This window comes from Pyrgilauda ruficollis, unplaced genomic scaffold (assembly GCF_017590135.1).
Source record: "Pyrgilauda ruficollis isolate IOZ18807 unplaced genomic scaffold, ASM1759013v1 scaffold14, whole genome shotgun sequence".
Taxonomy (NCBI): domain Eukaryota; kingdom Metazoa; phylum Chordata; class Aves; order Passeriformes; family Passeridae; genus Pyrgilauda; species Pyrgilauda ruficollis.
Window position 1 is genome coordinate 11,664,493 of NW_024512543.1, and position 144,179 is coordinate 11,808,671.

The 144,179-nt window shown below is 40.1% G+C and overlaps 2 protein-coding genes across 4 annotated transcripts; both read right to left on the minus strand.

Moving 5' to 3' along the window:
- Positions 1 to 6,718: 6,718 nt before the first annotated feature.
- TTC17 (tetratricopeptide repeat domain 17) lies at positions 6,719 to 62,383 on the minus strand. 2 transcript variants are annotated; one of them, XM_041459936.1, is made up of 25 exons: positions 62,138 to 62,383; positions 48,904 to 48,993; positions 47,409 to 47,578; positions 46,323 to 46,434; positions 45,080 to 45,211; positions 44,265 to 44,374; positions 43,827 to 43,971; positions 43,308 to 43,447; positions 42,916 to 43,076; positions 42,486 to 42,598; positions 41,417 to 41,557; positions 40,864 to 40,979; positions 39,574 to 39,748; positions 39,001 to 39,078; positions 36,634 to 36,858; positions 34,332 to 34,518; positions 17,865 to 18,035; positions 17,254 to 17,504; positions 16,538 to 16,703; positions 14,090 to 14,210; positions 13,614 to 13,773; positions 13,053 to 13,136; positions 11,451 to 11,570; positions 9,111 to 9,254; positions 6,719 to 7,780 (listed from the first exon to the last, which is right to left on the minus strand). In XM_041459936.1, the coding sequence occupies exons 1-25, from the start codon at positions 62,351 to 62,353 to the stop codon at positions 7,649 to 7,651; spliced, it is 3,660 nt and encodes a 1,219-aa protein (XP_041315870.1). In that variant the 5' UTR covers positions 62,354 to 62,383; the 3' UTR covers positions 6,719 to 7,648. The 2 variants fall into 2 exon arrangements, with proteins under 2 accessions (XP_041315870.1, XP_041315871.1); XM_041459937.1 differs by lacking the exons at positions 6,719 to 7,780; positions 9,111 to 9,254 and adding an exon at positions 11,951 to 12,054.
- Positions 62,384 to 64,061: 1,678 nt separating this feature from the next.
- On the minus strand, positions 64,062 to 81,304 carry API5 (apoptosis inhibitor 5). Of its 2 annotated transcripts, none has more exons than XM_041459852.1 (14): positions 81,065 to 81,302; positions 77,352 to 77,513; positions 76,466 to 76,559; positions 75,431 to 75,496; positions 74,916 to 75,067; positions 73,387 to 73,593; positions 72,744 to 72,848; positions 71,975 to 72,064; positions 71,235 to 71,416; positions 69,973 to 70,066; positions 69,409 to 69,465; positions 68,289 to 68,365; positions 67,815 to 67,951; positions 64,062 to 66,216 (listed from the first exon to the last, which is right to left on the minus strand). In XM_041459852.1, exons 1-14 carry the CDS (start codon positions 81,131 to 81,133, stop codon positions 66,137 to 66,139), a joined length of 1,572 nt encoding a protein of 523 aa, XP_041315786.1. In that variant the 5' UTR covers positions 81,134 to 81,302; the 3' UTR covers positions 64,062 to 66,136. The 2 variants fall into 2 exon arrangements, with proteins under 2 accessions (XP_041315786.1, XP_041315785.1); XM_041459851.1 differs by lacking the exon at positions 64,062 to 66,216 and adding an exon at positions 67,257 to 67,556 and having other exon boundaries at positions 81,065 to 81,304.
- Positions 81,305 to 144,179: the final 62,875 nt, after the last annotated feature.

The following is a 144,179-nucleotide window of genomic DNA, read 5'->3' on the forward strand; positions in this document are numbered from 1 at the left end:
TGCCCAGAACTGAGGAAGGTTGAAACTACAGGCAAAGAGAAGGGGTTTGTCTTGCCTTCTCTTCTGAAGAGTTTCTAAAGAAACTTCCTCCCATTTGGGTTTTTTTCCTTATTTTTGTCTCTTGCAGGTCCTCCAACTAAAAAAGAAAGCAGGCCTTACCTACACTAAAATACACCAAATTGTTCTTCTGGTCAAAATGTCTTTGAAACATTTTAGGAGAAAGTGTTTCATAAGAAACACTCTAGGCACCTAAAGGCAAAAATTATCCTGTTTATGAAAAGGGACAGAGGGTTCTTTGTCAGGGTAGCAGAAGCAGTGCTGCATGGATCTGATCTGCTGAAAGCAAGCCTTACCTACACTAAAATACACCAAATTGTTCTTCTGGTCAAAATGTCTTTGAAACATTTTAGGAGAAAGTGTTTCATAAGAAACACTCTAGGCACCTAAAGGCAAAAATTATCCTGTTTATGAAAAGGGACAGAGGGTTCTTTGTCAGGGTAGCAGAAGCAGTGCTGCATGGATCTGATCTGCTCCTGAGGAAATGCTGTCACTTGGGTTGCAGCCACCCAGTTTTCTAAGAGCTTTTAGAGACACCCCTGCTAAAGTTGGTTATTGTGTGCAGGTATAGGGGGTGTTGCTATAGATATTCAAAGGAAGGCCCATGTAAACCCACAGTGACAAGGATAAGAACTCTTGAAGACCTCTTGCAACTTGATGTGCTGACTAAGCTGCTCCAAATAATTAAAATTGCCCTATGATGACAGTCAGGAATTAATTAAGTAGGGTTTGGAAGTTCATTCAATTCACCTCTCTCAGATCACTGAAAAAGACTGTAAGGCACTACTGTATTCAAGAGATAACACAGATTAAATAGATTTTAGACCCAATTCTCATTATGGCAGTCTAATAGTTAATAGAACTGGTTCAGTGGCTGAGGTAGGGTACATCATGTACTTTTTGTTGTGCAAATGTGTGCATCCAGCCATGCTTAGGGACATACACACCCTGCCATCGTCACCCACTTGCACAGAAAACTGCCCACAGGCAGACAGGTCCGCGTGTCACACAAGACACAGAACTCACTATCTGCAGGTTCCCAAGGGTCAAGAGTGAGTGGGCCAGAAGATAACTCCCTGTGTGTGAGGTGTAGATGGGCTACCCTGGTGTTAACACCTCAGTTACCAGAATCACATCCTGACCTTTCTTTTCCAGAGGTAACTTCAATCTAGGCTGAGAAGGCAGAAAAAAAGCAGATTATGGATGCTGTACAGTCTTATTACAAAAAATGTTGAAATTGCTTTTAAGCAAGTATTCTACCCTCCCAAAGAAGTCAGTAGGCTAAAAGCCAAGCTGAGTGTTCAGGCTTCAGTTTAGTCAGGAAGGCATGCCTTAGATAAGCATGTCACAGAAAAGGTGAGGGACAAAACCTCTTAATGATCTTTTATAACACAGAAGTAGCAGGTTTAAAAAGAACAGATACTTCTTCACTGGAAACTGACCTCTGGAAGTCCCAGCAATAGGTGACCATGGGAGCTTTCGTTCCTGTGCTCACAGGACATTTCTGCACTTATGCTTGTCCCTCAGCCAGGGAGGCAGAGCAGCTGTGGCCCTCCAAACTCCACAGACACACTGATCATGCAGGAATGCATGTCAATGCCAGGTGCCCCACTGTCTGCAATGGCTTTGCAACATTGACTCACGGCTTCTTAAATGTCCTTCTCCGTTTTCTGATGCCTCCAGACAACCAGAAGGAACCATCCACTTAGGCCACTGCTTTGTCCTTTTTATCTTGTCTAGTTCTGCCACCAGGAAGTCTCTGATGCTACAAAAAGCAGGACCCTTGTCTTCCTGGCTTCTTCTACCTGGAGCTTCCTCTCTCTCCTTCAAGAGTCTCACCACTAAAGCCTGGTTTCTTTTCTGCTTTCAGAGAAAACATTTTCCTATGTTTCCTAGCTTCTAGCACAGTAGTGGGATAAGACTGGCTCCTCCAGTCCATTTAGTTTGTTTGGATTGCATCTGCCCACAAGTGAGTGTCCCTTAACAACTTTTATATACCAATTTTTTGCTCCTCAGCATATGGATCACAAGACAGGGCACAGCAAAACTCACTCCTAAGACATAGTGGTAACTCATGCTATCATACTGTAATCTGTAGCAACTGCAGCACTGGGAAATAATTTCTTTAAAAAAAGAAAAAACCAAACCAACAGTAGAATTAGACTATTAGAGAGAGAGGACATGGTTGGATTTAGATCAAGAAGCAGAACAGACAAAAATTTTCCATTGAATTGTAGTGGAATGATGATCATTGATTTGTCAGAGTATTATTCTCAGAGACATAGGGATGGGTTGGATTTTAAAACCAACAGTTGTGTCACCATGGAGGGACTGTGGCCAGAAGACTTGACTCAACAACTGTCTGATCCCTGGCTAAGGCACCAGTAACCACTGAAATTCTTCTGTGGGCCAGTGTCTGCAGGGGCTGTACACCCTTCAGAGCAGAGACTGGCTTTTCTGTGAAGTACCTGGCATGCCACAGGCACATATAGACATGCACAGCAATACACTGTTAGACTAGTAATACCTCAGTTCTGAAGGACTGAAAATGGAAGGAGAAGCCTGAAACCAGATTAAAGAAAAAAACTCAACAAATCAAAACACCTGCATTAAGAAAATGCCCCTAGATTATTATAAATATCACAACGCTAACTCCTGCTCACCTGTATTTGAAACCATTCCATCTGTGGCACTGTCATTGCATCTCCTCTGGGACTACTGAACTTGAATACTATGATTTTTGCTCTGGAATCCAGAAGTACATAATTTGGTTTAAAAGTTTAACAAAACAGCTACTTACAAAAGTTTGAGGGAATGCTTTTTTAAGCAGTCAGCCTTATCAAAACACTGCTCCTAATCAATCCTGAGCTTTTCAATACTCAAAAAAGAAAAAAGCTTAAAGTACAAGAACCCTCTCCCTTAATTCAGGTTGTCACTCTTTAAACTTTCTTTGTATGGAATATAGGTTGTAACACTCTTGTGCAGATTCCCTAAAAATGGTAGTGAAAACAAATTACCTTTAAACTCACTGCCTGTTCCTTTGCAGTAGTCATTTGCACAACTTTCTGTTGGCTCTCACAGATGACCAGGCACTGGACTTCAGCAAAAGGACCACAACTTGATAGGAAAGCTTCGTAAGCCTCAGTGTTCACAGACTCAGATTGTTTTGTTTGAATAAATACTGGTACACTTGAATACATTCAGCAAATCAAGAGTAAAAATAAACTCAACAAAACCAATCCTACACGTGACAAAGCCTTCTCTTGGGGGACGTTTCTTTTAAGAGAGTCTCACTGAGTCAAACATGGCCAGCTGGTTCTCTAAGAATCAAGACAACCTGCAGCACTCCAGAAGGACACATCTAAGTAATGCTTGAGATGGGAGGATCAGCTGAACCTGCCACACAACATCCAGTAGCTCTGGAGAAGAGGAGCTTGTGTTTTTCTGAATACCCAGGCAAGTCCTTCTAAAGCATTTTCATTCTTTCAGTGCTGACACAGACTTAAACTTGGCCTATTCCCTGTTTCATAGGTCATTTTTAATTTGGGTTGCTACTATTCATAGCCTCTGATTACAACTGTTTCTCACCCAAATTCATAAACAGTAATAATTTCAGTTCCAACCACCTTCCCCTCTCCCCCCCCATTAAAATCAGACAATGTGTGGGAGGGAGAGGTAGAGCAAGGAGGGGAAACATATTGCCTAAAGTCATACAGGAGGACAGCAACAAGGGTAGGAACATTACTGACCTGGGTCCAAATCTGGGAGTTCCTAAATTGGTACCCAGAAAAGTTTAATGGCAGCTACTGCAAATTGTAGGAAGCAAAAGCATCACAAATACAGCAACAGAGCTAATTAGCATCTTCAGCTATACCGTACTATTCTTAGGGAGAGGTTGTGGGGTTTTTGTTTTTGACCTTTTTCCTGTGAGAGGGAAAAAGTGAGGTTATAGAGTGGGGAAAGAAGGTTGTGAGCTGCATCAGAAAACTTTTCTGATGGCTATTTTCTATCATAGGTGATGCAAGACATCCACAGGTGATCTCAGTCTCAACTGCATTTTAAAACCTCTTGTTTGAACATGATCCTATGGTCACACTGGATGCCAATACAGTATTTCACTGTTTCCTTTTTTTTTGTATGGCATCAGTGCAGTGCTGACCAGTACAACTAAGGCGTCAACAGTGAATCAAATCCAACCACTTTGTAGATAGAAGTGTCTGATTCTTTTCCTGTACCATTTTCCCCTCAAAACCCCCGGAATGTCAGGAGCTTTAGAGGTTATATGTGAAGATGCTGAGGATTTTAAGAATGCTATCTGTGAACAAATGTAGACTTTTTCCCATTTGCACTTAATTCCTGGAGATGCTCTGAAAACAACTGAGAAAACCCCATCTTTTTGGAGAAGAGAGGATTTACCTGCTATTTACCTATGGTTATATCATCCCTACATCAGACTTCTTTGGTGATATGTTAAGCAGAGCAGTCAATGTGAAATGAGTTACCAAGCCTCATTATTAGAAACCATACTGAAGTTCAGTTTGTCAAAGGTATCCCAACAGTCAATGGAAAGGAACAGAAAATTTGTCACGCTCTACAACAGGGAGGGTAGATCACCCTCTCAAGATAATCATCTTTCCCATTTGTGAAAGACAGAGCCTAGGCAACCACCTTAGCTTATTTTGAAATAATTTAAATGGAAGAAGATGCATGTACTCTCTGAATAGGTAACTTACCCTGCAGAGAATCACACCTTTGCTCTTAAAAATTCAGTGTCCTCCATTTCAGCATGCTGCCCAACTTTTCTGTTCATAGGATCAGCATAAATAATTTTAATTGACTAGCATTTGAACACAGTCAAACCACTGAAACCCACCACTTCTTGGCATTTATACAGAAGGGTTAAAGGCATGGACATGAGTGTTCCATTAGCCTTCTCCAAGGGCAGAAGCCAGCATTCCCCAGCAGATCACCTGTGGGTCAAATCTTTTAAGACACACTGTTGCTAGCATTACACCAAGTTTATGCTCCCAAGTAGATCTTTTTGCTTCCCTGCTTCAGATGGATGTACTGCTTTTGCAGTACACATCCAGGAATTACCTAAAATTTCAGGAAATATAGTTAAGAGGGAAGCATAGGCTATTTTAAAATTGGCTGTATGTCAGAGAGAGCACACAGTTGCCAAGCAGCAAATGAACATCTGTACATATAAATTTTATGGGACTAAGACAGTACACATTTAAGTACTCACCCAAGATTCAGAAGATAAACCCCATCATCAGACTACTGCAGTTTTCAAGAACCATTTGTAACGGGCAAATTCTCTGAAAATGCAAAGATAGCAAGAACAACAATGTCCTACGACGTCCTTGCCAGTTTACAGTATGGCCACAGAAATAACTAGTCTTCCTACATTTTGCTTGATGTCTGTGTACAGTGCACCTTGCTGGATTTCTTAAATAAATTAATAAACACTGCAGTAAGTAAGATGTAAGCTGGCTTGAGTATTAATTACCAATTTCAAGTGCCCAGTAATATCCTCTATGAGCATAATCCTTGCTTATCCAGAAAAGATCTATTTTCATTCCATCTTTTGTCAAAGCCATGGATGACCACCAGTGCTCCACATATTGGTGCTTTAGGTTCTTAAGGACCAGCCTTACTCTTCACTTGAATCTCAGCATCTCCCAGCAGCAGTGGGACAGATGCAGTAGAAAAGAGCTCAGCACATGGCAACCACTTGATTTACCCATGTGATACATTAGGAAGCCAAGTTGTAAGGTACATGCTCTGTACCAAGCTAAGTTTTTGCATACTACCTTTTAAAACTAGCATATGAAATGGAAGATTTACCAAATGTATTTAAGTGACTCCCACCTACTTATCAACCACTATAAAAGTGAAGCAGACCAGTTAACAAAACTGAATAAAAGCAGCTGCTCTGCACATTAATTGAAGGAAAAGCCTTTGCTCTTTTTTCCTACATCAAATGGAAATTCTTTCAATTTACTTGCACCTGCCTTGCTATTTTCCCCTCCCACAGCTCTAGGTCAGAAATCTCTGTAATTCATTATCCCAGTCCATGATCCTAGTGGTGGTTTCAGACCTTTCATGAAGTGATCTTTCTCTTGGAGTTTATACAGAAATACAGCTATGCCTGTCTCCAGCCAACAACATTCAGCCTTCCAGTAGCCTTGGGAAGAGCATAAAATCTGACATGCTGTTGACTCTGTTGACAAAAATTTGACAGGTTCACACAATTTTAATAATGTCACAGTTTCTACCACTGCCATACTTACTCTTAATTTGCATCAACGAGACAGGAAAAATACTGGGGGAGAAAAAACACCCAGTAAGTTCATAAGCATTGTTAGTTCTTTAAAAAGAATCACGAAGAAGCATGTTTAACACTAGAAGCTGCAGAGTGGCTGACATGACAGCTGAGTTAGTTAACTTTGCCTTATTTCCTTCTGCCACAGAGTCAGACACAGTGGCACAAGGAATTTTCCAAGGGTACATATGAAATCATTGGTTGATCAGGATTGTCAAAGGCTTTCCTGGCTCCCAGCTCAGTCTGCTCCCAAGGAAAGGCTGTAGCTCCTCCAGACTAACCCGGACTCTTGCAAGTGGCGCACGACATACACAGTACAGGAGAAGCTGCGAGTTGTTCATAAACAATTTATTTTATTTCAAGTATGTGCCCTTTTTGATTCTGGAGAATCATGTCCTCCACCAACCAAAGACAGAACTGATTTGGAAATCTTCCACCTGACTTTTTTGCTGTTGATACCTTGACACCATGTCCCTCCTCCTCCTTGGCAGCTGAAAGTATGGCTCAGGGTGAGCATAAACTTGCACCTTATTCCAAAACGGCTAGAAATACAGTGAACAAGAATTAGTAAATCAACCACTCGGGGAGGCAGAGGGCTATGAATATACAGACAAATATAAAACATCTTATTGGGATTTTTACCAATTTTTTTTTCCTGCAAGTATGATTAAAAACTACTTTGACTTTAGGGTCCTGCTGTTACCTCCTCCTCGTTCCCCAACAGAAACGAAGAATTCCAAAAATGCTTCATGTTTCTCATGTTTTTTAATAAATATTTAAAAGTCTGTTCCTCTCCTTCCAAAAAAGCAGGTAATGTGGTATGGAGTGAACAAGACTGGACAAAGCATGAGTTTCACATGGATGAATTGCTGATTATCTCTTCTTACTATTTGGTACAGTTGTGTGCTTTGCATTTCCATTGGCTTAGATTATAAGACATGAAGCAAGTTATTTTGGATGCTGATGCCAATCTGAGCATTATGGAAAAACTAACAGTGCCTAGGTCCTGTTACAGGTGGTCATGGACTCATGGAAGTTTCTTGGTTTAATATTTACACGGATGTTTTAAAATTATGGTCTGTGAAATATATTTTCCAAAGATGCTCCTCTATTTGACATAAAAATAATAAAAGAACCCTTGATCCAAATCCCATCTCTTTTTAACAGTCTTGTTAAAAATTTCAATTCATCAATTTATCTTAGCACACTTAAGAGCAGAATAGAGAATAATGACATTTTTAAAAAAGAGAAAGATGCTGATCTCTAAGGAGACCGTCGCTCTTTTTTCAGAAGTAAATGACACTGAATGGTGCGGATTCGGTTCTTTGCTGGGGCAAACTCCGGCTGAAGCTTTAGTGTTGACTCATACCATTTCATGGCCTTTTCAAACTCCTCCTGTGGAGAAAGAAACCAGAGTGCCAAGAGTCAGATTCTAAAAACAGTGAACACATCTTCTATGCCTTTCCCATCCCAACCAGTTGTGCAGCATGATATGCACTGAAGTAACAAAACCAATCCTTGTGATTTAGGATTTTTTTTCCTTCTCCCACAAATAACTGATATTTTCTTGGGCTAATGACTCAATTCTGCATAATCCATGGAAAGGAGTTGAGTTATTGCTGAGAATTATTGACCAATGTTCTCGCATTTTCTTTTTGATAGTACACCTCTGTATTCTTGCTGTGAAAGTAACTTCTAAAAACAGATTTCAGTCAGAATTTGAGTAGATCAAAGCTTTAAAATAATGGACAATGCAAAACCATCACATTTTCTGAAAAGCTAACATTTTTAGAAACAACCTGAAATTATTTTTAAAAGATTACTCAATAAAAAGAGTAAACCTGAACAAAACCTCCCCAAAACTTAAATAGCATACAATAGCTAGACAATTTCAATTGATAAGCTGGACTCCAGGCTGGTAGTTAGAAGCATTCATGTGGAAATAGCATCTGTTTTTGTATAGGTGAAATCTCATTACCTATGCCACCCTGCTTTTTTATTAACCAGGAAAGCATGCCAATATCTGATAGAGTATTAGAGGAAAAATGAGAGGAGAAAACACCCAAAACATTCTGGGGCTTTTCGTCAGTTTCATCACTTATCTTTTTCTCTTAAGTTCCTTTTCTCAGTAACTTTAGTTATGAAGTAGAAATAATATGAATTTCTGGCCATATCATAAAGACTAACTAAATGAAGGTGAGTTGTAAATCTTGCTTTTTAAAAAGGTGTATTTTAATAGTATATATAGACAGTATAAAGAAATTTGAGTTCAATCTGCAAATTATATTGGGCATTGACAATCCAGATATTGAAAATGAACTTCCCTTGTGTATGTTCACAACTGTGAGTTGGGTTTTACTTATTATTCCAAGCTTTGCTCTTCAAAACAGACACCAAATTCATCATAATTTTCCAGTATTATAAAAATATCTTGTATTTAGATAGGTGGACAACACAAATTACCAATTGTTTGCTCCTGTCTTTACAAAGCTTTGCACATGGCATTCTTAAGCCAGCTTATAAAAATGCTGGCCTTAAAAGTACTAAACAAAAAACAGGAGTAAAATAAATAATAGAAGTTTTGTCTTTCTAAAGATACTAATTCTTGATGATCATACCCAATTTCATGAACGTTGCTCCTTCAAAATTATTTGTGAGAATAAGATTTTGCATACATGTAAATAGTGTCCCAAAGACAGCCACAGCTGGGCAACAGCACACTCACCATTGCTACGTAGACATTTGCCAGCGTGAAATGATTAACCACGAAGTGCGGCGCTATTTCCACTGCCATGGTAGCCACAATGATGGCATCATTCCAGAGTCTGGCATTGTGGAAGATGTTTGCTAGGCTTATTAGTGGTACATCCTGGAGGAGAAGAGCAAGCAACAAACAGTTTCTTTCCATTGCAATTGTCTCAGGATCAGCCAGACAAACAGAAGAATCCACCACCAAATGGCACTCATCTGGTTCCTACCCACTTCCCTCTCTTTTGATGTTGAGAATAATGATCCAGACCTATTTTAATACAAAACTGCATTTGAGCCTGAGTTACAAACAAAAAAACCTCACATCTACATCCACTCACAACAGTGACAAACTTTACTCTTGGATAGAAAAAAACCCTCAAAAATTAACTCACTTAAGTGAATGTACATTTCGTTTTTAGAAGCTCTTAGACTATTTTTCTCCCCAATGATGAGGTACACTCTTTAGAAGCAAGACAAGCTGGTTTTTTTGAATACCCTCCTTCAGCTCTTGCATAAAAGGAAAGGGAATATGAACAAAGGGGACAGCAGGGAAGAAAACATGGGCTAACCATTAGTGCAACAGATACATCATTTTTTTGTCCTGCCTCTGCCACAGAATTGTTATTCTGATGCTGAGTAATAGCTATAAATAAAATTTTCTCAGCTAGACACTGATGGTATGTTCTTTATTCCCTGGATTTCCAGACTGTGACCTTGTCTGACTGAAAAAATTGTAGAGCCCTGGCAGCCAGGACAGACTCTCTGGGAGCTGGGCCTGAAACCTTCGAAGCACAAAATACTGCTTAGTACCAAGGCTTAGGTGCCTTCAACAGCACAATAAACGTTCTGGATGTATGTGATTCCCAAGTCCTTGACCTTCACATCTCAAGGAATACCTGTGCTGGCCAAGTTATTCACGTTTGCAAAGCAGATATTATGGAAGTCAGAATCACAAGAGAAGTTCACTGGAAAATTAGTTACCTTTTGTTTGCGTAAGAAAAGTCAAGAGAAAGTAGCCAAAGTGCATAAAAGCAAAGAGGAGGATAAACCAAAATACACAAAATAGCTTTTAATTCAGTGCTAACTCTGAGTAAAAGTTGCAGCTCTGTCTTTACAAACAAGATCCAGGATTTTCTCTGGAGGCAGCTTCAATATGGAGGACAAAAGGCACAAATTTGGAGAGTCACACCATCTCCAAACAACATTATATCATACTTCTAGAAAAAAAGCACTACTTCACCAAAATCTTGACCAACTGTAGTTTCCAATCCATAGTCTGACCCTTACAAATCACACAGCTAAGGACTCCTTTCCTGAGGAACCAATTACATGGAAAGACAAGAAAATAAGCAAAAGCTGGCTGTGTTAGGTCTTGGTTCCAACCTTGTTTTAAATGGATAATGCAAATAAATAGAATTATAAGAAACATACAAAGAATGTGCAGTGGGCATGTACATTTCTTAGTTGAGGCATTTCTGCTGTTAATGGCTAAATCCTCCTAATAATATCCTGAAAGCATTAATTACTTCGTCTCGCAATTTTCAGAGAAAGGTTGAAGACCAAGATTCCAGTGGAATTTACATTTTTCCAGGCTGTACAATTTGTTGCCCAGGTCAAAAAGAAAAATCTGCTATGTTGAGTAAGGAGCCTATATTGCATTTATCAGTTTGCAAGGGGGAGCCTGGTGTTCAAGAGCAGACATTACAATGTTCAGCATAGCACCTGGCAAGGTGAAGCGTATAGAGCACTTCAGCCAACTGAAACACTAAAGAGAAGACTGTGTCCAACGTACTGCATTATTTTTTTTTTGAGCAAAGAACTGCTGCACAAAGTCAAGGACTAGTGTACAACTGAGATTCAGAGCTCAAATGCTTAAGATTCAAGCACTTAAGTAATTCCTTTAGATAATCACCTCCCAACCTCTCTAAAAGCACAACATACTGCCTTCTCTGAAAGCGTAACCAGAAAACATACACTCACATCTTAAATTAGAAGACTCGTCCAGACAAAGGCTAATGAATACTCAAAGTCCTAACTAAAAGGAGGAAGTTCAAGTTTGGGATGCCCAGAGGAGATGTCACACGCACTGAACTGCAGGAAATTCCACTGAATCTTTTCTGCAGTTATCTTTTTTTTAAGAGACAGTTCATACTAAACAAGCGGCGAAAATCTCGGTTTCACCTCAGCTAGCTAATATCTAATACATTACAGACACCTGATATACAGTGTTGGCCTTCACAACAGTCTGTGAAAGCTCTGCTGTGATAAGCAAAACCTTCTGTCACCTGAGTAGTGGGCACACACGTGTACACACCTTCATGTGATGGGGTGCATAGTGCAATGCTTGCCGTAAACAGTCAATTGCCTTCTTTCCTTGGCCTTTCACCCTCCAGTAAAGAGCTGCCATGCTAGAGAGGACCCATGAAGTCTGATTCTGGCAAAAGAAGAACACAAAAAATTATCACGTAAACACCGGCAGTGAATACTCTTCCTACATTTCACTCTTCCAATTTATTTGATATACTGAGGTAGGGGATGTTACACTTTAAAAGAGCATTAAACTATTTCAAAGCAGCAAAAAGTTTCTGACAAGGTATATGCAATAGCAAGGTAAATGAGACTGCCAAATGAAACAAATTCCAAGTGCAACATCATTTCCTTAGGAACAGAACAGCAGTTAAGTAGCTTTCAACAGCAACAACAGTTTCAACAGCCACAACAGCTTCTAACCAGCTCTCGGATGCTGAGCATCTATATGTGCACACACATTACCCAACATGAAGGAAAAAACTTAGCTAAATTAGCTGATTGGACCTGTAGGCTCCCTGCAGTCACTGGAAAGAGAAAGGATGCCCTGGGATGCAGCTCAGTCCGGAAGCCTGCCAAAGTCCAGCCTCTATCTGGCTGACTCCCATGCCCTGTGTTACAAAGGAAAATACTGAGAATTCTGTTTCTAATCTCTGCACTAAATATTCCACTAATTTGGATAAATCTTGGTGTCTGCAGGGGAAACTAGCACGGAAGCGAAAAAGCTAGTATACATCTAAAGTGAAAAGAAACTAAGTCTTGTAACATGAGGATAAGAGTAATGTCTTTACTTCCAGGGGATGGACAAAGCTATATTGGTAATAATTTCAAAGCACAGCAAGTACCTCAGACAGCTTTTGGTCCAACAGGCTAGGGGCACCAAACTGTTTTCATTGAGCCCTCTTTTCCACAGTAGTTTGGGATACTGTCCCTACTACTTGTAAATACAGAGTAGCAATCCCTGACATTCCTGTCTGCTTCGTGGATCCCGTGAAAATTATGTCCCTAATCCTCTCATCCTAGGGCTCACAGCTGAGGTCCTTTAGCTAGGAAGCTTGGATTTCTCTGGAGAGAACAGGAAGTGCAGGCTTGCACATGGTACCACACCTCTGCCTGAGCCCATCTGACACTTCAGGCCAACACTGCACCAGGTAGAAGCAGCAGGCTGAAACAGGAAGTCCCTCTGAGGTGTCTGACAGCAGCATGCCAGGAGTGTTACTGGAGAGGGGAGACATAGCTTAACTCCACTTTCCATAAGCTGCAAGTCAGTGTAGCATAAAGAGAAAGAAGAGGGCTGAGAACTGTTGAAATAATTTCATAAATCAATAATCAGCAACGCTGCTCACTACAGGGCAGGAAACACCGGGACATTTGACAAGCTTAGCTTTCAGCAGAGAGATACAGAAGACACTTGATGGTATAAGCATAGGATATACCTCCACAAAACACCTGTGAGGGCATTACAGATGCTAAATAGACACAAATCCCTAGTCCAAGTACTAATACGTTCCTTGAAGAGGATTTCAGACAAATGATTGGAGACCGGATTGACCACTATGCCAGTCATGAGCAGTAAGCCCAGACTTCTCATCTTCTCCTTTACACATACCTTTTCCAAAGCTTTGGCTATTCGAGTACCAACTTGTTCTAGTGACTGTGGTGAGTAGTGGTCTTTGCCAAGATTCTGCAGGACCTGTGGAAGAAGAAGTAAAAGTGCTTAGGTGCTGGAACCCGGTAAGAGCTGTCCCCTTGCTTGTTGGTTGTTTTTTTGCCTGGCGTTTTACAAATGCTGTAACCTGCTTCAACCTAAACATAACTGTCTATCTTGAGTTGATACTATCTGTATAACACAGTGCTATAACTCCATGGCACTGAATACTTAGAACACTAAAAATTCTGAGTATGCTGAGTTGGACTTTACCTTCACTAATTCATCCACAAAGAGCTATAAATACAGAGACACTAATGGTGTTTCAGGATTTCCCTCAGGGCAGACTGTTGATGGCTGGGAAAGCATTCTGGTAAAATTTCATGCTGCACTGTTCTTACAGTTTTATCCAGGCATTCACTCACTGAAAGTCACGTCTGGAGACAAGGCACTGAGCCAAATGCACCTTGAATCTGCCACAGTATGGCCACTTTTGTGTGACAGCCTTCAGCTCTGGCATACCTCTTTCAGCTGACTTTCTCCAGTGTAATGCAAGCTGGCCCGACTAGAGACACCTTGCAGGTGGTCCAAAGTATGCATACTGGCTGGGAGGTTTGGGTTACAAAGGGGCTCCATGGCTGGTTCCTGCAGCTGTGTGGCAAAATCAATGTGTTCTGTAATGCTACAAATGTCATAAAACAAGTCAAATTAGTTAAGAGAACAGAACAGTCATTAGAAAGCTCTCTAGTGAAAGTAAACTGCCCAAAACCTGGCAGAATCTCATCTGAGTAGCTCAAGAAGCAAGAGAAACTGGATCTTCCATCTGCACTTCCACTTTTCAAGCCTAACTGATGAAATTCCACATGATGCTTTCAAACTTAGAAATCCTGGAAGTTCTTTCTTACTAACATAAAATCTTCAGTTTACACACACTGAAGACCATATAACTGTCCTGCTTTGTGTAAGCCTTACTTAGGGCTCATATCCAAGATACTCACTCAATGTTTTTAGCAGAAACAGCAAGCCACGTGCTGGCTACAGTTGTGAGCTCTACCCTGCGGAGTTTCAGGCATTCATCAGGGCTTGGCCAGCCAAGGCTACGGTAGTCACGCCTTTTTCCTTGAGAAAATAAAACAAAAATAGAAGAAACTTTCTAGAAGGAGAAAGACATTCTACTTCAGTACAATGACTCTTAAAATACGCTATACCAGTGGATACATCCCCTACACTATAAAAGTCCCTGTCTTGCAGAGACATTTCTTTAAGAACATTCCTAAATCTAGATGGATTGAATGGGGCTGGTAGCAGGCACAGACAGAACCAGATTGTGCAGAAGACAGATTAGGAGATGAAGTTTCAAATCTGTTTCATTACACTTTTTCCAGAACTATAGATTAAGAACAATTGCCAATCTCGTTTACAGGTAATGTCTCTACTTAAACGTCCTTAAGCCAAATTTGTGAGTCATCATTAATGTTTTACAGCTACAGTTAAAAACTAATAAAAGTTGACTGGTCTATCTGTTGACAATTCCAAGCGAAAAATACTGCCAATACCATTCAATGAGTATTGTCCAAGACAGTCAGTGGCTTTTACTGTGTTCTTACGCTCAAGATAGAAACCTTCCTGAAACTATTTAACAATTACACTTTAGCTCTCCCACTTTGCAGAGGAGCAAAGCAAGGCAGGGAAAGGTTAAATAACTTGCTTTATGTTAACTAACAGATCACTGAGAGAAACATGAACCTGATCCTTACATTTGAACTAAAGCCTACTGAAATCTTTCCCTCAGATTTGGTGTATACTCTATCAAGTCCTAGGAAACTGGCCTGTGTTAAATGTTAGAAAACATTGTTCTCTCGTATCAGAAATGTCCAAACTATTTGGAACATAAGAAAAATTCACTATAGCAGTAGATTTGCACAGTGGGAAGCCAAGTTTAAAAACATGCCAGTCTATCAAACCAGCTATGTGGACAGTATTTCAGTATTTATTTCTAGTTACATGAAATTTTGCCCGTTTGGATGCAATGCCTATTTCTCATCCAAGTTACAGTAAACCACTTCATCATATTTTGCAAACAAGAAGAAGCCTGCAATACCATGTATTTTGTAACATATTGTGATAAAAGGGAAATTAATTTTGAGATACAAAGGGCAATTTCAAAGGGAAATGATCAGTTCTCATCACCACCACTGTGAACTATCTGGTTGCAAGTTCTTACTGGCATTAACAGCAAAAGACATAAAGAGGTATGGAAATGCTAGAGACAGTTCAGTAGTCTGGGAAGGAGTGAAACACAAGATAGATACCATCATTCCTCCGTTCTACTAAGAACTCCCTAGGTGATGTTCAATATGTTACTTAAATTTTAATGATTTAGCTCTTGCAAAGAGGATGCCAGCAGACTCTGCCTCACAGGACTGTTGGGAAGATTACTTTACAATTGAGGGATGCTATGTAATAAAGCCACAAAAGTAACTTGGAGGGAAGGAGGATAAACACTGAGGAAAGGACAGGTGTGTGCTCACAAATGACAGTCTGTTTTCATGTATTCCTGGCCCCCCCATTTTAAAATTTAATTCAATAACCTACATTTGTCAGTTGCTAAAAAAGGAGGTTGTTAAAGATTTAATGTAAAAGCCTTCAAAATGTGAAATCACTTTCCAGGTCATCAAATCATCAAGGACTAAGATGCACTCTAGAATTTGCTTACACATCAGCCCTATAACCTTAAGATTTTAGCTCCCCTGAAAGGTAAGATAAGAAGCATAGGGGTCAATTACTTTGGTTTTATTCTTTGGCACCATATTAACAGATTACTCTCCAATTCCTCTTATTCAACTAGCAAAAACTCCATCTGCCTCTCAAAATCTCATCTGTGTTGGTGCAGAACTCTTCTGTAACTACAGTGTTTTGGAAGACAGTCTCTAAGTTTTCTCTTATAATGTTACTGAATAATTATAGCAGAACACTTGATTTTCATTTATTTACTTCATTTTTATTAGACTTTCAGCTCTGAGTTGTATGCCTTCTGCTAACCAGAAGGCAGTACAAACTCTTGTTCTGCATCCTGATAAACTAACTCCTCCGCCCATTCAGTTTATCAAAAGAGATCACCAAAGTCCCCTCTCTGTTTTACAACTTTTACTCACAATATCTACCTCTTTCATTCTCCACTCTCACCACCTCATCCCCAGAACTTCTGGAAATTAACTACGAAGTTTTCTTTCAACACAAAGTTAGGCTGCACTTCATCAAGAAGGTGTTGATGGAAGAGATTTCTTCTTTTTCCATGCACTCATCTAGAAGGGACATTCACTACATAGTTTTTGTGATGCTTATTTTCAGTAATAAACCAGTGTAATATAAAGGTTGCAAAGGAAATAAACCACAGTAATACAACAGCTGCAAATGATTTGCTTTCTCTAGAAATTTCAGGTTACCTATTGGTCCAGGAGAAGGTATCTTTGGTCCACTGATCTCTAGAGCAGTTTGGTAGAAGTTTTCATTTTCTGCATTAGTCCCTTCTTCCACATTTCTCCCAACTGGTTCCTGAAGATCCAAGCTTTCAACTTTTGGTTTCTTTAAACGTTTGACCTGAAAAGTGATCTACCAAAAGAACAGTATGAGCAAGGTTAACAGTGAGAAACACCATGACTGCTTTGCACTACTTGTTTTAGCCCAATGCACTACTTGTTTTAACCCAAAGATGTTACAGATGAGATCTTTGAGTTTAGATGGGGAGGAAAAGACGGAGTCATTCTCGAAGCCTGCTTTCACTGCATCACATCATGCAAACTAAGTATGCAGCTTCTGACCTCCAACACAGGAGAAAATCAATTTAACTGCTGGAGAACTGAAAGGCATTTTTCATAATATATTCTACTGGTAACATGATGACAAGAGGGATTCCCGTGTTCTCATGCTAACTAGAACTTTTGGTTAAAATATTTTTTTATTTTTATCCGTGAGGAAGAAGTTGGTGATGGATTGAAACTACTTGTTCATTTCACACCAGCCATCAATGACTACATCTTCTAGGCTCATAGGGGAAGTTCACAGATCTGTATCTCTCAGCGCTAAACCTGTCGAACTGTTCTCATCTTTCCCTCGTCCACAACATTTAGTACAAGACTTAAGTAAACTAACTCAAACTTACCCATTCAGCTTCATCATCATCACCACAGTCTCCAAAACAGGAGCTAGCAAGTCCATCCTGAGATCCCTTCTTCAGGACCCGGATTCCCTGCAAGTCCATCCGACGACCTTTTACCTCCAGTGCCCCCTCAAAAGCTTCCTGAGGCCAAGAATTTTCAAACTCATCCACCAAAGCCAGCATCTCTTCAGACATCTGATCATCTTCTAAACCCTCCACTCCTTCTGAACCATTGCTTTCTGCAGTGACTGTGTCTAAGAGGGAATACCATAAAAAAACTTCAAAAATTATTTTCCTTGTGCTTTCACAAATTGTACAAAAACAATCTTTTTTCTGTGACCCGACTTTTCCACTTGCACAACCCAAGTATCACTGACTACTCACTGCGAACTGCACAAAGAGAGAACTAGTCAATGCAGACCTCCTCACTACAAATAAGCATCCCTGTTGTGCTTGGAGAAGACTGGTGAAGAGAGTGAAACTAGTTCATGGATTACTTGGTTTTTTATGGACAGAGAGGGGAAACACAGCTTCTTAGTGGAAAATAGACAGCTCTTCTGAAAAATCTAGAAACAATTTTATTTGCCAGAACTGATTTTGTAAGGCTGACTTACTTTCCAGTCTCAAGAAGGAGGGGTCCCTTGCTGAACTCTGAGGAAGAACTTCTGGATCTTCTGTACCTCCCTCAGAGTGTCCTTCTGTCACTGCTGTAGCTGACTCATAGTGGTCATCAAAGTATTTCTCCTTGCCATGACTGCCATCTGGATTTTTCTCATGACAATGGCCTGAAAGAGAGAAATTTATTGATATACCATGAGAGAAAGTTCCTCCTGGATACAAGTGCAGAAGCCGTATTGTGGAAGCTACCATCTTCTAGTTTTCTGTGGGTTTTCTATGTTTTTAATCTATGGATTAGAAGAATAATTCTATGAAGTATGAAAGACTTCATTCAGTGATTAAAAAACTGATCTGCTCACTGACAAGGGAGATAATGTAAAAGAGTTATGGGAAACTATGCTATTAGGTATATGCTGTGGACTACCAATGCAAAAGAAATCAGCTACTTTTCAAGGGAAGGTTGCACAGGAGATGAGAAATTACTGTGTGCTGGTACCCACTCCAATGAACACTCCCAAGACATGTTTTAGTGACAATGCACCATATGAGGTGTTTGCCTGCCACATGAATTTTCACTTGAGACACCACAGTGGTTGCCATGCTTATGTGCAAGAGAAAAAGGGCCAAGGCAGACTGATGTGGGAATGCCAGACTGACCTTCTCTGCCAGCAACAGACAGCATGTTGTTGACTAGCTCATGAAACAGAAAGACAAAAGCTAAGAGCATTAATCTGTGCAAAAAAAAATCAGAAGTTGATATAGCTGAAAATTTAACATCTATAGTTTTGTGCTCAGGTTACAAGCTCACGTTCCACCAAATGCAAAGATCCAGGGAGAACATTGGAAAGAATCCAAATGCAGAGTCAGTAATAAGCAGAAATAAAAAAGCACACACTTGCAACAGTAGCCTTTGAGCATCCTTTAGTGCCACATAAGCATTTAGACACTTCAAAGAGTGGCCACCTGCATATTAGAGGTGCTTAGGGAATGCAGCTAATGACACCATTCTCCACATGTGTGAGAAGCTGAGAACTGCCCTGAACCCCAAGGTGCAGCTATGGAGCTAAGACACAGACATGTATACAGCTACTGCTCTCAAACCCTTCCTTCCTTTATTTCTATCACTCCTGAGTGAAAATAGTATACATGAACAAATGAATTAAGAAGCCCACAGCTGAATAAAATAAAAATTAAATGCATTAGATTCTCAAGTACATTCTCCATTCTAGCTTCTCTTGAGTGCAAACTGTATTTCTCCATGCATATGGGAAGCATTATACTTTTCAGTCAAGAAGCATAAAATAACAAGAACATGAATAAAGCAGATCAGTGACCCCTTTCTACTTCACACAATGATCCTATGTTACAAAGGATAATTCTAGGTTTTACTCCTTTATCAGGCCAGTGGGATGAGAGGATGGTTCTAACTCTCAAGGGTAACCTGTTCCACTGTTTCTCTGCAAAGTGAAACTACAGCTTTTAGCTCTCTGTTCTCCATCTGGGAACACTCAGGTGTCATATCTGGAGGAGAAACAGACCAGTATTTTCTCTCTGTGTGTGAGTGACCAAAATCAAACAAACTAAACTTGATTTATAAATCTTTTGGGAAAACTATTTCTTGTCCTACCTTTTCTGCTGTATGTAAGAAGACAATGTTATGAGTAAATACATAAAACAGAAATAGTTAACTTCATAAACTCTTCTAACATCTACCATCCAGTTATACTCAGCCTTTCCTACTTTTATCAGTCATTGATTCTTTCTTCAATCCCCTGCCGACCTCTCCCATTCTGCCAATAAAAAACTAATTGGTTTAATAAAAAAACAAAGAAGAAAAAAAGAGAAAAAGATAAAACAATCACTTGAATATATATGGAGAGCCTCACATTTAGTTATGAGAAATGGTGCACACAGAACACTTAAGCTGCCCCCACCTGACATCAACCCAGCCTGATTTCAATGCAAGTCAGGTGATTCTCAGAAACGTGACGGCCACAATTCCCTTGCCTGAAGATCCACTCATTATTAGTATAAAGAAGCAGAGGGGCAAAAAACCAGATAACTATTTTTAATTTAAATAAATTAAAAGCCAAAAAGAATTTAAAAAGCTGGAAAGCACAAGCAGAAGGAAAAAAAAAAGTTGGTACTTAAAATTCTACTTAACACCAACTCTGTTAATATTAATTTACAAACACTGACAGCTAAAAACAGGCTAGATGACTGTGCTGGCTTCCTTGGGATCTGAGAGCTGCTATATATAGAAACCTGAGTGACCTAATTTTTTCAAATTGCTGCTTTCAGTTGTCTGATATTGCTGGAGACAAAAATGTCTGAAATTTGGCCGAATGTAGCTGAAAAACCAATGGAAGTTGAGGATCTCTAGTGAGTGAACCATGAAGCTGGTGGTACTGACACACTGCAAGTCAGAACTTCACAGCTGCTGTCAGCCAGATGCCTGAAGTGGGGAAGGGTGTGAGACCAGCAAGGGAACAACACAGCCCCAAACTCCAGGCATGTTCTCTGTCTGTAGAACTTTGGCTGTATCACTGCAATACTTACAGCACCTCTGCTACGTGAAGGACAGAAGCGACCACTGACCTCAAATGCCCAGCTATTTATTATTAATATTTCACATATATTCTGGCTGTCTAAATCTGCACATGTGAGTTTTAGGTGTAAAGTCCTGACACATTGATATTACAAAACTCCGAAGTCTAAAATTTCTACATTGTACTTGGTAAGTTCAGCTTAGTTCCCCTTGAAAATTTACTAGAGAAGGATCACTTTCTTCCTCATTTATTTTCTGAGAGCAGCTGTTGTCACTCTTCCCATTGATTCTAGAGCTTGGAAAGCTCAGAGGGAAGTGCATCAGAGTCTGCCTTACCTTATGTACTATGAGACCTGGTTACTAAATTCCAGACAGTGAAACAAAAATCATACTGATGATGCAAGCACGTGTCTGGGCCTTTATTTAAGTGGTGCAAATAACACAAACGGTCTGTACCAGGCTAATGTAGAAATTGGCAGAAAAACCCCACAAAGCAGTTCCTAATTTACAAAGGAAATCCTCTGGAGAAAAAGCAAATACAAACTCTGTATTTGACACTGAAGCCTTGAGACCTTGGAGATGAAAAGCAGAACACAGTACTGTTTATTAAAGGTACACAGTACTGTTTATTATTTATTCTCGTATTGTTATAACTTGTAATTTTTCGGCCAATGTGAACACACTTGTGCAGCATTAGCACAAATCAAACTAGAAGAGATTTGCTAGATTATCCTTCCCATTTAATATCAACCACCTTCATGATTTTCAGGAGCTCTCTCAAATGTCCACTGAAGCTGTGGTAACTACTGCAGTTGGTAGGGTGGAAAAAACCCCAGAGAAAAAGTCAGACTCAAGTTCTTTAGGAATGAACTCTTAAGCTGAAATCCACTTAGCATAAGGAGGGAAGCACCCAGAGTGCTAACATCTGTCACAGGGAAGGAGAAATATTAGGAGGCAGAAGCGATGCAGTAACTGAAGTTTAAGAGTTGCTCCATCTATGAATGGGTAACAAATACTTATTCTGAACCATATTTAATGTTGCCACATTTCTCAGAAAAGTCACACCTGGAAACCATTATGAACTTTCCTCATTACATATCAACTTTTCCAGTGCTACGTGTTGGGGTTTTTTTTGTCTAACAGCAAATTTCTGTCAATTTACGTGACCCCAGATGCTCAGATTGAAAGCCACTCACCTAACGCAAGGAAAGAAACGTGGGAAGTATGGAAAAGAGGAAAGATGAACAAACAACACCCCCAGAGTAGAACACAGAAGTGGTGCACCTTGAGTAAGGTCTTCAAAGTAATCAAACCTCACCATTAAATAAGGTACTGATTGTTCTAAAAACGTAAATTAACTGCCACTGTAGCTGTTCGTTTCTTGTGGTACATTTGGCAGAGAGAATAAGGCCTCATTAAGTATTTTCACTGTTTGATTCCTAGATACCAACTAAAGATACATGATTTGGTGTCATCAACAGCATTAGAAAAAAAAAGCAAAATTATCTCCAAGTGTCTTTGGCCAGCACAAAATTTTTACTGACATTTAGCTCTTTGACAGGGCAGAACATGCAAAAAAAATTATAGCATTCCTAAATCCACCACCTGTGTTCCAACATCCCAGGTTTATGAAAATTATTGGGTCCTAACTTCTAATGTTATACAGACTAGTTCTCTTAATTTTTTTTTTTTTGGTACATATCTAGAAATTACAGTGGCAGAATAATGCCTCAATTAAAAGTCAAGTAATTTTAAATTTAGGTACAGATTTTTTTCTCCCTACTGTTTGGAATAAACAGAGCTGCATTATCTGATAAATTATTACAAGAGTCAAGGACTGTTGCTGTAGTCAGTGACTTGCATTAGGTTACGCAAAATGTACGTTATCTGGAGATATGTGTCATTTAAATAATTTGCCTCTTTATGGGTAAACACAGCCAAAAGAGAACTGTACTTAATACAGATGTAAGTCAGCCTAATACCTGAGTTGTCAGAGCAGAGAACAAACTGAAACCAAGTTGCTACCATGAGTTATTAACTCCATACTTATTTTTTATGAATGCTTAAAACTAGTATTCCCCACAGTGAAATTCAGTAAAGACAGGTCTTTTTTTTTCCTTTCTACAGCAGCAATGACATATTGCTGAGCTCAATGGAAGTAAGTTTCAATCCCTACATGCAGATGAACAGACTTATCTACAGACATCTCAGCAGCAGTGCATCAATAAGGAGTCTTCTCTTTACTTTTGTGCTGCTTACACAGATGCAGACACACAAAAGCAAAAGGGGGTGGTGTATTACCACTTTACATATGGGAATGGGTAATGATGCTGCTTAGAGGTCACATGAAAAATCTGGGTGTGCTCACTACCTGACTGACATGTATTTACCATTAGGCTAAAATATATTCATTACAGAAATTAAACTGAGACCCAGCACATTGTCACCCATCACTTTTATAGAAACCAGTCTTGTTCAATGATTTGTGTCACAGGAAATACAATTTCCCAGGGTTTACAAAAATAATCTAGAATAAGAGAATTCACTTAGCATAAGCTTTTGTGTATCTGGAACTACCAGGATCTCATTCATCAGCATTTGGGCTAAATGAGCACCTTAAGAACTGTCTTACTTTCTGCACCTTTTGCAATCTGACGTTAACAAGCCAGGCAGTGTCACAGGGAAACGCTGTTTGCGAAACCATCCTCTAGACAACATAAAAACATGAACTTTGACTTTCATGGCAACATTAACACTGGTGATTAACACACTGCATACTCTAATTACCCTGATCCTTCAAGGTGAACATGGTAATTTCCTAAAGATCTTCTGAGACATTAACAGCAACCATGTTACTCCAATCACATATAAACATGTATTTGATTGCAAAGCATTTGCTAAGGGAAAAAATCCAAGCCACTTATTTTGACATGAGTTTTAAAAGCAGTAGGATGAGCAGTAACTACAGAAGAGATCTATCTTTAGCAGCCCTTGCTGCTCTGCTCACCTTAATAATAAATTAACATGGATTTACTTACATTTTTCTCTAAAATTAATGCAGCCCTTTTTCTACTGTTTTAATGAAAAAATACATGTTTGTACTTCAAAATGAATCCAATGATTGAGCTCTGAAAGCAGAAACTGCAGAACACTTAGGACTGAACAGGATTGCCATAAAAAATGTTACAAAAAGGTCATAGGCCATAACTGCTGAACTGTACAACAGTGCTGCAATAAAACTCCAGAAGCAATATCAAAGGAATCTATTGGTTTCCACACATATAAGCATAAAAAATGCAACTTAAAAAATATTCACTTAATTTTTAGTGAAAAATGATCACCAAATGATAAGAGCAGGTAAGCAAAAGAAGAAAATGAGAAGTTTCAATTAGAATTAGCTGGCTGTGCAATACTGATCTGTGGATGTTTGCTAGGTCTGAATTTACACCAGGTCTACCACACAAATCACTGTGATTTCAGCCATGCACGACTCACCTCCAGAACAGTAACACCAGAGGACCTCCAGTGCCTTTTACAGTTGTAACACACTGGATAAACCACTAAAAAGATGCATCTACTACCCACATATCATCATAGATTCTATTCTGGATAACAAAACACAGATGGCAGTAGGTTCCCACTCTGATGAAGTTAAGTATCCATATGGGTACTGGAAAAGAATGAGGAGTGTAGCGCCCAAATTCTGAACCAAGCTTTTAATGTGTTTTCTCCCTACACACAGACACTAATTTTTAGTTTTGTTAATTTTTAGCTCTGTTAATTTTTAGCTTTTTCCTTTAATATAAATCCTCCTTTGAAAAGCCAGAATTTACAGGACAAAAATAAACATTTTCAAAGGACAGGACAAACTGCTGATTGAAAAAGTGAAGTATCAAAAACAAATAATGAAAAGCAAAATGAAGTATTTTAAAAGCTGACTTTCATAAATTCCTCCCTTTGATAGCCAGTGGCCCTTCTTCAAAGATGATGAGAGGTGTGCTCATAAAGGAATAGTCAAAGAAAACACTACATAAAAAGCTTTCATTTGATGCATAGCAAAAAACAGGATGATAATTTATGCCATCAAAATTTAGACCAAAGCACACAAAATGAAGCATAGAGAAGTTCTTTCTTTTTTATTATTTATTCCAACAACAGTTTTCCAGTTAAGAGGTTTATATGGTAAAACTGTTCTCACTTGTAGGAAGTTTTAAAATCTGATTTGTAGCGAAATAGCTGCTTCTAAACTGGCTTAGCTATAAAGGTTATCTATTTGCCTCATCACAGCAGTTCTGATTAAACCTTTCAAAACATACAAATGCCAACAATACATAACCAGATTTCTTGATCACATTGAGAGAAATATCTCACCACTGCGTAACAGACCAGTCCCTGATGAACAGCTGCAAAATTTTCCTCATGAAATATAAATAATAATAAATAAAACATGGGAAAAAATTAAAGAGAAAGACAAACCTATTTAAAATAGAACATAATGCAGTTTAATAAGGGACATGCATGCAAAACATCCTGAAGAATTCAGTAGGTTACTCTATAACAGAGCAGAAAATATTAATCTTCTTCCCAGTGTCACAGAGGGGAAAATCAAAGAGACTGATTACCTAAAGCCTTCACTCTCCACCCAGTAAAATAGGAACTTCTTTTTTCCATGATGCACATCTAGAAGAAGAAACTTACTCTATGATGTCAGGAATAGGGCATAAACATGGAAACATCTAAGCATCTATATGTAAACCCCCAGCCATCCTGTCAGTGAACAAAAAAAGACTGGAAAATGTCTCTTTCAGAGGACCCTGTTTCTATGTATACAGCAGAAAGGTAAGTAAGCCCTCCAGTCTGAATGTCAGTCTGTGCCTCAAGGGTAATGATTTTTTCTGTTTGTTTTGCAGAAAGAGAGAAAAAAACCCAAGAGAAATAAGCACATAAATGTTCTGAAGACAAAGGGCTTGTCCTCAGTTACTTCTCCCTGGGCCAGATTTTTTTTACTGTAGGTAAGAAAATAGTTTCTTAACAATAAATACTCACCTGCAGTAGGTCCCAATATAAGGCTTGCTGTGAATATTAAATGACTAATATTTATATCCCTGTACACAGCACAATTCTGAAATCAGTTTATGATAAAGCAAAAGACAATTCTTAGTTTAAGTATCATTAGCATAAGCAAAGCCTACAGTGGCCTGCTTTTTTTTGAGATTTCAAACCTTTCCTCTTTTCCACATATCTGTTACACTAGGCATCACATATTTTGTAGATCCTGTTAGATCCTAAGTATCTGTGAACTCAAATCTAAAAAGGACTTTAAGTACAACAGTAACCTTCTATTGAGAAATGGCATCACACAGTTGAACTCTATGAGAGTTAGTAACTCCACCATGGGTTACTGCTAGCTTCCCACTTCTCTGAATGCCTACGTCTTGATAACCACTTTGTAAGATTTGCACTATACACTGGGATTTAAACAATATACCACAGGGACCTGATTACATGTTTTTTATTCTGAGAAACTATTTTGATAAGCTGTATTTAAGTTGATCTATATAGCTCTTCACTAGGTTATACTGCTCACCAAGAGCAGATTCATAGTCAGACTTGATCCATGACAATTTATAGATTTGTTTGGAATAGATATCCATGCAACTGCTCCTCCTAACTGGACACCAAAGCAGAGGTACTGACACACCCAAACAGCATACCAGTGTTAACTGGTCAGGTAGCCTGTCCCTTACTAATCTAAGAGAGCTTTTAAGTGCTTGGCAGTTTGCCTGACAGGGCACATTCTACACAAATCCATTAAAAATCAGAACTGTTGCTGTGAATAGGATAAAAAAAAATCCTGGTGTTGATGGCTGTGATGATCAAGATTAGCCTTAAGTAAGGAATACCTGCAGAAGGTTATGTTTGACAAGAATACTGCAAACCACGCTAGAATTCAACAAGAAAACACTCCTAACACTGCCAGAACAGTACAAAGCCATAGAATAGTTACTGCAGAAAGACTAAAAATTTTTGCAAGAATGTCCCTTCTCCCCAAAATGGTTACATTCAAGAAGCTTCAATTTCTTCCTCTAGGGAAATGCTGAACTGTCCTAGTTTCAGTCTCTAGTAGCCAGAACAGACGATAGATTTAAAGCTTTGAGGACAGTCAGAGCACAACACAAACTCACATGAACCAGGCAACCAACCTTAAAAGGAAAAAACAAATCAATAAAGCAGACAGATCAGGGGTAGTTAAGTGCCTGGCACTCCGGGGCTCAGCGTGCAGTGCTCATTTTAATCTGAGCACATGGCATTGCATGCTGCTTCCAGACAACCTCCACATGACTCATTACAGGCTGAGGCCACACATCACCACTTTACAAGTTCTCAGATTTAGGCCAAGTGAATACAGCCTTCAAGGTCTCGGCCATCTGCTAATGACACTAAACTACATATTGTCACTTTTCCATATGTGGTTCTTTTCCCTTCCAAACATGCTTTAATAAACTCACTAATTCAGTGCATACAGCTCAACTATAAACAGGTTTGTGAAACCAAATCTCCCTGCAAATGTAGCTGGGGAATTACTGCTCCTCCTAAAAAGGCTGTTGAACATATGCAGTTGTTGGAATTCTTTGTTGGTCCAGCTTTAGGTGGTGCATCCAGCTAAGGATCAGTAAGAAATTTTAGCAGCTACACGTAAGTAACTGCCACTGGCAAAGAAAGCCTCTCAAACAGAGAGGAAGACACAGTCACAAATTTCTCTTGTTCTCTACATTCTTGTCACAGAAAAGCACATGCACACTGCAGAAAAATGGTAATACATCTGACAACTGAAGGTATCAACTTTTGAAAACTTAGTTGGAGAGGGAATCTTTTCCCTTTGAGCAACGCCTGATGTTTCTCCTCCTCCTACATGAACATGTAGCTATTGCTCAAGTAAAGGAAAGATCCAGGTAACATATGAAGAATAGTCTTTTGCACTGTAAAGGCAGATAAAAATGGGAAATGTCATATTATATTTAGTTTAATACTGTACTGCTTTTTCTTCATATTGAATGGTTTTGCATCACTAAACTCTCACTGAATTCTCCTACAGTTTTAAACTCCCTTCCACAGGGAAGTTACTACAGCAGCTGAGGCCATGATTTTCTCCTCTCTCCTCTGCTAGCCAATGGCCTTCTGATCTTGGGAAAAGACAGAATGGATACAGAACACTAAATATTGCAGGTATACCATTCTTAACAGAGCATGATGCAAAGTGAGACCAATGACTGTTGGGAGAAGCTGTCAGGTACACTGCCATGCAGGAAATAAGCAGTGTGTAGGATAGCAAGATATACTTTCATCTGAATGATGAAAGAAGCTGCAGAACAAACTCACTCATTAGCATATTTAATGCATGCAAAAGAGAATGACATTTGAGCAACACAGATATACTTAAAGAATCATGCACTGTTTACAGAAACCTTTAAGATTCTCAGTGGCTTTCCAGCAAGCAGCAGCTTGGAAGCAATGTGCACAAGCAGTGGGCGCACAGCCTTTGGATACTGGCATAGCTAAAAATGCCACGTTTAATGTAGTACCACATTCTTTCATTTTTCTATTTAAGAATCTTTATCTATACATCCTTTATACAGATTTGACAAGAAAAATATAAGGAAAGGGAAGACAGGTTTCAATGAGCTTGGCACAGCAGTATTAGGGCATTCACCTTCAACTTCCTTCAGCCACTCAAGAGACACTAAATGAAGACTTCTCAGGGAAAAGTATGATTTATAAATCAGGCTCCAAGGAATGAAAAGTACCAAGAAGCCTGCATCTGGCCAACTATTTTCAAGATCTTATCAATATTCTTAATATTCTAAGATTGCAGAAGCAAAAGTGGACTGTGGGAACTGCTTCTTCCTTTTCTGGGCTAGTGGTGCAGAAACAGTAGCACAAACCCAAAATAACTGGGTCACATTATTCTCACAGAGCACATTCCCATGTTGATTTCTCTAAGATTTTCCACTCAGAAGCACATCTGAGTGGAAGACCTGATGGGACATTTCCCAACACCCTCACGCCCCAGGGATGTTGGCTTCCACCAGGACAGAAACCACACGTCATTCTTCATATTACACATCTGCCTGTATTCTGCAAAATGTTTTAACTCTACACAAGTACAAGTTATACTCCTCTTACTCCTTTAGCACTAAAGAACCCAAATATGGTGACCTAGAGTCCACCTGTGTGGCACCCACCAGATCTTTCAGATGGTCACTGTATGATCCTCAATGACAGAGATGCTTGGCTGCCAGAGGGAGAACGAATCCAGCTGGATTTTCAGATTCCAGGTAGAACTTGCAGGGTGAACAACAGGCATGCGGGTGCACTCCTGTGCATGTGTAGGACACCAATAAACAACTGAGTCTTTAACTTCAAAGGATAACAATGATTTTAGAACTGCCACTGTTTCACACAGAACCCACTTTCTTTCCATGCTACTGCTGCATGACCAAGGCAAATGATTGTCATGGTGTGTTTCTGAGAGCTCTGACAAGCAGGTCTTGTGCTTCACAGAATTCTGTTTGCTGTTTAAAAGACCTACTGGTGTTGACTCTTCTATTCATACAGATGAACTTTACCATAAGGCAAAAGAGAGAGAGTAAAAGCAACAGAGAAACAAATGGTCACAGATCCCACTCCTTCCACAAGCCTTAAGATAAATAAAAGTACCAATACATGCAGTATTCTCAATAAGGTTCAGGAGCACTCAGGAATTTTGCCTTCTAATCTGCAAATCAAGGTGAGAAAAAGCTGAATTTTAAACATACAGAAATGCTCAGTTCAGAATCCCATATAATTGGTATAGATTCTGGCCTTTTGCTTCAACTAAAACACTATTAGATTCTGAGCTAAGCTCAATACCCTTTGTTCCATGACTAAACATCTTAGGGAATGTTTATTCCGTTAACATTAATATAACACCATTAACACTGTGATAAGCATTCCTTGGACAAACAAGATACAGCAGCTTGAGAAGGAGAAAACTACTTTTACAATAAAAATGTCTAAGAGGACCTCAATCTATAGGAAATGGAATAAAAATGTAGCCGTCCGTTGCTGGGACTATCAAGTCAGTAATTAACTACTAGGGAATAACTGAGTTAAGTGAGAGGTGCATTTAAAAAAGAAAAGTATTTCACATCCCTGTGTCTTAACATACTACTGAAAAGAAAATTAAGTTATGCTTTTGCTTGATGTTTGTGTATCTCAAATCACCAAAGGGACCTGAGGTGATTGCAGCTGTCAAACTAGTGTCAGAGGCTTGCTTAAACTGGGATGTTGATTTAAGTAAGTTATTTAATCTGTCATAAGCTTACTATTAGAGTTTCAAGTAGAGATTCTTCTTTCAGGTCAACCTCTCCCCTTCAGGTCAATTTGCTTAAAGGTTTAAGCTTATTAACTTTAACTTACTTTAACTTGTAAGAACCTAAGTGCTGAGGGATGAAGGGAAATTCGCATACACATAAGCTGAAGCATCTTTTCCATGTTTTATTTTAAGGGGAAATAGACGGAATAAAGCAGGAGTTTTGATTTCATGTTGCACAGAGTATTGGTACCACAAGAGGGCACTGAAGCCACGCCTAAAGCGGATCCCCATTACAGAACTCGTTCTGAGGAAGGACGAACTGCTCTCACAAACACTCCCTCCACATACAAGGATTCAGGTTTCTCGGTGGTGTACACATACATTCATAATGAACTCACACTCCCTCGACTTTGCACAGAGCATGCACAAAGCCTTTTGTAAAAGCACTATCTTGCCAAGGATGAAAGACAGTGAGACTTGAAGCTTGAAACAAGTCGTGTTTCAATTTTTTAATATCATCAGTCTATTAATAAGACTGAATTTTGGTCTTGTCTGAAAGAATGTGAAGTGCATGAGCTCATAACCAAATGGAACTGTGAGTCAGAGACAGATGCTTAGTCTGATAAAAATTATTTTGAGTACAAATGACTTCTGTTTGCCCAGGCAACAATTCTGTTTACACATAGAAAGAAAAGTCTTATCCAACAGCAACTAACAAATCAGAATGTTTCAATGGCCAGCTGGCCATCACACTAAAAATATGGTTCTTGTATTCTGTAACCTTTGTAGTAAGGCTTGGCAACATCTGAATGTTTACATCAGCCAGTGAAGTACCACAGGAACAATCCCACAGCTGGACAGTCCTCTACAAACCTTAATACCTGATCAAAGCTACTTGCAATATTTTAAGCCATAAAGTGTGCAAGACAAATCTCAGCAATGCACCATTTAGTATCAGACAAAGATGATCCTGGCTTTCTCTACTAGCTTAATAAGCAGCCCAAATATTTAATTTCTGTACCTTTAAGAGTGTCCCTATTTTTCACATTAAGCTTTTTACACTTGTTAACACACATGTCTTGGTCCTGTTACCTGTGTGTCAGACACGGGCGCTGAAGTTATCTGTCAAGCAACATGAAGTTTCTTAACCTGCTTCAGGAACTGACTCACCAGTAACCTAACAGCTGATGTAGCAACACCCTTAACACTGCCAAGTCATCTCTAGAAGGATCACTACCAGATAATGCTGGAAGAATGAAGTCTTCCAACTGTTTTCTCAGGTATTTGGGTATAAGGTACTGTGTGGGTTCTTGCTGTATATATAATCTATATTAGATGCAACTGCCTGAACTCCTGCAGCTGTCTAAAATACCTGTCACAGTTGACAGGGTTGAAATAACTTTGATACTTCACACTCATCCTCCATAAGAAAAAAAACCCACCAAAAACCTCTGCAGATTTAGAAATTCTTTTACAATGAAAACAAACATTTATATAAACTTGACTACAGGAGGCAAAAGTTAAACAGAAAAGTGTTGGTCTGAGATTTTTAATTCTCATTCTCATGTGCATGAAGAGACTTGGGTTTGAAATATAAATTATCTATACCAGAAATAAGTTACTAAAAAAAAAAAGGCAGCAGTACAGACAGGAAAATATAAGCAAGCATCCAAAAAGTCAGCGTTAGTCTGTCACACTTCCAACATCCTGTGCTAACAGCAAACGCCCCAACATGCTTGAGAAAATGCCTATTTTATTTATTTGAAATAAACACCAAGCACATACTGTAATCAAAAATCAGGCCATGAATTCAGATTTTTGATCCCATATTCCATCTCATGCTAGCATATAATTCCCACTGACCATTTGCTGGATTCTGCCGATGGCTCACGGCAGCAGAGCAAGGAATTCCATGTCTCGCTACTCAGTTCAGTTTTCATGAACAGAGGCTTTTGACAGGCGAAGCAAAAACACAGCTATCACATGGGCCTACAACCCAAAGCACAGGAAGCCTACTGCTGTTACTTTCAGAAACACTGAAGGAATGCTCATCAAAACAAGATATTAAATCAGAGAAACATCTGACATTCCAAATTCTTGGTACAGTTTTCAGCATAAGATATCGATCTCAAAGGATACAAATACTTTATGACATGCCATCAAGTGAATAATAACAATCTCTTTTCAACTGTTTTCCTTGGACTGAAGGAGCAACAGAAGGCTCCCGAAGTTTCAGGATACTTTTAAGTGCAAAATATGATTTCTGAGTCCACATTCTTGAAATCATTCTGGTTTTGGAGACTTGACCTCACTTTGATATAGCCTGCCAAGGTTCCTCTTGAGACAGTTGAAGTTTACAGGGGGGGGAAAAATATTTACCCAAACCTTATAGATTTGCAAATAAGATAGGTAAATCTACTTTTCAATTTTTAAATTTTGAGTTTGGACTTAAACCACAAATCATCATCAAGGCTCAATTAACCAGTATGTTTATTTTTCACTCTGCTCAAGAATGCACAAAGAATATTTACACTATTTGTCAGCTTTATATTTTCAGGTTTCTTGCACTAGAACAAAAAATGACCTAAAGGATATTAAAAATTAAGAAAAGTCCTAGAAAAAGGCAAACAATATAAATACAGAGTAAAATACTTAAATAATGGAATACTGAAATTTAATGAGCACATTAACATGCTAAGGCATAATCTGCTCCTTCTTGATTTAGCAGCTTCACAAACTCCTTATTGACCAAAACCCAACTCCAATATATTCCTACTGACTTTGCTAACCAGTGGCCAAGCTGGTAAAAAAAGGCAAGATAACACTTTTTCTCTTAAGCACTTTTGAGATGGGTTTTCCCTCACATTCAAGAAACACAAACTTCCTAGAGAGCATATGCTGTAACAGCTGACCTCAGAATGAACACCCTGGATCAGGAACCAATGCAAGCAGAAACCAAAAATCAACAAAACTACATTATGACAAGTTGAAGGAAGAAAAGCATATAAAACAAAAGATGTCAAACATAACTTTGGAGTTCAGAAACAACCACAGTGGTTTGTTACTGTTTAAATTCTGTGAATATACTTCTATATTGCTTTCTGCTCAGCTTCAAAATAGAGTACCTAAGGTTTGACTGGAATAACTTTAACCTTGTGAGTTACAGACTTTTAAAAGACCTTAATTAAAAGTAAAAAACCACTGTTTTGTTTTTCTTTTTACATGAATGTGTCTCTTGTGATGAAATGTGCAAGTTCCATTACAGTATCTCCTAGGATTTTTTAAGGGCAATCTGAAGTTAAGAGATTCATTGTGAGGTACCAGCATAGGAGTTGACATATCAGCAAGAGACCCATCAGCTGGGCTGCTACACCATCCACTCCAGCCCACTCAGCCAAAGAGCATTCATTTCTCTGCACAGCTGATGGGCTCTCAATCACAGCAAAATGCACAGGGCCATATAAAGTACTATTATTTTAATGGCACAGTCCTGGAATTTCACCTACGATGGCATCATCCATATTGTACCAGGAGATAGGATGGCCTCTCGTCTGTGTTTGGACAGCACAATTCTAGATGCTAAATCAGAGGAGGTTTCTCCATGTCTCTCCACTGAAGAGAGAATTTTAAAAAACCTCAGGGGAAGTCCTACCAATGCTGAAAAACACAAGCATTTCTCTGGTAAGGTTTACATTGAAAATAAAGAAAATATTAGATGGAAAGATACCTTAGTAACAATTTGAGACAAAAGGGATTAGAAAATACATTAATACATTGTCTTCAAGATTGCTCACGAGTATCATATTGGCCATATTCAAGTACAAAGTACTGAAAATATTCAGTAGGATTGAATAAAATGAAAGAACCCACCTCTGAAAATGATTATTTTTTAAAAATATAAGTAGCCATTAATGACAATAAACCATTCAGTTGAAAATATTTTCAATTTTTTTTTTTGGCGGGGGGGGGGGAGAGATTGGATTCTAAGTTATTCTTATTCTTTTTGGAGTGTTAAGAGCAATGATTGCAAGCCCCATACAAATAATATAATGCTGACACAAGACAGGCTGTTCCTTAAAGACTGAACTCTAGAAAATTACAACCAAAGCACTGAACACACTGAAAGGATATGAATTAAAACTACACTGCTCTTCATCAAATTGTTCAGCTTTAAAGAAACAAATCCAGCTGACTGTAAAACCTGAAGGGATGTACAAAGGCCCTGTTGAGCAGCCTAGCAGTAGATGTGTCCTTTCATAAATACTGAATCCAGCATTTCTTGTTAACCAGTAGGAGATATTGGTGGTGCTGTTGAGGTATTACTGACAGTCAGGAAGTAATTTACACTCAGTGGAAGCCCTCTAGATATTCAAGAAGTTATCCTCAAGCAATTATTTAATGGACTGTAACTTTTCCCTTAAAAGCAACGTCTCAACCTTGATCCTTAAAGGCAGAAAGCACTGTGAAGCAGAAGGGTGGAAACTCAGAAAAAAAAATCTCCAATACCCAAGGCAAACAGACATTATTTCACTTGTGGTCCATCTTTCAGCAGTTGCTTACCACTGCACACAGAAGAGGTGATGTTGTACAGGAAAGGATAAAACTGCAGACAGCGGATCATCTTCAGGCTGCTTTCACACTCCAAGCACTTGGCTGTCAAATCCAGAGCATGTCTGAAGGCCTGCAGGGCTCCACTAATGTTGTTCTGAGCCAGGTATGCATTTCCTAGGCTCAGAAAAGTCAGGGGCTGTGAACACAAAGCAACACATTGCAGCATAAGTACGTTCACTGTTTTAAGACTGAAGCCAACTAGGAAATACCCTTGTCAAGTCACACCCTCATAAATTTGGTGGGAAAGAATTTAGAAAACTTCCTAAACAGGCACTGCCTATTCCTACAATGGAAAACTAACATTGGTGGTAACCAAAAGCTGTTTTGCCATAGGGTTGTGTTAGGAGTTCCATCTTTCTACAATTAAAAAAACAGTTAAATGCACACAAACTGAAATGAAATATTAAGTGCTTATAACCATCAGAAACATAATGCTTACTGCAGAGAATGCCACAGGACTAAACTGAAATGCAATTTAGAATCATTAAAAGTCCACAAAAACCAAAAATATCACTAGTGTTTTAGCAGGACAGATGCATTACATGTGCCAAGAGTGTTCAGATTTTCCTTAGAAAAGCTAGGTTACCAAAAACACCAATGTCACTCTAGTCTGGGAGTACACATTTATGCCTTTCAATTCTTTGTAAAACAGTATTTTTGTCTACTGCTTTTGGCTACCATCCCTAAAGTAAGTATTTTTTTGAAAAGTAAAGATTATAAACACTTTTTCCACTGGGTAGAACTCAACACTTGAATACAGTAAAGCATTACATTTATTAGTTGACTGAAACGTCTTTCACTTGGACAAAATAATTTGTTGCAATTAACAATATGCTGACAGAATAAAGACAACAGTATTGTAATTTAAGCAGCCGTTTTCCCCACTGAAACAGTTTTTTACATTCATTCTCTAAAAATGCGAAGACTGAGCAGTAGCTGAAGATTTTTCCAACTCAGCTTGCATTACTAAACAGCATTCAGAAAACTGTGCAAGCTGAGCTAGAGGATTTTTTTTTCTTTTTAACAGCTTTTGTTGATGGACCACATCTTTTATTCCCAGTAGGTGTAATTAATTTTAACTTGTATTTACTTTCCATTATATTCCAGGAAATACCATTCAAGTACAATGCCTCCTGCTAGTTTTTTCTGGTACACTAGGTATTACAGGACTGAGTACATCTGAAAAAAACACGAGCAGGCATTACTGTAATGAGGCAGCATTTGCGAGTATTTTTCAAGAGAAGCCCTACTCACATAGCATGGTCCTAAGGATTCCTAGGCTCCTCCCCTCCAAGGCTGTGTTTTCATATGTTCTTCTTAAGGCACATCATTCAAGCATAGTTCTTCTGTAGTTCCTTTTTGCACTCTTACCTGCCACCCAAATGGACTACGTTCCTTTCCAACACTTGAAAATTTGTTTCTGCATGCTACACTGAATAAACTTATCCTGTTTTTAGCTTTTGTACATGCTAGGTGACTGATGGCCTGGCAGATTTAAATGCTGTTAATCTAATTAGAGAGCTAGAAGCACAGGAGACAAGTCAAACTTCTTACTGAAGTGTCTGTGATGTGAGACCAAAATTATCTGCTAGAAAAAAGGTGTTCCCTGCTATGCCATTCCCTCCCCCTTTCTTTCCATAACTGTTCTGGCCAGTCCAGTAGTTCAAACAGCTTATACAGAAACTGCCTATATGACATAAGTGACAGCCTACAGGATGTTTATCATGTTACTGTTCAGAAATACAAAAACCTGGTTTGAATCTATGATTGGAAGTAAAGCCACCAAACAACTAGAACATGTTTTCCTTCATGCATATAGACAAAACCTAGGGACAAATAAAACTGTACAGATAAAAATCAAGTGTCACAGAAAGATGTCTATAAAGGTCTTGGTGGCATACACAATACTTTAAGGGTTTTAGAAATCAAGATACAATGCTGACAGCTTGACAGATCTCTGTTTTAGGTTAAAATCTTGCCAAATACCAGGATTAAATTCCTTGGAGGCTCTGTTGATAACACAGGTTTTGGAGGCTAGAAGTCTGTCATTGATTTACAAGAACTTCTCTAGGTGTTTATACTCTCAACAATCAGCATCAACCCTGGTGCAGTCAAGAATTTCTATGGAAATTAACATCCATTGCAAATCACAAGCTGGAAGATGGCAGGCAAACACGAGTAATATGTACTTAGAAAATAATGAGGGAAAACACATTCACTGCTGGGCAAACACAAACCCCCATCATCTTACCTCAGAGGCATTGATGGCCAAAGCCTTCAGCAGGAGCCTGCTGGCATCCGCATGAAGACCATAATGAAACAAGAGGTTAGCAAGGTTGACCAGAGGGATGTCCTGATATTCATGTGGAGCCAAATTATATGCTTTTTGCAAACAGGTGATAGCAAAGGTGCTATTTCCAACTGCACGCCAGTACAATCCAGCTTCATTAAGCACAAGCCATAGAGGATCTTCTGGCTATAGGAGAGTCAGGGAAAAGGATAAAAACACCCACAAAAGAGGTGTCTCAAGAAGACAGAAATGTCTGCCCTTTAATAAGAAGCAAACAGAACTCACTCTTGCATACTACATTGTTAAATGGATACAAATTAGACTTTGCTGTAACTATTAGCAGATTATTCAATCTGCTCCATTCTACTCAAATGGGCATGATTTACAGGCTGAACTGCAATTTAGTAGCAGCTGTTGCTCACACTCTACTCATATGAATGCTTTGTATCATGACCAAAAAATCCCTTAAAATGTACAAGTAATAATGGTTACTTCACTACAGGAAGCAATGCTTGAGGGCCACTTCAGAGTCTTAAAATTATACAAACACAGATCAGTGTAAAATGCTAGAATTTGAAAGTCAGGCAGCTATTAATTTACAGTTAGCTGTGCTTCCAGGTCCTCTAACATTACCTTTCCCTATCAATTTAAGGTTTCAGGGTTGTTTTTTCTTAGATTTAGTTTTCTATTTGTCTTATGAAAGTTGACAACTGGCATGCATTAGATACTGTTTAAAGATTATAAAATAGTAAGCACTAAGGGAGAGCAGGTGAAAGAATGGAGGAAGTGTGAAATACACCTTAAATGTTCCTTCCTCCTCTTTAACCTGTAATAGCAAAAAGAAGCACTCAACCTAGAGGAGAAATAGCAGAATTTAAAAATACTGACAGGTTGACAGAGGTAGGTAAAACATCCACTTTCAGATGCACTTTGAAATTATTTTAGAAGCATGTTCTAGTTTTTAATATTTTCATCATTCTGTATTACCCAATTCTACAAAACATTTACAGCATAAAACCAGCGCCAGAAATGGATGTTCAGTCCTACCTACATGTCTGAAGCCCAAATGCATGCCTGAGTAGGAAACATACAGCTAGGATTAAGGAAGCAAAACAGTGATACTATGTTGAGTTAGTAAGAACATTTTTCTTCCAGGCGTTTAAAAACCCCTCCCACAGAAGAGTTCTAACTATGGCTCTAGATGAACTGAAAGATATCAATATGATACAATATTCTTTGTTTGGAGTACCTTACATAATCTGTGATTTCAAGACTATTAAATGACCCCTGTTTTGCAATGCACATACATAACATTACTTGCATGTTCTTCATTCCAAACTCCTCACCGAATTACTCTCCATTCACAGGTCTCAATGACCTCCCTAACTAAATCCTCAGCAAGTAGTAGCATTCTGTCTTTCCCAATACAAAGATACTAACTGTGGCATTCCTGCTCTAAGTAGCTCATCATTAGCAAAACAGGTAAAACACTAGACTGTTCTTACATCAGCAGGCAGAAAAGTTAAGGCTTTTAGCATTTAGAATACTACAGTTAAACTAAAATACTAATGCACTGCACAGTAAGACATTAGACATGTATAGGGCTGTTCTGAACAACACAATAATAGGAATCAACTCCTACTGCTCATTTTTTCTCCTGATTAAGACAAATGCACATAGTAAATGGTACTGATTGTAGACTAAAAAAGTATCTACACATAATACCTTGACACAACTTCTACAAGAAAGTTAAACTGAGAAATATCAACTTGACATGTCAAAAAGAGTCAACGTCTCTCTCAATGCTTCCTGTCATTTGACTCTCAAAGGCCCCACGCAAGATGGAGGTGGCATTCCACTGGGTTCTATACAGAGGTACATTCTTTGCCCCAGAGTGCTAATTATCCTGACAGAAGATTGACAGAGGGTTGGTTTCCTTGGAGGGAGAGTAGGGGGAAAAGCAGGGTAGTGGGAAGGAGGAGGAAAAGCACAAGGCAGGCATGCAGGAAGGAGTGGCAGACGGAGGAGTAGTTTCAAGCTACTTCCCCCAATTAAGCAAATGGCTCCCAGAATTAGCTAATATATTGCTGCTCCATATCCTTACAACATGAACAAGCAACTACAGGTTGTTTGGTCCACATTAAGCTAAATTAGATACTTCTCTATGTATTTCTGCTTTACTTGTAGACATGGCTTTTAAAGTTAGTTTCATCTCAGTTACAGGCAGCAAATACACTCCTTTCTAGTGTGTCACTGACTACTTTAGAAGTATAAAAACAAATCTCGAGTAAGAATTCTGAATTCATCTCATGTGACAGAAGGACATACCTTTTTCATGGCATGATCTAGAAACGCTCCTATCTTCTCCAGTGTAACAGTTTCATTGTTGATACGAGAATGCAAAACCTGGAAGACAAAGATTTGTTTTTCCACAAACTACTAAATAAATTTTACAATCAAGATTTACAAGGGCCATTCAACACTTGCTTCCTTAAATTGCCTCTTCAGCAAAGGGAAGATAAATATATTGTACTAAGAAGATGATGTGAACACATAACATTAAAGCAACCAATCTCCAGAATGCACTATGAAGTTAGCAGCTTAGTAGACTGTAGTAGCTCTTGGAAATGAATCATATCAAGTGACTGTTAGATTTAAAAGAAAGATGTGATTTCAAAGAGTAAATTAAGTTTCCCATTTTGTGTGCTTTTGGTCACCATCTGAAAGAAGTCAGACAAGTTAACCCCTTCTCCAATACTATTAGAAAGAATTTGCCCACACTTTTCAGAAGTACTGATTAGCTTGAAATATCAAAATCTTTCATGATCTGAATAACATTTTTAATGCAATAAAAAGGAGGATTTTGAACCAGAAGAGAACCAACAAGAAAACAACTCTTACTTGTCTTGCTTGATTGTCTGGCATCCTGAATTTCAAATCTAGATTAGTGTCTAGTTCCTTGACCAGTATGTTTAGAGATTCATTATTACGAGCATCAGTAATGGAAGAACAATCTGGTGCCTGTGCTTCTCCATGCTCAACAATATCTCCTGGGATAGTCAGTATTGGCTGAATTCTAGCAATAAGGAGAACCAAGACAAATTAACAGCATGTGCTGCATGTCATCATGTAGAAATACAACAATTTGCTAAGCCTCCTACTGCAGACTCCTATGAGAGACAAACTGCAAACACGAAGAACTCAAGGACCACCCTTCCCTTGAAAAGTAATTTATAAGGTCTTTACTTTCCATTTTTAAGCACAGAATAACAAGAACAATGAACAGTGCAGTAGAGGTAAGAGAAGGTTCTCATATTATGCTAATAAGGATCCTATGACCTTTAGGACTAAACAGTTGTGTGATAAAAATACCTGAACTTCTACACAAGAACTTGATTTCAAAAACATCAAGGGGTAGCCCAATTATGTATAAAGAACATTCTAAGATGAAAACTGTTTTTCTCCAAAGGAAGTTGCTGGATGTTTTTAGATGGGAACCTTTAATACAAGCTCAATACTAGTATTATAATGACTAGGTAGAACAAAACAGCTTTTTTACTACCACTATCATAATTTAAGTGACTAGGGTATTACAACACTGCACTGATCTATGTAAGTTAGCTATTGCAGTACAGACACATTTATTTTATCCTATATAATAACAAATATTACTGACTCTTCCATGATTAAGCTGATTTTCTACCTCTGTCCCAAAGGAATGAGCTGGAGTCTTCCACTCCTAATCCTTTCTTACTGTTTTCTGGTCTTCATCATTTTCTGTCATCATAACTAAAGCTAATAGGATGTATGTAATGCACAAGAGTTAACTGTAGTTATTAAATAGATGCTCACCTCATTCTCTCTCAAGGTTTTGTTTTTGTTTTTTTTTTGTTAATATAGTTCACAAGACATTCAGACTTGTGCTTAAATCCTCATTCTGTCTGTGTTTAATGTGCTCACCCTGGACCAACAGTCAGGGAAGAATCACTCTCAAATTGGGTCTGGCTGTTATACTTACAGCAAAGACAACAATCAAGGAAAATGCCTTCCTTCTGTGGAAAGGCCAGAGAATGAGGTTTGAACACCTCTGTGCTGTTGATTACTAACTGCATCCCTCCTCTCCAGAAAGAAAATACTCTTCTCTCATAAAATAAAGATTTACAAATACAACTTTTAAAAATCAACACTTGCCTGAATCCCCTGTTTTCTGGAGGCAGGAAATAAGTTGGTAGTTCTTCTGGGTCAGGAATTCTGGGGAAAGATTTCATGCATTCTGACCGCTGAGGCCAAAGAATATGCTGTTTGTCCTAAGGGGGAAAGGAATTATTTTTTAATATTTTCTCAATATTTTTAATATTCTAATGAATGAGATAATAAAAGGGATATTAAAGGATAGCCTGAAGAAAAAAAATAAACCAACAAAACTGAGATCTTTATAGCTATTATTTTTCCATTTTTTTTAACATCATCAGTTGAAATTTCTATCTTTAGCTGTACCACTTTACTTGCAGCAGATGTTTACAGAACAACTCCTTCTGTGCTCCAGTAGTTTCAAATGATGGGAAACCAGTACAGAGAAACTAGACAGATGCTTGTATACTGAAGAAGTTCAGAATGCTATATTCACCAGTGCTGTCACACATCAAAACTGTGGTCCAAACACTAAGAAGTTTCACACAAACAAGGAGAGGATTCATTTTCAGCCCTCCTCTGTGAAAGGGCAAAGCTCATCCTCTTCACTCACTCTGCTGGGTTCCACACTCCACACTGAAACAACAGAACGAGCCACAGGGGAAGACTGCAAGGACTGGCTGTGAACACTTTGGTTTGCATGAAGATCCAAACTCATGGATGTCATACTAGAAGTTGAAGAGTCTTCACCAAACTAGAAACAACAGAAAGACACATTTTAATAAAGGAAATGGTAAATTCCTTGTTGAATTTCTCCATGGTATTTCCCCTCCCCACTTATGTAGTTAAGCCTCACTGATAAGCTGAAATGTTGGTAGCAAAAAAAACCAAACAAACAAACCAGGAATTTAAGCCTCTTGATCCACTCAGACCATGAAAGAGTAATATTCATACTGTAACTAAGTTAATAATGAAAACACATGGGCAAATCAAGGAAAAAATGCTAAAAGCAGATACTTGTAATAGGCCACAAAAAAAAAAAAATCTACTTATCTGGATTGCACAGCTCGAAATCAAGTCAGAATTGCTAAGACTCATGGCTTTTGGAATTATCTCAATAATCTGAACTTATAATAGGAAAAACAATCAAAGACAACAAGAAGACAACAGCAAAATTAAAAATAATTATTCATATTTCTTAAACTAGTTAAGGGGAAACTTCAAAACACAATCCACACTGCAAAATAACTGAAATCATAATCCTTATCTACAGTTCTAACACAGCAGAGGTGTTGCTAAGGTGCCTGTCATTCTGGATTTTCAGTATCAGTACACACCCTACTCCCAAAAATTCTAGTACTGTTGTACCAATTTTTCTTGGTGCAATCATAGGAAACTAGGGCTTTGGACTAGAATCAAGATTTTGATTTCAAGTAATTCTCTTTTCTAGGTAAAACAAAGCCTTTCACAATAAACCCTCCCTATTTCTGTAGTTCACAGTTTCTCAGCTTGTACTAGTATGAAAAGAAATATGCATTAAAATACTTTGCACTCTGGGAAAGAAAGACTAAGATTTCTCACCATAATTACCACACCCAAAATGTAACCCTTTTGTCAACTCTGAAAAAACTGAAATTATTTTGCTAATAAAGCAAACAGGATGTAACCTGAATCAGACAAACCTGAACATATTCCACATTTTCAAAAATGTCTCCGCGGTGGTAACGAACAGGCTGATCCCACTGACAGTGCAAGCTATGCTGCTGGTTGCCCAGTCTGCAAATCTGGTGGTTCCCTGCAGAGCAGAAAATATTTTTTTATACTAGAGAAATGTTGTTTCCGAGAAGACAAAAGACAGCACACAGTCAACCTCTCTGCTCCCAGTCTGGTCAATTCCTTTTTATTTACTCCATCAGCCCAGAGGAAATTCCAACCTCAAAAGACTCAAAAAGAAATCCCTGTTCAAGAATACTGCCATCGCTTGTTTTAATAAGCAAAACACAAGAGCCACTCAGGGCCATCTTGATATATAAAGAAGTTATATTCTGACACTTATCTGAATATGTGCCATATTTCATTGTTTTAATGAGCATGAACACTAAAAAGTTGTACCTAATTGAGCTTCTTTTGCCATCTGTGTCTCATGAATGATGTTCCTCAAGATTTGTTCCTCCTGGATGAGCTTGTACTTGTCTAAAACATCTTGTTGCCTAAGGTAATGGTCATGCTGCTTTTGATATTCCTTTAATTCATTTAATGTTCGCTGAAGTGATCTTGGAAATTAAACAGAGAAGATTTACTTTGAATGCTTTCTAGAATATCACCTTTTCTTAAACTCTTGCACATTAACTCTAGGTTTCTTAAAGTCTTCTTATGCTTCATTCTATTGTATAATCAAAGAAATACAGAAATTTAAAAACAATTCTTCTTGAAATGTAAATAACTGCTGCAACAGAACTACAGAAGTTAGATTGTATGCATTGCCACTGGGATATTTTAGTTACCTATGCTGGGCTTCCAATTTTTGCTCAAGTTTTTGCTGACATAGGACAGCATGCTTCCTTTTTACAGCTTGCTCAAACCCTGGTTTGGCCTGTAGAGCGTGATCATAACACAGGACTGAGTGGTTGTACTCTCCAAGCATCTGAAGAATGACAGAGAGAGAGAATTAGCCATTGTGCAGTAATATTTAACAAACAATACTCAGTTTTAAAGGAAGCCATTAACTGAAATTTTAATTTATGGTAACAAGCAGCCTGTCATTTCTGACACTCAAGCCACTACATCTATTAAAGAAAGGCTGCGGAAGAATTTTACTGGAATTTATTTCCAGGTGCAGATAAAAGCCTTTGCTAATAGACAGACTTTTGAATAAAAGTATCTTGATAGAATCTTAAGCTTTAAGCATGGGATGCACGTGGAGCACAAGACACACTAAAAGAGTAAACTATTACAAGTCAACCTCAAAAGATTAAGTAATATTTAATTTTCTTCAAGTCTTGGAAAATAAAGACTGTATTTACCGCATATATATTTCCTAAAGTGTAATAGCTGGTAAAGAAGTCACTGTAATCCAGAGCTGCATGAACCACAATAGCTGCATCTGCAGAGAAGTGAGCCCGGTGCAAAATATTTGCCAAATTTACCAGTGCAATGTCTTTATTTTGCCTAAAAGAAAAAAAGGAAATAAATAGGAAAAAAATTAAAAACTAACATTAAAGAAAGGTACAACTGTGTAAGAATCATGCACAAGGATACATTAATTTGCCACTCACACATTAAAACATATCACTTGCTAGAAAAATGTCTCAACTATTTATATGCCTAGTATAGCACACAGAGACCAAGAACAAGTAACACACATTATTCCTTAGCATACCGTCTTAGAAACCAAAACCTGTTTACTAACCAGGGTAACCAGAAAAGCAATCTGAGAAGAAATCCTTATCAGCAATTCTTACCTTGAAGAAAAATGAAGGGCACGCATGGCACATTCTACTACTTGGTATGGCTCATTCTTTATTCGCCAGTAAAAAGAAGCCATGTTATAGAGCACCCAGGAAGAAGAGTTCTGCAGTAAAGAGAAACACATGAATTGCACTAACTATTAACACATGAACTAAAAGGTCAATCAGGGCTTTAATTACTATAGGATGAAAAGCTGAGCACCAAAGTTGGAGCTCAGCTGCTCTGAGCTATCCTCCTCCACTGGAAAGCTGCCATTTGGCAACAGTTGTCAATGTTTAGGAACACCGAACTAGCATACTAATGTATTAAAGAAACAGAATTTCTGCATTTCAGGCAAGCAAAAATACAAAATGAGGTGAAATGAGAGGTGACAGTAGTACAGTAGTTTAAGCGTCAGCATCTAAGCTGGAGTTCATTTGAGGGTTCCTAGATTTTACAGGAAGACATTTAATGAAAATATACCTACTTCAGTATGGTTATTTTTTCTTTGCTCTTCAAGTACCTGTATTTTTTATTTTAAAACTCTGATTACCTTGACAAAGCAATGAATGTGGCTTGCTAGACAACATAACTACATAAATCCTTAAAGATGACAGAAACTATCTATTTACTTACTGGCTTTGCTGATGCCTTCTCCTGCTTCTATTTGCCTATCAGAAAATGGTCTCGGTTTGCGTTTTGAAACTGAACTGTAAACCAAAAATACATGTGCAAAACTGGATCTGACTGCTTGTATGAGGTGCATCTAAACTTGTGAGACCCTTCCAGTGCTCTTTTTTGTGCACCCAGCAAGATTACAGTTTCATACCTTCATAAGCCCCTCATAAATACGGTGACCTATTTCCTCTATACTTCTTCCCAGTCTCCGTGATAAGTATGTGAAGATTGGATCTTCTTTAGGTAACAGAGGTGCAGAAAGATTAACCCTTTCTTGGACACCCTGAAATAAAAATTGAATATAGGTATTTGCTGACACTTAAGAGTACAGAAATATAAACAAAAGCATGACTCCATGAAAATGTGTGGCTTGGTTATTATATTACAATCTTATCTTCCTTTCAAGATCTCTGGGAATAGATAGAACAATTTCACCTCTGACAGATACTAATATATATTATTGCAGAAGGGAAAACAATAGAAGCAGCCAAAAGCAGCCTCTGCCTGTGAGTTCTACAGGGGAAACATTCAGTTCTGGTAGCATTGTGTATCTGGCAGCTACCAATATCACTAATGACCTTTACTGAAGCAGTAAAGTCAGGGTTGTAAGGTTACATTCACAGGTGAAGTATCCCTACACCTCTTCTCTTTCTTCCTTCCCCAAGCACAAACATGCTTCTTTCAAAAATACATCCAGACCCAGCAACAGAGGTAAAAGAACTCCACTTAGCGTTTAGCTGTAAGAAAATCCTTTTCTGCTGATGAAAAGACTTGCAATAAAATAAGTATCAAGAGAAAAGCACTAAAGCTGCATCTGTATTAGAAAATCTGCTCATACAATGCTGTTGACAAAACCAGTTTTCCTACCACTCTTCTGCTGTAACTTTTCTAAAGCAGCTGAACTTTGTAGGGAACAACTATCTCATCCTCTGGGTTAGGGCTTGGCATTCAGATACCAAACAGACATTCATGTTTGTTAGGAGCTACCAACAAAACTGCAAACAATTTTTTCATTCTGAATCTTCATACATTTTAATGACCCTGTTCAGCACTCTCCAAATTTCAACTGAGACAATTCACAAGCTAGTAGTAGTCCCAATGAAAGCTACCAATTTGCCAATGAAATGTGTTATGAAAACAAAAGACTCCATTTTCCTAAAAATGTCCTCTAAAATAAGGTAAAAAATAACAAAAGAGAAACTGTGTACCTGATGGAACAGGTATAACCTCTGATATGCAGGTACTTTTATCAGGGCCCAACTGTAGTTTTAAAAAAGTGTGAAGCAGTCTTGGAAGATTACAATACCTTTCAACCTTGAGTGAGAACTGCCAGTAGGAGTTTTCTATTCCTCTTCCTAATGGGGAAAAATACTTACTTGCATTTGCTCACTTACCCGTAAGTGCTGAAAAGCATGAATACTGTATGGAAGATCTAGAACTTTTGTACAGTCTGGCTGCTGCAGGTCTGGAGGCACTGGGGACTTTGTGTCTATATAGTCTTCAGGGCTGAGGACATAATAACATAACACAGCAGACTGCAGATTAAAGTACTGCTGAAGCTCCTAAGAGACAGTATGGTAGCTGACACAGAGAGTGCTCTGATTTAATCATTACAGAAATCCCCTGTTCGGGCACATTAGCCCATTTCTGTTTTATTCGGATGTCATGACTATAGAATAAAGTAAATAAATTTGTCTGCTTTACAGAAAATATCATCACTTGGATAGGCTCCAGAATGTATCAGGGTCAACCTAGTGTATCACTGCTATGATTAATGATGTATCTGCCAGGCAAATGGCAATGCATGCAGACTCTTCAACTGAAACAAACAAGCCAATCCCAAATACGGGTGATGAGAAGTCCAAATGAAGGTGTATGACGATGAAATTGATCTTTTCCCACTTCAAGTACTCATGTGATTATGATAAAAAAAACCAACGAAAACAAAACAGTCATTCCTGAAGATGAATTTCCAATGAAGCTGAATGTCAAGGACACTGGCTGCTCATCCTTCACTTTGTAGACATGAGACAAAATATGACCAGAAAGTTCAACAGCTTGGTAATCAATGGAATTTCATTCAAATTTGAGTCAAGACAGTTTCCACTAAAATAAGTATCTAGCTCAAAACACTGAAAGCACACTCAAGCAAATTCAACCCCCTTCTACATGACATATTTCACTTCAATTCACGTCTGGTCATGTCAGTATAAAGAAACAGTGGTAGAACTGGGAAGAAAGGAAAAGTTTCAGGGCAGGGTTGGCATAGACAGTTTGGGGGAAACAGCTTTTGTATGTTGTACCTGCTCAAAACTAGTGGCAGATGTTGTTTCAATTTTATTCCACAGTAACATAAAAACTGCCATCAAAAGAAACTCAGTGCTAGTTATTTTTCACTTGTCTTTAGAGGAAGTGTTGATTTTTTTTTCATTCAGTAAAAATCTCAGAATATAAAATACGTTATTAAAGCATCTTATTACCGGATATCTTTGCTCTCTAAGGTGATGTATGTGCCATCATACAGATCTAGGTCCCCCAGGGGCACCTTTGCTTTAATGCAGTCTGGATCTTCTTTATTATGCCTTTGCTCCAGCCCTGTGTCTCTGTCCTCATTTTCCTCTATATGAATCTTTTGAGCAACTAACTGTTTCTGTAGGAAAAAAAAAGGAAACAGAAGCATGTAACACCGATGAAAGCAAACACTATAGTTGTTACAATTCAACAGTCCCACTTTTTCCTTAAAACAAAGTTCATCTGAAAAAAAATCTAAAAAATTCTCATTAAATTTTGGGAATACTTTCTTATTTTTATAACATCTGTAGGACTTTTTTTGGATTTGGATGGCATATAAATTTTTTTTTCTTAGGAAAAGAAGAAATGGTTGCTACAAGTACATCAAATTTTTTCACATTTGGCCCCCTTTTTCCCACTGTAAGACCTTGTGGAAATAATACGAGACATTGCAACAAATCATCATCATTATCTTAACCAGTCAGTGTGCTAAGTACAACTGAACAGGAGTACATGTAAATAGTACTGTACATGAATACCTGTGAAATAAGAAAACCTCAATTTTTAATTGAAGCCATACACATTTGATTACATGCTACTGTGAAACAATAGAGATACAGATACTAGTAGCAATTTGTACAAGAATTTTTCAAGTTATAATAGGTAACTTCTGCTGAAGGTCGTTTGTGTACCAGAAGTCCGACATTAGTGATTTCCACACCCACAGCCCATGCCCCAAAAAGCTTACAAGTATTATTCTACCCACACCTAAAACGTCCATCATCACAAAAAAGATTACACTCTGATGAGAAAGACTGGCTGAACACAGTCACACCAGGGGCAGTCCTGCTTGTTTTCCTTTCTCCTACTTCACCCATTCACCTAAAGCTACCTCTGGTGTGCGTTATCCCAATCTTAGTTAGTTGTCCCAATCTGATAAAACCAAAGCTGGCACAAGAAAGGGGTGCATGGCCAGAAGGGCTGTGAGCTCTTTGCTTACCTAACCCCTATTATATTGAAACTTCAGTTTATCAGTTTGAAGTTCATTAAAGCCCTTTTCAAAAGGGTGGTCTCAGACCCCTGTTCAATAATAAATGGGCTTGAAGAAAAACAAAGATGATTTGCTCTGTGTTCTTCCAAAATATATCTAAAAACATTAAGATTTATGGCTAACAACAGGGAATGATAAAACTGGACACCAGTTAGGAAAACTTGAGGCAAAAAATTCTCGAGATCTGAAAAATTTTTCATCTTTTCATTGAAGGAGAACTTTGCCAACAATAAATTACTTTCACAATCTAAAACTATCACTATAAAGCCTATGGAAAAAAAAAAATCTGTATTTTCAGAATTAGTTAGTACTTAAATGTTATGCTTTTCACAATCTAAAACTATCATTATAAAGCCTATGGAAAAAAAATCTGTATTTTCAGAATTAGTTAGTACTTAAATGTTATGCTTTACCTCCAGTTCTTTGAGGTAGTTAACTGTTGTTTCTTGTCTCATTAGTATTACCAAATCATGTGGGTTTCTCAAGTTCATTGGTGAATCCACCTGCAAGACATTTTAACAGTCCATCAATGCAACACACTCACCTAATTACAGTGATTTTAAAAGAAGGCAATTATGTTCATTCAATCACTGTTTGTTCAGAGGTTTTCTGTCCAGTCAATATTCATAGCATGTCCATTATGAAAATCCATACTTCAAACAACATTGTCATTTGAGAATCCAATTTAACCCATGCCTTAACTTTAAATCTACTTTATTTAAATCAGGCACTCAAGTTCTAAGCATAAGAGAAAATAAATTTCCACAACAAAGATTACTAAGAGTACTTACTGCTGAAATACTAGATATCTTAAACTGCAATCACAAAAACTTATTTCATTTTGCAACTTTAAAATTCCTCCACCATGTCCCTCAAAAGGCATCAAGTAGTTCAGCTTAACTCCTCTCTGCAACTAATTTAACACACTGGCCTACCATTAGGATCTACTGCCTTCAGGTTTAATAAGTAAAGTAACAAAATCAAGAGGGAAGCATGGGAAGGCTGAAAGCTCTGTTACAGAAGACCATGCTACAGCTTCTATAGCTATGCACAGGAGTTCACAGCTCCATGAAAGAAACTCACAGATAGAGCAGTTACACATCAGCCCCTAGCTGGGCTCAGCTAACTATGGCACTTCACCCCACAGCTGAAACACCCCAGCCTTGTCCTCATGCCAAACTCTGCTGTCTCACTGGGTGGGGGAAAGTCCCTACCGTGGAGAAGGTGGAGTAGCAGCAGCTGAGCTGATGCAAAGGCTCACTTCCAGGCTTGCAGCCCTGTTTCCTCCCAGGTGTCAGTGTGAGAGCAGTACACTTGGCTGCACACCAGCTGTGGTAACCACCAAGATCTCTTGGAAGCCAACCCAAACTCAGGAGATGAACAGAATGTAATTCCCTCCTGGCTGTTTTGTGTGAACTAGCCAACTAAATTAGTTCATGAAGGTTTCAATGAGCATGAGAACAGAAACAAGGAAACAGGACTATGTGACAACAGGATGAAAAGACAAGGTGACAAGGACAGCAACATCTCACACTTTTAACATGACTGTTAGATGGTCTACATCAAGACGTTTTTCCTCGATCTGCTCAGTTTCCATTCAAGTTTTCAGGATACAGAACCAGCTGCTGCATGAAGATGTGAGCACTTACCTGTCTGTTAGCACTGATAAATGGGCTGTCCATGCCCGTGACATCTGCAAATTTGATGACATTACCATTTAATGGAAAAGTTTGCCATATATACAGGTGCAGGAGAACCTCTTGAGCTAAAGTTCTTCCTTTTTTGTGACCTTTCCAAACAGGATGGACAAATTTCTGTTACACTCTCTTACTGCACAGAACTGCATCTCCAGAATATTTTCCGGTGATCTTAACATGTCCTGTCACCAGGTTACACCTTAGGCTGTACTCTCTTGGTTGTGAGTCAGATAAGCAGCTCAAATCTACTTTCTCTGGACTACTGACTGTGAAGTCTACGTTTGTTGCAAGATTCTTGACTGAGTGAGGACCTTGTCCTCTGAGATATAAACACTTGTTCCTTTTACTAAACCCTAAGCGTGGTTTTGGCTAAATTTGGCTAAGTATTCCTTTCCAAAGCAAAAGCTGCAGTGCTTCTTTTAGTATGGAGCCATTTTGATGGGTGGCTGCCTACACAGTCCAAACAGTTATATAAAAAAACTAGTTTTCTTCCTTAGCAAATTACTTCTCTCATATCACCACATGAATAGAAAATAGTGGGTGCTACTGACCCTGATCCATTTTTACACTGTGAATTTGGAGATTATGGATTCAACTGTTGCAAACAAAGGATGACCAAGTACCCACCATGATGCAGAGAAGCACAGAAAATATGATTTCAAAAAAATCTAATGATTTTGTTAGTTGAAGTATTAAAGTCTACAGCATTTTATTCATGGTCCTATTTCCTATTTCCTCCATGGGCCCTACCTCACTCTGAACTAGTTGCACACAGAGTTATGCATTGAATGTAGCACCGGTTTATGCCTCACTTGCTAAAGAAACTACCATGGTATGTGCAAATGAATGAGAGACTAATTTGCAAAGAAAATAAGTTTCACTGTGTTTAAAGCATTTCATTATCCATTTCAAAATAGCACTGCTCATCTGACATCTAAAGGCTGCTTGCATGATTCCACACAGTCACTGAGGGTTAATTTGCAAAGAAAATAAGTTTCATTAGCCATTTCATTAGCCATTTCAAAATAACACTGCTCATCTGACATTTAAAGGCTGCTTGCATGATTCCACACAGTCACTGAGGGAAAAGTCAACTATCACCTCCACTTTCAGTGACAAACAGCATCTGGGCATTTTTGGAGAAAGTTACGCAGGCATCACCAATTAGAAAACCTTATTCTGAAAGATGAAGGATCTTGGCTTATCATTCATTCAGAAACAGAATGATATTCAGGGTCGCCTTCTGTTTTTAACTTTTGTTAAGACAGTCTCATGAGAAGTCTGAATTTAGTATTGGAGAATTTGGAGTGGTATGTTACCAACCCAGTGTGCGTGGGTTGACAGGAAAGCAATGCAGTAAGTACTACACTCCCATCAACTATTATCTGGCAGCAGAAACCAAAGTGTCAACAACGAAACTGCAATATCAATGAATTAATTCATAAAGTTACGGCAATCCACCAGGAAATCATCCCAGTTAAGGATAATTTTCTTTTAATCTCCAGATTTTCCCTTCCACATCTGACTCAGCTGGTCACCAGCAAATAAGTACTTTTTAGTAACAGCAGAATCCTTCAGCCTAGTAGAAAGTTAACCTTAGCAGTGTGTAAACACAAAGCTCCTACCACAGAATTTTTGTAGATGCATTGGGTTTGCATGGCAAGGGGTGCCTTCTGTGAGAAGCCAGAAGCTTCCCCTAAGTCTGACAGACTTCAGCTAGCTCTGAGATAGATTCGCTGTCAAGGCCGAGCCCATCAGTGACTGTGGCAATGCTGCTGTGGTAACGCAGTAAGAAGGAAAAATAAGTTATTGTGGCCAGAAAAAAGTAAGAATATGCAAGAGAAGCAGCCCTTTATATACCAAGGTCAGTGGAGAAGGAGTGGAGAAGGTGCTCCAGGTGCCAGAGCAGAGATTTGCCAGCAGCCTGTTGTGAAGACCACAATGAGGCAGGCTGTCCCCTGCAGCCCATCAGGGAGCAGAGATCCATGTGCAGCCTATGGGGGACCTCACACCACAGCAGGTGGACACCCAAAGGAGGCTGTGAACCTGTGGGAAGCCCACAATAGAGCAGGACTTTTGGCAGGACCTGTGGCCCTCCAGGGATCCACACTGGAAAAGCCTGTTCCTGAAGGATGACATCTTGTGGGAGGGACCCTGAGCTGGAACGTTTTGTGACAGCCCATGAGAAGGAACCACACTGGAGGAGTTCATGCAGGACTTTCTCCTGTGGAAGGGACATGACACTTGAGCACAGGAAAGAGTTCTTCCTTGGAGGAGAAGGAGTACTTCTTGGAGGAAGCTGTGGTAAAATCACTCTGTGATGAACTGACCAGAATGCCCATTCTTCATCCTCCTGTACCACCCAGGGAGGAGGGGGTAGGGAATCAGAAATTAAGTCCAGGAAGAAAAAGATGGGTTGGGGGAAGATATTTTTAAGATTTGCTTGTATTTCTCATTACCCTACCATGATCTGATTTGTAATAAATTAACTAATTTCCTCAAGCTGAGTCTGTTCTGCCTGTGGGGTAACTGGAGAGTGACCTCTCCCGGTCCTTATCCAAACTCTTGAACTTTCTCTTGTATTTTCTCTCCCCTGTGCAGCTGACAAGAGGAGTGATGAAGCAGCTTTGGTGGGCACCTGGTAAGCTCTTCATTACTCCCTTTTCTGTAGTGACAGACAGATGGCTTTTGAACTGAAACTTATTAATCTCAGATCCAGTCAGCAACACTGTGAAGACTTACAGTTCATTATCCAGCTTTTTACAACACCCATCTCTACATCAAATGCATTTTCTTCATGGTGCCAAAGATTTCTACAGGAGGAAAAAGACAAAGCTGACATACTGAGCTGTGAAGAGCACCAGTACTGTGTTTGCCATTGAGGGCAGTAGTGACACCTCATGAAGAATACAGCGAGTAAGTTGCAAACAAAGGTTTGCATCTGCATAACTTGCACAGCGCAGATATGAGTAGCAGCAGTGATAAAGACAAGTGGGAAGCAAGATGTGCTGAAATCAGGAAGACACACCTGAAGCTCTGCAGGGCTTGTCACATGGATTCTCACACTTCCCTCATGCTGCTTGTGCTTAAGTTCTACCTGGCATCTTCCTGCTTTCCTGTGCAGCCATGTCCCCAAACCAGGAAAATTACACCCTGAATAAAACCACAAAATAATGAGAACTTTCTTGTGAGTTGCTGCTTATTAAAATTCAAAGAGAAGACCTGTCAAACAATTCTTTAGTCAGAAATACAATAGTCCAAATAAAAGACATTTGATGGCTACCTAGAGACTGTTCTGGATTATTCCCCTTCCTTCCCACAACAAGACTCTAGGTAGATTTCAGAGGATACTGGTTTCACTCAGACTCATGTCATGCTTGTGCTCTTACCAACACTTGCCACCTTCACCCCTTTATGCAAAGTCTGTTCTGCCTTGTCACCTGATTCGGGAGTCAGGCGAGTGAAAAATACTCCGATCTTGTGACTTGGATCATGTTTTTCAAAACGTGAGCAACTCTCCATAAGGCTCCTCTGGGATCAAACAGAGCAGACGTCAAGATACACAGCAAACACAGCTTCATGGTGCCGAGAGTGGAGACTCCTGTTCCAGAACAGATGCTTTGTCCAACTCACTCATTTTTAACTCAAAGTGTTTCGCTGATGGCACAGCACCACATTCATTTACTCTTCCTCCAAAGTGCTGAAACTGTGACATGCAAGATGAAGTGCTTGAAATGCAAGAATTTGACTTCAATTCCAACACAGTAAACAGGGAAAAAAAGTTGCGCTGAAAAGCTTTCTTTGAACCTTTGACAGCTACTGTAGTTACACTGCAGAAAGCCTGCCAGTAAAACACTTTTAGAAGAAGTGTTCTCTGTTCAACTTTGCCCAAAGGTGAAAGTTTCTTTATAAACCACAGTTCAAATTTATTCACTGTCACAAAGTACACCAAGAACCTGATTCAGCAAGAAACACACAGTATTTGTGTAATGAGAAAAGACATTGAGTTGAATCAAACCCTGAAGTTTTAGAGTCCCCTATGTTACCTCCATATATCAAAGTCTCTCAGCAATTAGACTTGCAAGTTTTGCCAAACCTTCCAGCATATTTTTCCTAACAATCCAGTTACATTGCACCAGGAAGTACTTTTTTTTTAAAATGAGGGCCGATGAATGCTTCAGTCAACTATTTTTAAGTAAGGTTTTTTTTAAAAGTACTGTGGAAACCCCACTGTTAACTGAGGCGCAGGCACATCAAAATCAGAATTGCTATTAGTGCCTCTGCACGTCCTATAAGCATGACATGAAGGCAGAAGGCAGATTATTGGAGAAAAAGCTGAAAACACACTGTACCAAATGATGGCATACAGAAATATGGGCTCCCCATATTTGTTTTATAGGCAGTGGATGTTTTGTCACTGTACAAAATAAAGGCAATTCCCCCTCCAACAGTGTGGAACTTGCAGTCTTGAGGGGGAGCCAAGGATCTGAAAACTGGTGCTTGTCTTTTGGTATATTCTTGCTGTCTTGAGATACTTTACATTCCAACATGATGCTACATGGCATTTCTGAGGAAGCTGTGAAAAAATCTGTACAGGTTTCAGTGCAAGACAAACTACAAAACTGGAAAATAAATTCTTTGACTCATCCAAATGATGAGTAGGCAGTGTCAGAAGACACTTGTTCCAAGATTGTCACTTGAAAAATTCACACAGAAAAATGATGTTGAAATAGGTTTTTATGAGTATTGAGCCATTTAAAAGCTTACTGCTGCAGAACCTGTTAACAAACAGCACTAGATATTTTGATATTATTAATACTAGCTGTGCTACAGGGAAAACAAAAATTTTAAACAGTTGTAGCACTTCAGAAATAAAACCAAACAAAGTTACAGTATTACTGAATAGCTCCGCTCAACTGAGATCACACAAGCTATGAATATCCTAGGTAACAGATCTAAATACATCAAAGAGAAACAAGACTTTACTTGGAACACCATGTGTCCAATGTGCTGCTAGTCATATTTAAGGGTACAAATTTCCAACCTGTATATTCTAGGTCTTATATTCTTCAGTAGCCATATGCTCAGCTGAATCAAAACAAGAGATGGAGAGATCATTCAGATTACATCTGTAAGTACTTTTTTTTCATAAAAGCAGACTGGTTCTTGATTTCTCACTGCCAAATCCTAAAAATTTCAAGTATTCTAATACTGAAAATACAGACAGGAAGACTAATTATTAGACTTAGAAGACATTAAAAAAGATTAACCCTGAGCAGTAACTTCTTCAGCAAATGAACAACGCAAAACAAATTAATTTTTTCTGTTAAACTTTGAGGGAAATTACTTTATCCAGCAGTGTATTTTTAAAGCAGGCAGGTACATGTAAGAACAATGGATTTCAGAATCTTGCTGACTCTGCTCTTTTGGGCTTTGGTGGGGTCTTCATGCAAACACGTTCTTGGGCCAATTCCAAGGCTACCCTTCAGCTGCGAAGCTCACAATACAGGGAAAGCATTCCAGGCATGAAGCGTAACTCTCACCACAGAATAGTTAGTTTTAAACAGTTGATTTGTATAATCTTTTCAGATTGTCCAACTCTTATTTTAAAGGTGACAGAAAACAGGAAATCAAAGTGTGAGGATCCTAAGAGAAATGGGACCTGGGAACACACAGCATCCAGAGGACAAAGGCTGTATGAAAACCAGGAGCTGAGGAGTGAGCAGGACATGCCTACACATGGTCAGAGCCACTGCTACAGCATTCTGGACTTACAGCCTGAACTGCCTTGGTGTGTATTACCATGCCCAGCTAAATCCAGACATCTCTGCACTAAAGCTTTTCTGTCAGCAGTCAAAACCTGGCATAAGATTACCTGCTGGACTGTGGCAGCTGTGAGGGGCACAGCCACCAACAGCTGCAGCTCAGCAGCCCTTGGGATCTGCCTCTTAGCTCGTCCACCTCAGATGCAAATCTCTGACTGCTGAGTTGAAAGCAGTGGAAGCTACTTCTCTACCATGGCTCCACTGAATGAAGCATTTGCATTTCTCATGCCACATACAGGCTACCACAAGGCCTGTTTTTACAAATTTGAATCTAGTCGTGATGTTCACAGTGACACAGACACACATAGGCTGTGCTCTCCTGGGAAGCTTCACCCTGCAGGTAAAGTGCAGTTCTAAATGCCTACCTGAGACAAGGACATTAAGCAACCCAGCCATCCACAAAACATTCAGGTTAAAAAATTTCTTATACACTTATGTAAAGGCAGAAAATGATAAGAAATTTTTTTAAACTACTATTTTTCACAGCACATGAAGGCCTATGCTCCTCTGGTGATCAAGAGAGAAGTTCTAAACCGGAACAAGTTTTCCTTTTCGCACTTATGTAAAGGCAGAAAATGTTAAAAAATTTTTTTTAAACTACTATTTTTCATAGCACATGAAGGCCTATGGTCCTCTGGTGATCAAGAGAGAAGTTCTAAACCGGAACAAGTTTTCCTTTTCTTAAAGAAAACCTTACCTATGCCTCAGAACCATTCTGCTTCAGCTCATCCTAGGGATAGGATAACATCTAATAAACTACAGAACATTCAAACCAACCAGCCCAGGTGTTTTGCACACCCTCATAAGGAGGGACTGACAACTGTTTTGGGGAAGACATAGCTCCACCTTACACACTTCAGTAAAAATGAACTTTTTTTTTGTGCATGCAAAAATTTGTGTGTAGGTTTTTTGTTTCCTTGTTTTTGTTGTTGGGTTTTTGGTTGTTATTTTTTTGTTTGTTTGTTTTTGTATAGCATACAATAGACTTGGAAGGATAAGAAACTCAGTCAGCTAGGAGTTCATACAACCAAGCAAACTAACCTTTAGAGAAGAGCAAAGCAAACATTCATCTGTCATTTTCAAGATAGGACTGAGCGATGACTACATGTATCACAGAAGATGCTTTTGTGAGCAGCAAATAGCTTTTTATTTGGCTGCACTAGAAAGAATCTCAGCTTTCCTTGGGTTTGGATGGGTGCTTTTCCTGTATTCTTGAGCACATGGACCACTGCTCTCATCTCAACCTGTTAGCATACATGTGCACTCAGATGCCAAACAGAGCAATGCATGAACTAACTCTAAAGCCATCCATGAATCCACTTGCCTTGCTGCTGCCTGAGGTGCACTTGCAATCAAATCTGCAACCAAATGACCAACTGGCAGGTGCTGTCTCTCCTCTCTACTGGACTAAGCCAGAGTGAAGCACACTACAGCGCGGCAGGAAATTCAGACATCACATTCATTGAGCAGCTGGTTGTCTTAGTTCCAAGTAAGTTAGCCAGCAATGCTCTTTGACTCTCCAGATCATCTCTCATGAACTTCAAAACATATGACAACACATTAAAACTAAAACAACTTTTTGCCAACTCAGATTTCTTGCCAGGGTCTCTTTGCTCCTGACAACACTTTCCCAATCCTGCTTTGGATCATCTGCCTGGAAATTTTCTGTGCTTTGTTTAATTATTCTGACCTAACTTCTTCAGAGTTCACAGCAGTCCACAAAAAGGCAGCCCTTTGAGTCCCCACTACTTGCTCAGTTTTAATCACCTCCATCAAGGCATCTCTAGAAAGACCCTACCTCTGCTCTCGTACGTCAGGTCTCTGAGCCATGGTAGCAGCTGGTCCCCACCATTAAAGCCATGAATGACTGTATTCTGCATTGCATTTAATCTTACAATTGTCTGTCCTCTCTTCACACTGGGTTTCTCTCTTCTCTGGAAGTACACTAGTACTTCTGCAGAGCGACTAGCTTCCCTACTGGCAGACAAGCACTGTCAAAATCAGTTATATATTAGCCTGAACTTTATACTGTGAGTTGTGAAATGGCTTGTAGACATGTGCACTGAGCAGATATAATCTCATTAAAAAGAGACGATTAGTCAGTCTCTGGCTTTGTAAGAGCACACACTTGAAGGTAGACTCCGACTAAAAGAAGAACATGAACTGATCCAGAGAGTGATGTCTTTGATCTGAAAACCAGCTACTATAGCAACAGATACAGCTTGATGGCTTTTTCTTGATGGCTGAGACTCTGAAATATTATATGCACTGCTAGTAATTTGTTTTGTCATTTAGAAATGCTCACTAGAAACTTGAAGAGTGCCTACTTAGCAAGTACTCCTGTTTAATAGATGAGATCTTGATGATATATGGAAAATTGTTCGGTCTGTGTTAATTTTGCCACTGCTGTTAGGTTTTCGTACCACTAGGAAATCAAGGCTGAGCTAGGGTATTCCTGTGGTCCTGGGTCACAGAAAAGTCAATCTCACTTGAATGCTTGAATATAGTCTCATATTAAATGCTTGCACCCTTGCAGCACTGTAAGGAGAAACAGCTAAGAGAGATTTTAGGTCAACAATGTATAATAATCTCACCTTTCTTCCCTCAAACACATTCCAGCAACTGTATTTTGTATTTAGGTCAGGATCCGTGACTCCGGCTGCCAGCTCCTCACCCACAGGTCCCGCACTTTGGTAACAAGGAAAACAAAGCTCACAGTAGCAAACTCAAAGCTACAAGGAAGTCACTTGTCACTGGTGCTCATCTGCATTTCCACTGATAGTGGCTCATTTAGCAGTGGGAATGTCTGGGTCTTACTATCAATTAAGTTTTGCCTACCTCTTAATTACATGGGCTTCATTCAGATAAACTGAAGTAGTCCAAGTGAAGATCAAGCCTGTGCCTCCCTAAAAAGCTGGCAATCTTTGAAGATGTGTTTCAGACTTTAAGAATGCTAGTATTTCCAAAATTATTAAATCATATAAATGCTGATTAATATCACCACTCTCTGCCACCAGCAGCCACTTCCAGTCAGAGACTGCTGTGCTGGAAGCATTGCAATGATCAGTGCAAGGTCCAACAACGGCTGACCACCAGCAACATCCCTCAGGGATCAATACCAATCATTACTAACACAGCTCTTTACTACTGACAGCGATAAAAAAGAACCACAAGCTTGGTGTCCTCTGCAAGTGTGGGGAAGCGTGGCCATTGCAGGGCTGCAGCAAGACAAGGTGGAGGAGAATGGGTTGACAGGGACCTATCTCATGAAGTTGTCAACAGCAGCCACAAGCCCATGCGATGAAATAGCCCCATGCAGCAGGAAAGGCTGGGGCTGAAAGAAAAACAACTTTCCAGATATGGCATTTAGGAGGGGAGAAAGCTGGTGGTGAGGCAGCTGGGAGCCCTGGCAGCTGAGGCAGCCAACTGCACCCTGGGCTGCAGAGGTAAGGCTGGAGCCCACTGGGCAAGGGGTCTGATCGTGCCCCTCCAGCAGGCACCCGCGGGAAGGCGCCTGCTTCAGCTCTCTGTCCTGACTCTGAGGGGCCAGCAAAGCCCACGTGAGGTGGTGAGGGCCCTGGAGCACATAACATGCAGAGATTTCCACTGCCAATCAGAGTATCTGAGGTTGGAAAGGACCCGTGAGTTCCCATGATACATAACAACTTAATGAAGAATACTCTGAAAAATTAAAGCAAAGGAGTGCTCTGCAGTGAAGTTGGAGGCTTTTATCCTGTTAATAAGTTGTTGGTATTAGGAGAGCTTAAATATTTTGGAATACTGGTGGTTCTACCAATTATTTGATAAATCTCTTATGAATCCTCCAGGTTCTGCTGAGATGCTGCTTGAACTCGGACACATTTGGTGCTGTGATCACTTCCCTGGGGAGCCTGTTCTAGTGACCGACCATCCTGTCTGTGAAGAACCTTTTCCTAATGTCCAGTTGAACTTGCCCTGGCACAGCTTCATTCCTTTTCCTCATGTCCTCTCACCATCACCAGAGAGAGGAGATCAGCACCTGCCCCTCCACTGCCTTGCTTGAGGAAGCTGTAGGCTTGGATGAGGTCTCCTCAGACCTAGGCTGAATGAGCCGAGTGACCCCAGCTGCTTCTCATCAGTCTTACCCTTGAGAGCTTCCATCCTCCTGCCTGCTCTCCTCTGGGAGGGCACGCAGTCTAAGAGTGTAATGTCCTTATCCTGAGGCACCCAAACCTGCATGCAGCACTCAAGGTCTCACTGTACCTGTGCAATGTAGAGTGGGACAACAGTTCCTGCCTGTTGCTGGACGGTGGAGATTGTCACTTTTGCTGTTAACTACGGAACCACTGCTGCATTTTGGCACTTAATACTGGAGTTCACTAAAAAATTTGTCCAGTGATTCCCCAAAACACAAGTACGTGGAAAAAACGAAATTCAGAGGTGCCATGCAGAGCTGGCAATAGCAATAACCACAAATTTAAATACAATTTTCATGAGAGCCAGGGACATGACAATCACAGATGCCAAAATGCATCTAATTACAAAAAACTCACTGGACAATTCGCAGCACTACATTCCAGGTACTGAAGAATCTGGCTCCTCATAGTCCAAGTAATAACATATTTATAATTAGAATTTCCTTGCTGGAAATGGGTGAATTAATTTTGACCATGCAAGTAAGAGAAGTTATGCCACAGATACTGTTTTCTCACCTCACCTACAGGCTTTGAGAACTTGACAGAGGGAACATGCGAATGCCCCTGCTTACAAGGCATTTGGGACTGTAATAGAAAAGACTAAGCATAGCAATGGTGTAGTGGAAGCTTCTACCTGTACCATCAGTTAGATGACATAATGAAATGCCATTCCTTAAAATAAGTAATGAATTTAGCTAGTAAGATTTTCAAGCCTTTTTACCTAATTGGATTTTTTCCAAGCCGCAGCTGCTTTTCTTGCAATAATCAAAATCAACACCTGGCCCAAATTTTAGGTTATACACTCAGTATACACACACAGATTCCAGACCATTATCATATACTTGCACCACTTCCCCACTATGTTAAGTGGGGAAAAGTGATGAGATAGCACTGGAAGTGGTGTCATAAATTAATTTATTATTAACGAGGGTGTTAGAGTGCCTGGATCCACCCAGACAGCCGAAGTGCCCGAGAACCATAAAGACAGCAGGAATTTCCTGCAGAGAAAAGTCTGTTCCACCTGTCTGAGGACCTCAATGCATTTTGACAGGAAAACCCGACTAAGAATCCTCACAAACAGAAGCTGATAATGGACATTCACGTCTCCAATCCTTCGTACAGAGGGCAGGCCACACTGCTTGCTACAGCGACCAACTCTTCCACTCCAGAGGGAACCGGACAGGTCTGACACCAAAGTAAATTTCTAGTACTGCTTCCTTTACAACAAACAGGAAAGCAAGCAACTAAGAAAATGCCTAAATACGAGATACAGATCGACTCTTTCAAGCCGCTTAGTGAACATGAGGCAGAGCGCACTAAAATAAGACATTTTGACTAAACCCACATGGCGTGCCTGTGCTCCTGCACCGAGCACACACGCCACCGCTTCTCTTTGCTACTTCCAGCAGGAAGGAAAAGCGGCCGGGTCGGCTGCGGCTGGATGTGAAAAATCGCAAACTCACTGACATCTCCTCCCCGATGCGAGGAGCCCGGGGCCGGCCCCGCTCGGGTCCCGGCTGCGAGCCGGGGCCGCGGCGCCGCTGCTTTCGCCACCAAAGCGGGACCCGGCCTCGTGCCGGAGGCTCCCCGGGAACGGCCCCTAGGCAGGAACCGCCGCTGCTCCGAACAGAGTTCCAGCCGAAATCCGTCCTCGGCTCTCCCCGACCCACCGACCGCCCCTCCTCGTTGCCTCGCCCCGGGGCTCCGGCGGATTCAAGCCACGTCTCACAAGCGACGCCAGCTCGCTGCGGGAGACCCCCGTGCCGGGGCCGCGACCGGCACCGGCGGCTGCGGGAACAGGCAGGGCTTCGCTCCGGGCCGAGCAGCCCCGTGCCCCGCGCCGCACAGCTCGGGGCAGACCGGGGCTGTGGGTGAGTGACGGCGCGGACAGGGGCTCTCCGTGCCTCCGCAGCCGGGTGGGCAGCGCCCCGCGTCCCTCGGGCCGCTCACCTGCTGCTGGATCTTCCCGTCCTCGGTGACCACCCAGTGGGTGGTGGCAGCAGCGGGCCGCGTCCCCGAGGCCAGCAGCGAGCACAGGCCCAGGGCCCAGCCGGAGAAGACCCATACCCGTCCCAGCCCGCCCCGCCCGGACGCTCCATTCGCCGCCATCTTCCCCAATCCCGGCCTGCTCGCACCCCCCGGAAGCGGAACGGCCGCCGCCGCCATTTTGGGAGCGGGCGGTGCCGCGCTCTCGGCCCGGTGCGGCCGCGGGGCGGGGCGGGGCGGGGCGGGGGCGGGCCGGGGTCGGTGCCCGAGGCGGCGCCGGGAGCCCGCGGGCCGAGCGCTCTCGGTCCCGGAGCGGCCCCGGGCTGAGGGGCGGCACAGCAGCGGGGGCGCGGCCCTAGAGCACCGCTACAGCACCGCGCACCGACTGCCCCGCGCGGGGAGCCGGGTCCGGCCAACGGCGCCTTCCCGCAGCCCTGGCAGCCGCCGGTAACGGCCGAGCTGCTGTCCCGAGCACAAGGCCGGCGTTAAATGCCAACAAGCGCCGTGTGGCGACACGCTGAACACTTCAGTTTAAAAGAGGTGATTTTTATTCGGGGCGCTGGAACATTCACCAGGACGGGTCGAGGGAACGACTTTGTGCCCCGCGCAAAGCAAGCGACGCACAAGCGGTGCAGCCATGCACACACAGCTAACGCCAGCCTTCCCAGGAGCTGCGTGAAGAGAGCTCTGAAGGCCACATCCCTTCTAATGCTTTTCAGTTACACAGCAAAACCTGAACTTTTCCTGTTCCAGTTGACAGTAAATACCAATCCAGCAGAGGGAACCTGTTTCCCTAATACCGAGAGAAATCTAAAAGCTGCCACGTTCAAATGTTCTGTTTGATCTTCCTGCAGTCCAGCTTCTTGGGAACATCAAACTTCCCAGTGCCTATTAAACAGCAACATTTGTTTGCACCTCAAACTCATTAAGTAGAAACAAGAACAAGTTTCCAAAATGGTGTGTCAGTGGTTCAACAGATTTGGTGTCTATCAGCCTAGAGAAAATACTGCATAAGTATGATAGTTCCTTACTGCTGCCAGAGTTTTCAAATCAGGTGTATTAGATTCCACAAAAAATCCTAGGCTGCCCTTCCAAGTGACTCTTGCTCTATTATAAGTGTCAGGAAAATCCACAAACGGCAGAGGTTTTTGTCCAAAAAGGAGACAGGAGTCCTGCAGCTTTATTCCAGTAAAAGGAGGGAGTCCACTGAGGCACAGAACCATGGGTTTTTCTCTCTAGGGGTTTTGGAGGGCGCAGCCTCCTTTTATCCTAAACTGGCCGCACGTTGCCCTCTTCCTTTCCCCACTGGCTGAGGTACCAGGAAGGTACAGCCTTCCTGAACTGCCTTCCACATATTCCTCCTTTAAACCTACCATTTTACACCAAAGTTCAGAAACTCAGGGTTATGCAGACCCTGGTCTGTTTCAGGAGCCAAGCTGTCCTGGCTCTGCAACAAACCTGCTGCCCAAAGTTAGGAGAGACATTGGGACCCATTTCAAAGACGTCAACACCCACACCTTCATCCATCCAATTGTTTGCAGACATTAGCTTTCCTCTCATAAGGTACTAACAAACTGTATCACACTGTCAACATAGACGAGTTTGAGGAAGACAATGACTGACTCCTTTTCACCGAATTCCCAAGATGTAAACATGCAGCTTTTACAAATATTTAAATTCCCCCTCAAAATTCTGCATTTGAAAGTTGAATTACTTTAAACTTGAAACAGTTAATGCAGTCTTATTATGATCCATCCTTAGTGGTAAACAGCTTTCTGCATCTACAGCAACTTAAGGAGTAACTGAACTACAACAAAAAGGTACCACAGAACTTCTTTTACTAAGGTGACACAATACTGCAGAGTAACTGTGAAACAATGAGCCAAACAAAATTACAAAATGAATTTATTCCAAAGCTGTAAGGGAACATTTACAATTCAACAAGATGGTAAACAGGTGTTTCCACAAGAACTCACTATGTTAAAATTAGATAGGAAACTGGGGAAAAATAATCTAACTACTTCTGAGGCCACAAGAGCTTTACACATCACCTCTGAAATACAGGAGTCACACAAAGAAAACTCACCCAAAATTCAGTGAGAAAAGAAGCTGCTAGTACCTAGTTACTAGTCTAAATACAAGCTATGTTTAGGCTTTGGGATAACATTATTAAATCCCCTCAAAATACCAATTATAGCCGCAAGTGCAAAATGTCTTTTTCTTTTTTTTTCTTCCCAATAGAAGCTTATTACATATCTAGTGCCTATTTTCAGAGTGACATTTTGACCTCACAGATTTCCTCAAAGCTTTTAGCCAAGTTTCATGGTTTTAATGCCAAATCGGAGTCTAGCAGCTGGCATGTAATGAGAAATACAGTCAGCTCACATGTCCTGGAATGTCCAAAGTTTCCTACCTACTGTTCAGAGTTAAGCAAAAACAAAACTTTGAATTTAGCATCTTCAACAATGTTTTGAACTTTGACATAATTTTGGTATTGTGGCCTTCTGACTGTAGTGATAAATATCAAAGACTGTTAATGAAAACACCTGAATCAGATATACAAGCAAATACAAATGGAACTAGGGTGGGGAGACATCACCTTCTGTGGATATCACTGGGCAAAAAAAAGGAGGATAAGAAGTATTATTCACTCTTCTAAAGACTAAGTTATTTTACATCAACATGCTCCGGAACACTTAATTAAAATTATTTTCCTGTTTTGACTTCTTTTTACTATATACTAATTCCTTTACAATGCTGAATGACCTGAGAAGTTAAAATTTTGAGTGGTGAGAATTAAAAAAAAAAAAAAAAGCATTGTGCTCTTACATTGTATTTTCTGGATGCACACCAGTAAATAAAAATCTCAAGTTGCTATGGAAAAAAATAGCATGGAATTGTTAACTTTTCCACCTGAATTGAACTACATAGCTGGAATTTTCCAATATTACCCAAAATACAGTTTTATTTATATATTTTTAAATGCAACTATTGGTTAAAAAAAAGAACCAAAACACACACACACAAAAATCACAAAACAAGAAAAACCAACCAACCAGTCCACCCTCCAGTGCCAACTAATCCAGAAATCTGCATAAAACAGAAAAGAGCCAGAAGCACCTGTGGTCCAGCTCCAGTCTCTGAAGCTTAATCACTGCATCAGTCTTTACCCATTCCTGAAATAATTCATCATTTATTGTTTTGGTTTTTTATGCTATTCATTTACTGAGATTTCACGGCATAACTATATGCACATATTCATATTAAACATTAAAAATTAATTTTCAAAACATCACTTTTGTATTATTATGCACGGAGAAGAGCAAGATGTGCAAATCAAAAAACGCCACACTCTCCACATCTCTAAGAAAGTAGACTGCTTCATGCTACAAGCAGAACAGATTTCCAGCCATGTTGCAAACTTTAAAAAAACAGCATGTATTTCATTCAATTCAGTTAAAGAAAGTAAATCAAAGCAAATTTAACAATGGTACTCTTCTCCACATATTGCAAAATATGGTTACAGATGAGGAAAGGATTATTTCAGCTGCTAAGCTTATCTAACACATATCTGTTGTCATGCCTTTCCTGTCCATTACTTAATACATAAACTCAATTATATATTTCAGTTATGCAGTAGCTGACTTTTAGGTTAATATACAAACTGTCAAGATGCAGCTTTTGATGAAACATCTATGCTCTTTTCCAATTTTGAATCTTGAAGACACTTCAAAAGTAAGAACCCAAAACTGCTGACTGTAAGCATCCAAAAATACAGTTGTAGTTTCACTATGGACAAGTCGTAGTCCGTTAGAAAAGTAGATCATACATACAAAGGTATAAAGAACATTTAAGTCAGTCTCAATGGAAGGCAGTCCTTGAAGAAAACAATGCTCCAAGCAAACTTGCTGAGTAGCACTTTCACTTTAGCCCTTCAGGGGCATGGAAGATTTAGCAGTCTTCTTAGTAGATTCTTCCTCTGCTGCGATTGCCACGTCCTCCCCAGCCTCGTCCTCGTCCACCCCGGAAACCACCTCTTTGCTCTGAAATAAAGAGTTGAAACTTTTCAGGCAAGTTTTATGCTCTATACAGATCCAAACTGAATAGCAGGATCTGGAGGTACTGAAGGGTAACTTCAGTCTCTGAGGCTATGCCTCCTTATGGACCATGAGATTGCTGAATTATTTTCTGATGGAAAATGGACCCCACTAATTTTAAAAGGAGGTCAGGAGAATGAGCCCCTCCAAATTAAGTGCAGCCTTTCTGCATACTAATACTGTGATACATAACTGTCCCTGTAATTTAGCACTGTATTTGGGCCAATACATCACCACAGAATTGAAAACTGGCTGCCTAGCTCTTCCTCCTGTTCAATAACACAATATTAACCTTGAGGTGTCAGTCTGACTTGCTACTAGTGATTTTATAAAACTACGGAAAACCAGAACTTTGTCTTTCTATCTGTCCTTTCCTACTTAACATTAAGTTACCACCAGTATATTCTTTTTTTCTGGGGCTGATATCGTCATTCAGTTACAAATCCTAGCTGAAGATGGATACCACACAAACTATTTGCATACTGTAGAAAGTTTTTCCTTTCTCTTTGTTATGAATATATCTGATCACAGCAAAAAAATCCCCAACAACACAAACCCTAATAAGTTTATATAGTTTCTTTGATTTGTTTGAAGGTGTACCAAACCCTCATTTCCCTTTCATAATTTCTCTTAATGTATAGTCTTAAAATACAGTTTATGTTAATCTACAGAGAGAACTGCATGCTGGTTTTGAAGGCTATAAAAATCAGAAGCTGACTAATGAGGAGAAAGCATCTCACTAACAGGAAACAGTAGCAAGCAATAAAACATTTCTGGTTGAATTTAGACCTGCAGGATTACAAGCTTATCTTAAAAGACACAGGTGCGTCACCTGAAGTCTAGAATAAGAAATTTGTACATGGTGTTATCTCTTCTCTTTGCTTTATATATATCTGCCAAAGCTTTATTCTAGTTTTTCAACCCGTGGGTGTGGGTGACAATTTGTCATAGCAGACTCTTTACTTGCCAGAGGTAGAACCAATGGGCCTACAGGAAAGACAGGAATGGGCTGCTGCCACTGCTGGTCCTACTCATTCAGTCTGCAACTGCTCTTGTGCTTCACCCAAAAATATGACTCGCAGAAAGGCAGATTCCGTGTGACTGGCAGCACGAGGATATAACTGTGTGTATGCACAGTGAACTGGCAATTCCCAGAACTTTTGGAGAAGGTCTGCAACATCAGCAGTGGCTGTAATAGGAATGCAGCACAGGTCCAGTCGTATGACAGGAGGCAACCCAGCTCTGCCATTTACTGCAACTGGCCTGTTCAATGGGAAACTCGTGCACTGTGTGATGTAACAGAGAACACAACAGTTCAATTACTAACTCTAGGTATGAAAACACTACTAAAACTAACTTGCAAATGACCTAAGTCATAGGCTGGTAACATTCAAACACTGCAATACATCAACAGCTGGGAAGAGACCATCACAAACAAACATTCATGACAGTAAAACTTGATCTTCCATGAATGTGCTATTTATTGCCCCACCCCAAGACACAACTGTCACTAGACAAAAGTTTTTCCAAGCTGCCTAACTTACCATAAGAAAAACTACCCAGGTTACTGCTGTATTTTCCACTGGGAGGATTATATATTTGCCTGGCATCCCTTTTTGGTCCTGCTGAAGCTTTCTTTGGAGGTGAACTTGAGGTTGTATCTTCACTTGCTCTTTTTTGGCTGACAGAAGAAAACAAAAACATATCATTACACCCCTATGGTGACAAGTACAGTAATACTAGCTCAGCCACAAAGATTAACCACTGGAAGCCAGCAGTAGCCAATAATAATGCCCTGAATAATAGTATCTCAGAAGAGCCTCCGGTTGATTGTCTTTAGTATCCCTAAAGCAAGACTAAGAGCATCTCACCACAGCCACAGGATGGGTGTTATTTTTGATGTGAAACTTTATGCTCACATGCTGTCTGTATTGTACAGACACAGTTTGGGAGGTTAATTTTTTACTGTTTACAAAATAAACCCCACTGTCTTCTTTTACTGTATGAAGAACTCTTACCTTGCATCTGCCTTCTGTACTGGTTTCCAGGACAATGTAACTGTACTTTTGTAAGAAGGAGGAATGTGGAAGAGATCCTATGGATGCAGAATTGGACAGTTTATTCTACAGTTAAATTTATGTCAATTGCACTTCAAAATTTTAGCTACTTGCTGAGACTCCAGAATAACCACTACTTTCCAATAACTGTAAATCCTTTAGTCCCATGGCAGAGAAGGCAGCAGAATACTGCCTTACCTGGCTGCCTTCACTAGGAAATTCAAGTAGGATTTATCTCAGCAGAATAGTGTCTTACACTGACCAAATACAGAATCATAGACTAGTTTGGGTTGGAAGGGATGTTTAAATACCATCTACTTCAATGACCCTGCAATGAGCAGGGACATATTCCATTAGATCAGGATGCTCAGACCCCCATCTCATCCAGCCCTGAATGTTTCAAGGAACCTACAGAGAAAGCCAGGTTTTCTCTCCTATCTTGTGCACATCAAGCATCTTACAATGAACTACAGTGGCTCCTTCCAGATGGAAGACATCTGATATCCCTACAATGTACAAGACAGGCTTCTCAATATGGTGGGCCAAGTTTTTGGTTCATAGTTGGAAGTGAGAGTGAAGAGATGGAAAGAGGGTTACAAGAAATCAGAATGGTTTCATGGGCTCCAGATGAAAGTCTCTTTCTTGCAGCCCATCTCTTCTGAGCTTTTTGGGGAAACAGGTTCTGTACAGCAGCTTGCTTTGCCTTCCTCCTTCCTTAATATCTCCTTGCACCTCTTTGAACTATTCTGTACTCCTCACTGACACTGCAGGAAAGGGAAATGACAAGAAAATCCAGAGACCCCTAAAGAAGCAAGGTGTCTTTTTCTGGGGACAACTAGTGCTACAAGAAAGTGTATCCACACCCTATCCCAAGACAATTAGCAGCAAAAGCTAAGCTGTTGGCAGGATCAGCAAGATCCACCTCTCTTCTGAAAAAGCAAAGCAGCACCAACTCTGAGCTGGCTACCACCAACTAAAACAATACATAATTACACAAAACAACTTGGTTCAAATCTGTTCCTTTCTTCTGCATAGGTTACTCTGCCGTGGGAATTTAGTCCTTCATTATGTGAGGACTTACCTTGATTAAAACATTAATGTTATTGGTTATTTTCAAGGCAACCACTTTAATCTTGTTCTGTAAAAAAAAAAAAATAGACACCAATGAGCACCTAGTAGCTTTATGCCAACCTCATTACATGAAGCCGTAACATTAAACTCACTGCTCTTCCTAGTGAATTGCTATAGTAACAATGATAGTGAAAGGTGTGTACACTTCCAAGTTTTTATCACACCTGCTTTTAAGATTCTTGTAGTTTCACACTAACTAGTTGCTTCTAATGTTCCAGTGTAGTTCCCACTGTGTTTCATTTTGCTCAACATATGAAAATTTCCCCTTCAAAACAAAGCACAGAGCACAATTAAACCAAATACATGTGGCTGCAGCAAGCAAGCAGCTGAAATTCGAAACTAGATCTTCACTTGCAAAATGTAGCATAAGGTAACATGCACTTGCAATAATGTTAGCACTATTATTCTCTTAATCTATTTGCATACTTAAAACTGACTGCAGCCTATTAAGATGTGCCAATGGTTCTTTCCTTAGGCTCAATTAGAAAAATCCAAATTCCTGAACAATTCTTACCTCCTCTGTTTTCAAAGCTTCTCCTGTTTTTCCTTGAAGTGCCAGACGAAGCTGTCGAATATAGACCTGCAACCCTCGAGCAAAATACTGCAGCCTAAAAGATTTAAAAGCAATCCCTTAGTAAAATTTACACAGTCCTGTAGAAATAAAAGCACAAGCAAAGGAAAACTATAATCTTGTTTCTTCCCCTTTAAGAAAAATGCTCAAAGTAAGTCTTCCATCAATCTGATTTGTACTTCTTTAGCATCCAAACAGTAATTCACACTTTCATAGTCAGAGAATTATAAAGGTTAGAAGAGACCTACAGGATCAGCTAATCCAACTGTCACACCTAAACCATACCCCCAAGTGCCACATCTAGATGCCTCTTGAACACTTCCTGAGACAGTGATTCCACTACCTCTCAGGGCAACTTATTCCAGTGCCCAACCACTCTTCCAGTAAAACTTTTTTCTCTAGTATCTAATCTGACCCTTTCCTGGTACAATATAAGGCCATTTCCTCATCCTTTTAGCTGAGACATGGCAGAAGAGACCGACTCCTACCTCACTACAACCTCCAGTCAGGCAGTTGTAGAGGGCAATGAGGTCCCCCCTGAGCTTCCTTTTCTCCAGACTAAACAGCCCCTACTCCCTCAGCCACTCCTCAAGAGACCCCATCTCCACTGCCCTTCCCTGGACACACTACAGCACCTCAGTGTTCTTTTTGAAGCAATGGTCCTGAAACTGGGTATTGCATTTGAGGTGAGGCATCACCAGTGCTGAGTGCAGGGGGACAATCACTGTCCTGGTCCTGCTGGCCATGTTATTCCTGATACAGGTCTGGATGTCATTGGCCTTCTTAGCCACCTGGGCATGCTGCTGGCTCATACCCAGCTGGCTGTCAATCAACACCTCCAAGCCCCTTTCTGCTGATCAGCTCTCAAGCCACTCCAGCCCAAGGCTGCAGTGCTACATGGGGTTGTTGTGACCCAGCTGCAGGACCCAGCAATCCACCTTAGTAAATCTCATGTAGTTGTCCTCAGCCCATCAATTCAGCGTGTCCAAAACCCTCTGCAGAGCCTTCCTTTCAGCTGATCAACACTCCCACTCAACTTGCTGTTGCACACAAACTCACTGAGGATGCAGCCAATCTCCTCATTCAAGTAATTGATAAAGATGTTGAATAGGATGGGCCCCAGTACTGAGCCCCAGGGAACTCCACTAACATTTTTTAACAAACACCTTGTAACAGAACATTAACACTTGCCTCTAAATCATTACCTGATTTTGAAGTCTTTCAATTTCTCTGCATTCAGCTTGGCTGTCAGGAAGTCTGGAAGTTTGCGACCTAGCTGATGGAAGCTATACAATAAACACTCCACATAACTGAATTGCAACTTGGGCTCTTCATTGCCAGCATTTTCCCCATTTTCTGCTTCCTCCGGTGGGAGTGGCATATACTCCTGAAGAACAGAAAGGGAAACAAATGCATGAGACACATTTATGCTGAATGACTGCTCTTTCACAGTGTTTGAACTGGATGGTTTACCTGTGCTGACAATTTTAGAAGTATCCACCATCTCTATACTAATGGATGAAGTACTGAATAAAGTCCTGGTGCAGGTGGTTTACCTACACTTCTGTGACTCGACTCAGAGGACATACTATGGTGGCACAAGTACCACAGGAAGCAATAATGTACTGCACCAATGCTTCTGAAATAGTGCTGAATTTGCTTAGAATTGTCAGTGCAGATACAGTATTTAATGACATTAACACGAGTCTCTCATGACTATGAAATTTAAAAAGAAGAAACACATGAGTTTACTGGCTTAAAAACACTATTCAGGTAACAGATCTCTATCTACAAAGGCTTTAAATGGCAAAATTATGTTCAACGTTCTATCAGTGGACAGGACTATCTCTGAAATAGCCAAGAGATGAATACATAAAAATAACTTGTTTTGATGAAAACTTAATTTCGTAGTGTTTTACATGAATAAAAACTGAATTAGTCTTACCAGTAATTTATCAAACAGCTTCTTCAAATTTGATTCAAGCTTTTCCATATCACCACAAAATGAACTCATTTCAGCAAGAAGCTTCAAAACCTACACATAAGGATAGCCAGGTTTTTGTGTGTTAACTGAAAAGCTTAACATTCAACTTAAAATCAATTATCACATCACTATGGCTGGCACAGTAGAGGCCAGCTATTACAACTAAACCCCTCCCAAAACAGCAGGAAGCAATACAAGGAAGAACATGCCTAATTTGTTTTTCCTGTCTGTAAAGAGAAACACAAGTTTGTGTGTCTAATCCCAACAAGCATTAGTCAACAAGTAAACAAACTTAATCTCCCACATCTGCAGCACAGCTCACCTTCAAGCGAGAGCCACAGAGATCTAACTGAAGCCGTAGCACTGATTAATGTAAACAAAATTACAGACATTAAGCCACTCCCTTAGGAGGCTAAATTAGCCCAAACTATGCAACCATCATTTTAGTAAATGCTATGTGCTTAAAAAAAATTGAGAGTAATATAAAAATGATTACACTGATCTACTTATTCTACCTTGCTTCAAAAGCTTGGGACAGATGACACACGCTTTAAAAGGCAATGCTCAGTCATGTCTCAATAGATCAAATGTTTTTTCTAGTGCAGCTACTTTTCCTACAAGCCAAGAAATGAAAACGACTTGAGGAAAGAGCTTGTGATTTTTAAAATAGCTGTCTTTATCTAGGATGGTTATTTTTAACTATTTGGAAAAGATTTTAGCTTTGGCTTACCTCTAACTGGATATCAAGACCCTCCACTAGAGTAGTCAAAGAGCTGAGGTTTGGCAGAACATGCTCACAGAAGTAAGTAACAAATTTTGTGGAATGAACATTTTTCTGAAAAAAAACCCCACAAACAAACCATCACACATTATTCATGTTACTCTTGAGTCTGAAGGGGATAAATTTCTTCTCCCATCAACCCTCCACCCTTATAAATGCCTGCCCCACAGCTGTACCTTAAAGCTTTATAAACTTCCCTCTTTTTCCTAAGACACAGACCTCCTTGCAGGTAGCCTAAAATCAGAGGATGACCCCAACAGCAGCTGAAAAGATTGCTTGCAACGCAAGAATAGGCCCTTAAGCTCTGCAACTGCCTGGCACTAGACTTGAAATAATCAAATTCATACAAAATAATGTGAGAATCTTGTAATTCACTGTAACAGCTTAAATTTGAAAAGAGAAGAGAAAAACACAAGGTGTCTTTGTGTTTGGAGGTCTTACGGATGTTTTCCAACATTTGAATACATTAGAGGTTAAAAGTGGAGTAGTACTAATCTGTGGTCTTTCAAACATAATCATTGGGAACACCAAAGCCAAGCTCCAGCCATTAACTTTCCTCCACAGTCCCGACGCAAAGCAAATAAATACGTACTGAGAACAATGGCACTGCCTGCCGAGTGCACTGCAGGAGTCTGTCCACACAGTCTGTATCTGATGGATTGAACGTTTGTTCCAGGTCAGCCTGTTCAGCTACCAGCTCCACCAGTTGCTGCCTCCCACTGACTGTCTGTAAGCTTTTTAATCCAGACAATATTTTCATAAACAGAACAAATTCCTCGCCTGTTACATCTTCCAGAACCTTAACAAAAAAAGAAAACATATTTTTGTGGTAACAATTTGTAAACCTCCAAGTCAAACCTACTGAATTTGAAAAGGTAAAGTATGCAAATACTTAGCATTTAAATTTAGCATATAGTTTTTTATTTAAAAACACAAGTTTGAAGAAACACATGAAAACATTAAGTATAATTGAATGCACCTACAAACCAAAGCAAATGGCATCAAGCTGTGCACAAGAAACAGTTTTTTTAACTCTAAACTGAGAACAAACGCCTATCTAATAAAAAAATGCTTCAGGAAGAATAAATTTTAAACAAGTATCTACTCATTACTGGTTGTTTTAAAAGTTTTTGCATCTTTCTCAGCTTAGGGAATGCATGGAAATCTCCTAAGATTCCACAAAGACAAATGCCAAGTTCTGCACCTGGGATGAAGCAACTTCCCTGCATTGGCACATGTAGGGGACTGACTGGCTGGGGAGCTGCTCTGCCGAGAAGACTGAGGGTTCTGGGGGACAGCAGGCTAAACAAAAGTGACAGCACCATACCCTGGCTGACAAGCAGTGTTCTGGGCTAAGGACAAGAGCACAGACTAAGGGAAACAAAGGGACAGAGGACTGACAGGTCCTTGGCTGGGCCCTCATCTGACCAAATCTGGAATGCTGCACCTAGTGTTGGGCTCTCCTGCGTGAGGAGGCGCTTGATAAGCTTTAGGAAGGTAAATCAGCAAGGTGATCTGTGTCTATAGCATAGGAGCTGTGAGGAGAACATAAAGCAATCAGGCTTTTCCAGCCTAAAGGAAGAGCTGTATGTGGGTGGGGCAAACTAACTAACCTTCCAGCACTTGAGAACAAGACCTTGCCCATAGCAGCCAGGTTCTTTGATGAGGTGGATGTAGTCAGAATGAAACAATGACACAAAACTAAAACGGGAGGTTTCAACTGGATAGAGGGAAAAAAAAAAAAAAATCTCCTGAACACTGAAGCTGGCTGCCCAGAGAGTATAGGAACTCTCCATCGTTGGAGGTTTCAAACCCAACTGGAAAATGCACCAAGAAGTCTGATCAGAATTCAGCTGAGCATGATTCACTGAGCTGAACAATCTCTCAAAGACCCTTTCCAATGTGAATGATTGTGTCCAATTCTAATCAAAGTCACTCTCACAAAATTAGAAGAACCATGGTTTTAACATTACCACAAAAAATGCTGCAAACTTCGGAGTGTATCAGAATGGTTAAGTACAAGATCATGTTTGTACAACGTTCAAACAGACCTCCAAAGCAACACCAATGATAAGGGATGGTTGAGCAATACTTGAGTTTGAACTGAAATCAGACACTCACCTTCTTTGATTCAGTCAATATGAACTCCTCCACCTCCTTTGTCATCACTTCCTCTGGTAATGTTTTCAGTTTTGTAGAAAGGAACTTAATGGCTCTCTCTCTCACAATATCCTCTCCCTGAAGGATTTGACTGAATAAACCTCCCAAAGTCCCTGAATGGAGAATAAATTGGGTAACACAAATTATTTTAGAAGTTATGACCTGGACCTTTTATGCAGAAGGAAGAAGTTCCCTCTTTTAAGATTCCATGATGCATTGTAAAATAACTGCTATACTAACTTTTAAAAACCATTACAATTTTCATGTATCTCGACATAAAAATCCACACTCTTTTATTAGTCTGCATCATTCACATCCATGATTATTAAGTTCAGTACTGTTTGCAAAACCAAACTATTAGTGTGTGTCTCACTTTTGCACTGTACTAAGAAGACACAAAACTGAGTCCTGTTCTCATCTTACTACAGACTGGAAAGTATTAATAAAAGCCATGTACAGAAAAACGTGTCCTTTACCTTTAGCATCCATCTTAAATATACTGAGCAAGGCATTGTTCACCAAGTTGAATTCTGCAGAATCATCTGGAGAGAGAAAAAAAATTCATATGCACTTGAAATGGAAAGGTAAGAGCAGAAAACCAAAATGGCTACTACTACACAAGAATTCTGTCCACAGCATTTAACTATAAACAATATAACCTGTATTTTTAAAAACTATTAGACTGAGGAAGTTCAAAGCCATGATTATGGAAATTGGAAGCAAAAAAAAAAAGCTATTTGTCACTTCAGTCTCCCTACCAAAACTAAACCTTAAAACTTGATAGGACTGAAAACTTGAAGGGAAGTTATTAATCTATATATTTAGTTATTTGAATAAATAAGCTAACTTTCACTTAATATAAAATACATAGTTATTTATTTTTAAACTCTTTATATTAATCTACAGTATTTCTGTGTGGCAGCAACTATTTCTCTCTTAAACTAAATGAAGAAATGCATAAATCTCAAAAAACCCAAACCAAAATCTACCTTCTTGAGAAGACCAGAGTCTTAACCATGCAGTTTTAACACAAGTTTGAACACCTAATATTTAGTATTTTATAACTTACTGAGATTAAATGTACAGTAAATTCTCAACTTACCCCCACAATATTTATTTTGCACCAAAAATGAAACTGTATGGACCAAAATGCCCTCAGGCTTTTTCAGGTTCTAGAAACTGGATGAGAAATCCAGTAACTCTTTTTCAGAAAGCAATTTGCTGCAGTCCATAACTGGAAGGTTCCCCCCCTCACCATGCCTTTTTCTACAGATGCTTTCAGAGAACTTGAATGAAAAGAAATTGTTTTATCTAAAATAAAGATTTTTGGTTTCGATAGAATAATTAGTACTTGTTCAGCCTAACTGTACAGCAAATATAAAGCAGGAGAAAACACAAGAAGGACATGAACAGCACTGGGATAAATTATGAATCAATGAAAATGTCCTACAGAAGCAAAATTGTGTACATATTTAGATGTGCCTTGACATCAGCCAGGATGGGTCTCCTACCTGACTGCAGAAGCTGGGTCAGTATGTCTGCTACCCGAGGAAGATTATCTCCAGTGGCAAACTGAGGCAATTCCTTGATTGCTTGTCGCCGGATCTATTGAAATTGTCAATAACGTAGAGATTTTAAAAAATTTAAAATTTCAGGAATTACATAACACCCCAAATTTCCCTATTTTGACATATTTATGAAGAAAATAATATATTTTTCTTAGAGCTAGGCAGCACTGGAGAAAAATCAAATTCAAAGAGCACTTCTGTTCACAAAATCATTCATATGATCAACAAAATAAAGGCCGGAATGTGTGTTATTAAGGAGTTTTATTTGCTGACAGGAAGGACAGTTCTAGTAGTTCTACAGTTGTGCATATGGGTATCATAAACTCTAGGGTTTGTTCCCAGCACTGAAAAAAATCCTTGAATGATCTGTCCAAACCCCTTAAGAACTGATAAATGGAGATGCTTCAAAGGTACAGCTTCTACCAGCACCACAGAAGCAGCATGAAGTATCTCAAGAAGCACAACAGTCAGAATCACATCCCTGTGGTTCTCAGGTGCAAACAAGATTCTGTCTCCCAGCAATATTTATCAGAATCAATTACCACAAAGTGCCTTTTGATAGGAAACCATGTAAATGCTATTCAAATAAACTGTAAATTTCTTTCTACAGAGCTATTCCTTCGATCAGTGGTGGGAGCTAAGAAAGATAAATGAAAACTGATGCAACTTCCCAAACCATCACACAATGAAGTAAATGCAAGAATACAATTAAATTTATGTTGTCCAAAGACCAACCCCGATCTCCCAAAAGACACAGCCCATTAAAAAAAGAGAAAACAGCAAAATATAAATTCAAGGTATCAACTTGCTACAAGATTCTTATTCTTACAGAAACATCTTCATCCTCGCAGAGGTCCAACTGGGCATTGATAGCTGAGTCAGCTAGCTCAGGAAAATGCTTGAAGAACTTAGGAATAAACTGGGCTGCAAGTCTCTTCTCCTTGGCACCTCCTTTCACTCCATCCAAGATCACCTGGTAGGCATCCTTATGCTAAGAAACAAAACCAGAATACATAAATGGAAAAATCCTGGCTTATTCTCAAGACAAGGAAGGACTTTTTTCTCCCATTCTCTGAAACTATTTAAATGAACCATATTATACAAGCTTCTTACAAAGGAATATATTTTTCTCTTAGACTGATATAATCATGCCAACTTGGTAATATTTGCCTCTGTTGCCTGGCTTTTACTGCTATTGTGGCTCCTGCCTGTTGAAGTGTGTACCGCTCCAGCTGCCGACCCGAATGGTAACACCTCTTGCACACTGATTAGATTAGTGCAAGAAATTCTATGATCCCTGCCACTGAACGTGACCAGTTTTTCAAGGAGTTTCTGCCTTTTGTATGCTCATGGATTCGCTACTTCATGTCTCTGAAGTAGAGATTACTTTTCCCAGTAACTGTGCCACTGCAGTGGATCACGAGTTCTTATTAACATATACGGTGCTAAAGTATCTTTGGCATCTATTCAGGCAGCTAACTTCACCGGGAATCTCTGCTATCTATTCAGGTAGCTAAATCTGGGATGAAATACAGTGCTTGGAAGAACTGTTACATGAAACTAGACATAAAAAAATCCCAGAAACCTTCAGTTTTAAATAGAGAAATATATATTTATTTCAAATACAGGAAATAAACACTTCAACAACAGTAAAATTTTCTCTACCTGCTCCAACTAGACTCACACAGGTGCTTCTGATTCTGTGCCTGCAGTACTGAAACTTCAAATTAATTGAAGTCTTTGTTGTGGTTAGCTATGTGTTTGTGAAATAGAAGTCAGCATTATTAGGATACTACCGGAAATCAGAACCTTCTAAGATTAATTTTCCTCATGGTTGTGAAAAAGAATGCTTAAAACAGCTTATTCTACTTTGAACAGCAACCCCGACAGCACAGGACACTTTCTTTGCTTTATTTACATTACATTTCCCAGTGCCATATATCTCATCACCACTACTCCATGTGTAAGTTGTCCCATAGCAAATACAGATACTAATTTACAAAGCAGTACATTGCATTAATGCCCTCTAAAGCAGCATTTTAAAATTTAGTGCCCATGCTCCTGAAGCACTCCCTACAGCTTGTTAATAGCTGTGTTGCCAGAATCTGGAGTGGGATACAGATCTGGATGAAAAATAAGAGGTGAAAGAATCAGCTGCCTCTCAGCTAAACCACATCACCACCCAGTTCCCTCTGTAGCTGGGCCAATGCAGTGCACTCAGCAGCAAAGGCAGGAATGAGCCAGCACAAACTAGCCATGAAAACACTCATCAGTACAGACATGGGTGCATGTTACGAACAAGTTCTGTTGTACAACACATAAAACTTAACACATATGAAAAAGCATTCACGCAGCAATGGAACAGAGTAGCCTGTGTTCCCTGCATTTGTGTTCCTGTATGCTAATTACTCCTACCATGTAGGCAAAACACAGTTCAGGCAGTTTGTTTTATCTGTACCTGGCAGCATGGAATGCTCTAGAAAAATCACAGGCAATTACAGAAGCAGTGTGATCCTTCTGTTTTGTGCATTCCCTTCCCATCTGTAACAAAGGAATGTCCTAAGCTGGAGATAGTGTCCAGACCTTTGTTTTCAATTACTGTTAATTGACCAAGCATCCATTAACTTCTCTAGGTTAGTTCTTGAGTCAATTCATGCCCTGCAGTGTCCTGAGCCAAGCCTCACAATGCGTTATGAAGAAATGCTTGTCTTCCTCTTTATTTTCAGCCAGCTTCCTAATAGTTTTTTTCTAGTTCTCATCTTCATTCTTGTGACAACCCTTGTCCACTTGTGGACACCTCATACCTGAGCCCCTTTCTCAACTGAAACACTCTTTTACAAGCTCAGTGCTTCTCTTGATGCCTTGATAACTTCTGGCAGCCCCTATGCTCAATGTTTTTTTGTTTGAAACAGGGTAATCATGACATTTTGCAGAAAGAGATCATGATGTTGTTAAGAGATAATAAAGCACTAGGTGGAATAAAAATGATTAACAAGGAGCAATTATGGCTTCTCAGAATGCAGAAATAGGAGTCACCCGGCAAGTTATGAAATGACAAATTTGAAGAGGTAACTCCATCACAAAGGTTAACAAAACAATGAAATGTTTTAGCACAGAACTTTTATATGCCAAAAGCACACTCAGTTCAACAAAGCATCAGGAAAGTTCACTGTAGAACAACCTTACAAGCTATGCTTGTTACAGAGACACTTCCTCTGGCTTTGAGAACCCAAAAGCTGGAGAGGGGCAAAGCTTGCAGAGTGTTTTAGGAATCTCCATTCTACACTTACCCTCAGAGGTTCTTACACACCTACCCTGTCACAGGCTGCATTTCTTAACTACGTTGGAGTTCGCTCTACCTAAGATGGCCATTCCTTCCTCACAAAAGCTACTCACAAGAATCAAAGTGAGATGAACTGTGCACTTCTGAAGTGGCAAGGTAGCAGCATATTTTACTCTGCACTTCTCCCTGCAGTTCCCTACATTTTACTTGCACTTTGTTTTTGGCTCTGAGGTGATGTTTTTGTTGGACTGTCTGCAAGGATGCTTTGTTTCACTAGGGCATAACCTCACAAGCAAAGCGAAAGGATCTGAATTAAAACAAAAAAAACCAACTTCAACATCCCCCTGCCCCCAAACAACCACCAAAATATTTGTTTCTTAAAAGAGCTTTTTAAGTGACATTGTATAGCAGTGTTCTCGTTTAATTTAAAATCCACGGTTAGATATAGATATGGCAAAACTACTTTCCTACTTATTGACATTAGAACCAAAAGGAAAAAAAAAAGTATCTTCTGCTTTTTCAGGGGGCCATTTGGGAAAATGAGGAATTAATGCAATTCCAAAACTAGCAGTAACTAGCCATAAAATAGTCTATTGGTAATATTCCAAGTCATCCTCTTTTCTAAAATAATTCAGTAATGGTATAAACAAATGGCAGATCTTGCCAATATTTTACAAAAAAAATATTTTTCAGTCTTGAGGGTCGACCTTAGGTTCTTGCCTCAAGGAAGAAAAAACTAAAGGGCTACGAGCAGCTTTCGAACCATAACAGACCTCATCTTCCCTCAGCAAGCCTTTTAGCAAGACAGCCTGCCAGACGCCCTCCAGCCCTGCAAGTGCGCTGGATCTGCAAGTGCGGTGTCAAAGACTTCAAGGCCCGAATTCGCCAGGCCAAACTCCCCGTCCCCTTGGAAAAAAAACAGCCTGATTCTAGCTAAGAGCCCGTTAATATCCGAGACGCCGCATTTAAAGGAGGGCTGCCGACACGACGCGGATGCTGCAAAAGCGACGGGAGCTACTGCGGTCCTTGCAGATCCACGGGCGCGCTGCTCATTTCTACCCGCCCGGCGCCGCCGCCGGCCTGAGGAAACCCATCCCGAGCACAGCCCCGGGGGTTCTCCGGCTGTGCGGCGAGGCGAGCAGCCCCTCTGACGGCACTCCGGCCCGCCCGTCCGCCCCCCCTCGGCCCGGAACTCCCCGCCGCAGCGCTACGCAAGCCCGAGGCCTAGCGAGGCCTTGCAGGCCGCAGCCACACCGCACCTGGCCCGCCGTCTCCGTGGCGTCCGCCAGGATGCCGTAATTGCGGTAGAGCTCCTCCACGGTGGGCATGGCGCGGCGGGGAAGGGGAAGAGCCACCGAAACACCGAACCCGCCACTGACGACGACGCCAACGCCACCGCCGCCGCTCCAGCCGCTGCTCCCGCTCGGGCCGCGTCGTCAGCACCAGCGAGGCGCCAGTCCCGGAGCGGCCGCGCGCCGCCGCCTGCGCACCGCCCCCTGGCGGTGGGCGGTGGCACTGCAGGGCCGGGACCCGCGGGCGCCAAAGGCGGAGCGGAGGGGGGGGCGGGCCCGGGACCGGGACCGGGACCGGGACCCTGCGCTCCCGCAGTGCCCAGCCTTAGCGGCTGCTCACCGAGCCCTGCGTTATCCGCCCCGCCGCAGGCTCGGGCCGGGGCCGCGCTACGGGGTGTGTTCTTGTGCTCACAGATGCTCCATGGCCTTCGCCTGTTGCAGTTTTTTTGTTCCTCCCCTACCTCCCCCCACCCTCCCCTACCTCCCCCCGGGTCTTTCTTCACACTCCTTCTTCTCCCTCCCTTGATTGATGTGTTTCCCCGGCGCCTCGTTTCTGTATCCCATTTTGTCTGTCCTGTACAACTACGTTGGAAAATGCTCGGGAAGTGCTTGTAGCACGCTGAGCTCCTAGTACGAGACGGAGACTGCTTTCCTGTGATTTGGTGGTTTGTATCTTTTCCTGCGGAGGAAGATGCTCCTTAATTCCAGAAACTGAAGTATCTGCAACTCATGCCAATGAAGGCAGCATGTGTTCATTAGGCTTTAATTGCCAAATAGAAATTGTGGCAAAAGTTTTAAGGCTGTGGCAGTGTCATCTCCTCATATATCTATATGCTTTAGCCTCCTGCAAATTTCACAGGCATTTAAAATGAAAGAGGATTCCCCTTATGTGAATCTGAGGCTGAGCTACACAAAGCACTGGACCTTTCTTGAATATCCTTCCCAGCAGCATGAAGGATGCTGTTGGAGGTATTGGAAACTCCAGCCTGCCTCCAGAGTCCATGCTGGTAGTCCGCATGCAGCAGGGATGTACAGCAGCATCAATCATTTACCTTCTTCCATCTTTTCTCTATTCAGTGTTTTAGCCAGTGGCAGTAGTGACAGCATCAGGCACCTTTCTCCCCTTCCTTGAACTGAGACCCAATGCCTTTACCTGTCCACCGGTGGATTCACGTCATTCCTGCACACTCTGATGGGGTCTGAGAGTGTGGAAGCTTGTGGCTGCTGTCAGATCCCAGAGAGCTCTAACCACATCCTGCCCCTCGGTGTGCTTGTGGCCATCACATTTACCCAAAGTAATCTAAAAAGAATATGCTGGGTAATCTTAGTAGTGGGAACAAAATGTGACATGAGAGAAGAAATATTTTTAATATAACAGAAGAGCTGCATGCTTAGGAGAACCTCTCATTTTCCAGGGAGGGAGAGCTTCCTCAGGCAGCCTGGCGGATATTAAGAGATGTCAATCTCTTGCCCTCCAGCAGTTTCCAGGCAGCATTGCATCTGAATGCAGATTTTAAAATTCACTATAATCATCTTTATCAGCACTTCCATGGCAAACTTTTACAACTTGGCCAGAAAGGAGGAAAGATGAACATCTCATTAAACTGCCTTTTACTCTCCCCTGCTGAAGTGTTTATATAGATGGAGCTGCCTTGTTATCTCATTTTCTTGCTTTTTTTCAATCAAGAACGCTCTATCAAACTGTGATTACATTCCATAGCAAGCATGGATAAATACGTACCATTTATGCATTGTTCTATCTATGGCAGTTGTGGAGAAAAAAGAAGCAAGCATGAAAGAAAATGGTTGTGAGAGGGGCTGTGTACCTTCTGGGAAAGACTGGCTCTGCATCCTGTAGCAGAGCAGAAGGGGTGCTTCAGACACTGGAGAGTGACGGGAGCTGGACTCCAATGGACTTTGGCTGCATGGCAGGGAGATTGACTGGTAGGGGGGATGGTAAGCAACTTCAAAATACTATGATAGCATTATGTATTTTGTTGCAAGTAACTGTTTTAATCACATTTTTGTAACATCTATTATAGGCCTTGGAATTATACTTTTCTCCCTTCTGTAGCAGGGATACATTCAGCTGTTCTCATTGTCTTTCTAACAGAGAACGCACAAAATGAAAAGGGGTATTCAGAGACATTAAAAAATTGTTTTCTGTGAGGTTTGTTCTTTTTCTATCCTTTCATCCTAGAATTTTATTTCCTCAATTACTTCCTTGTTTCTTTACATCATTAATTTCATTTTTTCTCTCCTGACAACAATTTCCATTTTCTAGTCTTTAGTTTTCACCTATTTATGAAATATATTTATAACATTTTTAATAATGAACCTCTTTAAAATTAATCACCTTTAGTCTTTAGCTTTTATATGAAAGGAAAATAAATGAAGAGCTGATGCTGTTACATGTTTTGAAGAAATTATTTTTCAAAGTCAGTAACGGATCTCTTTGTTAAATTTGTGATATTTTTGAAAATGCATTTTTAGGACCTCGGAAGCTTGAAATGCACATTTGAGAATGACACACAGCTTTTTCAGACTCTGCTGTGCAAGTCTCATAGTTTCACAAAACAAGGTTAATCTGGCCATCAGTCAGGATTTTTCTCTTTTTTTTCTTCTCAATCTCTGCAAACCCAAGCATGCGGTGATAACCCTGTGGTAAATTTGATAATTAAGTGGTGTCATTATACATTTGACTCCCATTCCTGTGCACTGCCCATAAATCAAGTACTCTGGAATCACTGCAGGTTCTCCGGAGGAAACATAATTTACTTGTGAAATTAGTGAACTTTTCTGTTTTTCTCAGAGGAAAAAAATTATTATTCCTATCCCACAAGTACTCCAGTCTTTGGTGGAGGACCAGCTTCAGACAAAACCATAGATGGGGCAAGAAAAGACTTCTATTATGACAGAAGGAGAAGACATGCTTAATGAAAACTTCGCACTGGAACAGTGGTCTAATCCCATGAACCAAACCTGGAAGGTTTCTGTGAATAATAAAGTGACTGAAATAGAGTCCATTTGTTGGCTTATTCTGCATGAGCAATTTCTCCTGAATTCTTCTAATCTCACTTTTTAGAGTTGGGCTTGAGTCACTAACAGAGGTTTTACATGTGAAGGGGTACAGCAATTACCCTCCACCCATCTTAAAAATCTGTGGAGAGCTTTTCAGGAAAGAGTGATCAGATATCACCGGGTAATACAATGAGTGCATAACTATGGTTGTAGAAGTAAAGCCTTTTATTGGCGCATACTAAAGGTATCCTGCGTGGCTATAAGCACCTAGCCGCTGTCTTCAGACAAGCGCAGATTTTCCACGAACTCCTTCTAGTGCGATTGGGTTTTCTTGCAAAATTTCTCCGTGGCAAGGCAGGAATTTTTCCCGCGGGAGCGGCAATCGCTGCGGCTGCCGCAGGGACGCGCTCCCGGGCGGTGCCGGCAGGCGGCGCTCGCGCCCCGCGGAGGAGCCGCTCCCGGCCGCGGGACGGCGCCGGCCCCTGTGGCGCTGCTCCCTGCAGCGCTCGGAGCGCGCCGCGCGGTCCTCTGGAAAAAACGCCTGGTCTGTTCCAACTCGCATCTCCAAATTCAGCCGAAAAAAGAGATTAGAGAAATAGAGCCGGCTTTTTTTTTCTCTCTGTATTTTTTTTTTTCCAGGTTGCTGCCTTTGTACAGTCTGACTTGTACCCCTCTTGTTGCTTACCCTGCCACAATGTGTAGGAAATATAGAACATCCTTTTAAATGGTTTGTGAATGTGTTAGTACTGCTCCTCTCTTCTACAATCCAGAAGCTCCCACAAAGCGTGTGCCGTGCACATTAACTGCATTCAATCAGTGCTCTCGTTTGCAGACCAAAATGCTGCATGTCTTTCCTCATGGGCAAGGCTGGCTAAAGATTGAAAACCCAGCCCTCTTCAGAGGCTTTGATTGTCTTGTTTGTGTGGAGCATTCATACAGCAATATTAGAGACAAAATATCTTGAAGAGTTAGAAAATGGGACTGTGAAATATGATATTTGGCAAGAAGACTTAAAAGCAACATAGCATCCACAAATTGTTTATCTGCTCTAAGAGCATCTGTGAAAGGACAGCTGACTGGTTTATACTGAGTTTATGCTACTTGTTTTGAAAAGTTCCACAATGTGTACAATGCTGGCTAGGACAAAGTAATAGGATAATGGGTACTCCATCCTTCATTCAAAAGACATAAAGTGATTGGGATGTTACTTTTCTACAGGCTGAAGTCTGGATGTGTTGTGCCTCTTTGCTATGATGGTCATCACTGACTTGCCATGCCATGATTCCTACCTTCTGGGACATTTCAGTGTGAGTCTGTTGCTTCTGGGCTTGCTCAGAACAGGTTTCATCTCTGAATTTTGCCTCCAAGCTTTTGCATTTTCATGCTGCCTGTTCACGGTCCCCCACAACATCCTTCTCTTCAAACTGGAGAGTGATGGATTTGATGGGTGGACTGTTAGATGTATTGGGAGTTGCTTGGATGATTACCTTCAGAGTAGCGGTCAATGGCTCAGAGTCCCAATGGGCATCAGTGATGAGTGGTGTTCCTCAGGGGTCTGTATTAGGATGAGTGTTACTAATTATCTTCATTAATGACACAGAAGATGGGATCAAGAGCACCCTCAGCAGTTGACATCAAGCTGAGTGGTGCAGCTGACACACATGAAGGGCAGGATGCCATCCAAAGGGAGCTGGACAAACTTGAGATGTGGGCTCAGGGGAATATCATGAGGTTCAATAAGACCAAGTTTGCACCTAGACTGGGGCAATGCACAGTATCAATACAGGCTGGGGGATGAACAGATTGAGAGCAGCCCTGCTGAGAAGGTATTGGGGGTGCTGGGGGATAGGAAGATGGACATGACCCACCCATGTGCACTTGCAGCCCAGAAAGCCAAACGTGTGCTGGGCTGCATTCAAAGCAGCGTGGCCAGCAGAGCCAGGGAAGGGATTCTGCTGCTCTGCTCTGCTCTCCTCTGGTGAGACCTCACCTGGAACTCTGGGGTCCTCAACACAGGAAGGACATTGACTTATTGGAGTGAGTCCAGAGGAGAGTTACCAAGTTGGTCAGAATTTTGTCTCTTGTGAGGGAAGACTGAGAGAGCTGTGATTGTTCAGCATGGAAAAGAAAAGGCTTTGGGGTAAGATAATTGCAGCCTTAGAGTACTTGAAGGGAACTTACAGGATAGATGAGGCAAGAGTTTACAAGAGTGTATAGTGACAAGACAAGGGTGAACAGCATTCAAATTGAAAGAGTATAAGTATATATTAGATATTAGGAAAAAATCCTTAACTGTGAGGGTGGTCAGGTACTAGAACAGGTTGCTCAGGGATGTTGATCCCCCATCCTTGGAGGTGTTCAAGGCCAGGTTGGATGGGGCTCTGAGCAACGTGGTCTGCTTAAATGTGTCCCTGCCCATAGCAGGGGGATTGCAACTGGATGATTTTCAAGGTCACCCAACCCATTCTATGGCTCTATGAAATTCCCCACCACTTGCCTCTTGCTTGATGAATTCAGCCATGGATGCTGACCCAGCTCCCACAATGAGCAGCTTGACATCCTGTACCTTTCACTGCTCCTGAGACTGCTGCTAGTGAGACAGCTGTTGCCACTGCTTCTAAAAACACGTGAGATCTGCTCTGCAGCACAGTGACAGATTGGAAGTGCTAAAGCCACATGGCAGCAAGCTGTGAAAACTTTCCCACAGCTTCTGTGTATTTGCAGTGGCATTTGCAATGGCATGGAGCACTTTTTACATCTGTGCTGGCTGATAAGAGTATGAAAATGACAGTGGCTACACAGAAGGAGCTAGATGGTGACAAAAGAGACAGAAGAATTTTGAGAACTGAGATTTGTTTTTAGTTGATTCTGGCGATGTTATCCAGACATACTTCAGAAAAATCCCAGCCATGTGGATGAAATACATGGAACACTTGGAATATATGCTCAAGTAGCACTTAATAATGGTCCGTGCCACCTGGATGACACACTGTGGGCTGTAGCAAGCTGTGTAAACATGGCTATGGAAACCACAGCCTGCAGTACTTGCTGTTGTCCAAGTCATAGTTGAAATAGGATCTCTAAACCGAATGATTTTTTTGCAACTTGGAACTTGGCTAGATTAGAATGAAATAGTATTCCTCCAGCACTTTGAGCCACTCTAATGTGAAAAATCATCCTAAGTAGATGCAGACCTTTGTTATAATGGAAAGAAATTGATGGCAAGTTGAATCTCTAATTACTCTGAAAAAAGAAGCAAAATATTCTTTTTCCTTCTCCCTTTCTTGAACTAGAGAAATTAGACTGCCAAAGAGGTTTTTTTCTGGCATAGCTCTAAGACTTCTGTTGTCATGGGGATGTCAATTAAGGGGGTTGTTTTTTATGTTCTTAACCTAGCTGTGCCAACTAAGCTTTCGCATGCAGACCAAGTCTTTCACCAATCTGAAAACTCGTAATAATAGGAGCTGGGCTTTCTGTATAACAAAGTCTCTTTTGAAGACTTTACTGTATGCCTTAATGGTTTTTTTTCTCCTCAATACCATACTTCATTAAGTAAATGAATGTACATGTATTGCATACTTACAAATTGGAAGATGCCGTAAACACAGGTTTTGTTAATGAATAGAGATATAAGTAATCTGAACTATACTGGCATGTCTGGCTGTGTGCAGGTCCTGCAAGGTTGTGTTGTAAGGTGCAGGCTGTTCCTGTGCTTTGTGTGATCTGCAAAGACACTTATATGCACAAATATGTGCGTATGCACAATGTCTGGCATGATGCATGTGTCAAATATATAGGTGTGTGTGTGTAGTGCATGCCTGAGTGCATGATTACATATTTTGTTGGGTAAATACAAAATGTTTTACACTTTGTATACTCATTTGTCATAAATGTGTGGGAGTCTATAGAATTCAATGAAGAGATTTTGGATTGTGCAGTGTGATGCATACATGAGACTTAAAGCCTGGAAAGCATCTTTCTGAGCATGTTTATATTGAAAAGGCAATTCTACCTTTCCCATGAAAAATATTTTGAAAATATTTATATTTTCAGTTGAGCTCTGTGTCTACCATGATTGCTAAAAATGCTGACCAGGAATAGATATTACAACAGTTTCCTAGATATTTTGCACTGGAGCTCTTCAGCTGTCTTCTCTACCTCAAGAATCTGTGTTTCTTGGAGCACATGAATATTCCGTGCTGAGGAGAACGCTTGCTGTCTGCCAGCAAAATGTTGGTAGTGCCCTTTTTTGGCTTCCCTGGGGAGTTCATGCAAATCACTTTGAAATACAACAAACAATAAGATCCCTAAATGCTTTTAAACAAGACCAAATTAGAAAAAGCCTTCACATGAAAACATAATTTTCAATTAGTATCTATTCAGTGGGAATGGGAATGAGGTGGGGGAGAGCTGGCATGTGAGATAAACTGGATTTGTTAACATGCCTTGAAAACACTTGCTGGCTAGCATGTCTTTTTTTTCCCCTTGTGAATACCTTGCTGTAATTTGGTGACATTTTCATAGTCTCTCTGCTCTTGTACTTCAGATAGAAATGAACTCTGCCCAGCAGGAGGTAGACTTGAGACAACCACTAGCCTGCTGTGTTTATGCATCCTGTGCAGAGTTGAGTGTTGCTGCACAGGCTCAAAGTTGGGGAAGGAACAAGTATTTTCTCTCCTCAGCCCCTACCTGTTACTATCCCCCAGTTCATTTAGGAGAGCACTGAACAGGGAAGTGGATAACTGAATGGCCAGAGGCCAAAGTGACATCTCATTCCCTCAGGAGCAACTCAATGTGTCTTTGGTAGCACTGATGTGGGAGGTGTTTTTACATGGATAGAGAGCAGGAAATGCACTGGAGACCCTTCACTACCTGAGTGCATTTTGACAGTATTTCTCTCTCCTAACAGAGGAAGAGCAGAAAGTTATTTGCTGCTGCAGTTGCTGACTACTACAAGAGAGGCATGAATTACACCATAATTAGCTACTGTTTCTTTTGCCCTTTATTAATGTATTAATTTATTCTCCTACCCTCCAACATGTAGCAGCATCGACCATTTTCCTTGTTTTTTGCATAAAGGTGAATGTGCCTTGTCCTTTCCTTCCTGCTTTGGTTTGCTTACATTGGCTTGGTCCTTCTTTACATGACCTCCTCACCTTATCTCATTTTTTCTTTCCATTCTCACTTTCTTTTGTTTCTTGTTTTTGCTTTTGTTAGGAATGATCATTTTCTTGCCTCCGATCTCAGGAGATATCATGTCTTGGCAGGGCTATGCCATGTTATTTTGCCCAGTGTATGGAGTGGCCCATCCCTGTGTTCATTTTTATGTGCTGTGTAGGTTACCTGCCTCTCTCTAGCATTTGAAGCCCTATGCTAGAGATGCTGTTTCACATTTGTCTGTGTATCCCTGGGACTACAGGAACTCCTCAGACCAGTGCCTCTCAGCTCATCACCTGACCAGCTGCTCAGTGCCTGCTCAGCTCAGAACAGACCCTGGGGTGAGCAGTGCTGCCTCAGGTCCATAGCACTTATTTCTTCACCTTCATTTTCCATTTTGGCAGCAGAGATTGATAGTATTTGTAACGGTCAGGAGAATCAGCACAGCACCTACAGGAAAGAGGAGTGTAAAAATTCCTTTATCAAAGTGAAGACCAGTAGCATCTGGTATTTTTAGGGGTTTTCTGTCAAGACATGGAAGCTCTAGGACATTCATTTCACTAGTTGCACCTGCCGTGCTGAAAGTGTGATTTTGTCACACTGTTATGAATACTGTACCTAGCTGAGTTTCCCTGCTTTTTCAAAGAGAAAGAACTAATTAAAATATGCACCTTAGCAAGTGACAGAGAATATGCATATCGTGTTTGTCAGGAAGTGAAAGTACTTTTTTGGGGGTATGTGATGAATGCACTTCAGTGAAGACAAGGGGATGTCTTAATTTCTAATAATAGCATGAGAACAAAAGAACCTTACAATAAAAAACTTCTAAGAAAGTACTTTTAACACTGTAGAACTAAAGCTAGCATGTGGTTGTGTCTTGGGTTTGTGTTGGGAAGAGTGTTGATAATTGGGAGTTATCAACAGTGCTCTGGTGAGCAGTGCTCAAAGCCTTTGCTCCTCACCCCACCCATGGGGAAGCTGGGGGTGCACAAGGAGTTGGGCAGGGGTGCAGTCAACACACCTGAACCCAAGTGACCAAAGTGACATTCCATACCTTATGGCAACATGCTCAGCTTATAAACCTGGGGGAAGAAGATGGAGGAAGGAGAGGAATGTTCAGAGTGATGGTGTTTTTTTACCCAAGTAACTAGGGTGTGATGGCACCCTGCACTCCTGGAGATGGCTGAACACCTGCCTGCCCATGGGAGGCAGTGAATGAATTCCTTGCTGTTTTCTGCTTACATGCATGGCTCTTGCTTTAACTTTTAAACAGTCTTTATCTCAACCCATGGGTTTTCTCACTTTTATCCTTCTGATTCTCCTCCATCCTGTGGTGGGCAGTGAGTGAGCAGGTGTGTGGGGCTTGGTTGCTAGCTGTGGTTAAACCACAGAATTCTCACTGTGGTTAAACCACAGAAATTCTCTCTGTGGTTCTCTCATCTCTTTTCGCAGGCTGTGAAGCCAGAGGTGTTTATTATGTACATCTTCTTGTTATTCTCTGACAAATTGTCCATCAACTCTATAAACTGGCCATTTTCCTCTCTCCCAACATCTCATCTGTAATATATCCCAAATGAGGACCAATGCCTTGATTCAGTGCCTCTTTCATCTCTGCATCATTTAGACAATCCCAAGCAAAGGGTTATCTAGTATAACTATATCCTTTCATGATGGAAATCTGCAGTTGCAATACAATCTTACACATACTATGGAAAGCTGAGTGTAATATATATTAAGAGTGAAAAACAAATTCACTCTAGAATGATGTTGCAGACATCATATCATCTCACAACAGTTTGGAAGAGGCATAGACTTGGCCTCAATTTGTATTTTCTAAAATGGTGTGAAACAATGACTAGTGAAGATATGTGAGGGTCAGCAGAGTTTGTGGCAGTTTGTGGATTGGCTAAACTTTCTCCCTTACCTTACCTCACTCCTCTTTCCATTCTGAATTTGTGACAACAGGAGACCACTGAAACACCTTTTCAGCTTTGACCTAGTATTGCCCAAACTGTCTATTTTTCAGTCCAAACTGAACAAACTTGGTAAGAAGATCCTCTGCAGCTATATAGTCTTTCCTGCTTTGTTTGATGCAGCACTGAAAACTGTCTCCTGTAGGGGACAAGCAGACAACAGCCTGTTTCTCTTTAGTTTAAGAGACAGTCTGGACTTTCTCTTCTGGCATACGTTTTAATTCCTTGATTATTTACTGCTTATAGTTTGGCTAATAATACAATCTGCAGCATGAAGAGCTCTGAAAGAGAGACCTATGATTCCCCTATTAAGATACAGACAGAAATATCAGCCACTGTCAAGGAAACAGCGAAAGGTTAACCTTCTGGACATACACTCTTTAGAAGTTTACAATATGAACTGTTTCCTCATTAGCCTTATCGGTCCCAGTGAGGCATTCCAACTACTCCCTTTCTCTTGCCATTTTTTTTGTCCCTTTGGGCAGCCAACTCAACTAGCAATTGATTATTTATATGAAACTTACCAAGGAGCAAGACAAAATTAAATGTCTGAATCACAAATGGAACAGAGACAAGTTTCTTGGAAACACCAGTTGTTTTCTCAGAACACTCCATGTCATAGATGAGTGACTCTGATATCCCATGCAAAAGAGGAATTAGGTACCTCAAAGTACCTCTTTATATATGAAAGAGGTATGTGAATCTCTTGAACGAGATATTCACATATGACCCTTTCCCACTTGCACACCAGAAAATGTTGGAGTAGAGCTGAACTAACCCAAACTTTTTGATTCATCCCCATTAAAGCCTATATAACCTCAATCTCATTTTAAATTGTAAACAAACTGTGGATTTTTCTGTGCTCTTCTGAACATCTGCAGTGTTCTCCCATGTGTTTTCTGTGTTTTATTGGCAAGTCACAGTAGTTATGAAAGGGATTAGATGAGATTGTTGCATGTGATAGCAGAGGACCAGACTCAATGACCCGGGCAGACTCTGCCAATCCTATGTCCCTATTTTCCTGTAGACGATGTAAATGATATTAGGGCAGCTGGCATGAAAGCCACAATGCTAATCTTTTTTATTATTGCTTTATCCATTTTGAGCTAGCATATCCAAATCACAGTGCTTGATTTTCTGTTGTCTTGCTGCTTAAGCTGTCATTTAAACTAACCCATAAAGGGTGTCAGAACTCATCTGAATCAAACTGGAAAGGCTTGAAGTTCATTTTATGCAGATATAAAATGATAACCTAGGCAGGGGGAGGTCACCCTCCCCACGTATATTTTGATATACCAAAACTCCAAAGCCATTCTTGTACTGTTGGTCTGTGAACTTTTTTCAGTGATTTAACACCTCAAAGTATAGACATGCCTGTGCAAACAAAGGATTAGGATGTTCCAGGCAGAGGATTATGAATGCAGGAGAACTTTCATACAATGAAAGGCTTCTTTGCAAGAGAATTACCATCATATATAAACATGTAGTTCTGAGACTAAATGAACTAATGAAGTCTGATTTCCTATGGGTTTGTATATTGGGGTTGGATTTCCCCGTATCCTGTAATGTACACACAGCAGGCGAGACATTTCAGACAAGTTTCTTCAACAGAACTCTATTGCTGAGTGAAGTTGATCATATTTTAAAAATCTTAATTTTCTCAGTCATAAAAAATATCAGGTAAGATCAAGACTGACTTCCCAGCATTGTCACTTGAGCCATAGAAACTGGAGCCTTTCCTCCCATCTGTCCATTTATATGACCTGGTACTGTGCACTAGTGGTAGATTCAGGAAGAAATGTGCTGCTCTGCAGCCCATCTGTGTCACGGGCCACATCCAGTTCTGCAGCTGTTTAGCTGTAAGAAGCTAATAATTCAGAGGCAGGGCTGCACATACTTTCTGTGAGATGTTGGCTGCTCCTACAAGAGCCTCTGCCTGCTTTCTGTCACCCTGGAACTCATTACAGAATAAGCTTTTTTTTTCTTGTAATGACAAGCATATAATAAAGCACCCATGACCCACTCAAACACGTGAATCTTCAGCTTGGCTCTAAATAACTCTGCAGCTCTTTTATTTTATTAAGGCCCCAGAGTGGGCATTTTGTTGGCCTCTATGAGGTAGGGAAAATTAGATTGCTTTGCACTGCACAGCTCTTTTATTATAATAAATGCATTGAGGATTGAGCTCTTTAATTAATATCTGGAAAAGAAAGGGAAGGATCTACTACTGAAGCCCTTGGGCCAGCTCAAGGAGAGGGCAAGAGTTAGAATTAGCTGGAGAAAAAGAAATACAGCAGCTTTCTGAAAAGAATCCTCCTAGATACTCACTTTATGTCCAAAACCATGGGAAACATGATTTTTTTTAGTGAAGGAGACATTCCAGGACCATCACAGAGAGCAAATCATCGTGTCATTTGGGTCAGCATCACATTTTATCTTTCCTAAGTCACTTTCTCTGAAGGTTCTGAAAACAACTGAGCAATGACGGTTTGGCATTCTGCCCTCTGGAAATCTATGTGTAAAGGTTGTGGTTTCCTTTTTCTACTGGCAAAGTGCAGCACTGGAAAATGGCAGAGCAAGGTACACAGCAAGGAGGTCAAGAGCCTTTGAAAGCAGCATTCCTCTACCCTCTCCCCTTCTGTCTGTGGTGTGCGTGCAGTTTTGCCAATTATTTTTATTTTCAAATTTAGGAGAAAACCTGCCTTTCTCTTTCTGGACAACCAGAAGGTTGGACTGGCAACTTTCACAGTTTCAAGTGAAGACACTGCTTCTGACGCATAAAACCATTCTCCCAGGCTGGGTGGCCAGGACTGGAATGTGTTACAGATGTAACCCTCACAGGTCAAACATACGGAAAATTGGGAAGATTAAATACCTTCCAACGGAAACTTTGACAGGAAATATATCTCTCATAAATATTGAATTTGCTTGTGAAATAAAAGTGTAACAAAAGAAAGAACAAAACTAGTCTCTGGAAAAATACAGCAAATCATGTTGTATTCTTGAAAGGATGTCAAGAACATGTGAGTGGTAAGTACAAAATGAACTCTACAGTCTTTTTAGCTGCTCTTGCTCATTCTGCTAGCTAAATTTGCTAAATTAGCTAAATTGCTAGCTTAAATATGCTAGCTTAAATATTTAACATTTAAGAGACACATTTTTTCACTGGACTAGAAGAATCCACTTAGAATCATAGAATGTTAAGGGTTGGAAGGGACCTTAATGATCATCTATTTCCACCTCTGCTGCCATGGGTAGCGACATCTCCTGCTAGACCAGATTGCTCAAGGCCTTATCCAACCTGGCTTTGAACACTGCCAGGGTTGAGGCATCCACAACCTCCCTGGGTAACCAGTTCCAGTGTCTCACCAGTCTCACAGTAAGACTTTCTTCCTAACACCTAGCCAAATTTCTCCTCTTTCAATTTGTACCTCTCAAGGCACATTCCTACATGTACTCATTACTCCTTGTCCTAGCATTAGACTTCCTGATGAATAGTCCCTTCTCAGCTTCCCTGTAGGCTCCCTTCAGATACTGGAAGGTTGCTATGGGGTCTCCACACAACCTTTTCTTTTCCAGGCTGGGTAGCTCTGACTTTCTCAGCCTGTCTTCATAGGGGAGGTGCTCCAGCCCTCTTAACAACTTCATGGTGTCCTCTGGAATTGCTCCAACAGTTCCATTTCCTTCTTATGCTGGGGACATTAGAACTGGATGCAGCACTCCAGGTAGAGTCTCACAAGAGCATGGTGGGGGGAGAATCCCCTGCTTCGATCTGCTGATCATGCTCCTTTGCATGCAGCCTAAATGCAGGATTGGTTTGGCTTTCTGGGCTGTCAGTGGCTCCTGGTGGGTTTTTCATCAGCCATTGCCCCCCAGTGCTTTGCAGGGCTGCTTTCAAGCACTTCTCCACCCAGCCTGTAGATGTTTCTGGGATTACTGCTATCCAGGTGTAGTTCCTTGCACTTCGCTTTGTTGAACTTCATGATATTTGCCTCAGCCCACCTCTCAAGTGTATTAAGGCCCCTTCTTCATCACTGACTCCAGAAGGTCTCCCCCTCGGTTCAAGAGATATTTTGCTTACCATTATTCACAGTGGTTCAGCTCCAGTAACTTTTGGATGGTACTGCAAAAAGTGGCGTTTAATTTTTGTATATGTTTCATTTTTAACTTATGACATTACAACAAAATAGCTATATTGCTTCTGGATTTGGTGCCAGCCAGGTTGGCATTAGTGGGGGTCAATGCACAAGACAGCATTGGGCAGTGCAGACAGAATTCAGTCATTCTCATTCTTATATCCATGAGCTCTGAAGGAGCTGATTCAGCTTGGCTGCATTTAAGACAGAATCAACCAAAAATGTTCATGTTACCAGGTTGGGTGAAATTTAAAAGGGCTATGGTCCGGCCCCACACATTTAATTCCGCAGCTATTACTATTCAGAGCTATTACAAGGAATCACTCACACTAGGGAAAACAGGCTTGTGGCTACACGGTGGAAAGTTGACTAAAATGGCATAACAGCTCCTACTTGTCTTTTCTTCCAAACCTGTTCTAGAAAGGCATAAGGAGAGGTTGGATACACAGGACTGACTTGAAGTAGCATCCTTTGGTAATTAAGATCTGACTGGCTGAATGACTGACGAATCTCTGAAGTGCTGAATTGAAAAAACAGGAGCAGATTCTCTTTTGGCATGCTAATACAAGCCTTTGCTATGAGCAGCTTCAAGGAACCATGCAAATACAAATGAAGTCAGAAGATGAGTTTATGAAACAAACACCAAGTTTGTCTTTAATTCTCTTTACTTTGATCTCTGCTACCAATTAAAAGATAAAAAAAAATTTACAGCACATATAAGTCCAATTAGATCTTGTAATGAAATCCTCAAGTATTACTGAGGTGGAACTTGCAATAATTAGTTTTGATACATAAATAAATTTTCCAAATGCAATTTTGTTTTTTAAGATCATGTTCCACTTTGAGTTCATAGTGTTTTATTATTTCACTGATGTGTGAGAAGTAGCTTCCAATGTTTCTGTTCCCTTGATTCTTACAGCCTCTATGCTAATGCATTAAAAATATCTAGAGTTAATGACAAATCTAATAAGTAATTATTCTAGTGGCAATGCTATGAACTGGAATACTAACTTCAGGAATAGGTGAAAAATATTCATAGTCCCTTAGTTTCACACCCTCATCAATTCAGAGAAGGACAAAGAAACTGGATTATCAAGGCACTGAAGGCTTAACATAGATTTTACAAGTGAACAGTCAAAGTCATGGCTAAGATGCTGTGCTTGAAGTTATGATGAGTTTTGTAAGCAGCTAATAATTTCACAGGGTGCAGTAAAGATTGTCTCCTGAGTGAGGTTATTTGAATAAAACCCCAAATATCTGTTCCACATCCCCTTTTCTGGAAAAGATTTAATGAATTTATGCAGGTAGAGCTCAAGCCATGCATAGGCAGAACTTCTACACTGTTGCTTTGCTACACTCCTCTAAGAATTCTTTTTATTTAAACAAAGTAAGATACAGTCTCATAGTTTACACTAGGTCAATACGCAGAAAGGATGATTTTCTGGCTAAAAACAATTGCAAAAAGTGAAGATTATGAAAGCCCCCTTTTCCATAGTGCACATTTCTGAGTTGATGTAGACCTTCATGTAGAGGGAGTTTTTGGGCCATTAACCTATACCTTCAGAGGGTCAGAGTGTGTCTCCTTTTTGCTGGCATTTTATGTTGTTCAGGTGCTTAAATCCCTGCTTTGAAGGAGCAATAAGTGTGTTGTAAAATAAATACATGAATATTTACAAGAAACATATGGAAATTCAGATAAAAGTTGATTTAGTCATTCTTAAACAGTGATGTTTTCAGGTGTTAGTACCATGGCACTGGGAACCCAGTTACTGCACACAAAAGATAGGCAGATGCTAATTACCATTGCTCATGCCAGGCTTATCTTCAACAGCCATAGACATTCAAATGACAGGAGCTTTCCGAGTCTTGCATGATGCAAGGCATAGTGTTGCAGTTGCTACCAGGTCTGCCTCTCCTATAATGCTCTAAGCCCAGTCTACTGACTTTTCACCTCAAAAGACTCTTCTCTGGACTCCAGTCTCAGCTGCCTTATCAGTGTACTTCTCATGCTGTCTTCTTGCTTTCTTCTGACTTTCTCTGGACAAATAATCCTAGCTCTGTCAAAATAATTTATGCTATGTCCTTGCTGCACGTCTTAGGGTTTGTCCTTGCTGCACATCTTAGGGTTTATCCTTGCTGCCATAGAGGAAACTCAGGTAAGGCTTGGGCATATACATTTCAGACGTAAGGTCAGTGCAGACAGTAGAAGGGGGAAAGGCCAGTCTTGTTATCCCACAACACAGTCTGTGGTCAAAAGAAACCTTTCTGAGAAGAATGACAAGCTGCAAGGGGCTGGGAGTTGGTGGACATGGTAGAATAATGTGTCTTATACTCCCTGTTAGCTTCTGTTGATTAAAACACCTTCCTGCTCCAAGTACCACAGAAGCCCATGCAAAGGACTCCTCACCCAATTTGCTCTTTATAGATATTTACAGTTAACATAGGCAGGCCATGCCATTTCTACCTGGCTACAAAGCTTATTCCAATGAGAATATTTTCAGCATCACAAATTGTGGATCCAGCCTGATGCACGCTGTCTGCTTTAGCAATCATGCTAAAAATCTCACAGTCTTTATATTTCTGACATCAGGATTACATAAATTTCTATGGCTTTCAGTGGGGATGCACAGACTGGCTTCATTCCATCTAGTCTGGGAAGTTTAAGTCAAGCACTTCACGGAGGATCAAGGTATAAAAATATCTGTAATCAAGGGAAAGAAAGTGATGCACCTCCAGATGATTACTCAGGTATAGTTAGTGAGAGGTTGTTTTGTAGCAACATCCCTTAGATTAACAGAACATGACAACTAACTGAAGTAACACCTGTAGTCTGGAAGCCTTATAGCTGTCTTGTAGTTGCTCTGCATCCCAAATTTACAACAAAAGCACTTCTCTGAAATGTGGTGGGTTTGAATGATGTACACTGTTCATGTACTTCCAAAGTACAGCTGGAGCCAAGCCAGTTTACAATGTTGTTTCACTACCTTACAAATAACTGTCAGTGATTTCCCAGCTCAAAATACAGCTAATGGCAACATGGCTACAAAAGTCTGCTTTTCTCTCTGCTAGCTGACAACAGGCATTTTTCATCCCATGACTGTTTAGGAAGTGAAGGTACCAACCATTTGATGGGGTGCTCTGTCATGTAATTTGCAATAAATTAAGGAAAACAAAATAAATAACTTGCTTGTTATGACTCTCAGCAACTGTGACCATAATAAAATGTCTTTTATAAGATGAATCAATCAAATCTTATTTCTTAGCTGGCAAAATAAATGTCTGAGTATCAAGGATACTAAATCCCACAAAAAGCCATGTACTAAGGACATGTTACAGACTACCACTTACAAGAATAAGAAAGTTTAATTATCTCAAGAATCATGGGGAATCTGAATATTCATTGCATATCATCCTTACTGAATCATTTTAATTCAGCAAAAAAAAAGGTGAAATGTCTTTTTCAAAACATCTGTCAGGAGCCAGGCAGCAGAGCAATCCAAGGTGTCTGGTCTCAGTGTTTCTTAGAAAGTCTGTAAAATAAGCCAGTATGTGGGAGCATACAGAAGCAGCCCATCAGCGTCTACTCAGTCCATGCACAGCCCTGGCAGTCAGCAGGGACACAGTTGGGGGATTGTGATCCCCAAACTGCCAAACCAAAGCAGGGCATTCCTCAGCTTGAAAGAGGAGGTACACCAGTGGTGGCATTTCTAGTGTTCTCAAAGAAGAAAAGGGAACTGGATGATAATATTCCAGAGCAGAAATATTGTTTTGCACTTTTTAAAAATGCTCAGACCTGTAGTGACACACAGCTTCCCTGAGTTTATTCCTCCCTAGGCTGATCCTTAGAGAATGATGAGATGGGTGACAGAAAGGACCAAGAACAACTCAACAATGGCAAAACTTCCAGTTCATGCTCCTTTTCCCATGTCCTTGGTGGGGTGCTGCGGACACTGTTCTGGAGAGGAGCTGGGTGTCAAACCTCCACTCAACAACAATATGCTGCGGTGTCTTGTCCCCTTGGTCAAAAAATGTGTGAATTTAAACAGGAATGGAGATGCTAATAGGCAGAGAAAATAAGGCTTTCTTCTTCACAGAGAGCTTTCCCTTCTCCTTCATCCCAAAGATTTCCTCAAACCTGCAAACATGCTTTTAATTGAAAAGTTTAAACCATCAATCATATAAAAGATCTTGCCACATTCTGCACTGCCTACCACCTGCTTATGAGGAAAAAATAGAAAGCATCAGAGTAGCATATAAATTGAATTGTACTGAAAATTTACTCAGTCAATCTTTTGGGACCCATTTTTGTCTCTCAAAACTGATTTCACCGCACTATTTGTCTTGGTAATATAACCAGAAGTGTTTTCTTCCTTCTGGGAATTGAAATGCCTCTTGCTGTAACCTGCCTGGCATCTGAAAACATTGGGGATCTATTACCTACTGAGCAAAGTCCAAGCCATTAAAACCTTTCTATTCTCCACTGTGGCCCACTTTCATGCACCCTCTGTTCTGAACAGAAGAGACAGCTGTTGGGCTCAATACGGCATTCCTTCAGAGATGCCCAGTCAAGTCCATGCCCTACTGTCCAGCAGTGAAAAGAGAAGGTTGTGATAGGCCATGAAATAGTAGCCTTTACACAGGGTTTGAACACCACAGCACTTACATATTGCTGATGTTTTACTCTGTTTCTGAAGAAAAACTGATTTTCTTGTAGCTAAAGCCTTTACTAAGAAATGTCTTTCTGAAGCTGCAGATTTTTGATGTAGGTACTGAGAATGAGGCATTAGAAACATAGAACTACAGAAAGGTATGAATTGGAAGGGATCTTAAAGATTACCTGGTTCCAACCTCCTGGACATTGTAAGGGACACCTTCTACTAGACCAGGTTTATCAGGGCCCTATCCTGCCTGCCCTTGAACACTTAGAGGGATGGGGCATTTGCAGCTACTCTGGGCAACCTGTTCCAATGTCTCATCAGCTTCACAGTAAATAATTTCTTCCTTAGAACCAATCTAAACCGGCTCTCTTTTAGTTTAAAGCAATCCTCCCTTGCCCTATCACTGCATGACATTGCTGTGGCACTCAAAAAGTGCCTCTGGCTTTTTTTAGGTTTCTTTTTGGTACTGGAAAGCAAGTTAAAGCCTGGTGTGCAGGCGGGTGACACTGTAGTTAGCTCTCAGCTCTCAGTATTTTTGCAAAGACATACCTCTAACATGTTTGTATTGATTTTTGAAGTACAAGAAAACCCTTTTGACAAGAACCAGGCTTTTTTCCTGTCTTAAATATTCCCCACAAAGGATCTGTTTCCAAACATCCTTGGTATCATTTCTTGCCTTTTTTTGATCCTTCTTTCAAGTCTTATTCTAGAAGATTGATTTGTCTGTAGTGTGCATGGGAAATCCTCACATGTCCACTCTACACAAGCCTCTAGTCCAAGCAATTTCTCACCTGCTGCTACTGTGATCTATGGGAACAATATATATTGACTGGTGGCTGGACATGAAACTGTGCAAGGCTGAAGGACGCTTCTTTTATTGAGAACCAATTCCCTGCTTGCTCCATTTTCCTCTTACGAGCTCCAGAAGCAGAGATTAATGACAGCCGTTCCACTTGTTTAAACAGCTGATGTCTCAGGCCTGGATCCCACCTGGGGCTCCCGTCTGGACAATAACAACACGCCATTTCTGAGCTAAGCAAAAAAACACTGTAAAAACCAGCAAAGTTTTAGCTTCCAATTTGGCAAAGAAAATAATTTCTTCAGGAGCAGAAAATCAGTTGAAGGACAGAAAATGAAGCCCACTATGGGCAGCCACAGAATTTTTTACTATAGTCCATTACTACTGAATTTTCATAGACACAGATTGCAAAATGCAGACATTGCTGGGGTGAGATGCAGCTGTTGGTTACGAAGAGACACAGTTGCCATAACTGTATGATGGATGTGTTCACAGTGAATGAAATGTAGAAGATGACAGGGTCAATAATAGTATATGTGTAGATACAGAGGGAGAAGCTGGAAGAATGTAACAACAAAGAAGAATAGGAAAAAGCATATGGAGCTATTTTGGACCCCTACAGCAAGTGCTTTGGACACAGAGAAAAAAGAGGATATAGACAACAGACCAGCAAAGCTGGACCATGGATTAAAACCAGTGCTTTAAGAAATGGTAACCTAGGAGCAAACTTGGCATTTTCCACACCAAAAGACCTGGATGAAGATATTTATAGCCCAAAAAAAGATGTAGGCTGCTTTGCTTCTTCTTTGGCTACAAGAGAAAGAGGCTGGCAATATTAATGAAACATAGAGAGATCGTGTTGCTGCTTCATTTGCTACAGTTATTCTTTGTTTAGGGGGCTTTCGATTCCAAGGTTCTTGTTCTGGTACAAAAATAAAATTATTAGAAAAAGTGGCCAAGAATAATAGCTAGATAAAAGGACTACTTGAAATACTCCTACAGATGAGTACTAAAGGTTAATTGCTTTCTATTTATTCAAAAGTTCTATCGTCAGGTAATTTTTTTTTTTTTTTTTTCTTTTTTTAATATAACACATATCCATGTTTTTTAAGTGCAAAATTTCACAATTAACTCTCAGGTGCAATGAGAGAAATAAGAAATAGGCATCATGCAACCATCAAGCTTTCCAATTATTTTCGTTCCTCATTCCACATGAAAAATACCAGCTGAGCCTTGAGTTACATACCGTTGTTACATTCTGTAGCTGCCCTTAACTTGCAGAGATGGGGAAGTTTGCAGAGTGTTATTTGGCTGCCATTTATTTGACTAAGCAACAAATAGGGAAAGGAAGTGCTCAACCCTCCACCCCTGTCATCACCACTTTGTCTATCTCCATCTGTCATCCACACAGGCTCTTAGTGATTAAATTTATCAACATTTTCAGACACATTGAGTGAGTACTGCTGAATCAGGAGAATCACAGTCTGGTCTCAGCAATGAGTTAATATTTTAAGCCTCATGTTAGTTAAAGGACTTTTACAGCTCCTTGATAAAAACCCAGCTGTTATTTTCAGAGATATTGAGCCAGAGGAGAGCTCTTAGATCCCAGTTTCTGCACTCTGAGACTTTGGGGAGGAAGGATGAAGAAAATTTTATTTATCTGTGATGACCCAGTTCATCTCCTTTTCCTTGCTTTGGGCAAAGAAAAGCTACTAAACCTCCCCAGTGCTGTGAGGAGGCTGGGCTGGCCTGGCATAGCCACTCTGAGGTGTTCAAAAGGATAAACAAAAAAATCTGGAGGGGGCTTACTCTGCAAAGTGCTTGGCCTCAGTGATCTGCAGAGCAGCCTGGCTGAGTGATGAAACCAGATGCTCTCGTCTGCTGACCTGATTGCACTACTCTGCAGTGATGGCCCAAAATGACAGAGTGCTATTCTTGGTATTGACAACTTGATAAAGGCTGACATTGCCTGGGCTGCTTAGGAGGTAAATAAAGATGGGGATTTCTCCCTGGAAATTTTGTAGATTTTATTGATATGTCAAAGAAAAACCTGGCTTTTGAGTTTACTTCGTTTACTTTGAGTTTACTTTGGGCTTTTGTGTAACTGTCAGGCTTCCCTGTGCATCCTGATGAATCAAAGAGGTTGCTATGTAAAAATCAAATAATGCATCCTCAAAGGCTGAAATTTTGATATGTCAGATAAAGGATTTTAAGGAGAGAAGATGGTGGCAAGCAGCATAAACCCCACATTTCTATTGAGAAGCAGCTTGACAGCAATTTCAGGCAAAGGAATCCTGGCTCTCAAGTTAGGACTATATGAAATAAAGCTCCATTGATCCCTCCTGAACTGTCTCACTAAATCTAGTTTGACTCTTCAAATGGCATTCTTCAAATAGCTCCTGATAAAATGAAGACTCAACCTCCAATGTAAGTCTTTAGCCACACCTTTCCTTTTGCAAACAACACATAAATGTCAGAGTGGTTTTACTGACCTCAATAAACGCTTGCAGGCAAGCAGGGATGATCCCAGACACTGCCAATAGGAGGCCATTAAGATTGATGTTATGTTTCCACAGACTCTGTCAGCTGAGAGAACCTTTGCAGTTTTACAGCCTGGTGGTAGGATTGAGTCTGTTGCTGTTCAGGGCAAGAAGAAGCATGTGGAGAAAACCAGGAGATTGTCTTCTTCCATTCTATGTCTGCTAGGGGCTGAGTAGTACTTGACAGGCAGCTCCCATAGTCAGGTGGGATGGTGATTGGAAAAAAGCAAAGTGAAAGGGAGAGCCTGCAGAGATATTGTTCTGCTTCCTACTCAGTACTAGCCAGTAGAGTTTGCTCATTGCGTGGGTGAGAATACATTGTGCCTCAGGATGGATTTTAGGAGCAGGAGTGATTCTTTGCATTCCAGAATACTCTGACTGCTTTCTTTAGAGTGCTGAGGGGCAAATGTATCTCTAACATGAGTAAATGGATTTTCACAAGAGCTGAATAAATTCAACTCTATTTTGTAAGAAGAATAAGAATGTTTTCAGCAGCTAGGAAAGAAAAATTATATGATAGGTCTGAAATCAAGCTCACACATGGTATATTGTTTCTGAGTAGCAGATACAAGTGTCTTTCCCCTGCTCTCTCCAACAGCTTCATCCCAAGGATGCTCAAGGTGTGCAGCTCCCAAATATTACCGGAATGCTCCCCTGGTAGGCAATTGGATGGCAGAACAGCATGCACACACTGACCAAGGAAGGGCTGTGCTACAGGACATTTAGCTGCTGTGCAACTGCAAATTCTCACAGGCATTTGAGACGATTAGGCTCTGCAGCAAGGAATCCAGTGCATTGTGCCGTGTTTATTCTGATGTTAGAGACAGAACATTGTAACATTTATTACTTTCTCAGTTTCCTGATGCTCACTTTCAAAGCCTCCACAGAACTTTGCTTTGTTAATGTGTTTCTAGCATTGCCCTCTCATTTTGGATTTTCTACTGTACTTTATGCAGATTAACAGAGGGAAGATTGAGCAGAAGGTGAGAAAACAGGATGCTGACTCACATTTATTAGTGAAAAGAAGGAGTTTGACCTCAGCTGGAGAACAATGACTCTTGTAGCAGGATAGCATATGGATGTTGATGCTTCAGAAGCCTCAGATTATTTTTAGTTTTCCATCTCAAGGACAGGAATCCCATAATGCAGGTAGAATCTCTCTCTGAAGTTGCTAGACCACACAAAATAGGCACACGCATTTATAATGAATGAATTTTGGCCAGAGCTAAATAAAGTTGGATTCTGCTCTTAGTTACAGCAGCAAAAACTGAATAGGAGTTCTGATGCCAGTGACATAATTTTGGATTTGTTCCTGAACACTGAGCAAATCTCCAGCCCTCAGTCTTCCCTCCTTTATGTTCACAGGAACTTTCTACTGAGAGTATGCATTAGTTTGTACCTTTCTTTTCATCTTTCTTTCAGCATGTAAAATCCCAGACTCAAAGTAGAATTTGGAAGTAGTAGTCAAGAAACAGATGGATCCAAAGAAGATGTAGAACTCAAAGGATGATTTTGTCTATACAGATCTCAGCATACAACTGTTAGTGAACTTGGAATATCTTTTCCAAGTTTATTTCAAAGGCTTCCAGTACTCTGAGGAAAGCTGGCTTTGGTTGTCCCTTCCTTCTTACATTGTATTCCATTATTATCCTTTGAAATACTTCACTGTTTCACAGGAGCTTTTCTCAGTCTAAGACATTGTCTTTGCATCTTTGAACAGAGCATGGACAAAGTAGAAACAACTGCCACTTCTTTTGGTACCAGAGTGAAACTTCTTACTTTCCAAGCAACTGCATTTGCTACCCAGACTGTGGGTTTGACAGTCCTGAGGACTGAAGTTTCCCGTGGAGCAGAGTTATGTGTTGAAAAGCAGTGACTCTTCAGAAATCTGTGAAGAAAGCTTTCCCAGAGACTTTTACTTGCTGCATATCGTCTTCCAGGGAACTCCAACTATTCAGTGTTTTATCCTTTCTCTATTGATTTTTTGTGTCATTTCAATGAACAGCTACTTTGGAGGAAGCACTTGCTTCTTTATGTTTTAATCTTGTTTAAGTCAATTCCTTGATCACAACATACCAATGATATGATATTTAGTGTATGCTCATTGCAGCTTGTTTTCAAAGACTTCCGATATTTTGTGAATCTTTTGTTTCAGCCATATCTTCTTTTCTATTCTTTTTCTTCATACCTTATTTCCATTGATTCTCCATCATACCAAAATGCCATATTAAAATTTCTTTTGCATTGTCCCTTTCTCTAATAGTGCCCTGACAACTGCTGTTGTCAAATCCCATATTAATTTTTGGTTTATTTTTAAACTCTGTGAGATTTTGAACTTCAACATTTCTGGGCCTAATTAAATGACTTTGATAAAGCCATCCACATATGAAAATGTGCTAAATGATTTATCTCAGGAGAATTATACAGCTGCAGCACTTCCTCTTTTTCTCCAGACAGAGTCTTAAACCAACAGTCCCAAGAGGGCTCCAGCCCTCTGACACCCAAAATATAAATCCACATTCTGGGGAATGTGAATGGATGGAATTTTGTGAGCACAATACTTGTAGGCAATGTTTTTGAGATTTTGGGATATATCTTTATTTTAATTAATATCGTTGTCCTACATTCTCTTCTGAGAGAAGAGCAAAAAAGCGCAATTTTAGTGAACTCCCATAGGTACTTTTCCAGGGAAGTGATAATATCCAGAGACAAAATTCACCATATTAAGTCCAGGGAATCATAAGAAAGTGTCTGGTTAATCGATCTGATTTTGTGTAGCAGGGAAGCTATATGTTATATGTGAAGAAACTGTAAAAGAGACTTAAAGACAGAACACTGCTTTGTGCAGGATTGAAAGCCACTCTGACAGTAGTAGGGAAACAGGAAAGAGGTATCAAGTTGAATTTAGGAGATGCATGTGAATGGAAAGGTAAGAGATTTTCCAATGGTGAGATCATCAAGAAGATGTGAAGTATTGGAAGGACAATTAAGGTTGATGAAAAGCACCATCTGTCCTTTTGTATGTTGTTTTATTTGAAACACATATTTTCACTTATATTTGGTTTATGTTTTCCTCAGCTTTTCCAAGGTAAACTATTTTTCAACAGAAATTGGAACAGAATTATATTCTTTAAAAAATATACTACTTTTTAGCTGAAAGAAAGGAGAAAGTTTCTGTAAATATTGTCACTGAAAACAGTATGGATATAATTTCCCAACAGAAAAAAATGGTTTGAAATCCAGAAATAATTAAACCTTCTCAAGGAGTGAAGAAGAGTGCCTTAGCTATACAAGGGAAGAAAGAAATTGGAGCGCTAGGAGTAGGACCTTGGTCTGGATGTTGGCCATAGGTATATGGTCCTCTTGCTGACTGCAACCAAGCATTCAAAGTCCTTGTTCTTCTGCAGTAAGAGGACAGAGATGACTTTGTTACATTGCTAACAACGGGAGACTTATCTCTAGTTCACTTGGGAGAAACTTTTGGTTTTGAAACAAAAGCCTGTCTGAGCATTCTTCAATTACAAAGGGGTTAATCTGCCCAACCAGTGGATTGATACACCTAAGGACAGACCACAACGCTTGTGGTTTGCAATGTCAGGTTCAATACTGGCATGTATAAAGTATCATTACCAGGCAGCTGCTTGCTGATGTGGCTAATTGTCTGACTAACGAATTGTTTGCTAACAGCAAAGCACAGAAATCAGAAGTAAGAGATGGAAGGATCCCAGTGGCAAAGTAATAATTTTTCCAAATCACTCAGTTCGGTCTAGATGAAGAATCAAGATCATAAATCATATTTTAATTTGTTGTGTCTCCTTCAAAAACTGCTCTATTTTAATATATAACTTTCTGTATAAAATACGTGATACATTTTGAACTCAGCTTTCCTTTGCTTTTCATTGCTGTTTATTATATCTGAACAATATATTTCTGATTCAAGTTCAGTGAAAATCTCAGATGTGTCAGCGTAAACAAATAAATTTAGCCTAAACACAGGAGTGAAACTTAGTAAAATTGTGGCTGGAAAACAAGGTGTTAACATTGTCCACCTGCTGACAAGCTCTTGCCATAGGTGAAAAATAGATTTCCCCTCAGTCCCCTCAGTTCTGATTAGCCTCAGTTTGTCTGGAGTGTCTCTATTCACTATAAAAATGGAGAGGCAGTTTCTTCAAAATCCAAGGTGTTCAGAGCCTAGGGATTGAAGCTAAGGTCTGTTATTCCAGAGAGCAACCAAGGAACATGGAGGTCTCTATCAGTATTTTCTTCTCTTACCCTTTACCTGTCTTCCTAATGTTTAACCAGAGTTTCAGGATTTAAAAAAAAAATAAATTAATAATCAAGCATGATTCTTAGCTTCTAATATTCTATTTCAGTCAGTTTCTGAAGCAAAGTGACTGGAAAGTTCATAATGCCACAAATTCAGGCCCAAAACATATAATTTAGATTCTTATGAAGCTTTTTTCAACAAATTATATAAAGCATCTGATGGGTAAAAATCTTTAGAACTTAAATATTCTTGCTTGTTCTGTGCTTTTCTTCTGAATAGAATGATTTTTTAAATTTCCCCTTGCTGACCTTCATTCCTCTATCTGCTTCTATAATTTTTACAGGAGTTGTGATTTGTTTTATGAACTGCCTTTGTCTGGGCTGCTTCTGTCTTGAGTGCATTTTGTTCTGGCTTGCTGTGTTGCCTAAACCATTCCTTGTTCTTTGATGATATTAACTAATCGAGCTGCCTCACTGGATTGACTTTTGTCCTCATTTATTTCAGAGAGCCTTTTGGATTGGAATCTCCAAGCACATCACAACTGCCATTGTAAATCAAGCTGACAGTCAATTACAAGATGGACTCTGTATTCGAACAAGGCCAGCTTTGAAAGCCTAGCTATTTCTAATACACTTACAGACCTGCAAAAGCTCTTTGTTTGCAGGACACAGGGATGTCCACTACATGTGAATGGCTGGTGCTGGGGTGTGATGTAAAAAATCAGTAGCACTTCAAGAGAACTCAGAGAAGTTTAGTCAAAACAGTAAGAAAAGTATTATCTGCCTCCCAAGGAATAAATCTGAGTTGGTGGGATGCTATTTTTTATGAAGCTTTATTGTGTCTGATGCATTAACACTCGCACTGCCGACGAAAGCAGACAGGCTGGGATGTACCAAGGTGCTTCAGAAACAGCTGGGCACATTGGAGTATATAGGAAACTTGTGATCCATGAAGAGGTAGGTGCACAATAATGCACTTTGCACCGCTTTTAGTTCTAGTAGAAAAATATTGCAGCAAGACAGTTTGTGATATGTGTGTATGTGTCTGTGAGTAAACTCCAGTTAGCACTTGGCATAGTTGAATTCCTCTCCATTTGGCAATTCATCTGGTGTTCTCCCTTCTGTTGCATTTCTTGGAATAAAGTTGAAGGGGCTGTCTTCAAGTTTACAAAAAAAGAGGGAGCTTAGGCTGCACAATGACCATGTTCCTAATAAGAAATGAGAGAAGTTCTGATAGATTTACCATTCTGTTATGGTCAATAAAAATCTGCAGAAATGTGGAAACAGCACTGGCTGGATAATCCTGCAGAAAGCATACCATGGTACTCAGTATGGACTTTCTTAATGGAAGTTATTTTACTGGGGTAGTGTGTATAACTCTGTATAACCTTGCATTGAAAAAGGTCTGACAAAAGCAAGGAAAATAGCCCTTAGTTCTGGGAGGATGTAGTCAGTCTAGCCCAGGTGTGGCAGGACATAAGAAATGAATACACTGTGTGAGTGTCTCTGTCAGTCTTCTAGTTTATGGTGCCAGTAAATCTGCTGGCTTGATTTGAACAATAATAAGAACAGTATACAATAAGCTAAAGAAAGAATTGTTTTATGAGCTGGCAAGAGAAAGAGAAGATTAATTTTTTAAAAGTGTGACTGTTGAAGCAGTTGAGGAATATCTTCTTGCCTTGGGAATCAACATATATTCTATGACTCAAAGACCTGGACTAGAAATAAAGACAGAAGTCACAACTCACATACTGTGCTTATGTTACAAGCAAGCCTCTCTCCCTTGCCTGCAGGAACTTTCACAGCACAAGGCAAAGCACAGGAAATATAGTTGTGAAGAGTGTACCAGGATTAGCGGGGAACAGGCCTGTCCCCATCTGCTTCTGTGGCCCCTGCTGCTCTCCAGGAACATCCTGTCTCTGTATTGGCTTAGTCTGGGGCAGAACAAAAAGGAAAAAAACACCATGGTGTTCAAAGTCGATGCAGTAGAAGTAGATAGTGAAATGGCCCAGTGCTGCTCTTCAAGTGCTCTACCACTGACCTGTCTATCCTCTCCAGGCTGGTAGGAGAGAGATTAATTGAGATTCTCACATTAACTCTTTAAAAGCCCTCTTCATCATCTTGGCTAGATGCTCTTCCCTTTCTGTGACAGGTGGACCCCGTCAGTGCCCTCAGTGGACCAGGTTTCCCAGAGAAATTCCCATGGTCTCAGTAGGCAAACATTTCAGTAGGCTGTTGCATCAGTCCTGTAACCCTTTGTTGAATTTCCAGACCTGACTGACCCTTTCAAACCTTTGATTGGCAGGATTCATGAAAAAACTGCCAGTGCTCCAGAGTCCCTTACCATCACTCTCAGAGCTCTGTAATCCTTGACACACCTCAGACTGCTCCTGGCTGTATCACGGGCACCCACAAGAATCAAAAACAGTGGACTGGACTGTACAAGGCTCAGTAGTTTCCCTGTGACAACAGTGACAGGAGCCTCTGCATCACACATTTCTAGAGAGTGTGTCAGGTCAGCAAATGGGTGCCTACATAGGTCTCAGAGAACAGTGGCCTACTTCTTCCACCCATTGCATTTTCTTAGTTGTGCTGGTTGTTACATGGGGAGAAGATCACACTGCCTTACTCAGCTCCAGTCTCTTCTGATGTGGTGGGTTTTTCCTCATCCATCTGCAGAGCCATCAAATGATTCTGCAAAGGCACCTTGGGCTTCAGGGGAAGTCTTTTCCTCCTGCAGGTCCTTTCTGTTGCAAGCTTCCATTCTTGGGCATTACTGGCTACCCTCCCTTCTGTGTATGCCTGTGAAGGAGTTTTTGGCAGTGGGCTGAGTCCACTGCAGACTGTGCTTGGAACCAGCCATCCAGTTCCTTCTCAGCCTTCCTGATGCTAAGCAGCTCTCTCACTGTCTCCTGCAGCTCAGCTACTTGCCACACCAAGTGGGGGACAGAGCTTCTCCTGCCTCCACATTCTTGGCTGCTGACAGCTTTGTCTGTTGGCAACATTGTCACCAAAACTGCAGAAAAACAAAAGCTCTCCAACAACATTTTTTAATGTTAGAGAATTAAGACATTATTTTATTCTGGCTAGGATGTTTTGGCCAGAATGTGCAATAGAAATCTCTTCATCTACACATTGCCTGGGTTGTGCAGAGAAAGTAATTCCATCACACATGGTCTTTACTAGATTTTTTCAAATACTTATTCAGTAAAAACCCAGAGAAATTAGTTGGTTCAATGTTCATTGGTCCCAAGTTACACAGGTCTTAGTACTTGGTTTCCTATTAATTGTTGACTCCTTCACCTATGATGTTGATTAGGTTCTCATTCTTCATTCTCTTGTCTATATTTTGCAGGTGTCTCCATGCTGGGCTGATGTTTGGAGTGGATGTTTGTTAATGGTTGTTATCTTTTGTGTATCTTCTATGCTACTTCCAGCCTGAGGAGATGTTAAACTCATCAGGCCTCGAGTGGTGAAATGCTCCTTTAAAAAGAAACTTCCATTCCTTTACCCCTGGGCAAAGGTGGACAGAACCCCTGACTTAAACTATATAAAAATTTTTAAACTTTGTGTCACTTCCAGCAAGATGAGGCTGAAGTAAGAATGACTTGTTTGTTGCTACTAGTGTCACAAGAGGCATGATAACACACTGTCCCTGCTGGCTACTCAGCATCACCCATCTATTGTGTGTAGTTTTTTGTCTTTCACTCAGCTGTAACTTGAATTTGGGCCCTATGTTCTGCTGTGTGGATGAAAGAAAGACTCACTCTTCTTGGACCAACAGTAGTTATTCCAAACTTGCCTCAGGTAGAAGCTGTACATGGCACATTTTATTCTGCAAAGTTATTGCAAGCAGTGCAGTCTGGTTATCAGAGTCAATTCTCAGGACAGGTGTCTACTCCATGCTATGACAGTGTCAACATCTCACCTAAAAGCTCACAATGAGTTGTGGCAGGGCTGGGGATGGATCCACAAATGCTCCCAGAACAGGAGACAGAGTCTCCTGCTACTGCTGTTCCAGCAAAGCTGCAAAGAGTTTAGTGGCCCTAGATCTGTCTCAGGTGTTGAAATATTCCTAGTGAAGAAATGCCCATCACTCCAGAGGCCATACAATATGCTTCAAGCAACTTTGAGGACCTATTAACTCTTCTTTTGGCACTGTTTTAGGAAAGAAACGTCAGACCTGTGTCATGGGTGATAGTGGGGGCTTCAGACAAAGTTTATTAGAGAAGCCCTGTTGCTGAGTCATGAGGTGCAGAGAGGACTCCCTGCATTGTAAACTCCTTCTCAGAAAGGAGTCTGGTGATAGCTGAACCCAGTCTTAGCCCCAGAGTGTCAATGGATTAAGTAACCTTGTCCTGCAGGATTAAAGATGGTAAATAATATATATTTATATAAAATGAATTCTGTATTATGACAAATTATAGACCAAAATATTAATCCAAATTAATTACTGCACAGTGTAAAAGCTAGAACTACTTGTAGTGTATAGTATAGTATAATGCACTATATTAAAGCAATAATGTTAATGCTATCAAAAAGAAACAATTATTAAGCAGAGATTGATGCACCTTGTTATACCAATGATTGTGTGCAGATCTCTTTCCTCAGCCTCGAGGAGTATCTTTGAAAAGCTGTCCTCACTTTAAGGGAGAAAACTTCATACACACTCTCCAGGAAGGAGTATGTTGGAAGAACCTACCATATAAAAGTGCACTGGACTTTCATGGTGTAAAGTGATATGACTGCCAGTCATATGGATTTTGTTTATCCTGCAGTTTTGGTGACAGTTTGTCTCCAAGTCAGCCTGGCAGTTTATCTGCCAAATCTTTGTTTCACTATACAATAAACAATAAATTGTTTGTTTATTGTGAGTTGATGCATTAGATTGGTTTTAGTAGAATTCAACACCAAACCCAGCATGACACCCCCAGTCAGCCCACCACTGATAGCCTTGCAAATAAAGTATTGTCTGAGTTATTTGACCCCATTGCAGGGCAGAGTGTCCTGCTACAACCAGCAAACAAAATCTGCTCTGTGTGCTGCAAACTGCTTATGTACTTGTTATAAGACTCATGCAACAAAAAGCAACTATGCAAGTGGATCGTTTTTGAAGAGGGTGTGCACAGAAGGCTCTCTGGAAATATTACTCTTTCTGTTTGACATCCCAGAAAGAAACGATGCCAGTAAGCTAGAATGAGATCAAATAATAAAGGGATGAAGAAAATGACTTATTATGAAAAAGAGAGGAAAGATATACAGACTCATTCTGGAATCTTTCTGCAGTAGTAGCTTATTGTAGTTAAAAATAAGGAATGTGTTAAATACACATGCCTCTATGTAGAGTTGAAGGTATTTGTACCTGTTGCCTTATATTTTTCTTGTCCCCATATATGTTTTAGATAAAATTCGTGAATTTCACTTTTTCCTTATCTGAGTATTTTATGGCTCCAGCACTGTTCTCCACCTTCACTTTATGTTTAAGTTTTTTCTCCCTTTATTTGGTTATTTGCATAAAATCACAGATACAGCATTCTGGGGCAATTAATGCTCACCAGTTCTTTGGAACCTGCTCTGACATTCTTTTTCTGGTGCTTTTATATACCCACATTTACATTCACATGTCATTTATATCAACATGAGTATTTCCAATGTTAATAATTCTGTATAGGTTTCTTGAATGAATGGCAAAAATCAGCCACTTCAAAAGTATACAGTATCAAAGAGTGAAATTTATTCTCTTGCAGAGAGCCACCGCAAGCTTTAGGTACCACTCAAGTCCCATTGTCATGGCAGAAGAACTTGCTGAGACTTAAGCAGAGAGAAAAGTGAGATTCATTCAATAGCCCTACTTTGGTTGTCAGATCTCAGCCTGGAGGAGGGAGAGCTGCAGTAACTCCTAAGTATGACTAAGAAGCGAGAAAGAAAAGAGCTTTCACATGTAGTTGACAGCACTTCTGGTGCTGCGGCGTGGCTGTGACAAGACTGCTGCAAAGTGCGTTGTCAGGTGGGATATGAGGACAGTCCCTTCATGCTTGCTGCCAGCTTCTGAGCTATTTGAAACCTCCTTTTGAATCACCTCTGCATTATTCCCTTTACTTCAACTGAATCACCAGTTTTAATGAATATCACCTAATGTCATGCTGGGGAGGAGAACTCCAAGAAAACAGCATGTTTGCAAATTTCAGTCAGTTCATAACATGGGCCATCTGGCATCCATGCTATGGGATTATTTTATGTGCCTGTGATTTATAGACTTAGGCATCTAAATGTTGTGTTAGTTAAACTTCCTTAAACAAAGAGATATTTGCAGGTACCTAGAGCTTAAAATGGGCCAGTATAAAACAGCACCTTATACTGGCAATTAATTTTTCAGAAGTTAGTGAAGATGCTTGCCCAGATTTCTTTCCCTGTTCTTGGTTATTTTCTCTACATCCCACTTTCTTTTCTACATTAGCAATAATAAAAACAAATGCAGCATCCTTTCAAATCATTATGTCTTGATCAGTCTTCATGGCACAGTGACCCCAAATTCATACTAAGGTTTTTTTCCTGCCTTGTATTTGCATAAGGCATCTAGTTTCATGGAAGAAGTGGGTGTGCTGGGAAAGCAGTAGTGCTGTCTATGAAGCTGGAGTAGAGGAGCAGGCAATAAATCCCTTGGAAAGAAGGTAGCATCAAAAATCTATCCCCTTCACTGCAGGAGAATGCATCTTTTGGACAAAAGATGAAATATAGGTATTTTTCCATGATCTTTTGATCTTTACCTGTTCTTGAAGAGATATTCCAATACTGCTGTCACTATTTTGACACTGGCATTTTCCATTCCATGCTCAGCAAGTAGAAATGGACTGTCATCCTTGACAGTCTATCTCCTATGCCCCCACTGTCTTTCAAACGTTTCAAACTTAGGACCTAGTAAAAATTATTTTCAAATCTATGATTAAGTATTAAATTGATTTTTAATCCTCTAGTCTTTACCAATCTCATCTGCATTTGCCATAAATTGAATGGATCATTTGGTTTTAGACAAGATTCACTACTTGGAATGAACAACTGTACACTTAGTCAGCTCAAGGCCTCTTTTAATACAGCACCACCATTTGGATACTCTCTGTAGGACTTCAGCAATAAAGAGACTTTGAGTTCAATTTCCGAACAAGAAGAAACCCACTCTAAATAATTACACAGAAGTTGTGAACTATGTATTCTTAAATCTGTTCCACTCATTTTCACCTAGTGATAAATGGATATGGGTATCCATTTACTCCTAAGTGTTCTCTGTCTAGTTCTCTTTCATGACTGTTGACTTTATCTGAAACACCAGAATGGAAGTATAGGGAAGGAAGAGGAAAAAAGCGAAACAAAAAATCCCATTCTACTTTAAAACTGACAGACAATTTCTTGATGAAGTTGTTCTCTTTCTGTGTAATTATTCAATTTCAGAAACATGGGAATATAAAAAATTTCAGTTGTAGTGTTCAGCTTTCATGATTAATAAAAGACCTGGGTGGGCTTTTTCTGTGGGTTGGTTTTGGTTTGGGTTTTTTTATTTTTAAAATTTTGTACAGAGGCATTTTAGCTGAATTTAGGCATTTAGTATGGTATGCTTTAATATTAGATATCCCTTGAAGGAATTGGCTGGTCTAAAGATCAGGAAACTAATGATATATTTTGTGTGGCAGGACAATGTTTTAATGTATATTTTAGATAACTCAGCAGTTTGTGATAATATTGTAGATTATTGTATTTCCTTCTTCAGTCTTTATCTTAAATGCATAAACATTTCTGGGCAAACTCCTCTCCAGTTCCAAGGTTTTTTCTTCTTGTTCTTTATGGCAGTGTATTTCAATTAAAAGAGTTCTTTTGACTCTGTTTTTTTCTCCTGGCTTTTGTTATGAATGATTTTCCCTGTGGAGGAAGCAGCACAAATCCTCTCTGCCCCATACTGGAAAAGGACATGACTCTGAGCTCCATGTATGGAGGCAGGGGATCTTAAACTTGCTCTCCCATTCACAAAACCAGGAACATCTCAACTTTATTAGCTGAATCAACTGAACATTGCAGTTGCTTGTACAAAGTAGCTTTACACCAGTGTACATTCATTGCTTAATATGTGGTTTCTTAGATATGGAAGATGTGGCAGCAACCCTCTGGCCACAGAGAACAATGCACAACTTTCCCAGGCATTGTCCCGGGAAAGGCTGTGAGATCAGAGAAAAGAATGATAAACAATTCTTATCTTCATTTGCTACACCTGTTGTTGTGAACATGTGGAATGTGTTATGGAGATTTGTTTACCAAGTGGTGGTTTCTTAATTAGCCAATGGTGATAGTGTTTAGATTCAAGGACCAATTAAATCCACCTGTATCATGGCTATCTGTAAGAGTGATAAGTTTCTTAATAAGTATAATATAATAAAGTGAGTGATCTTCTGAAAAGCATAAAGTCAATTATTACAATTATTAATTAATATTAAGGTAATTATTACCCTTTCGGTGACGCTTAGTTATGACAGAAGACAGATATGGAAGATATGTAGATATGGAAAGTCGTTTCCCAAAAGGATGGACACACAGTATTTGTGTTTTGAAACCAGTTCATCTTTTCTGCAGCACTGCTTTTAAGATTCAGGCACTTACAGTGACAAACAGTGAAGACACCAGTTGTTCTGTGTATGAACTAGTAAAGAATGTGAAGTGTTGGGTGGGTATCATCTGGAGAGGCAAAAGTGAGCTGCACTAAAGCCAGTCTATGTTTACAGAGTTCACTTTGCACAAAAGCTGTGACTCACTTGCCTTACAAATGTTTTTCATGGAGATCCTGAGCAACAGAAATCTCACCTACATGACACGGGAGCATGGGACTGAGGTCTCTGCATACCCACTAAGTAGGTCCCGCTGCATGCCCATTAATAGGTAGGGCAGTAACTCTGCCTGGAGATACTGGTTTTTGTCCTGAAAGCAGTGTGATCAGCTTAGCAAGAAGCACTGTACAAGATGTAGGTAATTGTCTCTGGATCTGGGCTGGACTGAAGTGCCTGGGGAGCTCTTTGCATGAGTGTCTCTGATTTATGGTGTAATACAGTCATGATGGAAAACTGTTGTAGGAATGAACAAAATCTTTCACCCTGTGCTCAGAGAAAATTTGATTTATTAGAGACACAGTCTGCTTATGATGATCCTGATCATTCCTTCTGAATTTCTAAACTGCTATATTGCAGTTCTTACTCATGGACATGATAAGTTAGGTGCTACCTGGTGTATAGAGACCAAAGACCCTGATGAGCAGGAGACTGTAGAGATGGGGATCTGTGCTGTCATCTCGGGTCCTGAACCTGCACACAGCCTGGCAGATCTTCAACCCTAGTGCAGGTAGGGAGCTAAGGAGACAAAAAAGAGTGCTTTTCCTGTGGTACATACCTGGCATACATAAAATACCACATAAATTATCATCTCCTTTGAAAGGATAGATGCTGACAGCCTGTACTAAAGAAAATGATTTAACTATCTCAGTAGATAACAGTAAATGCCTTGCAGAGAGCTGAGTTGTACAGATCTGGGTCTAAAGATACTGCAGTTGTAATAGAGGGATGAAAATGCATGAGGTATGTTAATTGAGCAATAAATGAAATGTATGATTAAATGAAGAGGTAACCTTTCTAATGTAGTCCCTCTTAATGTGTGTTACTTTGCATTATGCCTTTGGGCTTTTCTATACTAGAAAAATAAGCTGAAGTAAGGTCATGTTGGGTTCAGTTAACTCTGACCTAAAGATGACTGCTTTGCTAGTATAGTTGTGCTGCAATGTTTTATGTCTCAAATGAGCAGGTCAAGGGGGAGCTTTGACTCCCTGCAGACTCAGAGTGATCACAGAAAAAGTGTTTTCCACCACCTGTGCTTCTGCCTTACCCACTGCCTGCACATACCACTGCAATCTGTCCATTGTGACAGGCACTTGGGTGAAGCACATGATTGTGAGCAAGAACAGCAGCAGGTGGCTAATTCACGCCCCTGAGATTCTTCCCAGAAGAATTGGGCCATGGCTAAGAAATATGTAGGGAAACCCCCAGTCTGTTTCACCCTGTTGATGGTCAGAAAGTTTGTGAACATTGGCAGCTGTGAAGCCATTCATATTTCCAAAATCTACAGTACTGAAGAACAGGGGATTGGCTGAGAACATTGTTTTCCTTCTTGACGATGATCTGATATTACGGGTAACGTGAATGTATTTTTGGCAGACAGTTGTCTCATAGCTTTCTGAGTCCACCTTTTATTGCTTTCTGTCTCTGTAAGGAATTTTTGACATTTGCTGTTTGGATTTAATTAGGGTAATGCAATGCCCTTAAATGGATCACTCGCAGCATGTCTTTTTCTCCCTAGTTTGGAAGGAATTTTTCTTCCTTCTGCTAGTGAGGTCCTCTGTAACTCTATGGATCATGTGTGCTTCCCCATGCCTGAATGGGTGACTGCTGAGATCCCCTGAATATTGCTAGTATAAGTTCAGGCTGCCCTGCTCTTCTCTGATCAGCTATCTATAGGTACTGTTGTACCTGTTCCTACAGAGTTCACCATTTGCCATTTGCCTTAGTGCATGAGTAACTCAGTGAATTCCAGCTGTTTCCATACCCACATTTGGACACTGCAGCTTATGTTTGGCATTTCATGTTCTTCCTAAGTGTTTGTGCTCACACGCTCCACAGGCACTCTGTGATAAGACTGAAGAGGATTAAAGAAACTCAATCTGCAAATCCAGTTGTGATGCTGAGGAAGAGCCAAGCCAGATAAGCATAGCAGTCTCTATGGCTCTGTGATATGAAGCAGACACCCTTTGTAGTAGGCTTAAAAAGACATTGGCAGTCAGGTGGCAGGGCCACAGCTTCACGCAGATAAGTACTCATATCTTGCGACTCTACGAAGGCATGTACATGATCTCTCCTTCAAGAATCACAATTACATTCACTCTGCCATGCCTCTGCCATGTTCCAGATCCTGGTATCCCTTTTAGCCTTGCCAGGAGTGGACCCACTCAGAAGGAGCTGGGCAGCCTAGGGGAGTTCAGAGCACCAGGAATGTGATGAATGCAGAGTTCACTGACTTCTTCTGACTGCTGTGTCTCAGATTTAAGCTGCACCAAGGTCAGTCAGGGGAGCTCAGATGGAAGAAAAAGGAGATCAGACTGAAGGCAGTAAAAATTATTTGGGAGCTGTCCTTTGAGTATATATGAGGACTTTAATTTACAGCCAGTAAGTGGAGCTAAAGCTCCATGAGAGGTTATTTCTTTAAAAAACGTATGGTTAAAAATTGCTGATGGAACTTTTTTCTCCCCATTTCCTTGTATTTATTTAGTCCTTTTGTTGCACATAAACAGTCACACTGCTGGGAGCTCACGGTGTGAGCTCTTAACTTTTCTATTTCATTCCTTGAGTCATAGACAGAACGCAGGATCTTTGCTGCATTGACTGTGCAGTTAGCTCTTTCCCATGTTATTTGTTTGTTTTGCAATAGTTCTTCTCCTTGCTAGTTTCACACACAAATTTCCCCTGTCAGTTAAACACAAAATAATTGCATTTGTGTAGATGTGAGTAATCATGTTTGCAAGGGGACTTTCATACTCTTATTAATCAAATTAAATTAATTTCCTCAGTGGCAATATTGTGTCCAAGCTTTTGGGGAAAGCTGTCCTTTGGCTGCATTGTTAGTCAGTATTGCAGTTCATGTACAATATCTAATGTTTCTATCTAGAGTTTTGAGTTGCATTACTTTAGTGCCTCTGCATTCCTCCCATAATTAGAAACATTTTGCAATTGCACTTATTGGTCTCCATTTTTGCCTGGTCTGAATCACTTTATGCCTTTATTCATCTTGTCTCCTGTTTATAAATATTAGCTCCTCATTGAAAGATTTAGGCAGGAAAATACTGAGACCTATGTGTACCTTTAAGTATTGGATCTGTACAATTGATTCCAATGTGACTAGTTACAAAACCAAAATTAGGAATGTGATTAAGTGCTTCCTTGAATCAAGGTCATTCATACTTCACCTTGACTTATATGACTAAGAACCCAGTTCAACAGTGGACAACCAGAGACTCAGGCAGTTCTGCACTGCTTATTTTCTCCAAACCCACTAGCAATAATATAACTACAAGTCCTTTGTTGAATAAATGCAGACCTTTTTTTTTCTAACCTGTGCTATTGTTTGAAGTCATAAAATGTATTTTATTTAGCTCAGCTCAATCTCTACTGATTTTGACAACCTCTTATTTCACTACTGCCATGGTTGGCCATTTAACTTGAGTTCTTGGCCCGTATTGTAGGAAAACAGTGATCACAGAACAGCACAGATATATCATGTACATTTGCAGCAATTCACGTGTGACATTAGCAGACCCACAGTCCATTTGATCTGCCTTTTAATTTATTAAATCTGTAAAATGAGCACCTAGTATCCTGCAAAATGTCAGTGTGATCCTTTAGGCATATTTTGGTGACACAGGATGGGAAGGACAGGTCTGTGGAGTGTTGAAGAAGAGAATTTCTGGGACTTAGTTTTTCCTTGAAGTTGAGTAATTCACCTGTTGTTGCAGACATTCTGGATCTTTTCTTCTGGGTCTCTTTCCACAGACAGTGGGAAGATATTTCAAAATCATTACATGAACACATGCGCACTTGCTTGTATCCCTAAAATCTCTCTGATATGAACAAACATTTTTGGCATTAGGGTAACACTAGAGCAAGCACCACAGCTGTTTGAGATGTGAGGGGATGGAAAAGAGGACTGGCATTGCAGGGTGAGGTTCTGCCAAAGGCATTTTTACATGAGAATATTTTTCTGCCCATAAAAATGCTATGTTAAATCAAATGAGAGCCTGCCTATCCCTGCTGTGTGCTCCATCCACAGCTGTGCCTGTAGCAATGTAGACAAAGAATGTGGGGGACATCTATTCCTTTGCCATTCGCTGGACAGGGCCCCTCAGTGACAACTGGACAAGCTCAGTGGAGATGGCAGCAGTTTCAGGAATACCTTGCCAGTCAACAGAAGAATACAAATAGTTTTAGAAGGCCCTTGTTTGATGAGGCTGTCTGAAGAAATAGTCTTTCAGGATAATCAAGTCAAATGATGAGGTGTTTTAGAAACACTAAAGTGATAGTATAAAAACATTTGGGTCTGAAATCTTTGTAGGCTGATAAGAAAGCATAATTTTATTTTGAGAATTAAAATTCTTTCTTTCTCATCCATTTCTGGAGACTGGGGGTAACCAAAATTATTTAGGGGTTAGTTTTCATGAAAGGTTGGAATTATGACAGGCATGAAACTCTTTAGAGGTTTGCTTTACTTTCTTGACAGAGCTTAAAGTCATGTCTGTGCTTTTAATGCTTTCCACCTTCCTGATACGCTTCATTTTCCCCTGGAAATTTCTAATACAAGCACTGGCTAGGAACAATTGCTTTAAAATATACTTTGACTTGTTCAGTACACCACTCAAGCCCTCAAACAAAACCTTTTTTTTTCCTTAGACTAGTTTTATCTTCTTGAAAATGATTGTGCATTTAAGTTTTTTCCAATGAGAAAAGATGATTGGGGCATCATCTGATTGTCACTTCCATCACAGTTTTGTGCACTCAAAGCACTTGAAATACTCTGCCAGCTCTGAATTGGCACTTCTGTTGTCTTTAATGGCTGTTTGGGCAGACATCAAAACTACTTCTTAAAATGCTGCTCCCACACCATGAACCGTTGTCCCTTTTCAGACCATTTCACCTAAATCCAAGAAAAGGGTTGATTGCTACAAAGCGTGAGACAAGTGCAAGATGTACTCAGAACAAGTGAGCATCTGTAGATAGTGGCAGGCAAAATGTCACCAGCTTCCAATGACTGGCATTCCTTCTGCCAAGATGAGACACTCACAGCCAAAGTTACTTGCTACCTGAGAAGCCCAGGTTGTGCTTTTGCACATGCTGAGCCTACAGCTGATCATTTGCTCTCAGCCTGACCTTGGACACTAGCAGCCTAGGACTGGGGAATTACAGCACCCTTGCAATCACCCAGTGAGAAAATAATATGCAGTAGCAGAGTTAAGAAGCTGCTAGGATCTGGCAGAGCCTGGACAGAAGAGCAGACCATTACATGATGGTTCTAAGGATGAGGCCAAGGGCATGAGGATTGCTATTTCTTACCTGCAGCAGGCTGAAAGATCAACATCCAGGCCCACACTACTGGATGGAAAGAAGATGCTTATAATAAATTCCAATTTTGAACAGACAACCTCTTATTATTTTTAATGTGCTGTCAGTGCAACACAAAACTCTGTACATGGCCAGGAAATGTACTACCTTTTTTCCTCTATGAATAAATCTCCTGGACTCAGTTGCCCCAGGACATGCAGAGGCATAATTATTACCTGCTATTTCTGTGATAAAAATTTGTAGACTCCTAAGACGCCTGGCCATTTTCTGCTCACTGCTCTATGAGTGCAATGGTACACCACAGAGATGGTACAAAGGAAAACCTAGGGAATGGAGGACAGGAGGAACAGGAATCCTGACCCTATCCAGCAGCAGCATTCAGCGTGTGTACCCTCCAAGCTAGATTTCAGTCAAACAAGGTTTTATCAACATTATCCTGTGCTTGAAGAGGCACCTCTTCAAGCAGGACAAGAGAGTAATGATTTTATGGATTGGGTCTAGGCCCTATGGAGCAGATTGACATGCTTGAGGGATCATCATTCTCACAGGAGATCGGGCCTCGCCTCCATAGAGATCAGTGAGAATTTGCTTTTCAGCTCACACTCTTGGGTAGAATCTTTTGAGAAAAGCTTCACACAAAACAGGAGTGACATTAAGACTGAATTCCCCTAACCAAAAATCAGTAAACGTTGCATTAATAAAGGTTATGTTTTTATACTAGCTCAGGGGCCTAGGTAGCACTCAGGCCCAAACTAGTGGATTTGCACAGTGTTGTGTTTGCTCACCTTTTCACTCTGGGTCATTGCCCCATCTGGGCAATATAAGTAGGACAGCTTGGATAATGGGGTCTTAACCTGCACAAGGAATGTAGATGTGACCAAACTTGCCCTTGAAGTCTTAGCTGTCGTTTTATGTCTCACAGTGTGTGCTTTGATGATGCAGCAGCGGTACCTTTCCGTATGGAGCCTCATTCACAGCACAGCATGGGCTCTGCTTGTGGACTGAGTCAGGCTTACACAGGACATGAAATCATTTCATGTGAGATGCCTTTGTTGTGTGTTGGAGATGTTAAACAATGTGCAGCCAATAAGACAAGGACTGTCAGGAAGAAAAGCAAATTCTTGTGAGTTGGCAGCTGCCTGACATATTACTGACATAGATGTTATGCTTGCTTCTCCATTTCTTTATCAATTGTGAAAAAAAAAAATCTTTATAGGAGATTTCTATTAGGAAGTTGACAAGTCATTTAAAGCTTTTTTTTTAAACACAGCATGTGTGTGTTTCTCATTTTCTGGGTGCCTAGCTTCTAGCTTATTTTGGCCTCAAGCCATTGAACATGTTGAGGATAGAGACCAAGACTAAGAACTTAATTTCACATCCTCTGGGAAGCTCACGTACAGAGCTGAAGACTGGTAGGTGCATTTGCCATAACCCCTGTAGCTGAACTAATGTGCTGTATCTTTCTTCACTAGCTGGATTTTCCTACAAAGCATTGTGAGAGCTTGCCATTGAAAACTCAGGAACCCAATTCATGTACAGCATTGACCAAATGGGCTTTTATGTCAGTAGCCTTGGGTGCCTGCACCAGAACTGCCAGCTCTATGGGCTGTGCACTCTGCCAGTTGGCCTAACTTGCTTGAATTCAACTTCAAGCACCTGTTTTTCATCCATGAGCTTTGGCTGAATGCAGAGAAAAGAAACAGAGCTGCTCCTCTGATTATCACTGACAATGACTGAATGCATAGTCTAAACACTCTTTGAAGAACTTGAGCAAATGAAGAAACATGATGGATACTTCCAAAAATGTACTGCACTGCTCTTTAGACTTATATCCAGCTTTTCTTTATCTTTGGAGAGAAGAGGAAGAAACCTGACATCCCATTTCAGTGTGAGTGAATGGGAGAGGAACTAATCTCAGTCATATACAGTATTTTTGCATTTAGGTGAAATCAAATGTGCATTATACATAGATGCTTATGCATCACATGGAATATTTGCCACAGGCATGATTAAATTGCTTTGGCCAACTTTTCAGCCATCTAAGCAAATACACTTCTTTAGCAAGAGGGCAAGTACCATCCACTTCCCTGGACAGTTAATATTCCTGTGGTTAATTTCTCTTCATCCCCAGGACTGAGCACCTCTGTGTAGAGTAGTGAATGTGCCTTCTATAATCTTTGATACTGCCAGCGATAAGATGGGTTTTATTTGCACGGTCTTTCACTTGAGATTTTGATCACAACCAGCAGCTGGGTGCTTCTCTGTGTATCATATTGTTACTCCAGGCTGTTCAGAGGCCAGTATTTCAAGGCCATAACTGCTGATCCCACTCTAGTCTTTCCCTTATAAGCAGCTGAAGCATCTCTTTTGCTGTTTTTTGAAACATAATCTGAACTATTGGTTTTGATCATTAGGAGCAGAAACAGCTGGTACACAGAGAATTCCCACGTTATCTACCCAGGAAGCTGAAGTCAATATCAAGTTTACCTAAATCAGAAAGCGAAGTGGAGCCAAAATGCACAATTGCCTTTGATGTTTTGTTTTTTTTCCATCTGAATTACTGTGGAACACAAAGGGAAAAAACAATGAGAGAAAGGTTTTTTCTGTGAAGGGCAGGGCAGGGGGCAATCCTTTCTCTATTATGGTAAGAGCTCCCAGTTGAGATAAATGGTGCTGCTGTTGTGGCACCAAGATTTGTCTTGGCTTCTTCTTGGCTGTAACTTGAAAGTGAGTCTGGATCTGTCTCTGAAATGTCATGTTCTGCATTTGGTCACAATTTGTTGGCACCTAGTCCAGTGCTGCATCATGCAGGTGCTCATAGCTCTGATTTATTTGTCCATTTCTGGTTCAAAGTTGAGCATTGAAGGTAATAGTCAGCCTGTTCAATTTTCTGCAGTTCTGTCAAAAATATGGGTTTTTTAAGGTGCATCATGTTGGGGAAGCAGAAGGGCACTAAATATTTAATACCAAAAAGTTAAATATTATCATAAAAGTAATTTAATATAAATGGCTTTCAGCAAATCCTTATCCATATTTCATGATTGGAATGGGTGTCTGGCTTCTAATGTTTGCATGCAATTAACTTTAATGGGTGCAGCACATTACTTCCAATCCTTTGTCCCTCAGAGACCCTGGCCCCATCAAGAAAAGAAAATAGCAGGACATCAAACTCCAGTGACACTGAGGGTGATGCAGTGTCCTGTGTATAAATCTGAAAATGACAAGTTAATAGTCTATTGATAGTTCCTGAAGTGTATCGAGACTAATTATTCTGTGTATCTGGGCGTAAATGAGAAATGGCAGGAACTCCATAAGGTAAAGATGTCTAAAAATATGAATATGCATTAGCAACACATAAAGCTTCATTTTCTCATGTCTTTGTAAAATGTGAGCTGAAGTCTCTTTAAATAGGTGGTAGTCTTCCCACCGATTGGACAGGATGTAGAAGAGGTCTTCAATGAACTTTGGATGTGTATCAGGGATGCCATAACCAATTTTGCTTGGGGGAGGTCAAGGAAAAGTTCTATCTTCCTCCAAACACCTTCATGCTCACTAAGATCTCCTGTGAAGGGCAAGGCTGCACGATGAAGCAGACTCTCTGTTTTGCAAATGATTTAAAGTGCAGAAATTTCTGGATGTTCACAAATATCCCTCCAGATTGCATGAAGATGTGTAAGGTGTCTGATGACCTCTGAAATAACAGCAGAGATTTTTAAAGCTAAACAAATATGTCTCAGACCATTAAACTGGGCAGAAGAGAGGTCTGGCACCTTTGATTTCAGAAGGAATTTCTGAAATAGTAAAAGTGAAAAAATAGGTGGTGCAAAACACATTCTAACACTAAAACTGATTTCATTGTGGGCTTCTGGGGATGAAACTCTCCAGCTTTAATTAGCATCAAACTTAACTGTCTTCTGTTTCAAACCTGAATATTAATTAGTGATGCCCTTGGGGTAATCAACCCTTGTGGATCTCTGAGAAAAATGAACTGATTAGTAGATTGACCTTGAAAGTTCCAATGGAAGATGATGAAAATACAGATTGTTCAACTGTGCTGCACTGTAAGCTTAACTTAGCATAAACTAGTGAATTGGCAAGCCCAAAGGAAGAAGGAGGAACACTTAATGAGGAGGTTAGTTACAAAGGATGCCATTCATTTTTCCACTTAAAAATGCAAACTCTTATTGCTTTGCATTCAAGCCATGAATGGAAGTTCATCTTGAAATACTTTCAGAAGAATCTGACTTTAATTGTATGAACCCTTAAAAAAGTTCTCTGAAACATCTCAATCATTTCAAGTTTAATTTTTGCTGCTTTGCAGCAAGCAATTGACATTTTCAGGAAATGGAAATTTTGGAAAAAATGGAGTACACTATTATATCTGGAGTCAGAAAAATCTGTCTGTAGCTCTCTCATCATGCTATGGATTCTTTGCTAGAGTCTTCTTCTCCCTTTGTCAATAGCTGTGCAAAGCTGGCCAAATAAAATGTGTCTGCTTGCCTTTTCTGAGTAGGAATGAAGAATAAAAATCTCCATTGTCCATGATACCTTGTGATCTGTTCATCTGAGATGCTCAGAATGCAAAGAAAAACTTCAAAAAATTTCTATTCCTTCTTAGCAATTTGCATTAAATTTTGCTGCTTCTCCTTCCTAAAGCCTCTTTCTTATATAACAGTTTATCCTCGAATAACTGTGTTATGCCATTTCCAACTTTCTTGTCTTCCAAGTATATATTACAAAATGGAACAGCTTCTCTGTCTTTGTTGTGCCTTTCAACATCCTGAAGCCTCAGCTAAGAGTTCCACACTGCATGGGCACATGGCCCAAAGTTGCCATTCAAATGTGTTTTTCAGTTTTGACTTCCCAAAAGTGATCAGAAGATGTGAAAGTGTCATTATTGCAGAGCCCTAGGTTTGTATTTCAAAGCACATTTGAAGCTGGATAAGCTGTAAAAAGTACTTTAGGCAATGAAAGAATCTCAGGCTTACACAGTAAAATAGAAAAGATAAGTAGTGATGTGCTCTTGGCACACAGTTTGGTGGTCCGGATTTTTGTTTTATTGTTATTGTGGGGTAAAATCAGATAACATGACGATGTGCATTCCCTAATAGAAATTTCTAATATAGGACATATAGTGATACTGAAGGGTAGATAAGAGAATTCTAACCTCTGTAAAACTCATTGATGTCATCTTACCCCTAAGAACAATCTATTTATAACACTTTGAGAAAATTTGATGCCAGTTGAAGGTGCTAGCTTTTCTTGATATCCTTGAAGACTCAGACTCTCAGTTTGTCAGTTCAGGTATAGTGGAGCTTGAAGCAGTCAGAGAAAGTAGTCTGCTAAGGTGCTTGCTGAAGGATATGGGCTATTCACACCATCTTCCTTCCTTCAGAAGAAATCTCCAATGTAAGAGCCACCAAAGGAATCATCTAGTGTCAGCTTGTTGTCATGATTCAGTGAAAATATCATATGTGTTCATAAGAATGTAAGAACAGGAATGTCTGCTGCTGAATGAACCAGAAGTCAAACCTCAGAGAAGGCTCCAAGATGGTCAGATTGTGGTGTAGCACGAAGAACTGGGAATAGTTTTAGATAGATGCAGGAGGTGGATCAGGAATCAGAACAAGAGGGTCCATGGCATAGGCCACATTCCATTATTGCCTGATTTTGAAAAGTTAGACATGCCCAGAGACTGGGAGCTGGGGTGTAGGTGGTGGCTGCTGTAGAGGATAAGAGTGAATGATTTCCCACCAATAGTCTGTGGGTCCATCAGTTTAGATGCAAAATCTTGCCTAGTCAGGACTCTTCCACGTGTGTTTTGTTCTAGCTCTCTTTGAACTGATTTCCTGAGACCACCTTTTTTTCTGTAGTGCTGCATCAGAAAGAGTGATCCTAATGCAGCAAAGATTGCCTGGGTAAAGTGTAAATTAACAAAATTGACACCTCTGTTGCCATAGCCAAGTTATTTTTGGTACCTAAGGTAGTTTTTTTTTTTAGCCACCTAAGGTTTTGTATGCTACATTGAATTCTGCAGAGTACAAATATATCTGCCATATAATTAGAACTAGATTTGGAATATCAGAATGCATTGAATATTCTGGGACGGTGATTTTAGTCCTTTGTACCACTGAATGTCTGCCAAATTTAAACTTAACGTTAGACCATTCCATTACATAGTATTAACAAAGTCAGAAATAATCTAAATAATCTAGGTAAGAGACTGTAATTAACATTACGTAGACTGAATTTTAAATTTTCTTTCCTTCTCAATGTTATACATCTTCCTGCTCTGCTTGTGAGTGTTTTCAGAGAGAAGTTGCATTTTTTTTTTCTGTGTGTGACATTAATACAGGGACTCCAAACCCACTGGAATACCTCACAGAAGCACTGAAAGTCTACTGGCTTATAAAGAAACACAACATTTTTGGACCCAGACGTCCTGATTGCTAAAGCTGGCAGCACTCTGAGAGGGATGTGGTGCCTGGAGCATGGGAGGCAGCTGTGAAGAGATGAGTAGAACAGTGGGGGGTGGCTGTGGACTAAAAAGCCAAGTTGTGGGAGAGCACAGCTCTGCTAATCGATTGACTAGTGTGTGTCTGAGTAAAATTTAAGGAAGAAATGCTTAGGAACTGCAGAAAAATGGGAAAGTATTTAATTCTTGCTAACATCTAACATTGCTGTGTCTACTTATTTCAACCAGCAGTTTATAATTTCTTATTTCAGAAATAGATCTGTGTTTTGCTAAAAATCTGGAGCAAGTAAGGTGGAAGCCCAAATGACTTTCTCATAAAGTGCTGATTCCTTTAATTCCTTCATGGCAAAGGTCCAGATTACTACATATTATGGCACTAGCTACTGTGAAATTTGCTTGTGGTTAGCTGTAGTTAAAGTAAAACCATCTGTTTCAAGAATGCTGACAAACATTTACATTTACAATTGATTTATAAAATTTGGACCTTGGTCTAAGAAGCATCAAAGATCAGAGGGCCTAGGAAATCCTGCAGCAGAAACCAGCAGCAGGCTGGGCTCAATGATGGGGCAGCAATAGGGGCTCAGTGCCATCTGGCAATTAATGGTAGGGTCAGAGACCGCAGGCTTTTCCATGGTGACCTGTGGATCAACACTTCCTTCTGTGCACCTAGTGCAGGACTATAATTTCATACCAGCTGTTTTTATGGTCCAGAACTGTCTTCCATTTTGTTGCTCTTAAAAGCCATAGTCACTTTTAGGATACTGGACCTCTGCGTGGTCTGGTCTTTCTAAAATTTCTTCTTCATCTAAAACTTTAACCAGTAGGATCTCAATGTCCTTCAGGTTGTTGTTTTATTTGTTTATTTATTTGTTTGCTTTAGGGCTTTTTGGATTTTTAATTTTTTTAATTTTTAGAAACTTTTTCCCCTGGGGGAAAGTAGGAGATAGGGAGAAAAAAAAAATCTGCCTTTGATCAGAAGTGTCAGTGCTGGTAAACTGCTAATTTTTGATTACTCTGTTGAAAATTGTTTAAGGCAGTGGTGGTACTCCACTTAAGATAGATGCATTAGGAAAAATGCATCTAGCAATCATGTTCCAACCACAAATAAAAGTCCTGATATGCTGCAAGACTCCTGGATTTAAAAAAACAGCATTCAGGACAATATGGGCAGGCAGACTGGCTGCTTCTGCATTGTCTCCTGTCAGGTTAACAATTAGTTAATTGTTGCTGCTAATTGCAATGTTCATTAAGCAATCCCAGGTGGCAGGTTTACCTTTCCCTATCCATATCACTGAAACATTCTGAATAGGATTTCATGCACAAGTGGAGGTAATGGCACTTTCTGTCTCTCTTGCACACAGACATGGTAGCGTGAGTGATATTCATCCTCCCATGTCATGTACTTCAGCTTCATCTGGGATTACTACCTGGCCTCATTTCAAAGAGAAGAATGGCATTGTTCTGTTACAGAAATGCTGCTCTGTTTTGGTTGTTAACTTCTACATGCTTTGCCCAGCAGAATAAAGATGTTTGGTTTCAGGAGAATTATGCCATTAATAATGCATGTGACTTACAAAGAAACAGTGATTTACATGGCCAGAGTACCATACAAAGAGTAATTAATAATAATTTGTATAGCCATAATCTCAGAAATAAGAGCCAGGAAGGATGCATTAGGCTCCAGTAACCAGTTCTTTCCATTCTGTTTTCTGTGTGGCTGCAACTACTTGTTCAAAGCAAATCATCCGAGTTCCATGTTGTTGCTGAGGTACCCCACTGACTTCTGCTTCTCTAGACACCAATTAACATTTCTGGAGTTCTGGGATTATGGTGCACTCTCATCTCATCTTCTCCCCAAGAAAGCAAAATACATCAAGCTTTTTCTCCAAGATTCTGCTTTGTACTTCTACCTAATCAATAACTTTGCTCATATTTCAGGTAAAAATCCCCTGCTTTCCCTATGCTTTTATCTCTTCAGGTCTTTTTTCCTCAGCTCTTCTGCTTTAACTTCAAGGTAATGCAGTATGTTGGTTTGAAGCACTGGCTGTAACAGGTAATGTGGATTGTATTTCTGACTGAGTTATTTTGAGATCAAAGAAAGAAATAAGGTGTCCCTGCCTCAGAGTCCTAGATCATTGAAAGTTGCAATTGTCAGCTAGAAGACACTGTGTACATACAGAGTACTGCTGCAGGCACTCATACAGCTCCTCTATGTGGCTCTCTCTGTTTTTGATTTTCTTCTGTTAGCATGATTTGTTTAATTCTCTATATGTTCTTCAGTCTGTAAAGCTTTTTGTGATGCATTAACCTGAATGATGCTGCATGAACTTTATGATGATAATTCCATTGTGGAAATGCACTACATGATCCAGCCTGTGGGACAAAGACACTACTTTTCATTTCCTTTCTGATGCAGATGAAAAGACCATGTGTGTTTTCCAAGCACTCTGTGCACTTTTCTCTCTTTCTGAAGCCCATGTTTCTTACCTCAGTGAAATATCCATGCCATAATGGTGAACACTGTGCAGACAAATTTCCTTTTGAATACATTGCAGAAAGAACTTTTAACAAAGCCTCTCAGATGATGCCTAGAGGAAACTGTGCAAAAAGCTATTCTATTTGAAGGTGTTATACAATTTCTCTGGCAAGTGTATCATATGAATGCTTATATAGGTAATTTTGGAAGGGTAACCAAAATGCAATCCTACATAAAATTAGGAGGATAATCAAAACCTGAAGTGTCTTTTCTCTTTCATTCCTTAAACCATGCTTTTTCTCTTTTTTCCAGCTTTTATGGAAACTGCAGGAAACTGCAGGAAAGCCCTTGAGAAAATCTCATCAGGACAACATGCTAATTCCTGCCAATTTTAATATTTTCTTCATAAGGCACTGACTACAACAGTTAATTTACTGTTTCAGTGTACTCCCTGGACCATTACAGAGAGCTCTACACATAGGCAGCTGAAAATAATTGCTGCATAGATTAAGTTTTTGGCCTTGGTGTGTGTTTCAGCTCTAAGGAACCAAACATTTTGAGCTGAACTGGTGGACAGTCCAGGCCCTGCTCTGTGCTGAGCTCTGAATCACATGAGGCACTGAAAGTTCACAGTACATTGACTTCAAGAGAAGACTCTGAAGTCTGGCCAGTACATCTTGTCTTGATGAAAGGACACTTTTTCTGGCCAGTGTTTCAAAGTCCTTTTCTCCCCCCTGCAGTTTTTATTTTAATTTTTTTTTTCCTTAGTGTTTCGGATGCACTTTCATTTCTCTTTCAGCAGATTTTTAATTATCCTGGTGCCATACTGAGATGTGGCTGAGATGAAGACTCTAGCTGGTTTTGACTCACATCTGCAGATCTTGTAGGTATAATCTCTATGGTAACTGACCCATGTTGGGTAGAAGAAAAAATGCCGAGAACTAAAGGTTAATTGCTGTTTTGTTTATACATGTTTTGTGCAACTCCAGTGTTGCAAATTAGGTATCCAATTAGAATATAGGTATTAACAGATTGAGCATCTTTTTTGTTTCTTGGACACCTGCAGAACTACTTGAAATACTTTAGAAATAATGATTTCTTTTTATACAATCTTGTGCAGGGAGGAATTGTATCCCAGTCAACTCTTTTTTAAAAGTGAGAAGGAAGGTACTCACCACTGCAGAGGGTAACCTTTTTCTTCATATAATAGAAAATATCTACCTGTCATTCTTCCCTTGTCCAGAAGAAGAATAGCTTTTTGTGGTCATTATTCTAGCAGGACACCTAGAGAAAAAGCACAAGGAAAAAGCAACTAGCTAAACAAACCAACAGATGAAATTTCTCTCATGTCACCCATGACAAGCTAATGTTCTGTACAAGGCTTTGGCAATCCTTTTGCTATTCCACATGTACATAGTGGTCCTCAAATAAAATAGCTCAGGTCTTTAAAAATGTACTGTCAAAGTGTCTGGTTTCTCTTTCAGGAGATTTCCTAGATTCATTTAAGAAAGTAAAACATTAATTCAATTTAAGAAACAAAAGGCTTGCTGACTAGTTTTCTCTCCTTACAGTATTTTCTGTCTCTGTGAAAAGGTTTAAAAAGTACACTGGGGGTTAACTGTGTCACTTAAAAGAATACTGTTTAAAAAAATAATTCTTACTTTTCATGGGCAAGTGTTATAGATTTCATTCCTAGAGACAGGTGTATCTGTGGTGAAATATTTATCCTGATTTACTGAAATACTGAGACAACTGGTAATTATGGATTATAGTCAGTTTCAAGATGGGACTGCCTAATATGGATTATAATTTTAATTCCTCAAGTGTGTGCTTTTGGGTTGTGGTGCTCATGAAAATACTCTTTCTTCTTTTTTAATATGTCCATCTTTTTTATTAGGCTGTTTGAGACTGCTATTTTTGGCTTTCCATGAATCCAGTAAAACCTGCTTAGAAAAACTTGTATCTTTTTTGCACTTACACTCACCAAAGTGACTCTCATGGGTCAGACAACTGTTATCCTTCTACACGAGCATGGAAATTTCTAGTAACTTATCATTATTTTATTTATTCTGTAGGAAGAAATGTTTCTGCATAACCTTTTTTGCTATTAAAATTCTTCTGACAGCTCTTAATGAACTCCAGGGAGGTCTCTCTTCTCATAGATCTTAGCAGAGTGAATTAATCTGTGTTCAAACAACATCAGAGATGTAATTACTATAACCTTTAAGAGAATAATTATCTTCCTAACACAATCATCCATGTTTTGGGGACTGTATTGCAAAGTCTTCTGGCCCTGTTGCAGACTGACTCCTTTTCCTCATACTCCCTAACAGAATAAAAAAATTAGACTTTTGAGTCCCTTGAGTGCAAACCAGTGACCTGTGAGTTCACAGCGTAACATTTGGTATTTCTGGCTCAGTTTTTCTTATTGTTTTGGGAATTGCAACTCAGAACCTGTGAATGATATTTTGAGTGTAGGAAATCTGCTTAAATTGAATGAAGAAAAAGTTGCTAGGAATGCTCAGGTCTAATACTTTTCTAAACAGTAAAATATTTGCCATTTGTTTATGTCAGTAAAATGAGAAATATTATGACACATCAGATGCTTGGAAAATATTATCTTTCACCATACATTTCTGAAAAAATGTGGTAAAATGTCCTGGAGGTCTAGATGTATTGCCTCTCTGTATTTCCAAATTAAATCTGCTCATCTGACAAATAAAATGTTTTGGTTTAAGACTAATTCCTAAATCTTCAAGGCTGCTGCTTGCCTGCATGCTACTAACCAGAAAAACTCAACTTTTTAAGCAAAGCGGTATTATTAATGATCTATGTGTTAGCTTCTGCACAAGCCTGTAAGTCCTGCATGATTATCAAAAATAAAGAGAAATAAATGGTCTCAGTCTGCAGAATCAGCAAAATGCTACATATTGATGTTAGAAAGGTAGAAACTGAATGGAGATGATGGCCAACTCGATTTGTGTACAATGAATATTCATCATAATGTTTAAATAATGGTGGAAAATGCTATCAGTATAAAAATTCAAGTCTAAAAAATGCAATGTGGAATAAGTTTTAGCAACACCCTTAAATCCTTTCTATATCCTTTTTGATATCTCACTGTGCTGGTATCCAGTGTTTACTCAAATAAATATGCACAGGAGGACTATCTGTGATTTTTAGAAACAGCTCAATCTTATCTATATGGTTTCAGCAAAAACATAAAGTACATATGTACCTGCAGTTAGAAGATATTACTTAGTCTTCTTAATGGGTAAAATGCTTGGGTACTGTGTTACGAGGACAAGATGCTACATCACAAGCAGTAATGTAAATTTGAACACATAGGTGTCAACCAGACAAATAATAGGATATGAGACACAGTTGATGTAGCTGACAGGTACCTAGTAGCTGTCCCTTAGGCACTCTGCACTGTCTGATCCACCTGGCTGGAGAGTCATTGGGCTCCCTGAATTGAGATCCACACAGAACCTGAACTCCCCTACAAGGGAAGCCTGTATGGTTTCAGAAAAACTGAACACGATTCGTTTTTGTCCCATCAGCTGTTTAACTGGGTTAAAGAAATATACATTAGTAAGACGACTCACATCCATGTTTGCTGTCCTTCTAGGATCTGTACCAAACATGTTAAAGTCAGAAGGAGTTTGATGGGTTACTCTGCTACTCAGGCAACAGGTAAAAGCTCCTTTTGAAGATGCCAGAAAGAGAATGTCTAAACTTTTGAAGAAAAATATAACTGCTTGATCAAATTCTAGTAGTAATTATTACAAAATACCACTTGGTGCCTTGAGCAGTCATGTAACTCGTACATGTCATTTAAGAGTTGCAGAACCTCATACCAAGATGAAGCTATTTATGCAGCTGGGTGTGTCTTTGAAGATCTTTTGGGATGAAAGACATAATAAAAATTAAAGTTGAAAATAAAAATGTCCAGTGGGACCACTGTAAAGAATGAAATTAACTGTCTTTTCATAGGTAGAATTTCTTGAGCAAAGTAGGTGATTTCACCTCTGTACCTTATCACTAGTTGCTAACTAAACACCCACTGGTGCCCAGTTGTTATGTAAGATGCATATCAGGTGGACTACTTGCCTAAGGGTCTGAACACAAATGAAAGAGAAAGGCAGGTTTTTCTGTACACACTGGCTGTTTCTCTCTTGTGGAGGAAATGCCTAGTATGCTTTGAGTGTGACAGCTGCCTCCCATAAATAAATATCCACTGACAAATGCTAAAGAAATTAGCCATATGAGCCTGTTCTACTTTATTAAGAGCTTTAGGGAAGAGCCTTAAAGTTATTGTAAAGATGAAAGAGAAGTATGTTATGTGTCCTGGTTACAAAGTATCTGAGCTGGTGGTTTACATTGAAGCATTCTGTACAGAAACATAAATTCTCATAATTTAATAAAGAAATTATTTTGTTGCTAGTACATATTCTATAAGGTGGAGTCAAGTACACACCTCGTAACTTGTGTGACTTGAAAATAAAGGCAGGCCAGGATACTAAGATAGAAGATACCTGTTTCCCTCTGTGCTTTCTCTCAGATTTTTCTTGATGTTATAGTTTTGGTATTATGATGAAATCTGTCTTTGCCCCAGGGTTTATCAGTAGTAATGCATTTCCATAGTCCATTAAGGCTATGAACACCATAAGCATTTGTTATGGCTTAAAACATGAAGTAGCAAAGTGTCAGGATGATGATGTATTAGAGACCAGTGAGACTCAGGGACATCACGGGGTCATGAAGTGATGGTTCCTGAAGTTTTCCTTAAGCTTATCAGAAAAACTTACATTACCTGGGTGGGGGCAGCACTGTCCATATGAGGAACTTTGGTTGCTCAGCTAAGGAGGGGTAGAAGAGAAACCTAGTCACCCACAGAAAGCCTTAGAACATTACTTGCCTGAATCATAGAAAAAGAGGAATGATACCACTGTTACTGGACTTTTAAAAAAATCTACAGTAGTTACTATCTTGACTTATGGCCAGGATGGATGTTGACAGGTGACTAAAGCAAATCATCTTGTGATCCTATTAACAGTGGTCCTAAGTTAGGTCCCTTGAGTTCTCCTGGACCACACCAGGCCATGCCAGCATCTCTCTCTGAGTAGGATACCTCTAAGAGTTTGCAAATGCTCAATTTTGCAATATTCAGAACTACCCAAAAGCTGATGATGGGACCTGGGCTGATACCCCGCTCCTTGAGGCTCAACTCTTGAATATTGAGAAATTCAAAGGCATTCAACATGAGTACTTCTCTGAACTTGAGGGGAACTTTTAACCAGAATGCCTTAGTACATTTACATAGGGACATCTTTGTACCTTTGTGTGTTTGTGTGTAAATCAGTTTAGGCACCCTGTAGAACATATACTGTGTATGTTGCTGTCTTGAACTATTGTTAAGTCCCTTTTGTAACTGCAGTAAATTCTATTGAATAATTTTTTAAAAGCTTAAAGTAAATTATAAAATGCTGCTAAATCCTTTAAATGTATGCCATTGTCCAAGTCTGAGACTAGGATTGGACCTAACCACACATAATCTTGAACAGGAGTTTGGAAAGCAAGGGGCCAACTCTGAGCCTTGTACCTTGATGGGAGGTTCTTCCTTACACTTACTCTTTGCATCCTTACCCTTTAGTATCTATAGTCTCTGTGTAAACTGTTCAAAATTGACTGTAATATTTTTCCTTTGTATGTTTCGTCCATGTTGTAGCAATAGAGTGAGCCTGGCCATCAGACTTTGTCACAGTTTCTTAGATTTGTATTAAACCTGCTTTTGTTAATATCTTTGATGATGATTCTCTAAGTGATCTAAGCTACTCATTCATTGAGGTTATAATTTTCCCAATTCCTTTTTATTTTCCTGCTCTTGATAACAAGAATATGCTCTGTGTTTCTGGCTGTGCTCATTATATTTACTGTCCCATGTTGTGACAGGATTCAGAATGAGAAGAATAATGTTCTATCTCTGTTGATTGATACTCTCAATTTCTTTGGCTGTAGATCTTTGCCACATGCTGTCAATATGCAACCTCACGTACTAGCAGTAGAATTGCATATGAATATGTAATATGAGAAAAATTGTTGAGCTTTTCAAGACTTGACTGAGCCCAACCCTGCTCTGAGCAGTTGGTTGGACTAGAGAGCTCCAGAGATCCTTTCCTCCCTGAACTACCATATCAGTTTATATTTCTAAGACACAGATTCACAATTTACAGGAGTTAGTAAGCTTTTCTTCCGAAACTATCCACATGTATGCCTAAGTTTGAAGTTTACCCTTTAGTGTATTACTAACCATAGGTCTGCATCACAGTGTGTCATGTGCCAAGTACTTCACTTGTTCACATCCTTTAGTGTAAAATTGGGCAGAATAGATAAGGCAAATTCAGGAAATGGGCAAAAAAGCTTACATTTTAAGAACATGGCTTTTGCAACAGGAAACATCACTGAAATCACAAGGAAATTGGAGGAGGTTTCACAGATAGCTTTGTAAATTCAGCAGTTTGACAGGCAATCACTTGCAGTGAAAATATCATCTGCCAGGAGGTATGTGAGTGACAGCCCTTGTTTTACAGTGAAACCTCAGACCACAGGGAAAGACTTATGCTTGGGCCTAGACTACAGCTGATGGCATAAGATGAAGGACCTCTTGGAAAAGGCTTCATCATCACAGTTTTCTCATAAAATATGAGTCATTCTGCTTGACTTAGGTGTTGGGTAACCCCAAACACTTCTTAGTTTGGCACAGCTGACACAGCACCTGGTGCCCTGATAAGATTTCTTTTCAGGGAAGATGGAGAAGGGACTGGTATAGACATGGGTGATTTACTTCTCACAAGGTGCTGTGGTCTCTTGCATAAATACAACCACATAAGCATTTGTTTGGCAATAAAACATTTTCTGCTGTAAGTGCACAGGTTGGTAGTGGCAGCTCTGGATAGTTCAGCCAATTTGTAATTTATTAAGACATGTCAGAGCAGACATTTTAAAATACTGGTCTGTTCATCACTGGGAAGTATTTACAGTGAGATTTTCATGTGAAAATCATTCTCGATCCATTCACTAGTATTTACCGTCCCTTTGATTTTTAGGTCAAATACAAAATTATTGTTTCTTCAGGGAACCAAGTGTGAAAGCCAGACATCCCCCCTACATCCCTTTCCTGCAGAGCTGCGCACAGGTGTAAAAAGGACCATAAACTAAGGAGGTTATCCCCGGGCACTTTGCTTGACTGGCTAAGGCTGGTACAGTGTAGTCCTAATCCATGCGTGTAGCTCTTAAAAACTATGGAGATAGAAAGAGAGAGCAGCTTGTTTAATAGCAATGATATTGCTGTTAATAGTGACAATAATGATAATGATGGTGATTATAACAGCAACACCAACAATAATAGTAGCAATAATTGTAATAATAATATTACTAATGCTTGTTTATTTGCATTTTTATAAATTCCTTCTTAGCTGCAGCTCAAATCAGCAAGTCAAGGCTCAAAGAATGAAGTCCATTTGCTATGTTTTGAACAGGCTTTGGCTGGCAGAATGTCCCAGTCAGGGAAAATCAGCCAGCTTCCTGCTGGGAAGGAAATGTACATGTGATATATATATATATATATATATATATATATATTATTGCAGATAAATATTTTTTCTTCACTGATTGGCTTTTGGGGCTTTTCTTTCAGCTGTTTTTTTGGAGGAGGCATTGTCTTGATGGACACAACTCAGTTGGTGAACTGCTTTGGTTGCTCATAACAACCATTCCTTACAGTAATCACCACAGAGAGCTAACAATCTCCTTAGAACTGGTCAGCTGAGTTATTCGATGTGGTTTCTATTTTCTATGTATTGTCAAGAACAACAAATTTTTATGCATCTGCAGCTTTTCACAAGTTTTCATTCATGAAAAATTTCCTATATTTGGAAAAATATAATCTAACAAAGCAAAAAAAAAAAAAAATACAGCTGTTCAATTCTTCACAGAAGTGAAGCTGAAAAGATGATCAGAGTAACGCTTTGTCCTCAAAGCTCACTTATGTTTTGCATTTGCCGGACTGAATATGTAGTGAGAGGACTGTGACAGAAAAGAGACAGGAAAATCATGGAGAAATGCTCTGTAAGGGTCCCACAGGAGGCACATGCACCAGGGGGGACTGAGGAATACAGTGAGCTGAGTATGCCCTTTGATGGTACAGGAAGATGTTACCTACACTGTGATGCTCGCTGTGGCATGGCCTGATCTGGTCCCTAGTGTGCACTGCACCTCTCTGCTAGGAGGGACCATGGGTCCCCTCCACCTCACCCACAGGCCCTTATTTCCTTGCAGGGAAATGCACAGAGAAAGGCTGGGAAGCCTCTTCAGTGTACTCAAAAAAGATCCATTTTCTGGACACAGAGACCATATAGAAACCTATTCCAAAATGCCAATGCAACCATTAGGATGAAGAAATAAGGGAGTAGAGTAGGTACTGAAACATCTGCAGTCTAGAGACATGATTGACTATTGTCCCAATACACTGAAGTGGCCAGCTATAAAGTGCTACAACACAGTGACAAAAAGAGCCAGCTGAGGTACCAACACCATGCTGAATGTACCCTTGACAGCTAAAGAGAGGGTCAGTGCTGGAAGAGGAATGTCACAATTGTAAGCATGTGGGAGACAGTGAGACAAATGTCAGAAGAGTTTTGGCAGTGGTAGTCAAATATCCAGTGTGGGCAATGGAAGCATTAGTGTGCCTTCCATTACCTTTGCACTAAATGTGCAGGGCTTGGCACTTTCTGGCCATAAAGTTAATTCTGTATGTACAGAAACAGATGGATAGATAAGCTTCCAGCTGCAGAGCATTTATCTAAGGGAAAATATGGAGGGAGTGTAAATTCATAAGCCGATCAAATAAGACTACAGAAGATTTCTAATCATAGAACCCTTTGGATTGCAAGGTAGATCTCATGGGTCTGTTTCCATACACAAGAATTTTTGATCTGAATCTTTATTATTATTCCTGTATATAGATATTTTCCTGCAGAATCTTCATTTTGGTTTTCATAATGGGGCGAATATTGATGTGAACTAGATATTCAATACATTTTGCACTAAAAGATGTTGAACTAGGACAGATTTTACCTTCACTTGGGCTTTTGTCCATCATGTTTTCTTCCTACACACAGAGTTCTGATTTAAGTGGGGGAACTACAGAGCTGAGGCAGCATCATGCAGCATGTGATCACCTGCTGTGTTGCTCTTTAAAGAAAGAAGAGCAACCTCTGTGTAACCTATAGTCTCAGGTAAATGTGCGCCTGGCAAAATACAATATGGATGCTTCAAAAGCAGGGGATATTTATTCCCTCATTGAGCCACGAACAATGGATGTATCTCCATCTCCAATGTATCTCTGGATTTCTGTTTTGACCCCTATTATTTCCTAGCCCTACCTTTGTGATAGTGGCAGAGCCTCAGCTTTTATGTGATACAATGCAATAGTATTAAAGTTTGTGATGTTTATTTGGAAGAGAGTGCCATCAAAATACAGAGATGTAACCCTGACTTGTTACTCTGACATGACTGTATCTAAATGGAGTAGCATTAGCCCACCTTGAGAGTGGACAAAACCAGATGAGCAATGGGGTCTCCATTGCTTGCTTTAGTCTCTGTTGTAAGCTCCTTTATTGCTCTCCCTATAAACACCTTTGTTCATGAGAGTTGTGTGCATACGGAAGCACCTGCTCTCCTCTCTCACCATTTGAAAGCAGCTCTTTTATGCAATATATACTACTCTTTCCATTGCTCTGAAATTTCATAGAGAAACCCTCTGCTGTTTTTCTTAGTGAGTGCCTTGTATCATTATGAGGCTAATAGAGACTCTGTTAATAGGACAAATTTGAAACTAAACGAACAGATAAATGAGAAAGAGTTTTAAGGTTTTCACAGTGAAGTGCAAGTGAGTTTGGTCAGAGAGAGAAGTACAACTGGTATGTATTGACTTGCTGGATTGGTGCATATTTAGCCACATCAACGCCCAAGAAAAGTCCCTTATTTCTGGAGCTTTCCTTTTTTTTTTTTTTTTTCCCTTGAGCAATAACAAATACAAATGCTTATATTTGGAACGTATAGGCAGGGTGACATTCAGACAGCTGCATTTGTATGATTTAATCTGCTAAAGAATTTAGCTCATTTTTAAACATAAGGGTTGTTTTAGAACATATCAGCTCAATGTGTTGTAAATCTAGTACTGTGATATAAATATTTTACATATATATGTACAGACATATGAAGCCATTGGGGCTAGGTCCTCCTCCTCTGCCTCCACATTTCCAATTCAATTTATCTGAGCTAGAAAACAGTTCTAGTAGAGTAAACTTTGCTGGTTTTCCATTCAATTTGGAGCTCTATTCAGACTGACTCTGTAGTTTTATCTCCCTGAGATAGCATATTTTAAAAAAGGGTTTGTGCATATGTTAAAATTATGGCTTCTTCATTGTAGCAGTTCTAGGCAGCATGTGAGGTTTGAGAGGAACAGACCATCCCTCCTGCCTGGCTCTCACTTCAGGCTGCTTCTGGTAAGAAAAGAGTGTGATGCCCAAGATGGCAGCATCAGTAAACTGCTTGCGTGCAATGTGTTAACAGGTTTAGAATGTAGGGCCTGCGTATGCCTGGTACTTTTCATCCTGTTCAATTAAAGTGTGCATAAAAATGTGAAGCAACTCGCTAGATTTAAATCACTGTGCATGGTCAAGGTCTTAAATACCTTAGTTGGTTTTACACAGAAAGCCCTATACAATGATTTATTATACCTAGGGGAATAAAGATTTCTTACGCTTCAATTTTCACAGGGAATAAAGTTGCATAATTGAGTCTGGGTGCCATGAAACAGAGCATTCCTCATCATTCTTGCTTTTAGCTTTATCCAAGACAAATAGCATTTAAGTGTGTTATGTTATGATTGTTTGGTACCATCTGAAATTATTTTTATGGGCACTCACTTCCCTTAATATAAAGCAAAATTGTACCATACTTATCTGGGTCAGCTTTTGAGTCAAGAACTGAATGTACACAGAGACTGCATTTCCTTCTGGTGTCTCAAGTAAGACCTGCTGTGCACTGGATGTAACAGTATGTGAAGGAATCCTGTTTTGCTGCTGACACAGCTTAGGCTTTCTGCTTGAAATGCTCATACATTTTACTTTTATTTAATACATAAATCCAATTTGCAGAAGACATTTTGGATTTCTGCGATGATGACAATAAATGGCTCATGAAATAAAGGGACTTTTACACACCAATAAGTGATGAAGTTAGGGGAGATTTTGGGCTCCCTTTCTAGCTGAACAGGTAATTTCATCTTAGTGCAGCCTATGATGATAACCCATTGACACATTTGCTCATGAGATTTTCCCTCTCACTGTTTTCTCACACATTGTGTCTCATACAGAAATAGATTGACTTTTTTCAACATCAGATGAAGATCCCATAGAATATGAATCTATGTTTCCCTATACGGATGTTCATGACTTGAATACTTCTTAAATTGTGCTGAGCTGAGTGTAGCCAGCTGATGAGTAGAACCATATGAACAATGCTTCCATCAGCCGTTTGAAGCAGATAAGCCCATGAATAATTCAGCACAGGAGAGTGCCTGGCTCTTCTCTGGTAGCTTCACAATAGGTCACAAGTGACTAAGCTCAGAAGAGGATGTGTCCTCAGTATAATTAGTCTTTCTTTACCACTACTGAATTAGCACTTCTGTTTTATTGTACCCTGAAGGTAAAATGGTTATTAGGTCACAGAACAAGCAAATTATTGCTAAATGCCTTGGGCAGATTACTCAAGAGCTTCTGACTATCACTTTATTAACTACAACTTATGTAATCAGAAAATATAAAGCTTGCAAAATCAGTAAAAATTACAAATATTACTGTTTGTAAAAATCAAAAAACAAGGTACAGGTGTGAGAAAGGAAATTAGAATTAAGCAGTTGCTGAAGTCTGATGTGCATTATATACATAACACATCAGCCATTGTTCCCTATGTCATAGTTCAAATTGTTTATGTAAGTTTTATGATAAGATTATTAAAAAAATACAATTTGAACATTTAGCTTGAATATAATTTAAAACAAATTATAACCCCCTCCTCCTCTCCCCCATTCCTAGGTTCAGTGTTGCTGCAAAGAGTTTCTTTCAATTGCAGTAAGCTTGTTCTTTACAGGAACCTAAGGTGAGGCAACCAGGGGACTATTTTCCTGGACCAATTTCATAGCTAAATTCTCTCTAATCTGGCTTAGAAATTTTAGAAGGAGCTCTTGTTTCTTGATTAGTTCTTCCTGATAGTACCTTCCAGGTACAGGGCCCTGAACAGTGGTGCCTTGTCTGGAATCATTACATGCAGGCTTTTGGGAGCCTTTCAGGAGCTACATCCTAAGGATCCTTATGATGCTGTCCCAGAGGATTATTTTACAACTGGTTTTACGGACCTGATATAGTGCAGGTACCTCAGCAGCTGTGTCAGGGTAACTTAGTGGCTCAATGGGCTGCTGGGCTAAGGAAGAGAATGAGCAGCACTTGGAAGTGCAATTGGAGCCAAAGTTATCACCTTGGGAAATTAGAGTCTATGTCACTTTGGCACATAGATTTTTGGCCTGAACACTCACAGGTATCTCTCCTGGGCATTTAAGTCAGCCTGCAAGTTCCTCTGAGCCACTGTTACAACATACCCTCTGTTTTCTTCCTCTTACAGCAGTTGCAAGGGTGTGACCAGAGTACTGATGTGGGGGATGGAGGTGCAACAGACTGACCCAGGTGCAAAAGTGGTGGGACGGAGCCTGCAGACAGCTCAGCAGCAGCCTGTCCCAGATGGATGGACCCATCTGCTTGGATGACTGCAGTAGCAGGTTCAGTGGCAGGTGCCTGTCTATCTGATGATTTGTCTTTGGTAGCCCTACACAAGTAACACAAATCATGGTGAGAAAGCGCTAAAAACGGATCACTGTGGCTGAAATTTTCTGTTCATTTTTAGAATCATCAAGAGTAAGCAGCCTCACTTCTGGTGTTGTACTACACCTTTGTGAAAGTGTATGGAAGTATTTAACAGATGTGCATTTTAATATAAATTGTGTCCAAAAATATAAATCAAAGAAAAAAGACATGGAGTGGTATATGAAGTCATGAGTCAAGAATTCAGCAGAAAGCAATTTCCTACAATAATTTTATGTTGGAAATAAACAATGTTTAAACTTTTAGAGGTAATAGAATATGGGAGAGAAATGTGTTGGGAAGAATCTCAGGACCAAATTTGCCAATAGCTGTGTTGCACATTTTGACATGCAGCAATCAGTTACCACCTAAAAAAGGAAGTTATTTTGTAACATTTTAGAGCTCCTAA

Excerpts from the sequence above, each read along its gene's own strand:
- TTC17 (XM_041459936.1), bottom strand. The coding sequence starts at position 62,353 with ATGGCGGCGGCGGCCGTTCCGCTTCCGGGGGGTGCGAGCAGGCCGGGA. Across the intron at positions 48,994-62,137 it reads ACGGGAAGATCCAGCAGCAG|GTGGATTCACCAATGAACTT; the intron begins GTGAGCGGCCCG and ends AATGTCTTGCAG. Across the intron at positions 39,079-39,573 it reads CAGACAATCAAGCAAGACAA|GTTTTGCATTCTCGTATCAA; the intron begins GTAAGAGTTGTT and ends TTTGTCTTCCAG.
- API5 (XM_041459851.1), bottom strand. The coding sequence starts at position 81,133 with ATGCCCACCGTGGAGGAGCTCTACCGCAATTACGGCATCCTGGCGGAC. Across the intron at positions 76,560-77,351 it reads GCGAGGATGAAGATGTTTCT|ATCCGGCGACAAGCAATCAA; the intron begins GTAAGAATAAGA and ends CAATTTCAATAG. Across the intron at positions 71,417-71,974 it reads AGCTGTTTGATAAATTACTG|GAGTATATGCCACTCCCACC; the intron begins GTAAGACTAATT and ends TCTGTTCTTCAG.